The sequence below is a fragment of the Aricia agestis genome, chromosome 7 (assembly GCF_905147365.1).
Source record: "Aricia agestis chromosome 7, ilAriAges1.1, whole genome shotgun sequence".
In the NCBI taxonomy this organism is placed as follows: Eukaryota; Metazoa; Arthropoda; class Insecta; order Lepidoptera; family Lycaenidae; genus Aricia; species Aricia agestis.
In genome coordinates, this window is record NC_056412.1 from 4,452,213 (window position 1) to 4,574,108 (window position 121,896).

At 39.2% G+C, this 121,896-nt stretch overlaps 4 protein-coding genes across 7 annotated transcripts; all 4 read left to right on the forward strand.

Annotated features, from left to right (window-relative positions):
- Positions 1–37,246: 37,246 nt before the first annotated feature.
- Positions 37,247–51,462, forward strand: LOC121729025. The gene is made up of 3 exons (XM_042117407.1): positions 37,247–38,421; positions 48,816–49,006; positions 51,458–51,462. The coding sequence occupies exons 1-3, from the start codon at positions 37,247–37,249 to the stop codon at positions 51,460–51,462; spliced, it is 1,371 nt and encodes a 456-aa protein (XP_041973341.1).
- A 2,498-nt stretch (positions 51,463–53,960) lies between these two features.
- LOC121729026 (ankyrin repeat and BTB/POZ domain-containing protein 2-like) lies at positions 53,961–78,461 on the forward strand. The gene is made up of 22 exons (XM_042117408.1): positions 53,961–54,131; positions 62,248–62,409; positions 62,981–63,122; positions 63,270–63,393; positions 63,909–64,040; positions 64,904–65,030; positions 66,199–66,344; positions 69,054–69,235; positions 70,390–70,512; positions 70,613–70,857; positions 71,327–71,556; positions 71,739–71,955; positions 72,167–72,317; positions 72,510–72,655; positions 72,826–72,953; positions 73,508–73,719; positions 74,646–74,773; positions 75,094–75,180; positions 75,863–76,020; positions 76,460–76,616; positions 77,164–77,346; positions 77,575–78,461. The coding sequence occupies exons 1-22, from the start codon at positions 53,961–53,963 to the stop codon at positions 77,770–77,772; spliced, it is 3,549 nt and encodes a 1,182-aa protein (XP_041973342.1). The 3' UTR covers positions 77,773–78,461.
- A 5,120-nt stretch (positions 78,462–83,581) lies between these two features.
- LOC121729027 (acetylcholinesterase-like) lies at positions 83,582–87,056 on the forward strand. The gene is made up of 5 exons (XM_042117410.1): positions 83,582–83,692; positions 83,887–84,657; positions 84,931–85,169; positions 85,710–85,881; positions 86,994–87,056. The coding sequence occupies exons 1-5, from the start codon at positions 83,582–83,584 to the stop codon at positions 87,054–87,056; spliced, it is 1,356 nt and encodes a 451-aa protein (XP_041973344.1).
- Positions 87,057–88,126: 1,070 nt separating this feature from the next.
- LOC121728769 (cholinephosphotransferase 1) lies at positions 88,127–121,418 on the forward strand. Of its 4 annotated transcripts, XM_042117039.1 has the most exons (10): positions 88,127–88,462; positions 95,737–95,977; positions 105,887–106,045; positions 108,546–108,671; positions 109,808–109,939; positions 110,465–110,593; positions 113,778–113,936; positions 114,372–114,497; positions 115,084–115,222; positions 121,107–121,418. In XM_042117039.1, the coding sequence occupies exons 1-10, from the start codon at positions 88,251–88,253 to the stop codon at positions 121,172–121,174; spliced, it is 1,491 nt and encodes a 496-aa protein (XP_041972973.1). In that variant the 5' UTR covers positions 88,127–88,250; the 3' UTR covers positions 121,175–121,418. The 4 variants fall into 4 exon arrangements, with proteins under 4 accessions (XP_041972973.1, XP_041972970.1, XP_041972972.1 ...); XM_042117036.1 differs by lacking the exon at positions 109,808–109,939 and having other exon boundaries at positions 121,107–121,415; XM_042117038.1 differs by lacking the exons at positions 109,808–109,939; positions 110,465–110,593 and having other exon boundaries at positions 121,107–121,413.
- The last annotated feature ends 478 nt before the right edge of the window (positions 121,419–121,896 follow it).

Consider the following 121,896-nt stretch of genomic DNA (forward strand, 5'->3'; position numbering starts at 1 on the left):
GCCTTATAAACTCAGAATTTGAATGCTACAAAGTTATAATAAAAATACAGCAATAATCAGTATATCAACATTCCTTTCCCCGTTTAAAATTTTCTAATTTTGTTTATTATACTCATGATATCAGCTTCCAAAGTAAAACCAATTTATCAAAATTCAAGCATACATTCAGCATCTCCTTAGGACTTACAAATTACTTTTATTTGTAACACGCAAATAGATCGACAATATCATATACTAGGTACATATTCCCCGTTTTAATTTTTTTTAGGACAATTAAATTTTGAACTAAGTTAAGTAAAAAAATAGGGTTTTGGTGCGATCTCGGCAACGCGGCAAATGTATGGCCAAGGTCGTTTGCTCGGGGGACGGCCTTAATAGTTATTATGTTTACAGCTTGCACTAGGCATGTGTACTTAATATAATACTAGCTATTTGACCGAATTTTTCTCGGTATTCGATAAAACACGAATAAAATTACATTTTCTAAAAATGATACCTAGCTAGATCGATTTATCGCCCCCGAAACGCTCTATACATATATACTAAATTTCATGAAAATCGTTGGAGCCGATTCCGAGATTCCAATTATATAATATGTACAAGAATTGCTCGTTTAAAGATATAAGATAAGATTGTGTATGTAATTTTTCATGATATTATGGTGTACGTATCCACATTATGTCAATTTATCATCAAACTGACAAACTACAGTTTTTTGTGAGTAGGATAATTACTTTGATAACCAGTGTCATTAAAATTCATAAGTGTTTCTAATACATTACCACAATATTCATTTATCATTGTGATTAACCAATGAGTGTTAATTGTTGAAGATTAATGTGATATGGGCATGGACCGCTTAGACGCAACTAGATGTATAGTCGGCAACAATTAGCGAGTGAAAACGCGAGAAAAACACTCGTCTAGCGCTAGTCGGAACATTCTGGGCCGCCACGTGCGCGGGATCACACCATAGAGTAAATAAAGACAGACGCCAGCTCAATTTATCTCCCATTTTTTGCTCCTGCTCGGCGGCGACACATCTCGGATTGCCGCTGCAGCCTGCGCAGTTAGAAACCTTAATTATAGTGTCGATTAGCGATACCTAGATCCATTGCTTGTGAACCAAATGTATTAATATCGTCTTCTGTCTCTATTTATTCTGTGCTCGCTCGCTAGCCCGCGGGAGCTCAGGTGCATTCCTTCGCCGCGCAGCCCTATTCCCGCCCGGCACGGTCTAATTTCGCGCGGCACGCCCAAATATGCGCGCGGCATCCCGCCCGACGTCATTTTGGGAGCGCTCGTGGGCCGAAGGGCGCGGGCGGAGGGGGGGAGCGGTCCGACTGGTTGCGAGCGATGACCGAAGGCTGCGCGCGCGCCGCGGTACAGCCGCGCACACAGTTACACCACGCCGGAATGGTAAACAACCATAGCGCGTGAAATTCACTGAATCACGCATTTTCGAACATCGTTTTGTGGTCATTATGCTAATTACTATTTACTTACTATTAGTCTATTACATAAAGTTTTGTGAAAAGAAATTTGCGTAACATACAAAAAATATTATACTCTTGTAATCTAGCATAATATTAATATATCCGACTACAAATCAATCAATTATTTCAGTAGCGAACGATAAGTCCTCAAAGCTGCTACGAAAGCTCGGAGCTTTAAAGCTCGAAGGGCGATCGAGCGCGAGTGTACAGGGCCGGTCTGAGTTTGTTAAGAATTTATAGGAGAGCCGGGCGCAGCAGCCGCCAGTAGTGTCCTCGCGCGGCCCCGCGTCGGTCCCGCGACATTGTAGGTCCTCGGTCCCGAGTTACTTTGGTCCCCGGTCCCGTGATACTTCGGTCCCCGGTCCCAACTGCTAATCCTCGTAGCCCCAGCTCCCGTGCCCACATCGTGTCGCGATCGATCGCCCAGAAGCGCCCGAAGTCGGTCTCCCGGGCAAGTGTGAATTTCAGTGAAGTGTTCAGTGTTGTACCAGTGGAATGTATGGCTAGGTAAACCTTCAAGTAGCTTATGAAATTTTAGTTAAGGCCTATAATCTTTCGTTTTCCAGTATCATTGTTTTTCCTTTGCTAGTTTTCAAGGATATGGACAGGTTTAGTTTGCATCTACTAGTTAATGGGTATAATATTATGCAGTTTTGCACGACCGATTCGAAAAGTCAATTGACTAGATTCCTGATTATGAGGCACTCGAGTATATTAAACCGTAACTTTGTTGAGTTTATATCGTCACAGTTTCATCTACTCAAATCGGAAAATTGTAATGATAATTTGTTAGTGATGAATAATAAAGCGTACTTCTCTACACTTAGTATATTGTCAGAACTCTACACAGATTCTATTAAGAGGGCGACTAACCCCAAAAATCAAACATCGTCCTTCTCTCTTCACACTCACGTCCGTCTTTCTTATGCCAGGTGAAAGAGAACGACGCGGATTCATCGCCAAATGGCAATAAATGAAAAATTCGTGAAAATTAGATGCATCTTTATGATTTTTTTCTATCGAGAAAATTTTAAGATATCGTGTTTTTGGTCAGATCGAATTCTCGGAAATATAATGTAGTATCTAATTTTAGAAAATGAAACAATTCGGGGTTTATTTTCAAGTATAAAAATGAATTATAAAATCGACACTTTAGGGTTATTCGCCCCCTTAAAAGTTGACGACTTGGCCGCCCACTAGTATAGTTTTACGTTAATTATTGCTTGTTTGTGTAGTCAGCGTGAGGGCTGAGAGTTAGGACACAATTATCTAAGCTAGCCGCTAGGTACACCTACAACGTACGCGATTGTGTTGGTTTCGCTACCACTTTCAGTTTCTGTTTACGTTCACAAACACTTCTAGAAATTTCCACAGTAATCGTTTCTACTATCTAAGTATCAGTTGAATATATGAATTCAACTTGAATTGAAGCGTGTTAGGTAACCCGAAAATTATTTTATTAAGGTTATTAATGCGTTGTTTATAGGTGTATTGTATTATGTTCTAGTCGTATTTGTTCGCAGTCGCGGTTTTTAAGAGCAATTTTTTGAACATAAAGTATTAATTTTGAATGTTCAAAAGAACGTAAACAGGGAAGAGCCATCCTTTTTCAATAATGAGCCGGTTCGACTAAAAATACTATTGCCGCGTAGAAAACCGGTGTTAATAATGCTTAAATTGTATTTTGTCGAGGGAAAGAACATCACTGTCTAGTGTTCTCATGTTCTAGAATCTAGTCCATTTCATAAAAAGACAATAATAATATTTTTGTCAGTTTTATTATCAAGCCTACAGTATGTGCCGTATCTAGGAAAATATAGCAGACATTATGGACAGTAGGCACTTAGTAAGGTGACTTTAGTAGAACACGATCAAACATAGGCCTTTCTAATGTTTGATGCCTACAATGTAGGCTGTTATAGCTTCACCGCACATCGTATCAGCTCATGCTGTAAGCCAGTAATTTAATCTCAGTTTTAACGACAAGCAAAAAGCTTCTCGATTACGTCTCATAATGATTTTAAACTTAATCACGACTTGCAAAAAGTCGTGTGGCTCTCGTGCGCGGTGATGCATGGCATATGCGCGGGAACAGCGCACGCGCCGCACGAAATGCTACTGGGTTACGTTGTGCTATAGATCACTTTGCTGCACTATATGACTGCTGAGTTTGAGTCTGTAGATCGTTTTGCTATAGATCTTTGTGCTGAATTATAGAGGCTAGAGCACCGGAGGTTGCTCAGTCAGTGAAAAATGAAAAAATAGTTTTTGTTTATATTTAGTATATACTTGTACCGCATTTTTTGGAATGATGACTAATGAGTAGGTAATGACTATCTTAGATCCTTTCTCGAAGTTTAAATATTACTATTCAATACTAAAACCTTTTCCACGGGATACATACCGACTGATGTTGAACGAACTTTGTTAAGCTTAAAAAAATCTTGTTTTTTAGAAAAGGATTTTTTGCATGTTTTTTTGTGCTTCCACGTTACTTATTTTTAAGCCATAAAATAAATGGCTCTCAATCATTTTTGTATAATACGCGGAGTAAAATCGGCGCGTGCGCAGCTTTAGCATTATTAATGGCACCACTCCCAAACCACTCAACTTCAATATTTATTTTCACTTTAACACTTAAATATTTATCATTATAATACATTTTTAATGGATTTTTGCCCACACGGTATCGAATAATATAACGATATTCCAACGATTTAATTTATGCATCGCTTTTTCAAGTCCGTGATATTTAAATTCGCTTCATTTTGCCATGCATTCAATAAAATAAATTATTAGATTAATATCAGTGTATGTACGTATTATATTTGTAACTCATAATAGCGCAATACATTTTTTAACTAGATGACGCCCACAACTCCGTTGCGCCAAAATTCGTTTATCGCGCGAGAACCGTACATTTTTTCGGGATAAAAAGTATCCTATGTCCTTTCCCGGGACTCAAAGCAAAATCTGTTCAGCGGTTTAGGCGTGAAGACGTAACAGACAGACACACTTTCGCATATTTTTTTAATATGCAATAAGGGGACAAACGAGCAAACGGATCACCTGATGAAAGCAATTACTTCCGTCGCCCATGGACACTCGCAGCATCAGAAGAGCTGCAGGTGCGTTGCCGGCATTTTAAGAGGGAATAGGGTAATAGGGGAGGGTAGGGATGGGAAGGGAAGGGAATAGGGGAGGCTAGGGCCTTCCCTAGCCTCCCCTATTCCCTTCCCCACCCTATCCCCTTGGATAGGGTGGGGAATTGGGCCTCCGGCATTTATAATATTAGTATGCAAGGATTTCAGAAATTTAAAATCACAAAGGAGAGTAAATACCTCGTACCTTATGATATCTCTTAAAGTTTAACGGTTAATCTTACAACCACAACACCTATTCAAGTATATTAGGCATATAATATTTTTATAGTACAGCTAGACCTGGGTAAGTGACAACTTGATAAGTGAGAAAACTGTATAAGTGAGAGTATTAGCTAGGACCCGTCATTTTAAGCGCCCAAAACCTCTATTAGCGAGAAACAGAAACCTCTGTTAGAGAGAGTCGTTATTCTCTCATGGACCTCTGTGAGCGTGACTGCTTCTTTTCTATACCTCTATAAGCGACAGTCGAGATTAATTTTTTTATTTTCATACATAGTAACAAATGATAAAAAAAATTACAAATTGAACATCTGCTACAATTTAACATCTGCTATTTTATGACTCATTCTTAACTTTCGTTAAACTTTCTAGTTTCTACCATTGTTTTTGTATTGTTTTCTCGTCAATATTGTACCCATTCTATTTTGTTGAGCTAAAAAACGTTTTTTATCGCATTCTTTTCGAACGGACTTACTCAGTTTATGGTTAACCAATTGCGAAGAAAAGTTCTGTTCTGTATCATGTCAAAACGAAAAATTAAAGTACTGTCATTGAGTGATAAACTTAAAATAGTGAATGTGTTTGAATCCGGAAAATCGCGAAATGAAATTCAGAGGGAGTTTAATTTACCACCTATTATAAAATTATATAATTAGCGAGAAACAGAAACCTCTGTTAGAGAGAGTCGTTATTCTCTCATGGACCTCTGTGAGCGTGACTGCTTCTTTTCTATACCTCTATAAGCGACAGTCGAGATTAATTTTTTTATTTTCATACATAGTAACAAATGATAAAAAAAATTACAAATTGAACATCTGCTACAATTTAACATCTGCTATTTTATGACTCATTCTTAACTTTCGTTAAACTTTCTACCATTGTTTTTGTATTGTTTTCTCGTCAATATTGTACCCATTCTATTTTGTTGAGCTAAAAAACGTTTTTTATCGCATTCTTTTCGAACGGACTTACTCAGTTTATGGTTAACCAATTGCGAAGAAAAGTTCTGTTCTGTATCATGTCAAAACGAAAAATTAAAGTACTGTCATTGAGTGATAAACTTAAAATAGTGAATGTGTTTGAATCCGGAAAATCGCGAAATGAAATTCAGAGGGAGTTTAATTTACCACCTATTATAAAATTATATAATTAGCGAGAAACAGAAACCTCTGTTAGAGAGAGTCGTTATTCTCTCATGGACCTCTGTGAGCGTGACTGCTTCTTTTCTATACCTCTATAAGCGACAGTCGAGATTAATTTTTTTATTTTCATACATAGTAACAAATGATAAAAAAAATTACAAATTGAACATCTGCTACAATTTAACATCTGCTATTTTATGACTCATTCTTAACTTTCGTTAAACTTTCTACCATTGTTTTTGTATTGTTTTCTCGTCAATATTGTACCCATTCTATTTTGTTGAGCTAAAAAACGTTTTTTATCGCATTCTTTTCGAACGGACTTACTCAGTTTATGGTTAACCAATTGCGAAGAAAAGTTCTGTTCTGTATCATGTCAAAACGAAAAATTAAAGTACTGTCATTGAGTGATAAACTTAAAATAGTGAATGTGTTTGAATCCGGAAAATCGCGAAATGAAATTCAGAGGGAGTTTAATTTACCACCTATTATAAAATTATAAAATCAAAGGAAATTGACGAATTTTTTAAAAATGTAAATAAGTTCTTTTAACTAAGAAATAAGTAATTTTTTGACTTGTCGTTTCTGCGTACCTCTATAAGAGAGAAACGCTAACCTTGTACCTGAATAAGCGAGAAACTCGGGTTAGTGAGAAACCTCTATGAGCGAGAATAAAATCGTGTTCCCTTGAACTCTAGCTTATCCAGGTTTGGCTGTATATACTTGACACATACTACAGAGCTTGATACCATTCGAGATGGGTAAACCAGATGGCCCTCGTCAACCAATTTTATCACTCAACATTTTCAACTCGATCGTATCTATAATAATAAGTACTTTTATGGCTTAGATAAGTTCGAATGTTCAGTCGAACTTCAAATCTTATCTTAGCCATAAAATTACGCATACTTACGAAGACACGAAAAATGTTATGGGAATACGTTAAGTATGTATATTTTATAATGAAGAATTTGAAACCATAACCCACCAATAAAATCTTAAACGACAGCTTCGTCATTTTATCTTTGTTTCAAGTACTAAAGACAAAAATTCAATTCAATGGTCCATATTAAAATTCAAAATTACGTAGTATTATAATAATATTAATAATGTAGTAACCATAATATTATGCTATGAACTTTGTATACAGACAACTCTTCTTATTATCATATTGTTAATATTAGATACTAGACGTTCCGCGCGCCTTCGCCCGCGTAAATTAGATATTTCACTGACAAATTAGTCCACAAAAAATAGCCTACCTTCACGTGGTCTACTTTTTATCTGTGCCAAATAACCGAAAAATTACTCCAGTGGTTCGTAAGACTTAAGGCCTTTCAAATAATTTCTCCCATTTTTTCCACACTTTCCTCTATTTCTTCGCTCTTAAGACTAATGTCTTAGCGCGATAAAATGTAGCCTATGGCCTCTCTTAATAAATAGGATATCTAACACTGAAATCATTGCGCTTGAGATTAGCGCGTTCAAATAAGCCCTTTCAAATAATTTCCCCCCGTTTTTTCCACACTTTCCTCTATTTCTTCGCTTCTATTAGTAGTAGCGTGATAAAATGCAGCCTTTCTCGATAAATGGGCTATCTCACACTGAAAGAATTTTTCAAATCGGACCAGTAGTTCCTGAGATTAGCGCGTCCAAACAAACAAATAAACAAACAAACAAACTCTACCCAATTATAATATTAAAAATAATATTAGTATAGATAAAGAGTTGCTTATGCTGTCATCTAGAGTCTAGATATATAGCCATAAATAAAAACCTTAAAGTTTAAAAAACCTAACACGGGGTGTGTTAGGTTTTTTGGTTACGGTCTACTTTGGTCGGCGGCACGGTATGCAAATTGTAATTGCATAAGTCATAAGCTGATAAAAACTGCAATAGCTTTCTCCGCGGCAGTCCCCGAGTGCCATAGTTATTTTTTGTTTTTAAGCTTCGTTGCCGTTCAATTAATGGTGACTGGGTTAAAGTTCAGAAAAGTTTACCTCAAAATTCAAATACTAGTATTATTAAAATATGGTACTATAATATTATAAACACTACAGTGTGTAACAAAAATAAGTGATAATACTTTAGGGTGTGCACGTGTTCCGTGTAGAAAGTTCACTGTGAAAGTAGCAGCGCTGAAAGACGATTTTTTTTCGCTTTTGTATGGGGAAACTCGTGACGCTCGGGCCCATGCCCATACAAAAGTGAAAAAATTTTTTTTCGTCTTTTTGCGCTGCTACTTTCACAGTGAGCTCTCTACACACCCTAAAATATTATCACTTATTCTTGTTACACACTGTAGAGTCTCTAAGTTCTGGGAAAGGGCCTTCCATCTTTCCTTTCATAGGAATACTAAGATTAGGTCTCTATATCAGGTAACGAATGCCGCAATCCTCAGATAGAGATAATTGGTCTGGAGGTGTTAATTATGGGGAATGTGCGTTGGCCTTATGCGGGCACTTGTTAGCTCAGAATGTCGGACACGGAGTACCGTCCGGGTCCTAGATGACTGCAGACAATTAGTGAGACAGGCGATAAAATATGTAGCCTCTATGTGAACAAAACTGAAAGTTTGTTTCCTTTGATGAACTAGTATGATAGAGAATCTTCCACGATAGAGATAGACAATATAATATAATAGCTTTGTCCACACTGTGCCTTTTTCTGTTTGTCAAGGGTATGAGTTATAGCGCAGGCAACAGCGAACGTGAGGTATGCCCGCGACGCATGCCCTCTGACCGTATCCATAACTTCAAAAATTTCAATATTGGCGTTGCGTTCCTTGACGCATTCAATTATTAATTGCGCCAACATGAAAGTTGATGACGAAAATTGAAGATGAAAGTGCACAGTGTGGACATAACTAATAATAATAATTCGTTTCATCAATGCTGAAAAAATATTAAACATAACGAAAATACTTTAGTGTGTAGGAGTCCGCTATATGGATTTTAGTCCTTCAGCGCTACTATTTTCACAGTGAACTCTATACATAATATTATATTATACAACCCTAAGTTTTGTTGCACCTTGTGTACAAAACAGTTCAATTAAAGTATTTTTTACAATTTTCAATGCAAGGGTACCTACTAAAATAACCAGTAAAGTAATATTACTTTAATCATCGTTTCAGATATCTGTAGTTTACTTATAGCACAGAATATACAGTGTGTAACAAAAATAAGTGATGATACTTTAGGGTGTGTCTCGTGACGCTCGGGCCCTTACCCATACAAAAGCGAAAAAAAATCGTCTTTCAGCGCTGCTACTTTCACAGTGAACTCTCTACAAGGAACACGCCTTGTAGAGAGTTCACTGTGAAAGTAGCAGCGCTGAAAGACGAAAATTTTTTTTCACTTTTGTATGGGTAAGGGCCCGAGCGTCACGAGTTTACCCATACAAAAGTGAAAAAAAAAATTGGTCTTTCAGCGCTGCTACTTTCACAGTGAACTCTCTACAAGGAACACGTACACACACTAAAGTATTATCACTTATTTTTGTTACACCTGTATATTAGTAGTACCAACTTATAGTAGTTATCCATTTTTAAGGTTCCGTACCCAAAGGGTGAAAACCGAACCCTATTACTAAGACTTCGATGTCTGTCTGAAATTTTAAATATTTCTTCTAAAAATTATATTGACTCATTCTACGAAGTTTTTAGAAATTGGAAATGTTGTCGATAAGTATGTCCATTTGTATATTTTAATGAGGTGCGATAAACATGTAAATTATGGCAATCATTAACAGCTATCAATTCGTAATTTGCGAACTTAAAGTTGGACAATAATTAATAACGTGTTTTTAATTAACACTATATAAAAAAAAGTTGATACAATTTGTCTGTGATGTGAATTGTGATTAATTGTTTTTTTAATGCCTTTTAATCCATTTTTTGTTTTTGTTCTAGTTTATTTATTTCATAATGTTTATTACTAAATAAACAGATGTTTGTTTTAATATCTATACTTACTTATAAAAAAATCGTAGAGGTAAAATTTTTGTACATTGAAAATAAACTTGAAAAAACGAGTCAGGGGCATGTTAGAAGAGTAGTAGAACAAATTTTAACTGTTTTTGAAATTTTTGTTTCTCTGTCTGTTTGTCTGTTTATCTGTTTGTCTGTTTGTACAGGCTAATCTCTGAATCCGCTGGACCGATTTCAATGAAATTTGGCATGATGATACATTACATCCCTGGTCAACATCTTAGATACTTTTTTTAACCGACTTTCAAAAAAGGGGGAGTTAATGTTTACTTTGCTGTTTGTGGTCCGATTTTCAAAATTCTTTTTTTGTTGTATAGATTGCCCGAATCCGATACCATATTTACAATAAAATCGGTCAAGTGCGAGTCGGACTCGCGCACGAAGGGTTCCGTACCGTTATAGAGGAAAAAATAGGCTAATAGTTGTGTATTTGTATGGGAGCCCCCTTAAATTTTAATTATATTCTAATTGCATTATTCATTACTAAAGTACACATATAATTAAGAATGCCTGTTGTCATTATTGATATCGAGCAAAAAGGCCAAAAATATTATGTTTGTTGTATGGGAGCTCCCCTTAAATATTTATTTTATTTTATTTTTAGTATTTGTTGTTATAGCGGCAACAGATATACACAATCTGTAAAAAAATGTAAAAAAATCAGAACTGTAGCTATAACGGTTCTTGAGATACAGCCTGGAAACAGACAGACGGACAGACAACGAAGTCTTAGTAATAGGGTCCCGTTTTCACCCTTTGGGTACGGAACCCTAAAAACGGTGACTTGAAGCAGCGGTGGCCAGTTTGAGCATGTCCCTCGGGCTCCCTGAGATCATATCAAAGGGTTTTCGTGGTGAATACCGCTGTCGATCCTGGCGACAGGAGATACAGTGGTGGGAATGTGTTGTGGCCGGTGGGCCAACGCCCATAAAGAAATTAGGTTATGAATCTGAGAATAAGAGGTAGGTTAAAGAGGGATAGATGCCTACATTAAATCCTGTCTTCTGAAGTCTATCCTCTATCTCCGTCACATGTTCCTCTCCCCTGTCCAGTGGCCCCCATCCCCTGTCCACGCCAAGCGGTCTTCGAAGAAAGGATTTTTCAAAACGATAAGTATTTGAGGTTCAAGTTTCCTGGGTCTTTGATGTAAATTAAACATTTCGTGTGTAATATTAGATCCAAATAAAATGGTCGTAGACGGGTGTTCAATTTTCTAAATCTCGATTTTAATAACATACATTCACGCGGACGAAGCTGCGGGCAACAGCCAGTTACATAATATTTATATTAAAACGATAAACGTCAACATCACCTGTAACTCTTTATTCCACTGTAGCGCTTCCTAACTTCCTAAAGCTAACTCGTTCCGATGTATAGTCTAAACTTTACTGACAAATGCCCTAATGTAATTACTAATTACCAACTACTATAACTAATTGTAACGTGCTTTACCAACAAAAGCAATATTACTCATTAGTCAAAGAGCTTAAAGCTCACCAAACTTGAAGCTTCTCGCGGAAGCTCGGGCTCTTGGCGGGGCGTTTTTTGCGTTTTGGGATGCCATTGTGGCAGGTAGGCGGTGCGGGGGGAGGGGGGAGGGGACATACAACACCTGCCGCCTGACATTACTTGACATTGCAGGAAAAAACCAGCGACGCTTCCTCTGATTAGCCTTTGGAACTCGCGTTATATTATGATTTAAGTGGTGATTCTAATACGAATTACGAATGCTTTTATGCAGCTTTTGTTCGTTATTACATCCAGTTCCGTCCGTTCTGTTTTCTATCACATTACAATGTGATATTCATACTTCCATACTAATATTATAAATGCGAAAGTCTGTCTGTCAGTTGTTACCTCTTCACGCCCAAACCGCTGAACCGTATTGGCTGAAATTTGGCATGGAGGTACTTTGAGTCCCGGGAAAGTGAAGTGGTATCAGACAGACACATTTCGCATTAATAATATTAGTATGGATGTGGATGCAAAAACCAACTGATAAAAGAACTACATATTTGGCTTAATAATAATAATAATACACATTTATTCGACATCAAATTCACAGTAGGTACACAAGCACACATACAGCAATAAAGAAGAAAACAAAAAAAAGCATACTAGGCCTTACCACATATTAAAACAGAAAAAAAAACAGTTGAAAAGTAAACAAATAGTTGAATTCTAAATTTCTGCGGTGCATATTCCACAGTAAAATATTTTTTGTGGCACGGCGCGACTCACGTGCTTCGGTATAGGCCAGTGCAGTGCGAAAAGTTGTCGAATAGGACTCCACTCAGGTAAATGATCATGGTACAAGAGTTTTATTTATAAAACTCACGAACAACGCCACAAACGAAACTGTTAGAAACTAGTGACGGTTCCCCGAAGTAGCGGCGAGGCTGACCCCCGGGGCATCGCAGGTGCGTTGGCACGCGACCTCCCGTTGTTCCCCCACTCCGACATACTTAGATTGACTTCAATATTTCGCTAGTTATATTATTTAAATTCAACTATTTATCTATTAATTTATCTACTTGTTTGAGGTGAACTCAGGTTCCGAATTCGGAAAGTACTCGACCGATTCTGATAAAATTTGGCCTAGCGGATGTTCGGAAAGGACATGCCCAATATGAATTTGTTATTCCACAAAAATTAACCTGCGGGAAATCGCAGGCTACTGGCAGTATAAGATATAAAATCAGTAACAGTCGTTATAAATCTCTTTAAACGCGTCCATTAAAACGTCTTATCTGCTCGAGTCAACTCCCATCGGCAAATAATCTCGGGCGCTCTGTACAAATTGAGGAATTTTTTGTCCGACCACAATTTGTTTGGAAATTTGTGGGCGCGAAGCCTCGCGGGGCCTGCCGGGGCCCGCGGGCGGGGCATAATGAGCGTGCCCCGCTGCCCCAAGTGATTAATGACAGCTACCGGCCGGCATTTTATGCATCCACAGTTTTCGTTAAATCAGGTTTTGTTATTAATTTTGATGCGTTTTTAATTTCTTTACACTCTGAGCCGATGATGGCTGTTCTTGCGCTTTTTACGTTTAATTAGTTTGCAAATTAAGTATATTGTAATTTGAGAGAAAAATGAAGCTATAAATATTTTTTTTAACAATGTACAACAAACTGATTCAGTATTTATTAACAATGGTATCTGGCCGCTACTAAACTTACAGTCTGATAACTTTATAAATGTTTTTTACTTATAATTTTTTATCTTAGTTTCAATTTAATAGATATTCTACCAAAAACATTCTTGTAAAATGTAACCGAGACGACCGCATAAGAAATGTGTTTGGTGGAATGTCAGTTCTTTATGTAAGTACTTATTAATAGGTATTTTAGTTACTGTATACAGTCCCGTGTAAACTCTTATGTCCTAATTCATAAAATTGATAAAAGTGTCGTATAACCCCCCCCCCCCCCCCCCCCCTCCTATCTGCTACATCAGAAACCAACTCAATGAGGGTTCAAAAAAACGACGAAACACTTCGAGATAGGGTAGTGCCCTTGCACTTCTAGCTTTGCTCGTCTCGGCGGCGGGCGGGACCCAGATTACAAGTACATCACACTTTAAAGGAACGTACGCTAGTTTTGTTATCTTGTAATATTAATATTCTTGAATCTTGTTTCATACAATATATCCTTCACCGTTGATTTAAGTACCTCAGCAAAGATCTTTATGCTAACGATATAAGGATGACTTTCAAACTGATTAACGCGTAAAGCCGGCAGCACCCCCCCCCCCCCCCCCCCCCCCCGCCGCTGACATTCCGGCCGGAGTATCTCGGCCAAATGTCAGCGCATGATCAAAACACCATCCTGTGTATTTCCACCACAATTTATTGCCACTATTACTAGGGTATCGAAACCCGGACCCAATTTTCAAAACCCGGGTTTTTCGGGTTTTTTCGGGTTTTCTTAAAATTCAAAGATTAACGAAGCGAAAATACTTTAAATGTGATTTTCAGCGATTGCCAACACCTTTCCAGTAAAATAATATTTAAATACCATAGTGTGCGGTCACATACTTTTAAAAAAGCGAAATAGTCGCTTTTTATAAATATTGGATCTTATCAAAGCTACGGATTAAGATTTTCAGGCCAAAATTAAGTATTACAACAAGCTTCACCTCCAAATTACATAATTATATTATTAAATGTATTTGTATTTTATGAAATACATAAAAATCTATCAAGAATTTTTGAAGACAGTAAATGGAAGAATAACCTTAAATATAAAACGTATGCCAACAAATCTTTATTTAATCTTTTATATTTTTATTGCTGATTGTCACGTTATTAATAATTATTTGGTCCTAATTGATAATATACCAGTAATTAAATTTTTGTGCCTAGTTTTTACTTAAAATTGCCTTTTGTCTACCTTGCAGAATTCCTAGCTACGGTATGAAGCCGAATATTCTTTGCAATTTAAGGTAACTTTTCTGTTATCCAACAAACTGGAAAATCTTACATTACTGAAAAATCTTACATTACACTACACCTCAAAGTTGGCGCAAGCGCTGTTTCACGCCGGTTTTCTGTGAGAACGTGGTATTTCTCCGGTCGAGCCGGCCCATTCGTGCCGAAGCATGGCTCTCCCACGTATAAAGCTTCCTCCAAGTTCGTATACAAACTGTAAAATAGTTGTAGTAAAATGTCAAAAATATTTTAGAATCAAAATCAGTTTCAAAGGTTTACAGAAAACTTTCACCCATAAGCCATTAGCTAATCTCTATTTCTTATTAAATTCTAAAAGGTTTTATCCCGGTTTGTAGAATCTAAATAGTATTTTCTAAGAACACGAATAATTATAAAGGTTAAATAGATACGATTTTAACAAGAGCTGTTTTACAAGACATTGGATCTAAGGCTTCCAATTCTGATGTAGAAGATACTATTTAATATCCTTTAAACAATCGTTTAAAGACGTAATTAACTAATATTTTATCACGTACTTCTCTTTTTTTCCCCTTATAATTTGAACAAACCTTGTAACTTACCTCCTTCATCATCTGATATAATTATGTCTAGCTATACATAGAATCCACATTTTTTAAATAATTTTCTCGGCATTAAAACCTCAATTTATGCAAAAAACCAACACTTTCAAAATGTTAGCTACCCGCTTCATCCGTTTACTTCTTCATTATCCTGCACGTCGTATAGTGTGAACCCGGCTTAAGGGCTGGTATTCGAAGCTCGGTAATAACACTCGTGCTTATTATGAAGTCACGGATGAGACTCAAATATTACCTCAAAATCTCTGAACACTTACCGTAATATTTTTGTGCTGGTTCAACATATTCCAAACTAACGTAACTGAGTTTTTAACCGACTTCCAAAAAGGAGCAGGTTTCTCAATTCGACCGTGCTTATGTTACTTTTTATGTTTGTTTGTTATCAGTCTATTTCCTAGAAAGCATGTGGTATATTGACTAGATTTACTGTTATTTTTGCTACGCGCGTGTGCAAGTACAATAATCTTACATGTTATTGTATTTTTATTCACCGTATAGCCTAAACTACTGATATTATAGAATGTTTTAATAATAAGTGATTTTAAGACCTGGGGGGTGAGCTACGAATAATAGAAACTAAGGAAAAGTAACTTCGTCAAAAACATGCTCCACAATACTTGTCAAAAAAGTGTACCTTAGGTACACATTTCAATACATTTGCAATATTTAGGTGACCTTGGGCGGTACTAGGCTGACGTTACATGACAGATCAAAAGGAACCAAATTTAAAACCTTTCCTTTTTTTTATTATTCGATTCCTTAGTTTTTATTATTCGTAGGGGGTGAGCCAAAATCTTTTTGTTTTCGCTTCGTTATAAAATCGCCGATGAAAATGTATGGAATTGACATAAGCGTTCGTTAATATGACGTTGACGTTCGACTCGTCTTATGTCAATTCCATACATTTTGATCGGCGATTCTATTTAAACGAAGCGAAAACGAAAAAGTTTCGGCTAAATGGCCTGAATAGATTGATTTTTTCTTTCTCAAAACCACCTTTTGTTTTAACCAGAAATATGAATATTTTTAGGTAGGGAAACCTTAATTAATATAAAAAAAATCAACACCAATTCTATAAATCTAATTTAACACTTTAAATAAAAATTAAATAACAAAACTAAATCACTAAATTGCTAACAAACTAATTAATTACAAAATTAAACAAAAGAAAATAACAAAACTAATAATTAATTACAAAATAACGGACACAAGCAATGGCACGTCTATCTCGCACGAATTCTCAAGGGAAAAAGAGAACGAGTCACGTGGCGAGGCAGTTTTTATACACTCTGAGAGGTAGGGGGGTGGCTAGGTGAATCAGCTTCTGGTGTTGCCGCTAACACGGCCTCTCCTGACAGTCTGACGTCCTCGTCAGGCTTCGATGATGGACCGGGTTGTTCTTGAGTAGGATCGGACTGAGCAGTTACGGCATCTGCTGAGACGTCATCATTCTCCTCTCCTGGAATTACATAAAAATAGCTCTAATACAGTTGTAACAACATCAAAAACTGGTCCGATTTTTATAAATGAGTAACAAGCAAAAATGGTACCGAAGTGCGCATTATATAGTCAACTACATTATTTAGCTAGCTAGCTTTCAGGCATAGGCTCCACTATTAAGCATACCCGTCAGAACTGCCGTCAATAATCATATTGCTCGGACTTCACGTCAAGGCATAGGCTCCACTATTAAGCGTACCTCCGACGGCTGTTCTGGCATAGGCTCCACTATTAAGCGTACCAAACAGACTTGTAAACTCACCCTCAAAGAATGCTGCGCAGGTCTCCGGGGTCCACTCTCCTCTCCAGGGCACCAGGTACTGCGCGGCCGCATAAGTAACCTTGCCGTATGCTCCGCTGACCAGCTTCAACTCGTAGCGCCCATGATCGAGCACTCGGGTAATTCGGTAAGGTCCACGCATTCCTGGATCCAACTTGCCCTGTGACTGGGAGTACTTGATCACAAATACGAGATCATTCAATTTATAGATGCGGGGAGGCTCACGATCTTCGTTCACCCGTCGATCTTGTTCGGCTTGATTTCGTGTCAACCGTTCGGTCGTCCTCTGTCTTCGTAATTCGCGTAATGACTCACGATTGTCAGTAGAATTTTCTAAAGCCACATCGCGTATTAACGAGCGGACTACCGGTAATGCATTTTCGGACCCGATCAGCAAGTTTAAGGGAGAATACTGCGTTGTCTTTTGTTTTGTGATATTTAAAATTAATTGCAGTCGCCACAACTCCTCAGCCCATTCACTTTTTTTTTGATTTGACTCGATACGAAGCATATTGAGAATCGTGCGGATATAGCGTTCGGCCTGGCCATTAGCTTGATGCATCTCAGGAGTGATGTGATGCACTCGGCATCCTAACTCATTAAGAAAAGATAAAAAAACTCGAAGCCTCAAACATTCTACCTCTATCACAAATTAAAGTGTTGGGAGTACCGAACAAGGAAATAATTAATTGCATGGCTCGCTTCAGCTCAGTTAAATCTTGTCGGTGAATAGGAATTAAGTGACAAAATTTGGAAAAAGAATCAACTGCAACTAATATGTGCTTAAAACCTTGTGATTCTGGTAACGGTCCCAAAACGTCAAGGTGTAGAGTGTCAAATGGAATATTAGGCTTGGCCCATGAAGTAATTGGCTGTAATGAGGATCGTGGCACACGTTTATGAGCTATGCAGGTTAAACAATGCTTAACATATTTGGAAATAAAGGTCCTTAGACCAGGAAACCAAAAATATCGTAATATGAGATCGGCAGTCTTTTCGACATCAATATGGGCATGTTCGTCGTGAAAAATACGAAGCAGACTAAGTCGATACCCCTTAGGAATAAAACAGAGGAGGCGCCCCTCTTCGCCCGTAGGTGTATAGCGATAGTACAAAAGATCACCCTTTTTGACGTATCTCGAGGCGTCCAACTGTCCCTCGTCTAGGGATCGCAACAATTGTTGCGTTTCCTCATCACCCGATTGTGCGATTTGTGCCCAATTGCGTGGTTTGGTTATGTTGTTTACAGTTGCAACAGGGTTTCGACTAAAATAGTCAGCATGCGGCAATAAGACCCCCTTTCGGTACTGAATATCAAAGTCGAAATCCTGCAAGTAAACCCACCATCTAGCTACCAGTGGTAACAGGTCCCTTTTTGTCTGAGTAGATTTGAGAGCGTTACAATCGGTTACGACAGTAAAATGCCTACCAATGAGATGATGCCTAAAATGTTTAAGGGCTTTTACCACCGCAAGAGTCTCCAGTTCATAGGAATGGTATTTAGACTCGGCCCCCTTAGTGGCCTGGCTGTAATACGCCACTACCCGTTTACTACCATCCCTATGAATCTGGAGTAGGACCGCACCGTAGCCCGCGCTACTCGCATCTGTATGAACCTGCGTGGGTAGTTCAGGATCAAAAATACAAAGTACCGGCTTACTGGTAAGACACTTAATGAGTTCCTGGCGAGCCATTTCCTGTTCCTCACCCCATACAAAATCGACGCCTTTCTTTGTTAACCGTGCTATACAAGACGTTTTTAATGAGTAACCAGATATGTATTTCCTGAAATAGCCCGCCAGGCCCAGAAACTGTCTCACTTGCCGCACGTTTTGAGGTACACTTGAATTTATCAGAGCCTGAACTTTAGCTTCAGCCGGTCGTATGCATCCGTCCGATATTATCCTACCCAAGTATTCTATCTTGGTACATAGGAAGGAACATTTGCGTAAGTTTATCGAAAAATCTGAATTTGTTAACGTTGTCAACACACGATCGAGTGTTTGCAAACCTTCCTCAATTGAGGAATGCAGTATTAAACAGTCATCAATATATACCAAAACTAAGCCAGATTCGATAAACTCACGCAACGTTTTTGATATAATTCGCTGATAAACTATGGGAGCATTCGCGAGACCGTATGGCATTTTAATATATTCGTAATGCCCTTCGGGCGTAACAAAACCAGTAAGGGGAATAGAATCGTCCTGTAACATGATTTGGTGGAAGCCGGTAGCCATATCCAAAGTTGTGAACAATTTCGCTTTCCCTAGTCTGTCAAGGTGGTCATCTATTAAAGGAAGTGGGTATCGATCTTTTACGGTTATCTTATTTAGTGCACGAAAATCCACGCACATCCTATCTGAGCCATCCTTCTTTTTGACTAACAAGACCGGGCTAGAATAAGGCGACTCCGACTCACGAATAATATTTTTGGACAGAAGGTCTTTAATGATATCCCGCACCTTTAGTTTTTCGTTAAAAGACATTTTGTAAGGTCGATAGTATATCGGAGTGTCATTATTCAAGCGAATTTGCATTTTACCGGTGGTAACGGTAGTCATGGCGGTACCCGAAATCATAAACTTAGAAAATTTATCAAGAATAGACAATAAAACTTTCAAATCATCGCCCACTAATGTTGTTTTAATTTCATTACACTCGATATTCGCTTGAACATTGCACACACGATTAACTGAAAGCCCGCGAGTCAAACGTTGCAAACTTCGTGTACGGACGTACGTGACCCCGTCTCTATTCAGTACATCTGTACCGATAATTATAGGCGCATTCATACACTCTCTAGGCACAATTAGCAAATCAACTTCCAAAGTTATTTCCGGGAACTCGATTGTCAGTGTCACGTAAAATTCAACAAAAATAGTTGTGTCACTAATACCCTTTAACTGACTGTTAATAGGTTTCTTACAACACGAAAAATGATTTACAACATCCGAGGATATTAATGACACATCTAATGCACCACTGTCAATAAGTATATCAACCGGAATCCCCTGAATGATACCAACCATAACGTCATTATTTTTACTAAAGTCGGGGGTAGAACAAAAATTAACTTTGTTTTTATTACGTTGTGCATCCGAACGTTGTTTAGCAAAACACGAAGTAATATCGTGCCCACCCTTCTTGCAATAAGCGCACGACAAATTGGACTTAGAACTATTACCACTCGAACTAGGTAATGCGAGTATTTGAGAGTTAGTTTTTTGTTTAGGTTTCTTTGGACAATTAACCTGTTTGTGTTGAGTGTCGCCGCAAATAAAACACTTCAATATACGTTTAAAAGTCGACTTGTGTCGAGATTGTTGAGAAAATGAAGACATAGGTAAAGATTTAGAAGTAGGCTTAGTAAACGTCGACAAAAAGTCGACCATATTGTCGATAGTGAGTTTCGCATTAGTGGCACACGCCTTGATATGTGGGTCTCTAATGCCACGAATTACGATTGCGATCATAAGTTCCTCGGACAACCCCTTAACAATTCGTAATCGTAATAACGATCTACGCGCGTACTCCGCATAAGTGGAATATTTTTCTGAATCCGTATTCATAACTTCGAAAAGAATATTAGCCACATCTATCTTTTTTACACATAACGATCTAAAATCATTTTTAAAGGTACTCCACGAACGATCGTTGGTAACCCACTCACTAAGCCATTGTTTCGCGTTCCCCTTTAAACAGTTACCTACCCGCGACAGGCACTCATTATCTGACCACTTATTTACAAGCTGTGCCCTATCCACCTCGGAAAACCACTGATCTACATCGTTTACATCGGGATCAAAGTTAGAGACGTAATAGTTTTGTGTATGTACCGACCTTAATGATTGAATTGCGTCCACAATTCTTTCCGTAGAGCAGCCCATGGAGTCTCCGTTAGCAGCGCCGGGCGTATTCGACCACCCCGATTTACCTTCCAATGCACTCAACCGCGAGGCTATCGCCTCGAGCGATTGTGCGTAGTCTCGATGCAGCGTCTCGTCCCTCGGTTCCAAGTATGATCGACCTGGACTCGAACGCTCCCGGCCAGAACACCTCGATCGTGAACGCCGACGACGACACCGCTCGTACTGTTCACGCGAGCGATCACGGCTCCATCGTTCCGAGCCCGAACGGTCACGGCGAGATCGCCGCCGCTCCTTTGTGCGTCCCCGAGACGTGCTACGAGACAGCCTGCCGTGCGAGATTCTACTACGCGAGCGTGCAACGCGCTTCCCCCGTGTTTTTGACCGTGAACGATTCGATCTACCCATGACTATTCTAAATTAGCAACCTTGTTGGAAAATAATAATTGTGGGAGTGTTTTCTTTATCCCACGCCTGATTTTAGGTAGGGAAACCTTAATTAATATAAAAAAAATCAACACCAATTCTATAAATCTAATTTAACACTTTAAATAAAAATTAAATAACAAAACTAAATCACTAAATTGCTAACAAACTAATTAATTACAAAATTAAACAAAAGAAAATAACAAAACTAATAATTAATTACAAAATAACGGACACAAGCAATGGCACGTCTATCTCGCACGAATTCTCAAGGGAAAAAGAGAACGAGTCACGTGGCGAGGCAGTTTTTATACACTCTGAGAGGTAGGGGGGTGGCTAGGTGAATCAGCTTCTGGTGTTGCCGCTAACAATATAAAATTAATACCTCGATCGTGGGAATAGCAGACACAATAGATTTTTTATCAATGTTATGCGACAGCCGCTTGGAAATTGATGGGTCAAATAATAAAAATAATTACCTACTTGCGTTTTTGTAGTTTGATGAACAATTTTTTAATGATGATAATACAGGTTTACCAGGAAAATGTTGTTTTGTCATAATATTATAATGTAACGTTATTTGGGTAAGTATTTTTTTATGAAATAAGGGGGCAAACGAGCAAATGGGTCACCTGATGGAAAGCAACTTTCATAGCCCATGGACACTCGCAGCATCATAGGAGCTGCAGGTGCGTTGCCGGCCTTTTGAGAGGGAATAGGGGAAGGAAGGGAAGGGAATAAGAGAGGTTAGGGAAGGGATTAGGGTAGGGGATTGGGCCTCCGGTAAACTCACTCACGCGGCGAAACACAGCGCAAGCGCTGTTTCACGCCGGTTTTCTGTGAGAACGTGGTATTTCTCCGGTCGAGCCGGCCCATTCGTGCCGAAGCATGGCTCTCCCACGTATAAAAAATATATCACAGGATGACTATACAAAATGTTATCAAAATCAGCCCAGGCGGTATAAAAAGATGTTTAGTAACAAACAACGCGGCACAAGAATTTTATGTACATGTCGCAGCCGACTGGTTTAAATAGCCATTCAATCACACGGCTATACGGTACGTCGTTTAGCCGACTTGTTGACTACAACGTTCAACACTACAGCTAGACGACGCTTAGCCAACTGGTTTAATGGCAAATTAACTAGGGTGACCATTAACAAAAAGATTTCCTATTCTCCCAATTGCAACATCCAAGGAAGGTCTTCAGCGTATTATCACTAGACTAGTGAATGAATCCCATAAAGCAGGTTTGAGGATGAACGCTTCAAAAACAAAAATAATGACTATAGCTAATAACCCTCCAAATACAATAATTAAAGTGGACAACACCTTGCTGACGAGAGTGGATAAGTACAAATACTTGGGTTCCTGGGTAACAGAAAGCTGGGACTCAGAGACTGAGATCCGTGCCCGTATAGCGATAGCGAGGGCAACATTCATGAAAATGAACAAAATACTCACAAGCCGCTCTCTCTCTGTTGAGTTATGAACCAGGGTGCTCAAGTGCTATGTTTGGCCGCAAGTCCTTTACGGTTGTGAAGCTTGGACTATGAAAGAAAACCTAAGAAAGAAATTGGAAGCATTTGAGATGTGGACTTACCGGCGAATACTGCGGATAAAATGGACGGACAAAGTTACAAACGCAAAGTACTCAAACGTATGCGTAAAAAGGTGGAATTTGTTCGTACCATCAAGCAAAGAAAAGTCGCGTATCTGGGCCATATCTTCAGGAACAAACAGTACAAGCTTCTTCAAACCATAATGATGGGGAAGTTTGCCGGGAAACGAAAACCAGGGAGACGCAAAACATCTTGGCTGAGGAATATCCGAGAATGGACAGGGATAAAGTCTGTTGAAGAACTTTTCAGACTCGCTTTGGACAAGGAAAAGTTTCGGAGCATGACTGCCAACCTTCAGTAATTGGAGAGGCACTGGAAGAAGAAGAATTCTCCCAAATTACCTACATATTAAAATTTGGGAGAATAGGAAATCTTTTTGTATTTTATTGAAAGATTATTCTCGGATTAAGTTTAATGCAATAAGTAAAAATAAAAAATTCTGAGGCGTGTTTTGTGACGGTCGCCGGCTGCTGCCGCAGCACAGTCACAGTTCTAACCTAACCTACTTTTTGACTTTCTGGATTGTGTTTGTTTTTGTTTTGACGGGGGGCTGTGCCCCCCAACCCCCCCCCCCCCCCCCCCCTTTCGGGGAGTCTGCGTCCATCCATTTCATAATCCCGTAATTACTCCTCGAATATTTGTTGAAATTTTGATTCACTCGTATGTGCCTCCACAATTTTTGTCTCTTTAATAACACTTGTAACTTTTATTTACTATTTTATTTCCGAAAAACAACCACAAATACCAACAAACACCTGCTAGTTGACGCCATATTGTAAATAAAACACACCTAGCGCCCCAGCGGTGCGCACTGAACTACTTCAATTAGACGGCGGCTTTTGAATCAGCTGTAGTATTGAATGTTTTGAGCGACTAAAATATTCAATATAAAAGCTAGACGTGTGATTGAATGGCGTTGTTCAGTCAAAAGGCTACCTGTTTGATTGAACGGCTATTTAGGCCAGTCGGCTGCGACATACATAGGTACAACGTGACATTTTAGTGGTTGTTTTCCCGCAGCAGAACGATTTACCTATAATAGTAATGAAAGAATCATGCAAATTTTTTTAAATAAAAAATATTTTGTATGATGTAAACAAGATGTAAGTTCGCGCCTATCGGCAACTTTTTGCCGATAGGCGCGAGCGGCAATGACCCGGCCGAATTTTATTTACGATTTTAATTTAAAAAAGATCACAAATCTATTGTACTACTAAGATAGAACAATTTTACTACAAGAAAACAACTATTAAAATGTCACGCACTATACATATACTATAATATAAGATTATTAGATTATGTAGCCGTTTGTAGGAGGAAGCTGCGCCCATGCATTCGAGTTCAACGCGCGTGAAGCGCAGAAGACAATGCAATAATAATATTATTATGTCTGAACATCCTATTGACAAATCGACCGTGACTTGAATAGGCTAGATGACTATTTTTTTTCTTATTGGTAATTGAAATACCTTTAAAAAATAGAAACATCGCTGAAAGAATGACTCTGATAGCTTTAAAATTCACCAAGATATGACAATTCAAACATCTTATAAAATAGACCTGCCCGAAACGCTCCTTACAAAGTGCTACGAAAGACTGACGTCACTCTTTTGTAGTTTGTACGCATCGGGCGACAACTTTGTTCGATAGGTATATCAAATATTGCGTTTATGAAAGTGGTTTCATAACAAAAGTTGCTTTTAATTGCATAAGTTATCGATTGGTATACAAATATTAAGAAATTTAATTGAAAAAAAAAATCGACTTGATTATCTAACTTTGAAGGCGCATAACAAAAAAAATAAAAATGCTATCGAGATGTAATTTTGGGAACACTTATTTTTCACCGTGATTTCTTTATTTTATTAACAAAATTCGCTAATCTTTGACCTTGTCATCATCCCTACTCTGAAGGTCGATACTCCTACGGAATCAACACAATTCTGCGATATACTCGTTATTACAATCATTCAAACAGAACCACAAATATTTCAATCTAAATTATACTTAATAAAAAATATATAATGAATATTAAGTGTTGTAATGATGTAATCTGTGTAATTTAATACTTTTTAGGGTTCCGTACCTCAAAAGGAAAAAACGGAACCCTTATAGGATCACTTTGTTGTCCGTCTGTCCGTCCGTCCGTCTGTCAAGACCCTTTTTCTCAGGAACGCGTGGAGGTATGAAGCTGAAATTTATATCAATTACTCAGGTCTACTGTCCCTTGAAGCTGTGAAAAAATCAAACTTCTAAGCCAACGCAATCAAAAGATACAGCCGTTTATGCCGCAAATTTTCGACACTTGCAAGGGAATCAAAACCTACAGGGTGCTTCCCGTGAACTCAGAATCTTGAAATTTGGTACGAAGCAACGTCTTATAGCATAGATAAAGGAAAAATTACGAAAACCATAAATTTTTAGTTACATCACATAATATATATTTTTTTAATAATTTTAAACTTACTACCCATTTCCTCATAAACGCGTAGAGGTATTAAATTGAAATTCATACCAAATACTCAGGTCTATAATACCTTTAAGCTGTCGGAACCCTCGGTGCGCGAGTCCGACTCGCACTTGGCCGGTTTTTTTGTGTAATTTCTTTACGTGTTGTAGTTTAACGTTACAACAGCGGTCCGGTTATTAGATTACTATTTGAGAAATGATCTAAGTCATAATCTTAGGCGGACCGCGGGATGTTTTGGAAGATATTCGTTTATATCGAAGAGGTTCCCAAACTATATCACTAACGACTTCAATCATGATTTAGCGCATAATGGAGTGTATACAGGGTGTAACAAAAACAAGTGATAATACTTTAGGGTGTGTACATGTTCCTTGTAGAGAGTTCACTGTGATAGTAGCAGCGCTGAAAGACCAAAATTTTTTTTCACTTGTGGAAACTTGTGACGCTCGGGCCGTTGCCCATACAAAAGTGAAAAATTTTTTTCGTCTTTCAGAGCTGCTACTTTCACAGTGAACTCTCTACAAGGAACACGTACACACCCTAAAGTATTATCACTTATTTTTGTTACACACTGTATATAGTGTATCATAAACCGTTTGCTCGTTTGCCCCCTTATTTCATTAAAAAAAATTATTATGTCTTCTAACGGGAATCATAGCATACCAAATTTCATCAGAATCGTTTCAGCGGTTTGGGCGTGAAGACTGAAGAGGTCACAGACCGACAGACAGACCGACACACTAACATGCTTTTTTGGCTACTATTTCCCAATATACTTACTGTAAAGAATTAAAAAATATAGAAAAAAAATTAGACTGTCTATAATTCTATATAATCTGTATTTATGGTCAAAATGTTTATCTGTGTCTGTGGTTCTCTGATCACTGATCTGTCATTATTGTCAAATGGAAAATAAAAGTCGTAATTTGTTCCATAGAATATGTTTTTATTGAGAATAATCCTCATCATCTAAAAAAATTGTGTCCATATCACTGCAAAAAAGCCGGCATTCTGCCTCATTTGGCGACCCTGCCAGGATATACAGAAAATAAGTACCTAACTACAATAATTTCTAGCAAGAAACTCACGAAATTAAATTATACATTTGTATTTTTTTTCTTCAATATTTTATCAATTTTTATGTCTGCATAGAGCCGTCGTTCGATTGGTGTTTGGAGCAGTAAAAATATAATATTTAATTTTAAACCACTCAAGTCAATCCGCTTATGACTCGGAGCATCGCTACCGGTCCATGGCGAGGTGAAGGCTCACGGAGCGCTGTACTCGCACGTGAACAAACCCCGTCACACTCCACTGTACTTTACACGTGGGAGAGCCATGCTGCGGCACGAATGGGCCGGCTCGACCGGAGAAATACCACGTTCTCACAGAAAAACGGCGTGAAACAGCGCTTGCGCTGTGTTTCGCCGAGTGAGTGAGTTTACCGGAGGCCCAATCCCCTACCCTATTCCCTTCCCTACCCTCCCCTATCCCCTTCCCTACCCTCCCCTATTACAGTATTCCCTCGTAAAAGGCCGGCAACGCACTTGCAGCTCCTCTGATGCTGCGAGTGTCCATGGGCGACGGAAGTTGCTTTCCCGTTTGCTCGTTTGCTCCCTAATTTTATAAAAAAAACTGTACTCGAGCGAGTACAGTTGGCGATTGTTTGTGAATCAACAAATTCAAATTACGATTCACAAGATCGGCAGGGCGATAGGAAAACTACAGGCGTTTGTTAGCAAATATTGCACGATAACTTGTCAAAATTACGTCGTTATAATTTCTGACAGATAGCAGATATGGTAACAGTGTATGCCTGTTGCAAAGCTGTCGCGTCGCAAGATGACCATACGTAGGTTCTCAAATATAATAAAAATTAGCCGCAACCCTAACATAAACTGTCAAGTCTCTCGCTAAGTTAGGCGAGGTTAGCCGTAAAATTATATGGTTAGCATGGACATTGAAAAATATTAACTACCAATGGCTTTAATCTTTCTGAGGAAACGTAGATGAAAATATTACAGTAATAAAACTAAATGATTACAACACTGTCACATTAACTTGACGCATCGCTGGAATGCAATAACAATATGCGAGCTCCACAATGATGATTTATACGTGGGAGAGCCATGCTTCGGCACGAATGGGCCGGTTCGACCGGATAAATACCACGTTCTCACAGAAAACCGGCGTGAAACAGCGCTTGCGCTGTGTTTCGCCGAGTGAGTGAGTTTACCGGAGGCCCAATCCCCTACCCTATTCCTACCCCTATTCGCTTCCCTTCCCTACCCTCCCCTATTACCCTATTCCCTCTTAAAAGGCCGGCAACGCACATGCAGCTCTTCTGATGTTGCGAGTGTCCATGGGCGACGGAAGTTGCTTTCCATCAGGTGACCCGTTTGCTCGTTTGCCCCCTTATTTCATACAAAAAAAAAAAACAATGACGTCATCAAACCGTGCGTCTAGTTAATGTGACCGTGTTATACCTGTGAAAGCCTTTTGAACTACCTGTCAAGATTCAGTAGCTCGATAGATGGTACAGGTTCTAGTCCCGCCATATTTGTAGAGTGGCGCGTGCTCATGCTTGCATAAGATAAAGATGGCCGCACACTTCTCTGTCCTATGACAGTCTATTGTGATTTGATTTGCAGCAGAGCCTGTTTTATAGATAGAACCATGCTTAAAATTAATAATTTTCCATGTTTTCCTAATTTGAAACAGTAGAAGCAATATAACTTATTAGTTATTACATACAGCTCGCCAGTTCTGTTATGCTAGAACTTAGCTTGACACGCTACGCGCGTACGCGATTTTGGTTTTTGGTCAAAACTATCTTAAAACTGTCATATCCAAGTAGCTGAGGGTTCTTTAGACGCGTTGAGAGTGTCATGAAAAAGAGGGTCGAAATAACAATAATATAGCGTTACGACGCCCGCGTCCTCACGATTTTGGATGGAAGTTTCATAAGCTCCCTGCTCCGGACTTAGTACTGTGTGAAAACTGTGCACACGCTCTTTTCAATTTGACCTTTAATTTGTGCTGTATATTTTGGGTGTATCGCGGTATTGTTCATATAATTTTATATGAACAATACCGCGTATAGGTGTAGGGGCTACTGCTGCAGCCTGCCTTACAACCAATATTATATCAGTACGGTTGGCAACAACCCGTTCACCACGTCTATTCATTGGCAGGTATTACACTCATCAATATTATCACGATTCCGTGATAACTTTGATGGTGTAATAGGCCGAATCGCAGTATTACAGTAACTTGTGAATCGCGTGATACTAGAATCATGATAATATTGATGCGTGTAATACCTGTCATAGACTAAGCCCCAATTTCACCAACGTCTGTCAGTGCTAACAGCTTGTTAAAATGTCAAGTCTTCTCTTTCATTTATAAGAAAAACGAAAGAGGTAACGTGATACTAATTCGAGCGTTAATTTTAACAGTCGTTGGTGAAATTGGGGCTTAGCCGGCTTTCATGTTGCAGTGAGGATGCGCGCACGGTGTCGGAGGCGGCGGCGGCGGTAGCGGGAGCGGGTGCGGGCGCGGGCGGGGCGGGGCGCGCGGGTGGGGCGGAGCGCGCGTGCGCCTGCGCCGGCTGGCCGCGCCGACAGCCCGCGCCGCACGAGATCCTGCGACCTAAGCCACGCAGGTACCAGATATCGGAACGACTAAAATCCTAACGACTAGCCTTTCGGCAAGGATGAAGCTAGGCCATTAGTTAAGAGAGAGCCGCGATGCGCAAGGTGTTCCTGCGCATCACGGCCCCCCGAGTAGCGGGGTGGTGCCGGGCTTTTTTTTTTTATGAAATAAAGGGGGCAAACGAGCAAACGGGTCACCTGATGGAAAGCAACTTCCGTCGCCCATAGACACACGCAGCATCAGAAGAGCTGCAAGTGCGTTGCCGGCCTTTTAAGAGGGAACAGGGTAATAGGGGAGGGTTAAGAAGGGAAGGGAATAGGGGAATGGATTGGGCCTCCGGTAAACTCACTCACTCGGCGAAACACAGCGCAAGCGCTGTTCCACGCCGGTTTTCTGTGAGAACGTGGTATTTCTCCGGTCGAGCCGGCCCATTCGTGCCAAAGCATGGCTCTCCCACGCATAAAATCGGGTCTGTAGATGATCGCTGGTAGAGTTTCGGTAGGTTCCATCGTACCCGCAACTATGCCTTAAGCGATGAGTGGAGCACCATGGGGTTATAGTGGGTTGACAGGAGTCCCACATACACCGGCCGATATCCCCAATTTGCCGGGGATGCGTAAAGCATTTCCCCATGTTAAAAAAAAACCATTAGTTAAAGTGACCTGCATTAGTTCCTTATTCCTATACGAATTGGGAAGTAATTGTCTTCCGGGTTTAGTTCTTTTTTTATTAGTCAAAAGAAAAAAAGGACTAAAGGACAAAGTTTCACCAGCATGTCTTCATTAGCAAATAGCACTGCTAGATGACTTCATGAACAAATTTCAGATTATGCGATAATATTGAAAATAACCTCTCTTAAAATGTCTAATTATTGTCTAATTGGAATTGGTAGTAAAACTGTAGTAAGTTTTAGTTAAAATAGAGAATTATCTCATATACAGACAATTTTTTCGACGGTTCTCAAAAAATAATTATCGTAACTCAGTAAACGCCTGACCTTAAATATAAACATTGTTGCAAAAGTGTTATCGTATAATAAGAAGTATTTAATACACCTTCTTAACAGTCTAAATACTTACAAATTTTTGTTAATGTTTTAACTTAAAATAAAATTATTATTTTTAACAAAAAATTAAAACCGACTTCCAAGGTAAAAAACAATAATAACATTCTTATAATATGAACTAAAAAAATCTCAAATGCAAATTTCTTCTAAACGGAGAGTTTACTGGCGGTGGACGTTTCCAAGTAGGTAAGTATAGTATAGTAGTAAGGTTCGTAAGTAGGAGTTTTTCTCACCCAAAACAATCCTCCGTAACCCATGTCACCAACATTTAATTGACGTAGGTTCCTAAACCTTAGCCAAATTTTTCTAAGTATTTTCACCATACTAACAAGGGTCACATTTCGGCCTGTCTTTCGACAGGGGTTGATTTTTGAGAAAAGTTTATCTGAGCTTTTTTGCCCCCCTTGGCGCCCCCTATCGATTGGTATATTTAAAAATATACCAATAAGTTTATAAGAGGTTAAAATTTTGACGAAAAATTTTTCTAAGTCTTTTTTCCATAGTGCCCCGTTTCCTTCAGTCCAATCCAAATGTGTGCTTTACGCTCTGGAGTAAAGGTTGAATTTGTTACTTATGTTCAATTTTGTGGAACTTGAACTTGTTTTTTTTTTTTTATTCAAATCGCTTTGAAATGTACCAAATAAATAAGGACATAACGTGATGTGTGTCAGAATAAGTGGCACAGGGGTCTTGTAAAATGCCTTTACAGACGTGCTGCGGCCCCCGCAGCGGGTACTACCTCTCCTCTCGTTGGCTCGATTTCCGCGCGAACGAGCGGTTTGGCCGCTACACCGCGAGATCACAAACAATTTATAAGGATTTATTTAATAGCGGCACGTTCGCGCATATTTTACTAGACAAATTAGAATCGTTTCGGCAAAGTTTAAACAATCGAACGATAAAAAGTTCGTTAAACGCACATAAAATTCCCATTTCTCCATTGTTCTGTGGCTGCGCTTAATTCGAGAAGTAGCCTTACCAAGATCGTTAATGTTACCGTCAAAATTCGAAATCAACAACTCATTTTATATGAATTATGACGCTTATTGGTGGTGTGCCATTTACTACGCATATTACACGTTTATGACTCTAATTTGACGGTGAAACTAACGAAAATATGTTAAGGACCTAGACAAGAGAATCGCCATTTTCCATACTTTAGAGTAGACCGTAAGCCGTAGCTCCTGCGGAAACGCAGAAGTTGTGGCCAGTGTGTAAAGCCACGTCCCTGTCGTGAGTGCAGCAGTGCAGTGCACGACGTGACGTTCACCGTGACTGAGATTGCACTGAAGTATAGGACAGACCACCAGTCTTGTAAGTGTAACCTATTTCGCATGGCACATATCTATTGTCATTGTATAGAACGGGACTACAGCAATTACAGCTTTATAGTCAGTACACCATAACATAACGATACAGGACGTCCTGACGATGGATTACAAAAAATGTATCAAATCTTTACTTAAAACGTACGAATTTAGGTATATCTTTAAGTTAAAGAGATGTACATACCGCAAAAAAGTCATCAAAGTCAATATAGCAATTTGAACCGCTATAGAGCAACTATGTAATTTCTTGCGCTATCGTCGCTTTCAGCTGTTGTCTTTCAGGTCAAACTCTGATGTTTGACCTGAAAGACATTAACACTGATTGATACAGTTATTTTAATACCTATATTTACTATCGACGACCTCTGTGGCTCAGTTGGTTGGCTGTTGGTAGCTCAAGCCGGGGGTCGCGGGTTCAAATCCCGCCGATGCAACAAAAAGTTTTCAAAGTTCCTGGGTCATGGATGTGTATTAAATATGTGTATCATATAATAAAAATCTTAAATATGTGTATAGTATAAAAGTATTAAATATATTTCCGTTGTCTGGTACCCGTAACACAAGTCCTTCAGGTACTTACCACGGGGCCAGACTGACGTGGTGTGAAGCGTCCATAGATATTATTATTATTATTATTATCATACTCTTAAATTTGAACAGAAATGGAATATTACGCAGAGTCGAAGCAGAGGGCTGTACTCGCGACTCGCACAAACAAATAACAATAAATAATCCGACCAAAATCCGATATGTTGTACGTCATATTAACAGAATCGATGTCAAACGTCGAACAAAATTTTTGTTAACTGTCTGTGCTAGTGATGCCGTCTTGCATGAAAACATTGCAGTAATTTGTTCTATTTAACACTTTTATTGCACTTGTAAAATGCGCTTGAAGTGTTTTTTAACTCTTTGTGCATTTGCGAAGCTATGTTAATAAACTTGATAATGTCGTTGTCGTGTTATGCGGGGCCCGCGGTGTAAGCGGTGCGATTACGGCGGTACTTTGTGTCGCTAATAAGGGGCATTTGTCGCGAGATAAGCTCCCGAAACGTTATTAAGAGATCTGCAGATTCGGAGCAGACCGCGGGCGATAATGACTCGTTAACCGCCTCGGATTTCAAGAGATGCGAGACAAATATGAAGAGATGTCGAAGATAGTGACATGTTAAATTTTTAAATTAACGGCAAAGTGTACAGTTATCTTCATTAATTTTACTGTCGTCAATAATCTGTTGATATCGAAGTAAGATCGACATAATATCATATCTCAGTGCCAGTCCTAGCTTTCCTTTTGAGAATTCTAATATTATAAGAGGTTTTCATTGGCTAACATCAAAATATTAGCAAATTAAGTGCTGAAAAGAAGGTACAGTCAAAAAACATCAGAAACTGGGCATAGACGACCTCTGTGGCTCAGTGGTTGAGCGCGTTGCAAGCTCAAGCCAGGGGTCGCGGGTTTGAATCCCGCCGACGGACCAAAAAATTTGCAATGTTCCTGGGTCATGGATGTGTATTAAATACTTATATTATGTGTATCATAAAATAAAAATCTTAAATATATGAATAGTATAAAAGTATTAAATATACTTCCGTTGTCTGGTACTCAAAACAAGTCAAGTCCTTCAGATACTTTCCACGGGGCTAGACTGACGTGGTGTGAAGCGTCCATAGATATTATTATTATTATTATTATGTTTGTGTTAAGCACTCCTTGCTCACGAGCAATTAAATCCCGGACCTTTGGAAGGTATGCATGGGGCCGAAGCCAACACGTAGAGGCCCCGTAACACAGTTTTAATCTAAATGTAATGTGACACTAGCCGGCGACTCTCCCTGTCCGCACTATGGCAGTACGCCCAAGGAGAGCCAGCGGCCAGTGTAGGACTATTGCAGGGAATGGAAAATTAAAATGAGACCGGGCTATGGGGGTGAGGTGCTAGTGGACTGGGTAACCGGGAGCTATGGAAGGACTATGGCGTCTGCCTACACAACGTGGAAACATGTATTATAATGTTGGCAGACGGTGACTCGCCAACTCTTTGAATGGGCCCTCAAAATGGCCGCACGCACTGTGCGCCAAGGCGGCAGAATTGACAGAGTGGCTTGAGGCAGGAGAGGTGTCGCTGGACTTTAAACGCCGATCATTTGCACCCCAGAGAGCCAATCACGTCGCCCACTCGCCACTTACGTTTCACATCTTCCCTCCGAGGCGAAGCTCTCGCGACTCCACTCTGACCGGCCGATGAAGGCAAGGCAGAGGTAGGTCCTGATTATCCGTCAGTGTTCACTCCGCCCGGCCGGTGAAGGTAAGCCGGAGATGGAGAGGGTTTCCCTTAGAGTACTCGGGTACGTGGGTTCGTTACTCTCCAACAGCTAGCCACAAGCTGCCCTGCGGGCTTATTATAATAATTTTTTGACATTTTATCCAATAAGAAAACTGTGCACGTACCATCCAGTGAAATTTCACGGGTATCCTAGATGATAAGTCACCTGGAGCCGGTGGAAATCGTGTGGAAATCGGTCGCTCACCTTCGGAAAGTTGACCTTCGCGCGGAAAATGCGCAAGTCAGCTTATGACGTTTGCACCTGGGTCATTCTCGTCACTAGTATTTTTAGCAAAAGACGGATTTGGCTCTTTACGAATCGCTCAGCTAATTTATTTGATATTTTAAAATATAATATAGACTATTCCAATAAGACAAACAATAGTTTTCGACACATTTTTTGCGTTTTTGCAGGTATGACGAAGGCATTATAATAAATAAGATTACCAGCGAACCCGACACGCGTTGAGCTGCCGGCCTGGCAGCTCAACGCGGCAGTTGCGTGCGCTGGCAGTGCCAGGCCAAAATTGTACAAGATCTGGGGCACCAGCGCACCACCCAAATGCATTCAAAAAATTAATTCTAACTTCTGTTTACTTACGGCTGAACCGTTTAGCATGAGTTCAGTGACACACACACAAGCAGTATAGAATTATACAGGGTGTAACAAAACAAAGTGATAATATTTTAGTGTGTGTATGAGTCAGCGCTGAAGAAGTAACTTTTTAAAATATGTTTGTATGGGGAAAATTCATGATGTTAGGGCGCTTGTCCGGACAAATCACAAAAAAAGAAATTGCTCTTTCAGCGCTGCTACTTTCACAGTGAAATTTATATAAGGGACATACATATACACGCCCAAAAGTATGATCACTTTGTTTTATTACATTTTACACGTGGGAGAGCCATGCTTCTGCACGAATGGGCCGGCTCGACCGGAGAAATACCACGTTCTCACAGAAAACCGGCGTGAAACAGCGCCTGCGCTGTGTTTCGCCGAGTGAGTGAGTTTACCGGAGGCCCAATCCCCTAACCTATTCCCTTCCCTGCCTCCCCTATTCCCTTCCCTTCCCATCCCTACCCTCCCCTATTACCCTTTTCCCTCTTAAAAGGCCGGCAACGCACCTGCAGCTCTTCTGATGCTGCGAGTGTCCATGGGCGACGGAAGTTGCTTTCCATCAGGTGACCCGTTTGCCCCCTTATTTCATAAAAAAAAGCCTGTAAAATCTATAAAGATAAATAATAATATCTCCATCACCACGCAATCTATTGATAAATAAAACAATAAATTATTCTCCGATGCACAATAACGACAAAAAGGTGTATCTACAGTGACATGTCGTTTTCTAGAGATGAGACAATGATCACTTTCGCCCTGGGATGGGAACCGCCGACGATAATCGCTGGGAATCTGTTTTGTAACGAAAGTAACTGAAAGTTACAATTATACAATATGACAGCATCAATGAGATTTTTCGCTTCCAACGCTCTAGGGACAATGATGTGACGACACAGTCGCCTGCTAATTTCACGTAAGATGACCCCTAAGGCTTTGACATAAAGGTCAGTTAAATAACTTCACAAAAGAAAATACAGTTCGTTCACAGTGGTGTTATCTGAGATTCTTTGGGAATTGGAAGTGATACTTATGTTCGTTAGTATAAAGCGAAGTTAGAGGTAAAAAAAGCTATGAATGCTCTTTAGAAAGGGCTACACGGAATTGTCCGACTTGTTCTTTAAAAACAGTTATTAAATTTTTATCTCGAATCTCGATTAATCATAAACCTACGACAGTATATATTATTAAGTCTATGCGATTAATGGAAATAAACTTAAAAATCTTCGTTTTCAATATACGATAATGTCGCAGAGTCGAAACTCGAAGCGCAATACTGAAATTAAAATTAAATGAAAATATTCTTTGAATGATACTTTAACGTTGTTAGTGGCGGCCGAAAAGGAAGATCTTCCGACCGAGCGAGATAGCATGCTCGGTCAGGGCGAAGCCCACTGACGTCATTTCAGACGTTGTATATATCTTACCGTTCTCCGAAACTTCGATAGCGCGATGCAGGAATGTTAGGCGAATTGTGGGTACCGCCACACTACGTTTATGCATCATCTAAAATTGTTTCGTCTTGATTCGCCCATTGAGGTAATTTAGATATGGGTTGTTAAACTAATATATTGTATTCTGTGATATGGGGTATTGAGATAATCTAGTTATGCACAGATCTTTATGTAAAAATATTTATTTTCAACTAGATATTATTAAATTTAATATTTCAACACTAAAATTAGCCGAATCGTATCAGACTTCAGCCGTGCTCGAGTTTTAGCGAGAGTAATAACATTTAAATTAATTCATTTAAATAAATTGTATAATATCCCAGCTATCTTCTGCGGGGCTAAAATGGTCTCTTTGAAGAATCATGATATGAATCATAATATGATTCATTTTTCTAAAATCGCAAAATGCAACTCTGCTTGCAATTCATTTCTGAATTTTTGTACTGATTTGACATATGTCAGTTTGACAGTTTTGACAGTTCATTTGCTGAATTGATTGCGAGGAATTGCTAAATGTGACCATTTTAGCCCCGCAGATGATGATTTCAAGTGTTTCATAAGTACCAAAAGCTGCGATCTCCTAACATTAACCAGACATCAGATGAAGTGTAATCGAGTCGATTGCGATGGTCTCCGTTAATCGGCAACACGTGGTCGGCCGTGGTGGGAATGGACCCTACAGTTTAGTGACCCATTCATTTTATTACAGTTACTAATAGCCGATTGCATAAAAGAATAAAGTCGTTAGGTAGTAACGCTGTAAGTTTACTTTTTCTCGTTATCAAGAGTACTCTATGTCAATTTAAGAAAATCTTTCCACAGTTGAGACTTCAACTTTAAAATATTTGTTGAGATCTTTTTACACTAATACACTAATACACACATCTGGGGGGTGAGCCAAAATCTTTTCGTTTTCGCTTCGTTATAGAACGAAAAAGTTTCGGCTAAATGGCCAGATTTGTTTTCTAGTGTACAGTGTTAGACATAATATTTTTTAAGTTTATACCATATCGGCTTTAAAGTATTTTAAAACCCCAGTTGTAAAGTAAATTATTGCATTATCTATTTTGATGATTAGTTCAATAGGTTTCAGCTTAATATTTTGTATCAAACAAATAGGATATTGCTAATTGTATGCACATGTGTGGATGATACAAAGCCACTCTCAGACCACATCCGCTCAGCTGAAATACATTACTGTACTTCAGTACTTCAGAGCCAATACTTAGTAGTAATTAATGAGTAATGATAAAATTAATAATGTTCATTAAATTATTAATTATAGATATTTATTAGATCTTGATGAAGTACTCTTATTATACTAGATGGTTTAATATGTTCTGATAATAACTAACGTTAACGTTATAGACATTCAAATAAGATTACAACTGGAGCGTACGAACTAATTTAGTAGATTAAGCAAATTTTTTTGCACGAGTCCATTTTTCTAAATTCACGGTCTCTTTGCTGCTGACAGTGACAACGTGAATCGCGTATTACGGTAATCACCCCGTAGAGTCGTGTGCAGGTAAGAGTGATGGTAGCGGGGCGGCGCGACCGTCCGCCACAGTGCGACCGCCGCGCTCGCGCAGACATGCTGTGTTCCGCGCGCTGCCAGTGCTTCCTCTGCCGCGAGCTGCAGTCCTGCCGCGCCGCCGACTCCCGCAAGCCCCCCGGCAAGCACGGCATGGCCGACAACTTCATACTCAGGAAGGCCGAGGCCTGGGAGCCCATGAAGTTCATCCGGGGGGCCGCGAGGATGTCGGTGCGCCACTGGCAGAGCCGCGAGCCCCTCGCACCCCCCAAGCCGCGCGCCTCCCCGCACAAGTCCACCAGCTGCGAGCAGCTGTACACCCCCGCCGTCGAGGACGCGGGCCCCTTCGCGATGCGGCGGGCGCCCAGCACCGACCGGGTAAAGTACGTCGAGCACAAACCCCTGTTCAAGATGCTCGGCAACTCGCGCTCGAAAAAACCGAGCTCCGGCGATTCAGCGGAACCCAATCCCCGGAGGAGCGTATTGAATTTCAAAAAACATGAGTCGGCGCAATCTAAAAACGTGCACGAGAAGTACGTGCCGCTCCAGGCGGCGCCGGCGGAGCGTGGCGGCGACGCGCGGCCGCGGCCGGACGACTGCTGCCGCCCGCCGGTCTACACCAGCGTCGACAAGCACGCCCGCGACACCCCCGACAGGAAGATGGGCACCCGCCCGCCCTGCTACGATGAGCTGGCCGAGCGACTCGAGAGGAACAAGAAAACGGCCGCCCCCGGCGAGCTGGCCAACAAGATCACGCAGAACAATAACAAGGTCGTCATATACTTCGGAGATTCTATCATTCGGAAGCACAACGAGCAGAAAAAGGAGGAGGACAAGAAGGAGAAGCAGGCGGACCGCTCGCCGAAGGAGGAGGCGATTTATGTGAATCAGCCGCTGGACGAGAGCGACGCGGGAACGAATAGGGAGGTAGACAAAGGAGGGACGCAGCTGGTGTCGGAAGTGGAGGTCCCCGAGGCCATATATGCCGAGATAGCGCCGGAGGAGGCCAAGGAACCAGAAGCCCCTCCGATCAACGATGCCACTTATAAGAAGGACGTGCACGAGACGATGGGTGCGGACGGGTTCGTAGTGGTGCAGTTCGAGGGGAACTACGAGCGGGCTCGTCAGCTAGTGGAGTTGGTGCACAGTGGGGGGAAATTGGACCAGAACGAGGCCACGGTGCTGGACGAGGACGAACACTGTGATTGGAGCTTCATCCAGGATTGGAGAAAACGGTGAGTGATGGCACAAGACTATTTAATAAGACAAACCTCCTAATCGCTTGTGCTCTTTCAAGTCACTGACACCGAAGTTACAGTAAAATTGGAATGCCAGTAATAGTTTTTTGTGTAACATTAACTTTTAAAGTGCATTCAAGAACCCGTTTAAATTATTGCTGGTCCAGCGCTGGATATTAAATCCAGCGCTGGACCAGCAATACTGGATTGGAATAATGTAAACCAGCCCTTAATACATATATATTTATGAGCGGGCTGTCAAATTTTGCTGTATTTTCTAATAAGTATTACGATCCTGAAAGACGATTGATTTAAATAAAATTGAGATTCATTTAATCATTGTATATTTATCTGATATTTGCCTAACGGAAAACACTATTCACTTATTTTGACTCGATAGAACTATATTTGTCGAAATTATGAACCTTTCTGGGCTTTTCAACAAATATCTGTTACACTTATTGAGTTACTATCATGAAATAACTTGCATTACACAATCACACACTTTATAAAATAATACTAATAACACTAAAGGAAATATTAGTATTGCATATTTTAATATTCAAGTATATTCATCATAAACATTTTTGGGACGTCTTGCGACCTTTACTTTCGGGAACTTTATAATGCGGGAACCATTGTAACGCGATATTGTTCACTATTAGCTGCAGCGCAAAGCACAATGCCCGGGGGCACGATTCTGGAATTTATGAATGGTGTGTAGGCGGGGCTAGCGTGCTTTGATATTTCCGACACACACAAACACACGCTCTTAACACTTAACGTGACTTTTAAAAACATTTCTTTAAATGTTTTTTAAAAGTCACGTCATGCTTTTATTACTGTCACTGTACTAATAATATGTATTCTGTGCTGTCACCAGCGATAAACCGGCTTTAATTACCTTAGAAACCGTTAATTCAAACAAACTTTCATTTTTCTAATTGTTAACCTTATCATATTAATTAATCTGATTATGTAAACCGTGATAATTGTTGGTCCCAATTTGAGGTTTATCTGCAGATCACCCAATAGCACAAGTTATACAATCTCAAATATTCAATAATGTGCTTCCTAAAGTAATATTATACAGTGTATAAGTATTACCATTATCACTCGTATATGAAGTGTTAAGTATACTATATCCTGCAGGGGTGGATTATGTAAGAGATAAACATCTATTCGACTGTATATAATATAGTCCATTAACACTGTTGCAGCCATAGTCTGGTTAAAGCGAACTGTTTTTTCCGAAGTATTTTACGTTTTTTTGTGTCCTCAAAACATTATTTATGATGAAAAATAACTTTATATTTTCTGTCGATTTCTTAGTTGCAATAATTCTTAATAAAAAATATGGTTAATTGACGTAATAAACACCGGCATTTTGTAATGTTTTATTCATAAGTTCGTTAATTGAGTTTAAAGTATACTTATATTGCAAGTTAAAATGAAAATATTAGTAATGATTTAAACTAAGTAAAAATTCATATTGAGATGCATCTAACACATATTTTTTTCTAAATATAAATTTATTACTATACTCCACTCGGGCTAACTTGTCGGTAGCGGTCATTGACTCCCTGTCAAAAACTCGTAATTTTCCATATAAGCCGCGATTGACAATGAAGTGTCAGATATTGTCAATCGTGGTTTTATATGGAAAATGACAAGTTTTTGACAGGGAGTCAATGACCGCTAGCGACAAGTTAGCCCGAGTGGAGTATAGGTATCTGCAAAACTGTTTTGAAACTTTCAAATTAGTACACAAAACTAGAACAAAAAATAAATGTCTTCCGCCTTGTACATCAAAAACACAAAAACGGTAAATTGGTGTGTGAGAAATAATGAAAAAGTTGGCATGTTACACAACATCGTAATATTAGCGTTGAGTTGCTGAGAGAATCCATGTCAATTGTCAATTGTGTATTAAATATACCTTTGGGGTCCGGTGGCTAAGTTTCGACTGTGGAGGTCGTAGGTTTGACTTTCCATTTCGGCTTAAAAAGCAAAATTTGTTTTAAAATCTGATGACAAAGGTGATCACGTAAAATCAGACGCAAAAACAGACGCTAATGTATTATCTACACTCTACAGAAAGAAATACATATACAGCTAATACAGGGTGTAGCAAAAATAAGTAATAATACTTTAGGGTGTGTTCCTTGTAGAGAGTTCAATGTGAAAGTAGCAGCGCTGAAAGACCAACATTTTTTTTCACTTTTGTATGGGGAATCTCGTGACGCTCGGGCCCATGCCCATACAAAAGTGAAAAAAATTTTTCGTCTTTGAGCGCTGCTACTTTTACAGTGAGCTCTCTACAAGGAACACGTACACACACTAAAGTATTATCACTTATTTTTGTTACACACTGTATATCTCGCCATCCCTGGGAATCACCACGGGGTTAGGAGAGTAATGGATTAGAACTTTTGTGTATTGCGTATCCTCTTGTACAATTTACAAAATAACTCCTGTGTCAATCAAAATTAAAGTACATAATATACTTATCCTAGTGAACAATGCTAAGTCAAGAAACTTTTGCTTTCGTAGTTTAATCGTAAGATATGATTTGTAAATTACAGAAGCACTTATTACATTTAATTCATAACGAAGATTAAACAAAGATAGCAGATGCGGAACCACATAACAATCTGCAGCTCTAACTTAGACACAATCTTAATTATATCATTGTCTGTAGAAAGATGTAACAATTATGATGAGATTATTTTGCCTCGTAGCGGGTTCAACGACCGCGTGTGATTCGCTGATTTCCTCGTTGATTTGTCTATACAAGGAAATGTTCCCGTTCGAATACACACAAACAAACTAACCGACTTAATAACATTTATGATTTAACGGTAGCGTTTTGGCCAAAAATAACAACGATCGAAACTTCAGCGTGTCCGTTTTTGACCCGGCAGGAGATACAAAAACTAATTTGGTAATTTAGTTACTGAATGTTAACAGCTGCGTCAATAAAATAATTCAAAATAACCAGAAAAGTTAATGAAAATAATGAATACACCGTTAAATTATCTGAAAAGATCCATGGGTATCTAATATTTATTTCACAAAATTGTGCTTCAAACCTTCTTTCTTTGGTCCATTTGACATGTCCTGTATCTTTGACATGTCATACAAAACAATGGGATCATCATCGAAGGGTTTATCTTATTTAAGCTACCTCATTGAGTTGAGAAATTGACATACAACTAATGAGTCTGACCTTTCTAGCAAGTGTATGCTAAGATATTTATATTGCACCTCGGGCTTGATAAATATAATATTCCATAATCTTTGTAGAAAGATACTGCGCAGTGTCCCAACTTTTACGTCAAATAAAATAGGAGCATGTGCTTCGTATATTAAAGTTAATAATAACTATAAGCTGGTCTGAAGCATCTGAATTTAGCATAAAATAGTGTTAGAATAGACCGTATCGTTCTCGTAATAAGGTTGTTTATGGTTCAGCTGTAGTATATTTTGGTCTGCGAGCAAGGGCACGCACGGTTGGCGTTACGCAAATCATACAATTTGGCGATTGCCTGGAGCTATTATTATTAGATTAGTAACAATACACCTTGCTACATGATAGTGCAACTGTATTTAATCTTCCAGTTGATATTTTATATTATTTCACTCTCAACGCGCCTAAAGAAGTTCCACTTCAAAAACTATAAATCATCATTAATACGCTAATATTATATCACAGAAACAATTAAAAGTGTGTTTAAACTGAATATTCAACGTTATCATGTAATAGAATTATACAACAACATAATATGATTAACGTAACATATTATGCTAATACAGGGGTCACCGATTAGTTTCGATCAGGGTGCGTTTTAAGAAAAAAAATGACCATCGCTGTCCACACATTAAATATACGTGATCATACATGGGAGAGCCATGCTTCAGCACTAATGGGCCGGCTCTACCGGAGAAATACCACGTTCTCACAGAAAACCGGCGTGAAACAGCGCTTGCGCTGTGTTTCGCCGAGTGAGTAAGTTTGCCGGAGGCCCAATCCCCTACCCTACCCTCCCCTTTTCCCTTCCCTTCCCCACCCTCCCCTATTACCCTATTCCCTCTTAAAAGGCCGGCAACGCACTTGCAGCTCTTCTGATGCTGCGAGTGTCCATGGGCGGCGGAAGTTGCTTTCCATCAGGTGACCCGTTTGCTCGTTTGCCCCCTTATTTCATTTTAAAAAAACTTGGCGATGATTCCGCGTCGTCCTTTTTCACCTGGCATATTATGAAAGAGAGACGTGAGTGTGAAGAGAGAAGGACGATGTTTGTTGATTTTTGGCGTTAGTCGCCCTATTCAAACAAAGTATCAAATTCGTCTGAGTGATACACGAGGGTTGTTTGAAAAGTCTATCCCAGTTGTTAAAAATCGTTCATTTTCAAAGAAAACGCCTAAAAAAAAAAAAAATCTAATCTCGGAATAAATAAATTGATAAAAGAAAGGAAAATAAACAAGCTTTTAAAAATAGCATTTCTGTTTTGTAATATCGTAAAGATAAAAATAAATGTCTTTGAAAAACCGGTGCCGCGTTTTCCGACAAAATTCAGCAGTATCAGGCAGCTCGAAAGTTAAATTGATTTTTTGAAAATATTTTCTACCAAAGAGATTCAAATTATATTTATTTTATAATGTTCACTTATTCATTAATTTAATTTTATAAACATCACGTCAAATAATAGTCTAATCTTTTAATGAGGGTGGAAAATTGAGCTATAAAGAAATCTTCTTGAAAAAGTGGGTGTTACAAATTAAGGCCACAATTTTTTTGTTAAAGTATAAACTCTACTAAATTACTCTTATATTCTTAAATAACAGTATATTTTAAAAGGGAAGTAAGTCGTAATTTATAAGGTCCTTAACAAAAAAAAAATGTGCCGTAGGGCCCTACGAACATGATGATCGGATTGTTGTTAATTGGGACAACACAGATGCTCACACCTTACAAGGCTCTCCCACGTATACTCCACTTAAATTTTGTTAATAACTCGATAAATATACAACATTTTAAAAATCCGCCAGGGCCCAGGTCAGACAGTGTCTCAATAATAGAGGTAGAGTTTTATACAATTTGTTAAAATATTAACTTAGTTTAATGCACGGCTTAGGCAATGAAAATTATATGTGCATCTTTGTGATTTTTTTCTATCGAAAATATTTTAAGATATAGTATTTTCGCTCGGATCAAATTCTTGGAAATATAATGTAGTATCTATGTTTAGAAAATGTTTCAATTTTGGGTTTGACATTTTGCCATTACCCAAAAAGTATTCAGAACTGTGCAATATTCAGGACTCCATAATCCATACAAACTACGCCGCGTTGGAGCTGCCCTTATCGTGAAAACATTGCTGTAATATGTCCAATAATGAGCAATCGTTATATCGTAATTCGTAACGTAGACAAACCGGGTTTTAACATAACAGATGCAGGTAAACGTTATGTGATGATCTACATACTGACAATACAAGTGCTGCTGGTAAGTTTTTAACGAAGAAACAATTAGCACGACATTTGCTGTTACGTTATACGTATTCTGATTGTTCTAAACATGAATTCCTGGGTTTTAATCACCCGGAAAGTTATACGAGGCTCAGCTAAAGAAAAAATTGTATCTTAAAAGGCCCCTACAAAACTCCACTGGACGGTGGTTCACAGTGCTAATGGAATCCCAACAAAAACAATCCATTTTATAATAAAGTTAGGTGACGTCTGCAACTCCGTTACGCCTAAATTCTTATATCGCGCGGGAACCGAAAAAAAAATCCTTGTGTCCTTTCCCGGGACTCAAGGTATCCATGTCAAATTTCAGCAAAATCGGTTCAACGGTTTCACCATGAAGAGGTAACGGACAGACAGACACACTTTTGCATTTATATTCTAATACTAGGTGACGCCCGCAACTCCGTTGCTCCAAAATTCGTTTATTGCGGGAACCGTACATTTTTTTGGGGTAAAAAGTATCCTATGCCCTTTTCCGGGACTCAAGGTATCTCCATGCCAAATTTCAACAAAATCGGTTCAGTGGTTTAAGCGTGAAGAGATAACAGATAGACAGACACACTTTCGCATTTATAATATTAAGTAGTAGGTATTTTTTTTTTATGAAATAAGGGGGCAAACGAGCAAACGGGTCACCTGATGGAAAGCAACTTCCGTCGCCCATGGACACTCGCAGCATCAGAAGAGCTGCAGGTGCGTTGCCGGCCTTTTAAGGGGTAATACCCCTATTACCCCTTAAAAGGCCGGCAACGCACGGAACCAGAGTACGGAAGGGAATAGGGGAAGGTACGGAAGGAAATAGGGGAGGGTAGGGAAAGGAAAAGGGTTGGGGATTGGGCCTCCGGTAAACTCACTCACTCGGCGAAACACAGCGGAAGCGCTGTTTCACGCCGGTTTTCTGTGAAGACGTGGTATTTCTCCGGTCGAGCCGGCCCATTCGTGCCGAAGCATGGCTCTCCCACGTCAAAAAGACGTATAGATTAATATGGATAGTTATAATATCTAAAAGCTATCAAATCCTGGGTTTAGACTCTTATAACTATTAACTACACAAACTCTACACCTGTCGATGTTTGTAGCGATGCTAAATATAAGTATATATCATTATTTAACCCACATATTATAATATTATGTGTGATTGACGTGATGTAACAAAGTTGACAGACTACCAGAAATGGTGCTTCCTATTGGGCTAACTTTCGTTTTTATCGTGTAACTTGTTTAAGTATATTGATGACAAAAATCACTCAGTAGTAACAAAAATCATTCAGTGTAAAAAATTTATTAATTGATTTGATTAATGAACACTATTAAAGTTTTTACCAAAAACAACAATAAATTTTATTAATAATATGTCTTTTTAGCTTTTCATAGATAATTATATTTGAATGAATATTATTTACAAATTAGTTGAATTCTTACGCTGTGGTGCCTGGTGGTAGAGCGCATTAGGAGACTTAATAATCAATACTTTTTTGGTGGCCTCCAGACCAAGATATTTTACAGACGTTTAGGAGTAAGTACCTCCAACACTAATAAAACACAATTTTTCATGCACTTTTTCCACAATATTAAGATATAATTCTATATATTTTAACAAATAACACGACCGGTTTCGAAATACATCATATTCAGGTGAAAAATTGTGTTTTATTAGTGTTCAACATGAATTTCCACCAAGAACCGACAGTACAATCAATTAAGTACATATTATAAGTACCTCCAAAACTTAAGGAATTCGTATAATTAATACAGCTGATACAATGTTAGCTACGCCTATGCTCTTACATAACAAAGTCTAATATAGATGTACGCTGTACAAATTAGTTGAATTCTTACGCTGTGGTGCCTGGTGGTAGAGCGCATTAGGAGACTTAATAATCAATACTTTTTTGGTGGCCTCCAGACCAAGATATTTTACAGACGTTTAGGAGTAAGTACCTCCAACACTAATAAAACACAATTTTTCATGCACTTTTTCCACAATATTAAGATATAATTCTATATATTTTAACAAATAACACGACCGGTTTCGAAATACATCATATTCAGGTGAAAAATTGTGTTTTATTAGTGTTCAACATGAATTTCCACCAAGAACCGACAGTACAATCAATTAAGTACATATTATAAGTACCTCCAAAACTTAAGGAATTCGTATAATTAATACAGCTGATACAATGTTAGCTACGCCTATGCTCTTACATAACAAAGTCTAATATAGATGTACGCTTCCTAGCTCTGGTATACTTTCGTTTTCGCATAATTTACTAATAAGCGACTAATTTTTTTCTGTCATATGCCTAATGAAACTAGTATTTTACGTTGATGTAATGCGATAGAAAGTGTAGCTTGGACTATTTATAGTACGGCCTATAAGTAGTGTGTTTGAAAACACACTACTCCTATATGTGTGGCGCATGTCAGACTAATCATCAAAGGACGGAAAATTACTATTTTTTTATGAAAGCAACTTCCGTCGCCCATGGACACTCGCAGCATCAGAAGAGCTGCAGGTGCGTTGCCGGCCTTTTCAGAGGCAATAGGGTAATAGGGGAGGGTAGGGAAGGGAATAGGGGAGGGTACTTCAAGTGTATAAGTAGTAACTAGTGTGGCTTTCTTTATTCATAACTAGACAACGTCCTCAACTCCGTTGCGCCAACATTCGTCTATCGCGCGGGAACATTTTTCCGGAATAAAAAGTGTCATATGTCCTTTCCTGGGACTCAAAGTATATCCATACCAAAATTCACTAAAATCGGTTAAGCGGTTTGGACGTGAAGAGGTAACAGACACACAGACAGACACACTTTCGTATTTATAATATTAAAGTATGAAAGTACGGATATTTGATTTACTTAAATCGTCATCTCGTTTTAACCCATCAATCCCCAAGCGGCAGCCGGCTGCCGCATAACAATTTAAAATATATTGTGACTGCGATACCCACGATGGAGGTGCTACAGTTGTTTGAAAATATGTCTGTTATAATTTATAACAGCTATGCCTACTCTTTCTATGAGCAACAGTGTAATATCAGCCATAGATAGAGTACCCCGCATGTGACTAACTAGGATAAAGCACCATGTCTAAATAGAGGAACTATCATTATTACGTTACAATACATTTCAGAAGTGACCTTGAACGCCAATATTATTATCTCCACGCTCCAGAGACTGTACGTACAGTAGCGTAAATAAACAAAGAAATAAGAATACATGTATAGAGTGTCCATTACATGCATCTCATATGGATGGGCAAGCACTAAGCGTATATAGGAAGTATTAATTTATGAGCGTTTTTTTTCTATTTAAATGGGATCTCAATGAGAATGCCCGGGCATCTATGAACATCAATGGAGATTCTGGATTTTTATTACATCGTCGAGATCGAATTCTCGTCACCTCACATGGGACTTCACCTGCAAACGGATCTTTAAAGCTTGAACTGGCGATTGGCGATTAAGTGTACATAGAATATGGACTAGGCATACGCACTTTTAATCAGTATAAGGGCCTGTCCACATCTCCACGTCACGACGTCGTCAACGTGGAACGGTGCGGTATGCGGTGTGCATTTTACGTTATGTTAACGTTAAACCGTGGCACGTTACCGTACCGTTCCAACTTGACGACGTCGTGATGTGGTGATGTGGACAGGCCCTTACTGATTCATATGTCCGATAGATTGGTCATCGTATTGACTCTCATAGAGGCAGAGCCCGATCTAAGGCGAGGCAAGCCGAGCATTTGCCCAGAGCCCAGACCCAGAGCACATAATAGATATTAGCTAGAGTGACATAAAGGGGGTAGCAAAATTGACTTATTCCTTATCTTCTTCGTGTCAAGTATCACTGGGGCCCTAACATTTCCCATCAGTAGTCAGTACTCTCGTTTCGAAGTCACGACTGTACTCTGACGGCTCAATTCGGCGCGGCGGGCGGAGTGAATCCCATTCGCGTCGCCGGACCGTTAGACCGGCCCGATCATAACTGATCTGGCCATTACCTTCCTCCCGCGGACTGGGTCATATCAATGTAACATAGCATAGGACTTGTTCCTTAGAGATTAATTAAATGTTTAATAGAGGCTCAGCGCGCGGTTTCAAAGATGTATCCTGTATGGAAAATATAATATACTCATTACTCATACTATTAGCAGCTATTAGCTTGCATAATGCATTTTAGAAACTAGAATTATAGTCCTAGTGAATTTGTCACAGTAAAGAATATTAATATGCCACTACAAAGCTATATCAATTTTCTTCGTTGGCTACTTGACTTTTTAGATGCAAGTGCAACCAAACACGTATAGAGCCTCTTTCTCCTACCTTTTTTTATTGAGTACATACATTATGACTTTTATCGTCTCGTAGAATACTTAATAGCCGCGGACTCTGACCAAGCGACAGCCTTGCGAGGCTCGGGTCGCGGCACGCTCGGGCGAGACACGTCTTGACCGACTGAGGATTCGCTGCTCGCTCAATCAGTACGCGACTATTTAGTAATAATTACCGACCAGCTATCTGACCGAGCTTTGCTCGGTATTCGATAAAACACGAATAAAATGACGTTTTCTAAAAATGATTCCTAGCTAGATCGATTTAACACCCCCAAAACCGCGTATATACTAAATTTCATGAAAATCGTTGGAGCCGATTCCGAGATTAGAATTATATATATATCGTTTAAAGTTATAAGATATAATGGCCCGAATGTATTGTTGCAGCAGAAAAAAAAGGCTTTTTAGGGTTCCGTACCCAAAGAGTAAATACGGGACCCTTCGTGCGCGAGTCCCACTCGCACTTATAGACTTATTGTTTATTCTATACATATTATATTAATATATTTTTTATTGTTGCAGGCCGTCAAGTGGGTGCCGGCCGGAGGAGTGGTGCGGGGGTGCGGGGGGTGTGGGGGGTGGCGGGGCGCGCGCGCTGCGGGTGCGCGTCGCCAGCGCGGCGCCGGCGCACGCTCGCCGCCTGTCCCCCCCGCCGCCCGCGCACCGCGCCACCACGCCGCCCCCACTGCCGCCCAACGACGCCGCTACTAAACGTAAGTACTTTCATACTCTTATGATTAACGAGCTTTTGCCCGCGGCTTCGCTCGCGTTAAGAAGTATTATTATATACAAACTTTCATCCTCTATTTGAACCCCTTGGGGTTGGAATTTATCAAACTCCTTTCTTAGCGGATGCCTACGTCATAACATCTACCTGCATGCCAAAATTCAGCCCGATCCGTCCAGTGGTTTGGGCTGTGCGTTGATAGATCACTATGTAAATCAGTCAGTCAGTCACCTTTGACTTTTATATATATAGATACATGGACTTATAAAAACTAGAGGATGCCGAGCGCCGAACAAAGTAAATAAAATAGTGGGTAGTGACAAATTTGAGTCTGTATATAATATATAATAATTTGTTAAAACGCTGTATAAGCTTTGAATAGTTATACAGTGTTTTGTCTTCTTCAATCCAATTAAAAAAGTCACTTGTGTGACAGGAACAAAATACTGTATTATTCAAAGCTTATACAACGTTTATTAGCAAGGGGGAATATGTTTGGATTGGGTGCGTCACTGCAGGTCTTCGGCGTGCTCTGTCCTCCAGTTCTTTTATTAGTCCATGACCAAAGATAAAAATTATATTACGTAACTACTCATTTTTTGGAAAAGCGAATAACAAAAACTAAAAAGTCAAAATCCAAACACTCGTAACAAAGGTCGTAGGCGTCTACGTCGTAGCTCGTAGCGCTACGAGATTTTTTTTGCATTAATTACATTTTCAAGAACTGTGTTACATTGTTATGTTAATTGCATTGCTACATACCTCCTAATTGTATATATAGCCTGTATACAATTTAGGGGGCAGTGCAACAATGCATACAAATCAAAATGGACCAACAACGCATACACTGCGCTCATATTACGTCAAATAATCCACATAAGCATGCATGATCCACCGCCTTAACGATGACTAAAGTAATTTATTCATTGCATTTAAACATACTTGTGAGTGCATTAGCATCGACATCTGCCGCTCGAAGCTATTTTGAACACCCAGACGCATCAGGCAATCAAAGGCGCACTTATCTGCGCACGCGCATGTTATCGGTAGAGGAAGCGCGCTAATTAAATCTCGATTCACTTCGGCAATGCTTTTACTGTTGTATCGTCTTCGGATTACATTGTTCAGATTGATTTACGTAAGTGCTTTATAAATTATTGATTTCTTTGCAAATCAATTCATCGTCCATCCTACTAATATTATAAAGGCGAAATTTTGTTTGGATGTATGGATGTTTGTTACTCTTTCACGCATAAACTACTGAACGGATTTTAATGAAACTTTACAATAATATAGCTTATACATCAGAATAACACATAGGCTACAATTTTAACCGACTTTCAAAATGGGGGAGGTGTTATGTTTGTTTTTTATGTTCAACGATTACTCCGCCGTTTGTTAACCGATTTTCAAAATTTTTCTTTTGGTATATAGGGTATCATCCCAATTTGGTATTATATTCACAAAAGTGATTTGATGAAGGATCCATAAGTAATCGAGGGAACTCCTCAAAATTTATAGGGAAACATGTGGTGACGTCGGTTTCGTGAGAAGTATTCTAAGCATATGCTACCACCAAGTAAGATTTTGCAACGAGGTATACCTGGTATACCGTGGTTCGGTAGGTGCTGAGAGAACTCCTGATTCTTTAAAGATACAAGTTTGGGAGTTTCGGCATTATTTTAAGAACGGAAAGCATATACTACTATGAAAATTACATTCATCATCATCATCATCACTACCATATTATACCATGCATCGTTCCATAATTATGAGCCTATTATGACCCTGTTATTGGTACTTTTCATAGTCTTTTAGATAGAGACTCGAGTTTGTCAAGCGATAATTTAAAAAAATCTATACTTAGTTAATATTGTACACCTTAAGAGTATATTTGATTGAACGCGCTAATCTCAGGAACTACAGGTCCGATTTAAAAACTTATTTCAGTGTTAGATAGCTCATTTATTGAGTAAGGCTTATAGGCTATATATTATTACGCTAAGACTAATACGACCGAAGAAACTCAGGAAAATATGGGAAAAACGGGGGAAATATTAGAAAGGGTTTATCTCACGAACTACTGCAGCAATTTTTATGGCAATATTTGGCACAGATATAGATTAGACCACGTGAAGGGAGTATAGCTATTTTTTATGGGAAATGTACGGTTTTCGTAAAATTTCTAATTTACGCGGGCGAAGCCTATCAAGTACTAATTATAAATGCGAAAGTGTGTCTGTCTGTCTGTTACCTCTTCACGCCCAAACCGCTGAATAAATTTTGCTGTGGTATGGAGATACTTTGAGTCCCGGGAAAGGACATAGGATACTTTTTATACCGGAAAATGTACGGTTCCCACGCGATAAACGAGTTTTTGTGAAACAGAGTTGTAGTTATAGTTAATATCTTTCTAAATGCTCACAATATATTCCAGCCTAGATAGTCTAACTTCGAAGCTACTCATAATAAAATAATAGTAGATCTAACGAGATGTTCATCCCGTTCGATTTACGATTTTCGAATTTGGCTATGGAATATAATTCGTATAAGTTTTATACGTGGGAGAGCCATGCTTCGGCACGAATGGGCCGGCTCGACCGGAGAAATACCACGTTCTCACAGAAAACCGGCGTGAAACAGCGCTTGCGCTGTGTTTCGCCGAGTGAGTGAGTTTACCGGAGGCCCAATCCCCTACCCTATTCCCTTCCCTACCCTCCCCTATTCCCTTCCCTTCCTATCCCTACCCTCTCCTATTACCCTATTCCCTCTTAAAAGGCCGGCAACGCACCTGCAGCTCTTCTGAAGCTGCGAGTGTCCATGGGCGACGGAAGTTGCTTTCCATCAGGTGACCCGTTTGCTCGTTTGCCCCTTTATTTCATAAAAAAAAAGGTATATAGGTCGTATAAGGGTAAAATACTTTAAACAATCATGGATTATTGCCGCACTCAGAATCGAATATTAAGTACTTAACTGTAATTAAATGAAGATCTTATTATGAATTATGATATACGTAAATTTACTCGTAAGCATTTGACGGGCAGGTACTTCATGAGGTCTGATTATGACAATTCAATATTGGTTAAGATCTGTCGGCTGGGTTTGACATCACGCGACCAAATCACGTAGTTCCAACATCTGACTATGGACTATGAATCAACTTTTTTGATAGTAGTACATACATTTAAATCTACTAGTTGTTTCATTTCTGGACTTATATTTATTCCTACTAAGTCCATTAAGGCTCCGCATAGTAGTCTAGTGTACATTATATTATGAATATATTAATAATATTGATAAAGAGTTATCTATTCAAATGAGGAACAAGCTAAAATATAAAGTTCGGTGGAAATTTAATGTAGCCTCATAAGTTATATCGTAATAACGGTTGCGGTATACTGGTAGTGACATGGTGACAGGTTAGGAGTGGCCATCTAGTTACTATTTATTCCATACCGTATAAATTATTCATACAAAATTGTGCCCGTTTTTCTTTTTATTTGTCTGCCTGTTTCTTTTTTTATATCCAAAGTAGATTCAGATGTAGAGCTGAGATGGATACTTTGAGTCCGGGATTATGGGCAATGTTTTTATCTGATTTTCAATAGTTGAGATGAATTTTTTTGTGTTCATTGAATACGAATCTACAGTCAACATCTTGTCATTCATAAGAATTAACATAGCGTAAAGCGTATTATATGCATTGCATTGATATTTTGATCAAAACGTTCTTAAACCACTTTGGTTTTACTGTTGCTGTCTATTGGAACGAAGTTCCTTATCGCGCGTTTGGCGTAAATCTGAAGGCTGGACAGAACGCTATTTGACCTTGATTTGACCTCGACAATTTTTATTAGCACCTGCATGTTAGGGGCAGAGGGCGTTGATAGTAAGTATTCCTGTGCGTCAACCAGTTGGGGATTTTTTTAAATAAACAACGACGCGTTGTTAGTATTCCTGGGCGTCAATAGATAGCGTTTTTTTGAATATTTTTTGCGTGTATATGTATACAGGTTTTTTGAACATAAGAAATACATAACTTCGTTCCATTCGGGTGTCCCTTGACACCTCTCAAGTTTTTTTTAACCACAAAACGGTATAAATGCAACTGCCTATAATTACTAAATTGCATTTGTACGTCTGTTCATTTACAGTGATATCTTGTAATGCAATCGATCGTCTGCCTCAAGGCTAGGCCTTCTGTGTGTTTAGGCGTCGTTGCAACGGGAGAGTTGGGTGTAGAATTACTGTTTGGAATAATCCTAAGCATACTTTACTTACGTACTTTTTACGGAATGGAGCAATAAACGAACAGACAAATTGCCTGGTTGTAAGCTAGTACTACCGCCCATGACAAACACCAAAAGAATTACACTTGAAAGAAAATCATCTGGTGTTGACTATTGTGCTTTTCCTTTCCTAGTTTTTATAATATTTTTTAACCGTTGTACCGCTTTATAGTTTGTACCAACTTAGATTGTTTAGGAAGGATTAGATATTTTAAAATCTTTTCACAAGAATCAGAAATAATAATTACCAGACACAGTTGGAAAGAGTCAAGAGACCTTGAAGTTAGTACCTACCGGCCTCCCTTTTTGTGGACGACCAATTTTCGCTTTTATCCCTATAAAGGAATACTATAATAGTTTAAGAAAAAAAACTAAAAAATACGTTTTATTTATTTCAATCTTTTATTAGAATAATTTTTAGATTTTTCTTTATTTGCTTCAAAAATGTTTAACAATTTATTGCATTGTTATTGGCTCTTATACGTACGCAAAGCTAAAAATTAATTAGACTACTGAAGATAGGTAAAAATCGCGCTCAAAGATTCCGTTACACGTTCATACCAGTTTAAATAGAATTCTTTGGTTCACACAGCCCCAAGCGTGTTAAAAAGGTTTTTGAAGGTTCCGAATTTAAACAATTTTCAATATAGAATGTTTATCGCAGCTGCAGCGGATGAGCCGGTGACGCCGGAGGGGCCGGCGCTGCTTGCGGTGGGGGCGGTGCCGCACACCACCGTCGCCAGCGCCCCCGTGCGCGGCGCCCCCGCACAGACCAGCTACGCGTTGCGCAAACACGACCGCCCCCCGGATACGCCGCCGCAGGTACAATAATGATAATAATAATAATAATATTTATTCAGTATTTACAATGATGGTGAGATACAATTATTATATTAAAGCTACTTAAACTAAATACGTACAAATTTAATGATTATAGTATTGCCTGAACTAGGATACCCTGTGTTTCAGGCTAAAATTTGTGCTACAATAATTATTACGATACAAACTATAGCTACGCCTTAAAGTTACAAATTAAATTAAGTAGTTACACTAACTATAATTATTATAGTTTTAAATTGCCTATACTAATATTAGTTAATGGAATCAGGCGTTACTTTGCGGAAATCCATAGTTTAAATTTAGTTTGTTATTATTTTTAGCAATATTCCGCGAAAACAACTTCCACCTTTAAGTAAATGAGTGAGTGTACGCATAGGCATGCGTACAGCACCTCCCTCCTCCCACACTGCCTATGCGTACACTCACATGCAAGAACTTGCAAACACCACCACCACACAAGCAATAATGTTGGCAAATCCGTGCAAGGCCCCTCACCACCATGCAGGTTGAAAACCTCGACGCGCGTTTCGCCCCAACACCGGAGCATCCTCAGGATGTGGACTCTACGAACAACGTCCGTTAAGTGACGTTGTTCTTAGAGTTAGGATTTCTGTAGATACTGTATCAAAAGCTTTTGCAAGGTCAAGGAAGATTCCAATTACGTGATTACCTTTATCAACTTCTCGGGCTATATGATTTGTCAAATTATGTACGGCGTCAGCTGTTGAAAGTTTCGATCTAAATCCAAATTGGTTATTTGATAATGCTGCTATATGTTCTAAGTAATTGACCAGCCTGTTGTTAATAATTTTTTCTAATACCTTTGACAATGATGGTAAGATTGAGATAGGGCGGTAATTTGAGACTTCCTGTTTGTCACCGGATTTATAAATCGGTACTACGACTGCCTTTTTTAGACATTTAGGAAAATGACCTTGAGATAAGCATTTTTGAAAGATATGGGTTAGGTGTGGAACCAGAATATGTCTAAATTTTTTCAAAATTGTACACGAGATATTATCCCATCCAACTGCGCAGTCGTCCCGTAGGCTTTCAATAATTCTACCTGCCTCTGATTCATCGGTGTCTATTAATGAGAAAGACATTGTGTTAGATCTATTAGTTAAAGCGGCATATGGTCGACCGTGCAATTGGCTTTGTGATTTATGTGCTAAGTGCGCCCCAATATTCACAAAATAATTATTTACAATGTTTAGAGACGCCAATTCTGAAGAGTGATTTTTCAGCAAAACTGAGGATGATTCGTGATGCTTTTTAGTGTATGTTATGTCCTTGATATGTTTCCAAATTTTTCTGCTGTTATTTCTAGCACGTTCCAAAATGTTTTTATCGTAATTATTTTTTACTCGTCTTAGTTACGATACCTTTTGTATGTGGTTTGCAATATGACATTGTGTGGACTTTCTCTAGATTTCATATGTAATTTATCCCTATGTCTTATGCAGCGCAGAAGACCGGGAGTAATCCATGGCTTGAGATTTAATATTTTACTGCTAGTGCTATGTATATAGAAAAATAGTCTTGTATTTTTCTGGATTGCAATTTGTAGATTTTGTATTACGTATGACATACAAAAATCAGTGTCTGCATTATTGTAAATCGGTGCAAAGTCGATTTTGCATAAATCTTCCTCGAGTTTGTTTATGTTTAACTTAGACATTAATTGACAATTTAGTTTGTGACTACGCATGCGACAATTTAATGTTAGTAGGGCAGCGTTATGATCTGTTATTGTTGGATTTAGAATTAGTGTTAGCGGTTGATAATTTGATTTAAGCATTACGTGATCTAAGCAGGATCCACTTCGATGAGTGGGGAGCGTATGAGCTGGGAGTAGGCCGTGATAAGCACATAAGTTGAGGTAGTCCTGAGCACTGCTGTCATTGCTTCCTGGAAGAATGTTAATATTAATATCTCCAATCAAAATTATATTCTTAAAATGTGATAGATTTGTGAGGTGTTCATTTAATTTATTCATAAAATTAGATATATCTCTAAAAGAAGGTGATCTGTACGTCCCTAGGACTGCATATTCAGTTCCTATTTTCAGTAATAGTGTACTACAGTCCTGGAAAGCTAACTCCTCTACGGTAGCATAAAGCTGTTTATTAACGTACATTACAACTCCGTCATTTTGATTGTAGTTGTTTTGAGTCATATACACATTGTAACCCGCTAACATTGGTACATTATATTGCTTAGCTAGCCAACATTCGGTAAGAACAACTACATCATAGTGTATGTCTAGTCTGTGGAGAAAAAGGTTAAGTTCATCAAAATTCTTGTAGATACTGCGAATATTTTGTGTTAAAACATTAAGTGGATTTGTAATGTCGGAAAGATAACGTTTGCAATTTTCTACTTCGCATATTTTTGATTCAGCAACATACATAGTATCTATTTCTTGTATAATATTATTCATCATTATAAATTATAAAAAAAAAAAGTTATCACTAAATTAAATAAATAGGAAAAAACTAAGAGTTAATAAAGGATTACTAGTAAGGTCGATGAACAACCTGTAATGTGGCGCTCTTAGGCGCCTTCATAGTCCACAGAGTTTACATACCTTTTTTCGGCTATTGTTTTGGCGGGGCATTCAGCAGCACCGGTAGTATGATTGCTAGGTTTTTTAAAGCGCATGCATGTTGCGCACCTTCCATCTACTTCTTTCTTTGGACAGTCTTTTATGGTGTGCCCTTGCTCACCACAGTGTCTGCACGTGCAGTTCGTTTCCCGGCAGGTCTTCGCAGCATGGCTGCTGGTACTTAAAGCATCTTGTTACTATCGTAAAATCCTTTACAGGGCAAGACGACCAGTTCACAAAAATGCGACCATTGGAGATGAGGACTCTGCGAATAGCTGCTGGTACTTCGAATATAAAGTTACAGGTTTCTGCGTCTTTTTTGCCAGACTTGTGGCTTAATTTAGTGGAATTCAGAAAAGATTGAATATTCAGGTCCTTCAATTTTTCGGCAAAGTTTTGGTTATACAATATACATGCACGTCAGTACTTCTCTTTCCGTCATAGACGAGGGAACACCGATAACCACGGCTCGGGGCTTGCGCTTGCGCGGCTCATCAACAGTCAGGCCTGCATCACGGATGTACGGAGATTGTTTAATTTTTTCTATATCCTCCTTGGATTCGGTTCTTATTACAACACCACCGTTCCTTGTCTTTCGTAGGGCACGCACGTGGAGTTTAAGCTCTTCTGGCCGAATAATTTGCTGCTCCAGGCATTTTGTATCGTCGCTAGTTTTTTGTTTGTCGGTAGGGTATATGGCTACAGAGCTTAAGTTAGAGGGCTGGAATAATTATTTCCTCTTTTAACCATATCCGCAAAATAATGTCCTGTGGTTGCTTAAGGCGATTCTTTCAATATACTTTTAACGTCAGCCTTAATGTCCTGCAGTTCTCGCTCCAGATTTTGCTGGTCATGGAGAACGCGGTTGGTTAATTGGGCTTGGATAGCCTTCTGCTTGACTAATTGATAAAGTAAAGCCATCTGTCCAGCACCGTGGTTTACTTTTCTGCACAATGAGTTGACACGAAGCTTTTGGTCCGAGTTCAATTTACCTTCGGAGGCAATAGTGCATATGTCACTAAGGGCTTGTCCTATGCTGTCTAACCATTGCTGAACATATGGCGTGCTGATGATGTCGGTTGTCTCCATCCCTGTACTGCGAGGTGAAACTGAAGGTCCGGGTGTCGGTGGTGGAGTTCTTGCCGTTCTGCCACTACGCCCAAAGGGACTCTCCGCCATTTTATTTGGGTTTTATTAATTCACTATTTAATCTACTCAGACATTATTTCAAACATGTATGTCACAAGCACTAATCGAGGTCACTTATCAGCACATTATAGTTTGTATATTTTTCTAAATTGTTTTAATTAAAATCACGACTCGTCCGTTCTCAATCGAAATCAATTCAATGATGACGTTAATGTTACAGTTATAAGAGCACAAAAGTGGTAGTTGGCACTGTTTTCGATAAAATATGTTGATTGTTGAGTTTGTAAGACGCAGCGACAACGTACTACGTTTTTAACGATTTCTTTTTATACGTTTTATTTATTCTTATCGAATAAGTAAAGACCTTAGAAATGAGAAAGGTCAGGTGCCGAAAGATTCTTCAATTTAAAACCCTTAAATATAAATCTTTATAAAATATGCTTTCGTCGGAAGCGATTAAATAAGAAACGAAACAGCCTCCATCCAACAATGCGATCAGCACGGGCGTGAAATCGTAAATCTGATGCACACGCAAATGTCGGATTATAGTTACGGGACTTTTAGAGGTCGAGCTATAGTCGTAACTGTTACGATATTTCGTGGCCGGAAAGTGTCGGGCCATATTTGTTGCCCTAAATGTCGTTTACCCGATTACTGTGAATCCAAAGTATGTAATGGTTTTGGGCAGTCCATGTACCATCGAAGAAATTCATTTCTTAGCAGATGGCTGATCTAAGTCATTTGGTCAGGTAATGTCAATTACATGTTTGTCGTGATCTGTTGACTGGGTTCGACAAATTACGCGACCAAATTGCTTAATTTGGTCGCGTAATGTCGAACCCAGTCAACAGAAATTGGCTATGAATCAAGTTTTCTGATAGTATCTACCATCATAAAAATAATCATATTATTCGGACCTGTGTTAACTGTTATTTAGTGGGGTTAGGTAATAAGATAATGTTAGTCATGAATAACGTGACCATTTTTTTTTGTCAGAATGGGACATCTACGATACGGCTCCCCCCCAAGGGAATGTTGATTACATAATACTTCACTGTGAAAATCGAAGCGCTGAAAGACTAACATTTTTTTTGTGATTCGTATGGGCTAGTACTCCAGCGCGGCGTAACGAATTTTCCCATACAAAAGTGAAAAATAATTGCTCTTTCATCGCCTCTACTATAACAGTGAACTCTATACACATTACGCGGTACTCATAGACATTACACACCCATAATTAGTATTATAACTATCATATCTACTATTATTGATAAATGATAAGTATCGAGAAACATATTGCAGAATAATCAATCGAATCGAAATTTTCGCGCGGTTTCAGAAAACGGGACAATTTGGCATCCCAGAGATCATTTCGGGGACACCGGGACACGTAACTATAAAAAGGGACAGTCTCGTTCAAAACGGGACGTCTGGTCACTTTAGTCATGAATCTTTATCGGTTGGCTGGTCTTCAAATAATCCGACCAAATAATATCGGCCCGCAATCAGCCTATAAATAAATTTCTATATTAGTACCTGTAGATTGTAGACAAATTTTAGTATGTTAATTCCACGATGGTAAAATTGTATTTTTTATATACTCAATACTCATAGAGATTTATACGGTCTTACAAAAGATTAAACATCTGTTGAACAGTTGTTTTGAGACCATTTTGTACTGATTTTTTCTCTAATCAACTGTTCAACCGGTGTTTAAATCTTTCGTAGTAAGATTAATAGTGTCTGAGGGTAGGTCTGAGGCCTCAATTTTGCTGCAAGTGACACAACATTTATTTTATATACTCACTAGCGACCCGCCCCGGCGTCGCACGGGTATAAAATATATAGCTACTGAAAAAAATATTAAAATCGATAGCCTATGATCCTTCACGTGGTCTACTTCTTATCTGTGCCAAATAACATAAAAATTGCTCCAGTAGTTCGCGAGATAAGCCCTTACAAATAATTTCCCACGTTTTTACTACATTCTCATATTAGTCTTAGCGTGACAAATATAGCCTATAGCCTTCCTTAATAAATGGGCTATCTAACACAGAAATAATTTTTCAAATCGAACCAGTAGTTCCTGAGATTAGCGCGTTCAAATTTCAAATAATTTTCCCCTTTTTTTTCCACATTTTCCTCTATTTCTTCGCTCCTATTAGTCTTAGCGTGATAAAATATAGCCTATAGCCTTCCTCGATAAATGGGCTATCTAATACAGAAAGAATCATCAAAATCCGTTGCGTCGTTTTAAAGATTAAAGGGAACAAAGGGACATGAGGGGAAAAAGCGACTTTGTTTTATATTATGCATAGATATAGATAGATATAGATATAGAATAGCGTTACTAGCGAGACTAGCGTCTGAGGCCTCACTTTTGCTACCTACTACTATAATAGTGACACAACATAAGTCCAGGTATCCAGGCAATCTAGGTTGGTTGAAACTAGATGTGTATTTCGCTTCCGTATAGCTGACTTCTGACATGAAATTATGTTGCGACAGCATTGCTAGAGCCTAGATAGATAATCATCATTACTATGTAACAAAACTAGTGATAAATGATGATCATAATATTATTATTAGCACATCGATACAATAATACGGGTGTAAGAGTGACAGTGTTGTCGTAAAAAATATTTTTCCCGTTTGTAAGAATGTTTTGTTGTTAAAATATTTTAAACTTCTGCAAATTATTATTTTTTGTTGTGGCAACAGCTTCAATAGATATAGGTCCTAAAGTACTCATCTGATGTGGCATAAAATGGAATATTGTAAGATACTAGCTAAAAAAACCCACAGCTGAACATATAACCTCCTCCTTTTTGGAAGTCGGTTAAAAAGCCGAGCTTTGTGAGGGCTCGCGTCGTTTTTCTGCGTGGTAATAATCTTTAAGGCAGTCTTTTAAATATATATTTTAATAGTAACCAAACCTTGTTTGACCAATGATAACTATATAATATTATCAATCAATAGGGGTTATAGTTTTTTCGTAAAGTGTACCTACCACAAAAGTGCTCAGGTTATGGGATAGGGCTCGCTTTATCACGTCCTTAATATTTTTAGCCGTTAAAAATATTAAGCTCGCCCCAATTAGGTAATAATAAATGATTACACAATACACATCAAAATATCAAATAATTACAGAAATAATATTTCGGATCCGGATCGGCTAAAAGCTATAATAATTAATTACGTGATAACTTTGCAAATTTTTAACTTTGCAAGCGTAAAATTCATTCACCTTTGGTTTACCTCTCTCAATATTATAATATGTAATTATAAGTCACACCTGCGATACTCTTACGCCACGGCAAAACACGAGATGCACCATTGTCGACGATTACTTTCGTTTTCAGTTCCCGTCGTCTCCGTGGGAGTTTCATACAATAGTCACTTTTTGTTTCACTTTCCCCGCTCTGCTTGGATAACCGGCGTAATCATCAGCATAATTAACTGTGACGCTAACTATCATCTTATCTACGTGTTACGAGTCTGAGAATTGCATGTGTAGGGTCACTTTCTTCGGGTCTGGAGGCCTACAACGAAACCGTTTTGAGAGTCAAACGATTTATATCATCAGGATCTGATCGCAAATTTTCAAAAAATATCCTTGATCATTGGATATTTTCTTATATTTGCATGTTTCACACACAGAATCAGCCACTATAACGAAAAAAGGATCAAAATGTTTTATTCCAATACCGCGGGGTATTGCTAGAGTCAATTTATTTTCTCAATTTTGGCCATCAGATTCTGGTAGAGCTATAATCAAAATGCCGCCCGCCGCGATGGCTGTCCGCTGTTGCCGGTCCGTCAATAAGTGCTATAACTCACCGGGAAGCCATCACAGTGTTACCATGGTAACGTCCAAGTAACGTTAGGCACCTCTACGCTCGCTGCAAGGCGCTGTTAACACATTCACTGCGTTGTGAGGCATTTATACCCCATAAGCGTACTATCGCCCAGTGCGGGGACAATTTGCTACAATTTCCCTTTGGTGCGGAGCTCGTATGAATGAAACAAATATATAGATGTGATGACCTACTTATCCCTCGATCGCGGATTTTGGAAATCCATTGTTATTCTATTGTTATAGCGGTCAAATTCGATCGCTTGGGAGTTGATGGGTTCCGCTACATCGCTGCAAAGCGCTGTTTTTCTTAATGTTAAGTTTAAAACAGCACTTGCAGCGACGTCTTCCGACGCTCGGGAAATACGACCGTTGCCGACAAATTACGAAAATTTCTATGCGCATTATCACTTTGGGAGTACTGTAAAGTGTGTACTGCTATCAACAACCATGTTAGTTCTTACCTCTACGTCACTTGTCTTCAGAATGGTGTCCGCGAGTGCAACAGCAGCTCGGACGAGAACCGGTCGTCGGGGCACGCGTCGATGTCGGACAGCGGTGGCGGCGGCGGCGAGGGGAAGGCGGGGCGGGAGGAGCCGCGCCGCGCCCGACAGCCGCCGAGGACCAAGCACCGCCCGCATAACAAGGTATGCTATGCCCTATTGGGTTGGGGACGGTACTCTAATGCGAAGGAGTCACAATAGATCCTTAAGGGTCGCAGTGACATTAGAGCTACTTCACCTGCCTTCAGCAACAAAAAAAAATGCTATGCCCAATGGCATGACAGAATGCCACGGGCCCCCCAATACAAGAGTCCGCGAGCTGGGGAATATTTGGACGTTGTTAGTTATAAAAACGTGACGATTTTATTAGTCCCCATTAAAAGAATTTGTCACGGGCCCCAGATGGTCAAAATATTACGTCATTTGCTAATAAAAATAAATTAAGCATGCAGAAAATTTTAAGCCAACAGATTTAACAAAGTTACTCAAATACTCGTCACATTTAATGAGTACAATAAAATTACTACATTTGAAAATAGTAGAGTAATAGTAGAGTGGGTATATTTAAAACTTAAAGAAACGAATATCTTTGCTTTACTTTGTTGGCGGTGGTCCAAGTACAAAACACTGTCCACTGTGGCTTGTAAATATGAGTTATAGATATAATATATTATTGAAATTTAAATTTGCTTAGTGACAAATAAATTACTTCTAGTTGCAGTCGCCGTGGCCCGGGGGCGGGGGGCTGGAGGACATCAGGTCGGCGATCAAGCAGCTGACGCTCCGCAGCCGCGACAGCAGCAGCACCGCCACCAGCGGCGCCTCCAGCGCCGGCGGCGGCAGCCATGGCGCACCAGGTAAGAGCGCTTACGTCGACAAGTGCCGTTCGCCTGTAAGAAGCCTAAGAGCCCCCGCTGACTTTAAAGCTGATAATAGTTTTATTACTCCTCCCATATATTTTATGTTTCTTTATCGCAATAACACATTATTAATAAATGTTACAGAGGGAGGTAGCGGCGCGGAGGCGCGGCGTCGTCGAGCGCCGCTGGTGCGGCAGCCGTCGCTGGACACCGTCTGCACCAACGTCACCAGCGCCGACGAGTTTGTCTGGGTCGACTCACATAACAGGTAGACAAGTCAACTATTATTTTAAAAGTGTTTTTGTACTTTGTTAATAAATGTTGAATTATTTTAACTAAAAGAGTTAACTTAGAGCAGTGGTCCCCATCCTGTTTTTCATGCGGGCCACAAATATGTTTGGTCTTGGCCGCAACAAAAATTTTTAGGCTTAAAAAATAAGGTTCTTCAAAATTAAAGATTTATAAGTGAAAAAAATTCACGACTTTCACGGTGATTGATGACACGATTTCAAAAGTCTAGCCTCTAAGGCATATTCTCGAAACCAGCGGGCAGCGGGGCGGGAGCGGTGCGGCGCCGGACAATGTAAAGATTTATATGGATAAGCCGTCTAGTACGTGGTACGCCACGCGCCGCGCGCCGCTCGGTTTTCGGAGCCTGTCCATATAAACATTGTCACGCGCCGCGGCCCAACGCTCCCGCACCGCTGCCCGCTGGTTTAGAGACTGAAACCTCAAAGTGTGTATGGAATGGGAAATGTGAAACGGAATAAAATAATATTCCAGGCTGGTAGAGCTGCGCTGCGTGCCGTGGACGGCGGGCGAGGTGGGCCGAGCGCTGCAGGCCGGCCGCTGCCGCGACGTCGCCGCGCGCATGGCGCCCGACGCCCCACCCCGACTCGCTTACCTGCTGCAACGGTAAATTCACGACAAAAACATATTATAGTATTATCATTTAACATACAAGTTGATTAAACAATTTACAAAATGGCGGGCCGCCCGGCCCGCGCTCTTCCCCTCCACCTTGGCCCTTCATTAATTAATAATTATGCGTCTGAAGTGCCGTTATTCGGATTCCATGAGTTAGTTTGGTCAAGGCTATCCTCTATGAAAGCTGGGGTCGAACTGTGTCTGCACACGACGCAACCATATCACAGCTACTAGTGGCAACTAAACCACATCGACATGGCGTAACCAAAGCGCAACCGCAAGATGCCGCAGCGACTCTTCATAAGTAACCACAGCTTGACATAAGTAAACACAAACTTAAAAACCTATATGTTGTATGTGTTACCGTTAATGTGCGTAAACCAGTTAGACTGCAGACTAACAAGGTATTCAGCAGATTACCTGGGTGAGTCAGTTAAAGTGCAAAAAGTTTATCCTATTCTCATTAAATTACATAAAACAGGTTCTTGTTTGAATAAAACATGTTATTTAGTTGTAGAGATTTAATATAATTTTTTATAATGAACAAACGAATAATGTACTTAATTTTTAGTGAAATGTTATGTTACTCCACTAATAAAATATAACAGATCGTATCAATTACAAAAAAACAATCAAAGCAACAAAAGCCTTAGGTTGACAAGCTGAAGTCAAAGTTTTTATGACTTTTACGAAGGAAGAGAATGCAAACTAACAAGTAAAGTGCAAATATAAGCTTTTTTCATTTAAATTTCACACTTTGACGGATGGTATCAGGGAATCTGCAGATTACCTAGGTAATGTGCACGTTAATGTATTCTGCATTCTAACGGTAACATAATATGCACTTACAGAGCGCTAGTCCGGATAGCTCGCGAGGCGCAGAGGCTGTCGCACAACTTCGGGTTCTGTTCCAAGCACGAGGTGGCCGGGGCCTTCCGAGTGGTGCTCAGTACGCCCCTGGCTGAGTCATGTATCAAGGTAACAAATACTTATATTTTTGCTTAAATAAGTCGTTCGTCTAACAGTTAATCTATCAAAATACCTCCGTAAAGACTATATAAATAAAGGGTGTCTCAGCGCCGATTTTCAACTTTGAAAATTTGTATAAAAAAAAACAAATTGTATTTATAATATTTTTATTGTAGTAAATTAAAGTGTATTAGTGCGGATTTTATGTACGGAATATTACACCGTCAAGGTGTCTTCCATCACGGCGAATGCACTCTTCAAATCGGACACGTGAATTTGCCGAGACGCGCCGAAGGATCGAATCGAATCGATCGAAGGAACAATGATATAAGTTACAACAAGGCCATATTACACACATTAACGCATTAACGATAAACGTTAACTTGCGTTAATTCGTTCGAAATGTAACGCTTTAACGTTTAACGAAGCTAACATTTTTTTTAACGGATTAACGATTAACGAAGTTAACTATTTGATTAACGGTGCCCAGCTATGCTGGGTGGCCACAATATGTCTCCAAATCGGCTTATGATTTTTCCCGGAAGCTCCGCGACCGCAGCGGCGACGCGGTTGATGTTTTCAATCGATCGCACAGGTCTATTTCGTGGTCCAATTGAATGATTTAGTAAACATCCTGTCGCTCTAAACTTCTCCACCCACGACTTAATTAATTGAGTACTCGGGGCATCACTCAAACGGTGGATTTCATAGCGACTACAAAATTTACGCCGTGCTTCACTCAACGAAAACCCATTGCATAAGTACGCTTCAACTGTGTACGCGCGGTGCCCACCAGACCACTCCGCCATGGCGATCAAAAAATCCGCACTCGTCACATATCGAACGCTACCACTCCACTCCAGCTAACGCCGAAGGTTGCCGAGAAATTCGTGTTTAAAGTTGAAAATCGGCACTGATACACCCTTTATATATTGGTTTGATTTATTAATAAGGCTTGTAACCGATAGACAGACACGCATAAAAATGATATGCTGTTACTAAAGCAAATAAACTATTGCTAGAACACTCGGGGACTGCCACAGTTTACCGCGGCATTCCCCCAGTGCCACATGTATTTTGTTAAAATTATTGTATCTAAGACATAGCACCAGCGTGCAGTCATACTATGTAGATATTTGTATTTTATTATATTGAGTTTTTATGTATGCGTGCACAGGGTTGTCAGCGCGCCGCGACGATGTACGCGACGTCGGGCAGTGCGGCGCGGCGGCTGGGGTCGGCGGCGCGCGCGCGCACCAGCCTCGCCCCTGGACGATTCCACCGCTGGATGTTAGACGTCCGCGTCGCCTCTTTCGTCCACGAGTAAGTAGCAGCAGTTACTCGTAGTTGCAAGTTGTCCACGAGTAAGTGGCAGCAGCTAGTTTTTATTTTTATTTTTTATCTATGGACGCTTCACACCACGTCAGTCTGGCCCCGTGCTAAGTACCTGAAGGACTTGTGTTAGAGGTACCAGACAACGGAAATATATTTAATACTTTTATACTATACATATATTTAAGATTTTTATTATATCATACACATATTTAATACACATCCATGACCCAGGAACATTGAAAAACTTTTTGTTCCGTCGGCGGGATTCGAACCCGCGACCCCCGGCTTGAGTTGCCACACACTCTAACCATTGAGCCACGGAGGTCGTCAGTTGCAAGTTGTCTACGAGTAAGTGGCAGCAGCTAGATAAGAGCAGCCTAGTGGTTTAAAGTTTGGCTCTCGACTAATTTTTCAGATCGATTACCGCAAAAAAAGTTGTCATTTTCAAACTTGGTTACGATATAGAGTTATAAATCTTAAGAGTTCCGTCAATGCTACGGAGAAAATTTGGAGTAAAATGAGCCTAGTACGGTATAACAAAGTAGTCAAGCGCCAAGGGGATTAGCACCTAAGGGCTTCGAGCATACTAAAGAAATAACATTTTTACTCGTGATACACTTATGTTGTATTCGGGTACCGGTGACAAAGGTGGAATCATCTTTTGTCGCAACTCGCAAGTGGCCTTAAAAGGCCACAAAATTAGTATTTAATAATTTGAGACGTGACGGTTACGCAACACCACGTTGACCATGGATAGCCCATGGTCAATCTGTGTCTGAGGTTGTGGTAACGAAATACGCCGGAATGCATAAACTCTATAAGGATTTCGCAACACGGTTAAAATATATTATATATAAAACGGGATAACGTTAGGTTCGCTAGTCCTCACGAGAGAGCACCAGCGACATGGTCTCGGACACAAAAGGTTTGACGGTGCTGGTCACCGGAGGAGCGACGGGTCTCGGCTACTCCATGGTCGAGCACTTCCTAGAGAACGATGCGGGGATCGTCATAATCGTGGACTTAGACAAACAGAAAGGAGGTCGAGCCTTCGAAACGATAAAGAACAAGTACGGCGACCGCAAGGCTGCATTCTACAAGTGTGACGTCACGACAGACTTGGACCGCGTGTTCGATGAAGTCATAAACGAACACGCCTACGTGGATCTCCTCATTAACAACGCCGGAGTTCTCCTCGAGAAGGACTACAGGAGGACGATCGACGTGAACACCACCGCCGTGATCGCCTGGTCGATGAAGTTCCACGACGTCATGAGGAGGGACCGCGGCGGGAGAGGCGGTACCATCATCAACGTCTCCTCTGTCTGCGGATACAAAGTGTCCCCCTACATGCCGTACTACCATGCGTCAAAGTTCGCGGTTTTAGGCTTCTCGAGAAGCTTGGGTCACAAAGTAAACTTCGATAGAACGGGCGTGCGTGTGATCGCTCTATGCCCAGGGCTGACAGTCAGCGCCATGTCCACGGTCAACGTCCACATAAGAGATGATGAGTACCTGGATGAATTCCTAGAGGAAGTCAAGAAGGAGCCGTGGCAGACTGCGGATAATATAGGCCGAGGTGCTGTTGCGATATACCAGCAGGCCGAGTCGGGGGACGCTTGGCTCGTGGAAGGCGAGAAACCCGCTATGAAATTGAGCATTTGAATGATAAACATACTAGGATAAGGTAAAAATAACTTAATCTTTATATTTAAGAATCGTATTGTCAATCCTTGTTGATCTTTAACAAAAGCATGTGTGATTTTCATTATGTACATGTCTATGTAAATACTGGAAAATAGGAAATAAACTAACGTTTTAAGTTTCTTTTTATTTCACACCCTTTAAAGTACTTACTTAAATAGTAAATAAGCGGATTTTAGTTATTTTGATTTGTAATACCTATTGGCTATTATCAATTAAAAGTTTACATTGTGGGCTTTTTATTTACGTGCTCTTAAAGACTGGTGCAGTATGTATGTACTGAATGACACTAGTCGAAGTCGTATGCCTTGCCAAGTTGCCACAAATTTTGAGAACAACGTTTTTACTCTTATAAACCACAACTTATAGTTCGCAATAGTTTATGAACATTTTCAACAAGTTCACACTGAGGGAAACTATACAAACTATTATTGACCGGCTTCGGGTTGCGAGAGTACGTGTTGCATATAGCACGGCGCGAACCAGATTGTTGTGACGCGATCACCGACACGCGCGCTTCCAGTTTAAACATGCGCGCGCAGGTAATACTCATACTCGGAGCGTGTTATTGGTCGTCGATCGCGACCTGAGCGTCTCAGCGGTATGATTGGCCCCGGTGTGGCGGTGCGAGGAGTGGCGCGAGGCGCCTGCTTAGTGCTTCGCGCTATAAACTGATGTCGAAAGCCCAGCTGTAAAGTACCACTAGACTGTGTAACTCCTATAGTTGTATTTTTTTAAAGTTATATCTAGATAGAAATCTTTTTGCTCGCGTGGTACTTCTACTAAATTAAATATTATGGATGCATTTATGGATGGATCTTACGGAATAAATAACAAAGTACCTACCCTATATCAGGAGCGTAGCTACCGCCGTATCAATTATACGGGGTGCCGCGGGGCAAGGTGCGTAATTTTCACTCCGAGGCCCCCCACAATGGCACGCTAACCTTTTGCCCATAAGCGTATTCAGTACTCAGCAGTGTAATTATATAGATACGCGGCGATCTACCTGTGCGCGGGCATGGAGACGCTGTTGGAGGAGGTGGCGCTCATCAGCGGCGCCGGCGCCGGCCCCGTGACGCCCGCCGCAATCGATGCCGCCGTCGCCGCCTGCGCCGACCTCTGGGGCCTGCTGCAGCCCTACAGCCACCTCAACGCCGGCAGGATCGCTTCTGGTAACGTGGAGAATGTATAAGTTTCATTTGTCGTCTCTGTGTTACCCTTAGATAACTACTGGTGTCATGACCGTACATAAGTTATGATTTCTTTAGCACTACTCAGAGATGGTCGAAACCTTGAAAACATAATTATATTGGACGACTATTTACCAATACATTATAATAATAGGTCCATGGATGTGAAAACATAAAGTCCACACAATTTCCATTAAGGTGACGCCTTGATAATTTGGCTGTATCGATATCGATTTTTCTCAGCAATGACTAAAGCTTAGAAATTAAAGTTCATTATCAGTATTCATCATGTCTTTGTATTTGAATTACCCATAGCATAACACGATTGGTCAACTTTTATAACACAGAATAATCAATCAAAAAGACCTCTGTAAAAAAAGGGATTCCTATTTTGCCAACAGAGGAGAGTGATTTAAGCTTCCAAAATTTGTTTATAAATTGATTCAAAAATACACTTTAATTTGCCCATAGCGTATATGAAATATATATATGGTTTTTAAATTACGCGACAAAAACCATTTTGTCGCTTACGCCATTCAATTTTTTGCTGTTCCATTGCTTATTTTCTATGAGAGGCCTGCCCGGCCTCTTATACAGTGTGTAACAAAAATAAGTGATAATACTTTAGGGTGTGTACGTGTTCCTTGTAGAGAGTTCACTGTGAAAGTAGCAGCGCTGAAAGAAGAAATATTTTTTACACTTTTGTATGGGGAAACTCGTGACGCTCGGGCCTTTGCCCATACAAACGTGAAAAAAAAAATTCGTCTTTCAGCGCCGCTACTTTCACAGTGAACTCTCTACAAGCAACACGTACACACCCTAAAGTATTATCATTTATTTTTGTTACACACTGTAGAAAACAAGCAATCTAAAACATATTCAACACGGTTTTTTTACTTTAACCTCTGCTTTAACGCTGCGTCACCTTAAGGTTTTCATTAAATAACTACCTACACTTAAATTACGACTTGATAAAACATTTCCTGCATCGTATATTATATCTACAAAAAATAAATAACCGGAAAACCGGGTGTAAATTACTGTAAGGAAGGACCGTTTCAGAGTTGGCCATAATATTTCCAATTAGGCAAAAAGTTTTTAGTGAAAGGCATTTACGACGTTCTACTACTATCTAGGTGCGTTATCACTTTCCCGATGGGAGAGCATCAGCTCGCTGGGGTCGGGGTCGTCGGCGGGCATCGGCCAGCACCGCCAGCTCGGGATGAGCCACGACTCCGGCATCACCACCAACGGCTCAGGTAATATTTTCTTTTCTTTTCTGTTCTTTTCTTTTTTTATTTTCTTTGTTCCTCTTTCCTTTCTTACAACAAGCAGATACAATCACATTTGACATTGCAGGGGGCTCCAGCGCTTCAGCCGGCACGAACAACAGTGGGGGAACGGGTGTGTCTGGCGGGTCGGGGGCGTCGGGCGGTTCCGGGGTGTCGGGCGGATCGGGGGTGTCTGCGGCGTCGGTGCTACTGACGACGTGCGCGGGCTCAGCGGCGGAGCTGCGCGCCGTGCTGCGCCAGGTCCACCCACGACACCCGCCGCTCTCACCGGCCGCGGAACGCGCTCTATACTACTTCATGAGATGTTCACAAGTGAGTTTGGCCGTCATTATTAGAGGGCGATCAACAAATGCACGATCATAAGGCTAGGTAGATGGATAGGCCATCACACTAATACTATTAAAGGCGAAACTTAATCGTAGGCTTTTTATATCCCAAATAAGTGATAGTCGTAAAATGCTATATTTAATATTGGCATAACAGCTGAAACTGCTGACAAAATCAAGTAACAGTTTAATAATACGGTGAAATTTGAATGGTTTCCGCCTTATCCATACTTATATTATAAATGCGAAAGTGTGTCTGTCTGTCTGTTACCTCTTCACGTCTGAACCGCTGAACCGATTTTGCTGAAATTTAGTATGGAGATATTTTAAGTCCTGTGAAAGGACATAGGATACTTTTTATCCCGGAATAATGTGCGGTTACCACGCGATAAACTGGCACTTTAGGTGCAACGGAGTTGCGGGCATTATCTAGTGATTAATGATCGTGTATTCAGCTGGAGCACACCGGCGGAGGCGGGGAGGCGGGGCGATGCGCGGGCGGGGAGGGGGCGGCACTGTGGCGGGAGCGCGGCGCGGGGGCGTTGCCGCCGCTGGGCGAGTGGGTGCGTGTGGCGCGAGCGCACGCGGCTCTGCGCCCGCCGCCCGCTGTGCCCGACGCCGACGACGTGCTGCAGGCCGCGCGACTGCTGCTGCCGCACGCCGACTGCCCGCCACGACCGCTCGCGTTAGTATACAAGACAGGCACAGAAAATACGCTGTCTAGATTTTTTTATAAGAATATTTTATGTTAATGCTGGCTACGTCGCGTTGTAATCATTTTTACAATAAGCAGAAATTTATCACAAATTTAAATATAGTAATACCAATAAGTAGTCAAACGTTTACTTATGATTTGTGTTGTCACAGCATAGAGGAGGCGATAGAGCCGTGGAGCAACACCCGGTCGGACGACGTGGGTCGCGCGGCATTGGGTCTGGCGCACCGCGCGCTGCTGAGCGGGCGCGCGGACGTGCTGGGCCCGGTGCGGCCGCTGCTGCCGCCCGCCGGCATAGACGCTGTCGACGCCGCCGGACTGACTGCACTCATGAAGGCGGCGCTAGCGGGTGACGAGCAGGTCGTTGCGGTGAGTCTACTTATGAAATATATTATAGTCAATTAGTTTTAAGCAGACAGTGTTATGACCGACCAGTTATCTGACAAATGTAATTTCGTAATTTCGCTTTGTTTATTCGTTTGTTAAACATCGCGCATAATCATTGTAATCGCTCGGCTCGCATGTAATATTATGCCTGTCGTTATTTATTATAATACGAAAGTTACGGGCCTCTCTTCAGATGCTACTAGAAGCGGGCGCAGACCCCAACATCGAGACGAGCGGCGCGGCGGCGCAGCACAGCGCGCTGCTGTCGCCGCGCTCGCCGACACATCCGCACACTCCGCCCTCCGCCCCCTCCGCACCGCCCGGCTACACGCCCCCTACTGCTGGTACGTTTACTATAACTGCAACTTTAGACATTTTAGTTTATTTATTGCAGCATCACAATCAATTTGAGATTTTTATCAACTATCTGTGGATTTTCCGTATTCAAATAAGTCTATAAGTTGTTGTAAACAATTATAACCAAAGAAAATAAGAAGCTGACTTGATGTTTGTTAATTTTCTACATCAATATACAGGTTGGACGGCGCTGGTGTACGCGTGCGCGGGCGGGTACGGCGGGTCGGGGTCGGTGGAGGTGGCGCGGCGGCTGCTGGCGGCGGGCGCGCGCGTCGACGGCGCACCCGCACGCGGCGACGACGTGTGCACGCTCACGCCTCTGCAGGTAACCCGATGCCTAGTAGACCTATGCGAATGTACGCTACTGGTTCACTTGATGACTTTGGCAAAGCAACCGTTTTCCAAGCACGCGTGTATGATTGTGACAACATTACTCAACAATTTAAGATTTAACTTAAGAAGGTCTAAAAACCAGAATAATTTAACCTGTTTCAGGTGGCATGCGGCGTGGGCAACCTAGAGCTGGTACAGATGCTGCTATCGCGCGGCGCCGACCCCTTCCTGTCCACGCAGCTCAACGACGCGCTCTGCTACTCCGCCGCCGCTCAGTACGGCTGCTACAGGTGATTAAATATTCCAGATACCATTTATGATACCTAGATACCGTTTTTATAAGTGACCGAAACAATGAAGCATCCACTTTAGAGTGATGGTTACCTCAAACAATGAAAATTTTTTTGAAGTAAAACTTCTTTACGCACGTTTGACTTGGGGAGTAAGCTGGTAAATGCGTGACGAGAGCATTACGAAAAGTGTGATTGGGTGAGGTGAACGGCTCTCCGTTGTGCGCGCACATATTTTCTCAAACTTCTGTACGCATCATTGACTTGGAAAGTAACATGATAAATCTTCTTCTTCTTCTTTCAATATACATCTTCTCTTCTTATATATAAAAATGGATTTTCAAATGTGTTAGTCGCGCTAAAACTCGAAAACGGCTAAACGGATTGGGCTAATTTTAGTCTTAAAATATTCGTAGAAGTCCAGGGAAGGTTTTAAAGTGACACGAAGTTCACCGGGACAGCTAGTACCTAAAATATATAGATGGAGCTCAAGAAGTTTCACTTCAGACTTCGGTTGTGTGGTCTAAAGCACACTCGTTCTTTGTAATCATCAGTGCGGTGGCAGTATGCTGCAGTCACGGTCGACGCGCGTGCCTCCGCGCGTGCGTGTCGGCGCGGGGTGCGCGGGGGGGCGGGGCGCTGTCGCTGGAGGAGGTGCTGGCGGAGGGCGCGCCGCCCGCCGCCGGCCGCCCCCCGCCCTTCACCAAGCAGCAGCAGCGCGCGCTCCAGGACGCCATATACTATGCCGCTGAAACTGACCACCTAGGTACGGTAGACCCGAAAAGATAGTTTGTGATACAATTTTTTTTTTACTTTAGGCCTTTCATACTTTTATGCAGGGTGTAACAAAACACGTGATAGAACGACTTAAGGATTTGTATGTGTCCCTTATTTAGAGTTTATTTATTTATTTATTATCTTTATGTACAACGAGTTTAGTGTTAAAGCGGCAACACCGAAAGACTTTTTTATGCAAAAAAAACTCAACAGTAACTCTTTCAGCGCTGCTACATTCACAGTGAACTCTACTTATGTAGAGTTACGCATACACACACACACATACACATCTGACATCCTAATGTATTATCACTTTGTTCCACCCTGTTATTCTTTGACCGATGTAACCACCCTTCTAATATCAGTATCTGGGACAGTTTCTAATAACGTCTGTATGGTAGCCCAAGCACATACGGCATTCTCGAAACGTAGGGCCGGGACACAAAAACACGATACGACGTCGTAACGTACCACGACGCGGCGTCATTTCACGATGCGACGTCGTGTCGTCGGAATCTACGACGCGCGTCGTAAAAAACTTACGATGTCGTGTCGTGCCACGGTACACGGCACGACGTCACATCGTAGAAACTCACGACAGTTGTTATTAAAAATTCAAAGAAGACGCATCGTGAGTTTCTACGACACGACGTCACATCGTGAAACGACGCCGCGTCGTGGTACGACACGACGTCGTATCGTGTTTTTGTGTCCCGGCCCTTAGTCGACTTTACACAAAGTGGTCAATAGATTTGTCAACGAGCATGACGAGCGTTTTCTTGGCGTCAAATTGATGTGAAAGCGTGAGATAGGACCTGCACCCTTTTGAATGTGAATCGAAGGTCTCCCGCCTAAACTACAGACTCTTTTTTATCCTCAACACATTAATGCTAAATTGTTGAATGTATTGATCAGACATAACGCTTGAGCTGCGTTCCCTGGGTGTGCCGTGGTCGCTGCACGCGTGGACGCTGTCCCTGGCGGCCGCCGCCGATGCCTCGCTCGACCACGTCATAGACCAGCTGCTGCAAGACTTCCTACAGGTACTGTCCCGTAGTCTCTTGGTTCTGCTTTACTGATTGAACCCGGAAGATGTTGTGGGTATGCTTGGGCACCGAAAAAATCTTCCGACCTCCTCTGTCAGGCCGAAGCCCACTGACGTCATTTCGACGACGACCTTGTTGGAAGATTGTAGCGTAGTTGTACTGACACAGTGTATTGCGGTCTTGTCTTGCTTGATTTTTGATCGCTTGTCCAGCCTAAACTTGCTTGGCTTGCTCTGAACAACCTATCTTTTTCAAATGACAATTTTAGAAATATGTTAAGATATTTCTATCACTATTTAGTCTTTACCTTTCGTCAGGTGTGTCCGTCCGACGACAGCCACTACAGCAAGCAGTTCATCTACGAGTGTCTCCCGCTTCTGTTCAACATTCTGCGCTACAGCAAGGTAACATAATTTTTTTCGATATTTTACTATATTCATGTTATCTCTTTCGTTTTGTCATATTCGTGACATAAAGTTGAGACAGTATTAAGCAACAAGTTGCAGTGAAGAGACGCCGTCAGACCAAAGATCCTTCCTATGAAATAGATAGAGCTGAGTCGCCCGACGCGGCAGCGGAGCTACGGGACACAAACCATCAGTACTATGGAACGTAAAGACTTGCGTCGCGCCGTTGCAGAGTAGTGTCGCCTAGTGCGGTCTCGCATATTTTTAACAACCTCTTTTAACATTGTGTCCGTAGTCCGTCCTAATGGGTAGACCTTCGGTTCGCACACCTAGAGGGTGCAGGTTCGAACCCGGGTGGAGGCGTGTACTTATGAGACATTTTCTGATCTCAAGTACATAATACGGACGCTCGTACGGTGAAGGAAAACATCGTGAGTAAACCCGCACATAGTAGGTCCCAGACGTATTGACTAGTTCTTTCTTCTGGACTAGGCAGACTATGATGCGAGAATGCCGTATGCGCTTGGGCAACCATACGGACATTTAAAAATCTTGTCCCAGGCACTACAGTATTTGAGGAGTGGTTACTTCGCTCTGAAAAATACTGTATAAATCATCCACAACGGATAGTTTTTTAACAACTCGAGAATATGTGAGGCTCTAACGTTTGTTATTACAGAAGGAGGGTACTGTACTGCTGCTGGCGGACATTCTGTGCGCGTGCTACGGGTGGGAGGCGGTGCCGGCGGTGCGGGAGCCGCCCCCCGCCGCGCCCGCCCCCGCGCGCGTCGACCCCTCCTACGTCAACAACCCCTCGCTCGCTGACGTCACCTTCAGGTACACACACATACTCATGATACTGAGGATGAACAGAAGGCAACCTAAGCTGGCCCCTAGACGAGCAATTTTATTGGCAATCACACTTCAATTTTATTGAACAGTTTATTTGACAATTAGATTGAAGGCGCGCGATTATTCAGTATCAATCCTAGACGGTCAATAATATAACACAATACGTGATATTGACAATAAAATTGCTCGTCTATCTGCCTGCTGCAGGGCCTGCTAACCTCATCACCACTAGCCATCACTAGCTGACAAGATCTTGCCACACAATCACTGAGGGAATCCGAAACTATGCTAGGCTTAATTTTGTGAATAATTTGATGCTTGCTATGCTATGCTTATAAAATATATCATTTTTCAACATTCTCTACCATATGTAGAGTATGGCAGAGAATTTAGTAATCTGTGACCATACTTCCTCAATCCTCAGGGTGGAGGGTCGTCTGTTCTATGGTCACAAAATCGTGCTGGTGTCGGAGTCGCCCCGCCTGCGCGCGATGCTGGCCCCGCCCCGCGCCGCCGACGCGCCGCCCGCCGCCGCCCCGCCGCTAGTGCAGATTAATGATATCAGATACCATATATTTGAGGTAACCAGAAACAACTAGCTATAGATGAGAAGCTGAAGTCTAATTCTTGTAAGGAATACTTAGAAAATCAAGTCTCGCTTTGAGCGCTACGCCATTTGCTCTCTCACCATACGACGAATGTAAATAACGATGACAATGGTCCACGCATTGTCGCTTCACGTCAAGTCATCTGTATGGATTTCTTTAGTATTTTACTTTAGTATTTATCCCAATAAAATATGTAAATTAGTGCTCTTTTTTAAGCGACTTCAAAAAGTTTCTCTATTCGACCGCATATGTAGGTATGCTTTCATTTCGAAGGTGGTCCCATGATAAAGAAATACTCTTTGAAACCGGTTGTAGGTAATCGTTAAAATTATCTACCTACTTTAAATATATTACACGAAGCATTTAAACTATTATTAATTTGTAAATCCTTTATTTGCACATACCTAAACATACAAAATGAATAACACAAACAAGAGAAACAAAATTTCACCAAATTATTGTTCTTACTATTACATTTAATGTGCAAAATGGCTATCTTACATTATACGTTGTTTTCCAGCAAGTGATGAAGTACCTGTACAGCGGAGGGTGCGGCGGGCTGGACATCCCCGAGGGCGACGTGCTGGAGGTGCTGGCGGCGGCCGCGTTCTTCCAGCTGCTGCCGCTGCAGCGACATTGCGAGGCGCGCGCCGCCGCCACCGTCGACCTGCATAACCTCGTCTCCGTTTATATACACGCCAAGGTATGAAACTACGTCAGAATAAAGAAATGTGTATCCCAACTGCCGGGGTACACGTCATGTAAAAAGTGAAACTTTGTTAGGACATTTCATTTTTCTAACCTAACAAAGAAGACGTGTGGACGAAAACAATATTTTTCTATAAAATTTCTCTCATACGCCAAAAAAATAACACAGCGGATAACTACATAACTCCTAACGCATTCTCATTTATTCTTCGACCCCGTCCAGGTGTACGGAGCGACTCAGCTGCTGGAGTACTGCCAGGGCTTCCTGCTGCAGAACATGGTGGCGCTGCTCACCTACGACGACTCCGTCAAGCGGCTGCTGTTCGGCAAGCGGCTGCCGGGCCACAACGTGCTGGCGGCGCTGCTCGTCACGCTGCAGAAGAGGATCGAGGCCAGGAAGAACCAGGCCAAGAGCCGGTAGCGCGGAACAAAAATACTTGTGTCACTCGGGGACTGCTGCGGTAAAGCTAAGCATAGCAGTTTTTATCAACTTATGCAATTATAATTCGCAAACGCAAACACCGTGCCGAGGTCTGCCGAACTGAAATGACGCTAGACGATGCGTGTCGGCGGAGTGCTATAGGTTTTATAGTTAACACTCCCGTGTTAGATTTATTTTCGTTACGGAATTTCTTGATTCGTTCGCCGCGCTGAAGCCTGAAAGCCTGCGATAAAAGCTGTTCAATAGTTTAATACCAATGTTCGTTGGCAATGTTGTTATGTAAAAACGATGTATGAAATTAATGAATAGCGGCGGTGATCTATCTGTCTGAGGATTTAATATTATGGCTATTGCAATATTGTAGTATACAGCTGTATAGCATAAGAGCCTGTAAACACTGAGCGTTTTCTAAAATTTCTGACAGTGTTAAAACCACAGATTTTAGAAGTAAAAACCTTGTAAAAATCAATGTTTATGACTTCTTGCTACGTAAAGCCGATATAAGAAAATTTTAGGAAATTTAAATTGTGGTCGTACTGTACATTTTATATTATGGCTATCGAGTATCGCATGTAGCATAAGGGCCTGTTCACACTGTGTGTTTCTAACGCCGCGCCGCTCTGTAACGTTTATTTATTGATGAAATTTAAATTGTCGTTGTACCTATAACGTATCGTATGTTTTAACTTTTATATCATTATGGCTAACACGATTTGTGGCGAAGCTAACGGCTACTGGCTAGTACACGCTTATATTTTGTTTCGTGTGTTATTTGTGTACCGGCACATAAAAAGGGGTTTGTTAATATCACATCTTATTGCATTAGTACACACTGTCATATTAAAAAAAAAAACTGAAAATGGACATCAGGGACTTGGTGACTGAAAACCTTTTACATACAGTGTAATGTATAATACTTGTATAGGTATTTAGTATAGTCGGTACCTAATTTTATTACTATTATCACAAACTTCACTTTTCGTAGCCGCTCTGCGCACAAAACATTCAACATTTTTCTGAAATTCTAAATCTTGTACATTTGTTATTGATTAGTAGATATTTAAGTATGATCATAAATAGAGTAAGTAAATTTAAAAGTGAAAATATTTGCATTTGACCTATATTTTATAGGGTTTTATCGTTTACATGATCTTTATGACAATAATTATTATCAGCCAAATGGCTGAAAATCTGTGCCTTAAAAGTTGCCTTGTTAAAATATGTTTTATCGTCATCTTTTCTAACGTATTATAGTTTAGTCACTTTGTAAATATTAAGAATAATTTTGAGTAAAACGTTTAAATTGTTAACTGAACTACGTCGAAATATTTTGAGAGCTTTAAAATTGAAAACTGTGTAACATAATATATTTTATTTATGAAGAAACTATACAATAATTTACAATATTATTATTTATATATTACTGTCTGGTTTCGTTTTTACAATTTTATTATATTTAGGGTCAGTAGTTTCGGCACTGGCACACGAGAGGAAATGCCGCTTCCAAAGTATAGCCACGTTGTGTGGAAGCGCCCTTAGTGTAACCCGGAATTTTACCATCCGGCGCGGCGCGGCATCTCGACTTCCTACCTTATTTATATGGCAAACGTGAAAGTTATGAACGCCGGACGGTAAAATTCCGTGTAGTGCACAAACGCCCTAAGAGTGTGATTCATTTTGTAATATTAAAGCGGCTTTAATAATATTAGGTAATGAATCACAGGTCTACATTAAAATGCAAAAATCCAAGAAGCTATGCCCACTTGCGCCAAATTGGGTTAAACTTAATTGTAGAATAATTCATATCGTAACACGTAACACGACATTCTTTCTTGTACCGTCATGACTTATTACGAGAGAATATGATATTATTGTAAAACTAATTAGCATTAAGTAGGGTAGACTGGGTACGATTGTGACATTTTTGGTTTGAAGGTAAATAATTTTGTTAATTTTACACCTAGCTAGGAAAATGTTATCACAAACCATAGTTTATTTATTTGTCTACATAAAAATACTAATATATCATGCCAAAATACGATGAATTAGTCATGGAATCAAATTTAAAAGAAGGAGGGAAATTGTCACAACCGACCACATCCCAAGGACGGTTGTGACGGTGGTTGGGGTCGGTAGTGACATCTACAAAAAAATGTTTTATACGATTTTTATTTTAATAAAAATGTACCATAAAACATCATAATCTTATTCTAAACAAATTCATCTAGCGTATCAAAACATAGTCTATTTCTAAACATATTTATCAACCAAAACAACGACATCCGATTCATTTTATGAATTTCTCCGTTCTCTGTAAATAAGTCCTACGTTTGACTTCTTCGTAAGTATTGTCGTATTGACTGATAATATCCTGCAGTCGTTTGGTCTCCTGCAAGCGTTTTTAGACATCTAAGAAAAATTATAGGACAAATGTATGTCCAAACCGTACCCATAAGATTTGTCTCAACCGTACCAAACACAGAATTTTAATTATCAAACAAGCGTCACGAATCAGCTAAACGATTTACGTAAAAAATAATCACTTGTAGTTAACTACTAATGAACAACTTATAACAAGAAAATAAACGACATAGGCTATTTGCATACAAAAAATAGTAAACATTGAAATAGATCAAGCAAGAAAACCTACTTTTGACTCTTAAAAAGCAATGAAGGCCCCTGATAACATTATCAGCAGAGAAGCATTCAGACTTGCAAGACGCGTCTTTCTCTCTTAGCACCCGTCCCCATATTCCGTATAGTTTCGCTGTTATGACGACTGTCACAACCGTTCCCTGGCACAACAGTACCCAGTCTACCCTAATAACCCAAATTGGCGAATTGGCCTTACTACTGTTTTCGTTCCGCTTCCGTTTCCGGTTCGTAAACAGGAAATATATTTTAAAAGGATGTTTAGTAGATAATTATGTATAATATGACTCAAATTATATAATAATTATAATATACTTCTATATTAAATATTAAAATGTATTATTTATAGGTTAATGTATGTTAATGTATTAAAGGTGAACTAGGCTAACCTAGTTGCTACTACTTAATACTTAATAATTCTGTATCTTATATTAATTTGTAGAGCAGAGAAAAAGTGTCGTACTCGAGAGAGTTGTACGGGCGGTAATAGATCCGGTGTACCACTTTTAGACATATTATTCGGCAATAAGACTTAAAAGGGATACACCTGATCGTTTAATTGTACATTAACCCTTTTACTGATACAGATATTATTTACTTAGCGTTTTGGTACCCAGTTTTTATCTGTAACGAGTCTTTTCTTATAAGCCAGACCAACTAACCTAACCTTTTTTATACGGCCCACAAACACATCTTTCTCTAGATGGCGTCGCGGCGCGCGGGTCGTAACCTAAAATTTTTAAGGGTTAAAAATGTAGTTTTTCAAAATTAGGGATTTAAGATGGAAAAAATTTCACGGCTTTCACTACGACTGCACTATTTTGACGGTGGGCGTGAACAAAGGACAAAGTCCCGGCGGGCCGCAGATTGAGGTGCCAGACGAAGACAAGCAGACCGCGTATTCGCTGTCTAACGGCCATTCCCAATATTTGATCTATCTCTGGTTTTGCCCTGCTAGAAATAGGAATAGCTCACAATTGACATTAGAGACATATATTTTATGTCAATTGTGAGCTATTTCTATCTCTAGTAGGGCAAAACCAGAGATAGATCAAATATTGGGAATGGCCGTTAATAATATCTTTATTAGTAAAGGGGTATATGTGTTATAACGTGTAAACTAGAGATAACTGTTAAAATAAAACTTTGTCATATTATATGTTCGGTTTTATTTCTCCCAAATAGCTTGGTCGCGCAGGTTTGGCCGATGCTTAACTCTTTGGCGGCCTCGAATCCAGCGCTCGTGGCTCGAGGTAGAACCGGCAACAAGTGCGACTTTGTTATCCAGCCTAATGATATTCTTTCATGGAGTGAAATTATCTCTTTGCGTCATGAATCATGGCTCATGACTGAACAGCAGGGCTTGGAAACCGGTATGTTTTTTGAACCGGTTTCACGAATTTACCCACGGAAAATTTTAACAAAGGTTTCGTTCCTCTAAACCAGTTTATGAAACGGCTTTTAAAAATATGGGTATTTTTTATTAACTGGTTATAATTTTCAATCAGCGGGGCTAACGCTACAAATTTGACTTTAGTATTCGCTAGCGAAGCGATGACTTATGTCAAATCGCATACATTTTGTAGCGTTAACGTTAGCGTTTACGTTAAATGATAATCGCTTGCCACTTGTCTAGAGCCGCTAGGAAATGATTTGCGGCCCATGTTCAATGTTCATAGAACATGCGTAATAGTCGACCATACTGTTCAACACTGAATGACTGAGCATTTGCGAGCGCGAGCGACGCACACAGCATAATGCTTATTATAATACAAAGCGTAACAAAACTAAGTCATAATACTAAAGGGTGTGCATGTGTTCCTTGTAGAGAGTTCACTGTGAAAGTAGCAGCGCTGAAAGACCAACTTTTTTTTTACTTTTGTATGGGAACCTCGTGAAGCGCGCTTTTGGGCGCTTGGCCATAGGAAAGCGTCCAAAATAAAATAAAAATTGGTCTTTCAGCGCTGCTACTTTCACAGTGAACTCTCCACAAGGAACACATGCCTCCCCTACGTCACAACTGGGGGCCTACCATGCTACCACCACCTCTACTAAGCGACACAGTTTGATAGCTGATAAGCAATATTACATTAACGTCAAGTTAGCGATCTTAAAAAAAATGTTATTTAACAGCGGATTTAACAATGTTTTGCATTTTTTACTGTTCTTAGTAAAATTATATTTAAAAAGTGAGTACGGTAATGTTATTGTAATCTTACAACAAAGTGTTCTGGAAAATTATAATTGATAGTTTTAGGAAAGGTCGTGGTGGGCCCCTGCAAGCGTCATAAACTGCCAACGGCTGCCATCGGGTGCCGTCGACGCCGCCGACACCTGCCGCCGACGGCAGTCGACGGGCCCATGGAAATACAAGGATGAGTATGCAGCGGCGCCGCCGCGGTGGCGGTGCCGCTGTCGCTGCGGCGCGTGTGTAAGCGCCACGCAAATTCGATAGAATTTAAAATTTTATTGCAATAAAAGATAAAAATGCCGCGAAAAAAAATGGTGATGTGGACCTGCAGTATCGGTAAAAGTAGCAAATTTGGTTTTTAAAGCGTTTTCAATCCGGAAAATTTTTCAAGAGGACTGCCAAAACCACTTGTCGCAGTTTATTCATCGGAAGCCCTAAAATTTTTATAGCAATGGGATGGCATACACTACATGGATCCCTACCAACAAGATGGCAAAAAGTAATCGAACAAAATGTCACCTACATCATATTATGTAGGTGCCATTTTGTTCGATAACTTTTATAAAAGTATAATTTACCTACTTTACTTAATTGTAAATAAACTTTATAAAAAAACCTTACAAATTTTTATATAAAATGCGAAGAAACTTTTGCCCCAACCTATTATACTTAATATATTCCTACATTATCAAACTGGCCGGGGCCCTACAATAACGAGCTAGGTATCTTTGTAGAAACCGGTGTGTAGTTACCGCTTTTTCGAATAAATAAAATACAGGAAGTAGAATAACGACAGTATGGAATATATAGCTCTGTAGGAAGACCGGCCGAAGGCAATCGTAGTTTGAGATATACGAAAAATAAATTGTTATAAATAGTTACATTAAAATGCTTGTCTATGCGGTCATACTGTTATATTTTATAAGCCATGCGGAGAGCAGGCTGATGGTCCACACACCTCTGGGCAGGATCCGGGGTGTGCCGGCCGACGACGGGGACTACGCCATGTTCCTGGGCATACCGTACGCCAAACTCAACGCCAGCAATCCCTTTGGGGTGAGTATACATTTTTAACCGACTTCCAAAAAGGCGGAGGTTCTATAGGTGTGTATGTGAGCCCAGCTATATTTCTTTATTAATTATTATTATATAGTAGTACTAAACTTGTATTTAGAAGTATTAACAGGTATAATAAACAAATTAATTCCTATTTGCAACTATGAACTAACTTTACACTTAACACATTTCAGGCAACAACTCCTCACGAAAAATTCGACAAAGTATTTGAAGCGTTCTCCGAATCGGAAATATGTCCCCAGATCAGGGAAGTCCAGGGTAGTACCGACGCCCCGTACGGCGGTGGCCTGGACTGCCTCACCCTCAACGTGTACGTCCCCAACACGAGGACCGGAGACCGAGCCGTTTATATTTTCATGTTCGGGGGGCAGTTCACCCGCGGTCGAAGCGACAGGAGCTACTACGGACCGAGGTACCTCGTGCGTCACGATGTCATAGTGGTCACTTTCAACTACAGACTCGGCCCCTACGGGTTCATGTGTACGCACATACCCGAGGTGCCCGGCAACCAGGGACTTCGGGACCAGCGCGACGCCATCGGATGGGTCCGAGATAACATCCGAGCGTTCGGGGGCGACCCCCAGAGAATCACCATAGGCGGCCACAGCTCCGGCGCCATGACGGTGGATATGCACATACTGACCGAGCGACCCAGGCTGTTCCAGCAGGCCATCGTGCAGAGTGGAACCGCCACGTACTCTGGTTTTCTTGGACCCACTGATAAAATGTCACTGACAAACATCGCCAGGGACCTCGGCTTCGAGACTAACGACACGTATGCCGCGCTATCGTTCCTCGCTAGTGCTAGCCCTGAGACCGTCATCAGGGCGACGATAAATAAATACCAGTGGAAACCGTGTATCGAAGACGAATTCGAGAGAGTCGAGTCGTTTATTTCTGAGAACCCTGAGCTGTCGGCGGGGTCGAACGTCGACGGACTGAAGGTACTGGGTGGGTTCACAGACAGAGAGTGCATGTTCATGCGAGCGATTAGTGAAAACTCGGATAGCGAAAACCATAATTTGCATACGTCCGCCTACACGCAAGCATTTAATCGGCCTGATCTTTTACGATTTTATCTTGACAAAAAGTTTAATTTTAAGAATGACAGCAACCCGGTAGATACAGTTCGTCGCTTTTATTTCGATGACGAGAATTACGGTGGAACGAATTCCGAGGATTTTCATTCTGATTTTAATATCGTGTACCCCGTCCAGCGACAACTACGCAAGTACGCGAAACACAGAGACACGAGTGTGTACATGTACATGTTCTCGTATGATGGTCGTCGAAACAGAATGAAGAGGTTTTACAATATTTCCCAAGCTGGAGCAACTCACTCCGACGAACTGGGGTACATATTCACCATGGATTTCATTCCAGACGAACCGAACAGCGAGGACCAAAGTAAAATTGACCAAATAACGACGCTGTGGACCAACTTTATTAAATACGGGTAAGATGCCATATTGTTTCGAGTTTATAATTAAGTACTATTTATTTTTAGTGTGTATATCCCACCAAAACATCATCTGTTAAAATAGGGCCTAGTTCATTTAGGCTAATTTATGACCTAAAAAAAGAGTTGAAATCCAATCCAATGCCAAGTTCAGATGCACTTTATCGTTCATAATCATCATTCATCTTCAGCAACAGCCTGATCCATAATACTTCTAATTTGAACTTAGGTCGTAAAAGAGGGCGTTGATGTGGCGATGACGTCAACTGGTGGGAAATTTCAAATTCTACCATTCCTCTATGGCGGGTTTGAATTTTTTTAGTTGTGTGGGGTGGCACCTGGCGGTATTCTTCATTTTTTATAACTTCGTTCCTTCTTCGTTCCATCCGGGTGTCCCTTGACACCTCTCAAGTTTTTTTACGTATCTTCTATTAATTTATAATATATTATATAGTTTAATGTTTTCTAAAAAGCGATATACAAAAGATATGGACGTAAAGCCCATAGACTACTTTAAAAAAAAATTAAATGCTTCAGGAACCCAACCCCCGAGAGGTCAGCGCTGCTGCCGGTGTCATGGACGCCGCTGACTGGCGACACCGTGCCCTGTCTACAGATCGGCACCAACTTAACCCCCATATCGCGCCCTTTCCACCAAAGAATGACATTCTGGGATCTGTTTTTTGATACGTATTTTGATACTTGTCCCGTGAGAAGGCGTGCTGTACAATACTTTAGTAATTCTATTAGGTAATATTATTATATTTTAATGTTCAATATAATTGTAGATTTGTTAGCTTTTTAATCGTGTTTTATTAATTTACTTATTTTTATAATAATAATAATTATTATTATTGCCTACAAACATGGGCGTACCCAGGTTTTGGGCCAGGGGGGGCAAATTACCCAGGTTCTGGTGCCAGGGGGGGGCAAATCACCCAGGTTCTGGGCCACGGGGGGGCAAATCAGATTTTTCATAAGCTAGGTGTTTATAAAGAATAAAAAATTAATAATTTTTAGTTGTAAAAATAATGTATTGCAAACAAATGGCAAAAATTCGTTCTTAATTTTTAATTTTTATAGATAAAAGTATGTAGTAGGAACGTCAACATGATGCAGGGGGGGGCAGCTGCCCCCCCCCCCCCCCCTCGGTACGCCCATGCCTACAAAAAAAACAATAATGTAAATAACAAAGAGTAAGGACTTATATAAAGCATAAACTACGGAACAGTAAAATATGTATAACCCTTCAGCTGTGGCGGCCATATTGAAAAAAAAAGCACATCTGTGGGGCTACTCCTGGCTGTTCACGCGTGACGCGTTAAAATGACAATAACTCTAAATTCCTCATGGGGGATGCTTAATATAACTATGTCATTGGAATCTGTATGAATTAAGCTGAGGTAATAAAAATAAATTAATCCAATTTTGCTATGTTAAGTTTTATTAATTTTAATTTGAAATCGGAATTACAAAAAAAAAACAGTTTTATGTCCTTTTAATACAAAAAATGAAAAATAATTTATAATATTTTTATTAAATTTATATAAATATACGTTGTTTAACATTAATCAATAAGAAAAACACACTTCTCCATACATTTTTTTCACCCTACAAACTTTACAAAAAACAAAACTTGTCAGTACGCGCGCGATTTTAAGACAAGGGTCAAGTTTGAAACTTCTAGCAATCGTCGCAAGTGTGTTTTAGAGCCATTAGAAGTGACTATAGCCCGTCTTTGTTATATTAAGAACACTTTGTGCAAGTTAGAGCGGTAAAGATATAGTTTACGATATACTGTGGTTAAAATAATACACGAAGGTGATAATCGAGCTCCAGGAGCGCGGTCCACAGATGCGTGCATTTTTCACATCGAGCTCCTAGAGCGTGGTCCACAGTTGACGGGATAAACACACGATATAACTACATCATAATTATTTAAAATTTTCTTAACTACATAATATATATAAATCATAATATTTACAACGTGTTTTTAAACTGTATTTAATATAAAGTATCAAAATCTTTTATAGTGACAGGATACAGTGTGGCCATAAGAGGCCACACCGGAAACAAGTGGCGACTCTATTAATGTCGTGACTTTTTTGACGGGCTATAATAAAACTCCTTAAAATCCACCACAGTGTTCCCTCCAAAACTCCATCGAAATTCGAAAGTTTCAGTAAAGCGTATACCACTTTACTGAATCGACCGACTTGACTTCTTGACTTTATACTAGCTTTATACTTAGACATTGACTAGACTTTAGACCTGACTGACCTGACCATAAACCTCAGTATATATTATGTCTATGGACCTGACAATATAGAAAAAATTTTTATTATAGAATATTGTTTTCCCGCCATAATATTATACTCGACACTGGCCATGGTAAATACTTATAACCGAAGTGCCATTAAAAGAACAAAAAAATTGACATTTGTCAGTTGGTTGTCAAATCTGAAATGGAAAAAAAACAAAACAGCTGATAGGTTTTTGGAAAAATGTGAAAGAGTGATGTTGTGTTTTTATATTATTTTCCTAAAATTGTGTTATCTGGGTTTTTAATGTGTAATATTGGTAGGATATTAACCATTAAATATTCGTTATCGTGCACAAGTGTGGGAAAGTGATGTAATAACCAGAAACGTGCTCTTTTGTGTTCCCTCCAAAACTCCATCAAAAGTTTCAGTAAAGCGTCCTACCACTTTACTGAATCGACCGACTTGACTTCTTGACTGTATTGACTTTATACTTAGACTTTGACTAGACTTTAGACCTGACTGACCTGACGATAATATAGAAAAAATTGTATAAAGAATATTGTTTTCCCGCCATATTATACTCGACACTGGCCATGGTTATAGCCGAAGTGCTTATATGAAAAAAAAAAAAAAACTGAAATGTCAAATGTCGATTAGTGTCATTTCATGATTAATTTGACATTTGTCTATTATTTTAGAATTTTGCATGTTGGAAGTTTTAGCAAAGGTGGTTAGTTTTTATTAGAAAATTAAAATTATAACATGTGTTAGTGATAAGATTAGTGATTACAGTGTAAATGACTTAATAATAACAATGCAGTTTCACAAAGAGAGGATTCTGAGTGCGGCGCAATTAAAAAGACTGAGTGAACACAAATATTCTTGCACGAGTGCCAGTATATTGGATGCATGGCTTCAGCCTTGGTGGTGCTGGCTAGTGTCTAAAACTCCGCTATGGCTAGCTCCGAATCTCATCACTATATTAGGTTTAATAGTAAATATTGTCACAACACTCATCTTAGTATGGTAAGTGCTCGTCTTACGCAGTCGTGCTCTTATAAGTGTGTCACGATGCAAACTAGCGGAACCACTTTCATCTCAGTATAAAAGTGATGAAAAACTTTCGAAACCGAGATAAAGTTTTGGAGTTGATTGATATTGACATGTTTGTATTCCTTGGACGAAACATCGCTATTGGCGGGCAGCGTCGCGCCACCAACTGATAAAATATAATGAGATTTGTTTCTTTTATCGGCGTATATCGTAGCTATCAATAGGTACACAATGCGTTAAATTTAAATAAAACAGTGCATAATATAATTTTACTGTTTTGTATAATAATAATATTAATAACTAGCTGTTGTCCGCGACTTCGTCCACGTCAACAAAGTATAATAACAAAGATGGATAGTCCGCTAACGAATATGAAAAAAGTAAAATATAACCTCCTCCTTTTTGGAAGTCGGTTAAAAAGTAGCCTAAGTTATACCTTTAACTACATCAGCTATCTACCAAAAAAAGTCCCGGCAAAATAGCTCCAGCCGTTTCAGAGATTAGCCGGAAAAAACCGACAGACAGACAGACATACAGACAAAAATTTTAAAAAATGTTGTTTTGGTGTATGTAGCGTATAAAGATTCATATGCATGTAGTAAAAAACGGTTCTTTCAATATTACAAACAGACACTCCAATTTTATTTATATGTATAGATGTTATAAAAATGGTCATTTAAAATTCCACTGTCTGGATATTAGTCTAAGTGACAAGTTGAGAATGGCGAAATATAGAGATAAGGGTCATAAAAATACGTGCAATAGCTCATTAGGTTCGGGAAGACGTCTAGAAAAATGTATCGGAAGCATGTATTAGCACCTAATTTGCTTATAACTTTTGCAAAAAATTGCAAAAGTTATAAGCAAATTAGGTTGCCAAAAAAAAGATATTACGTTATTTATTAAAAACTCCGAAGCTATTAACATTTAAGAAGTTTAAAACAGAGATTCTTTAAGAGGAGGAAATTTCCATAAGAAAACTCCCAACTCCCGGAATTCTACCTCTATTATTTATAATTCTAATTTAACGCTGAAAGTAAGTCTCCGCGCGGCATTTTTAGGTAGCGCGCGCGGCTTCAAAACCGAGCACGTCTGACTGATTATTTTTTTAAAGGTATTAAATATTAATTTAAAAATTTCAAAAACTTATAGTGTATTCCGAACACTTCAAAGAGTTTGCTCCCGTTGGAAATTTAACTTCAAGTTAATTTTTCAACAAATTAGACAAATGTTAACTCACGAAATTTTTTCGAACTTCCGTCCTCATTGTACTTTAAATAAAATCTTAAATAATTTTCGTAAAAATTTTTCACTTCGTGGAGCCCTTGATATTAACATACTTAAGAAGATCACGTCATAAAAATTAAAAAAATTTAATACTTTGTTTATAATATTTTTTTTACTTGAACAAAAAACTAGAAATCCAAGTAATATTGTCAAAAAAAATTTTGTTTCATTTATTATCACGTAATTGTTTTCATATCAATGAAGGACATGTATTAACTAAAAAAAAATAATATTAAAAAGTTCAGATTTTGATTAAGAGAAAGAATTTTGACGAAAAAATACAACCCCCAATGACCACCCCTTTTTATTATACCAATCTATCAATTTTCGCCATACTAACAAGGGTCACATTTCGGCCTGTCATTCGACAGGGGTTGATTTTTAAGAAAAGTTTATCTGAGCTTTTTTGCTCCCCTTGGCGCCCCCTATCGATTGGTATATTCAAAAAGGGTGGTTATAAGAGGTTAAAATTTTGTCGAAAATTTTTTGTCTTTTTTCCATAGTGCCCCGTTTCCTTCAGTCCAACCGAAATAACATTTTAAAAATAATTAAAACGGAAATTATTTAAAAAAAATAATGTATGTTACATGCATAATTAAATTAGAAGTGCCTAGGTATACCACAAGGCATATTATTTGATTTCGAAATAAAGTTCCTTATTATTATTATATTTTAGAAAATAACTGCTGTACATAGTTACATAAAAAAAAAACGCCAAAAAAGATAGCAACATTTTTATTTAAAAAAAAAAGGATCTATCTGACAGAGAGCAGAAGCCGTGTGGTAGCGAGAACATATATTTTTTGTGAATAAATGTAAAAAACACATTCTAGGCTGAAAATAGCGCAAATTAAAAATATGGGTCATTCCAAGTTAAGAGGTAACTAGCTATTTGACCGAGCTTTGCTCGGTATTCGATGAAAATGACATTTTCTAAAACTGATTCCTAGCTAGATCGATTTATCGCCCCCGAAACCCCCTCATCATATCATCATCATATCAGCCTATAGTCGTCCACTGCTGGACATAGGCCTCTCTCAATGAACGCCAAGATGATCGATCTCCTGCTACTCGCATCCAACATGGGCCTGCAACTAAGCGGAGATCGTCGTCCCACCTAGTTGGAGGTCGACTTACACCCCGATTTCCCAGCCTTGGTCTCCATTCCAGAGTAAGTTTACTCCAGCGATCGTCTGTTCTTCGAGCTGCGTGACCAGCCCAGTTCCACTTCAGCGTACTGATTCTCTGCACTATGTCGGTGACTTTAGTTCTTTGACGAATTGTTTCATTTCGAAGCTTATCCGCCAAAGAAACTCCGAGCATAGCGGCGCGTTCCATAGCACGCTGAGCGACGGAAAACTTACGAGCTAGCCCTGCTGTAAAAGGCCAGGTTTCCGCCCCGTAGGTCATAACGGGAAGCACGCATTGATCGAAGACTTTCGTCTTCAAGCTCTGCGGAATATGCGACGTGAGAATGTGCCTGAATGCTGCCCAACCCAACTGTATCCTCCTATCGGTTTCTCTCTCGAAGTTATGTCTACCTACCTGCAGTATGTGCCCCAAATAGACATATTCCGTTACGACTTCGAGAAAGACACCGTTAACTGCAACCGGTCTCGGGAGAACATGTTCGTTGAACATGACTTTCGTCTTGTCCAAGTTCATCCCGAGACCGATCCGCCGGGAAGATTCATATAGGTCGTTCAACATTTCCTGCAAGTCCTCCAACGATTCTGCCAATATGACGATATCGTCAGCGAAACGAAGGTGTGAGAGGTACTTGCCATTAACGTTTATGCCACGTCCTTTCCAGTTTAGGGTCTTGAAGGCGTCATCTAACTTGTGAACAGTTTCGGGGAAATAATATCCCCCTGTCTCACTCCTCGATGCAAATAGATTGGCCTTGTTGTGGCCCCCTGTACTCGGACGGACATAGACGCGGCATTATATAGACCTTTCAAAACTTCGACGTAACGCCAATCGACTTGACATCGTTGCAGGGCTTCCAGAACAGCCCAGGTCTCAACAGAATCAAAAGCCTTCTCATAGTCCACAAAGGCAAGGCACAATGGCTGCCTGTACTCATGTGACTTTTGTACAACTTGCCTTAAGGTGTGAATATGGTCTATGGTGCTAAAGCCTCTGCGAAACCCAGCCTGCTCCGGTGGCTGGCATTCGTCAAGTTTATTGGGTAGGCGATTCGTAATGATCCTAGAAAACAACTTATATATGTGACTCAAAAGCGAGATGGGTCTATAATTTTTAAGAAGGGTGTTATCGCCCTTCTTAAAAAAGAGAACCACCTCGCTTTTAAGCCATTCTTCGGGGGAAACTCCCCGTTGAAGGACAAAATTAAAGACTTTACGAAGCTCTCTCAAGACGGGTTCGCCTCCCGCTCTGAGACGTTCGATCGTAATCCCGTCCCTCCCCGGGGCCTTTCCTCCTTTAAGTTGTTTCAGAGCCAATCCGATTTCGCCTATACTGACGTCAGGAAGCTGGCCAGAAAGATGCCGGGTGAGTTTGGCACGCGGGTCGTCATCACGAGGATCAGGTTGCGAAGCATGTGAAGCATACAATCGGCTATAGAAATCCTCGATCTCGGACAGAACGGAAGTGAGGAAACGATTTGGCCACAGCTTATAAATGTTATATTGGCCACAGCTATTCTTTACCTTCGTCAGATGACTCCTCCCGAAGCGCCTTACGAAAACTTTAGACCCTCTATTCCGCTCAATCGCTTCCGTGATTTCCAGCGTATTCGAGCGGCGAAGATCTCTACGTATAAGTTTCCGTCCGAGATGTTAAGAGCGTCGAACCTATTTCTCAGTTGTAACTGAAATTTCTGGGTGTCAGCGACGGATTGTTGGGAGTTGGGTCGGAGAGTAGACCTCAGCATATGGGCTCTTTCGAGTTTGAAGCATACACTCAAGGATCCTCGCAGTAGTCGGTGATCGCTACCGGTATTAAACCTATTGATCACAGAGACATCCCTAAATATATACTTCCGATCCGTAATGATAAAATCTATCTCGTTCCTTACCACAGAGTCAGGGCTTCGCCATGTCCACTTTCTTTGGGGCTTCTTTTTGAAGAAGGAATTCATCAAGAAGAGCCCCTCTTTTTCGAGAAAGTTGACCAGCATTTGCCCCCTGCGGTTTCGAATCCCAACACCGTGCTGTCCCAAGCAAGATTCGCCGCTAGCTCGTACTCCTACTTTGGAGTTAAAATCTCCCATGACAACATTGAAGTGGGTCTTAGGGGGTGGTATTTAAGACCTTGGAGATGTTTTCGTACATGGTCTCCACTTCGTCATCCGAATTTGTCGAGGTTGGTGCGTACACTTGTACTATCTTGAGAGAATACCTATCGGTGAGTCTCAAAACAAGGTACGCTACCCTCTCCGACACACTCGAGATCTTGACAACGTTGTCAACGAGAGATTTGTTGACAGGAATCCCACGCCCCCCAGGATGTATGATCTCCCTCTCGGAAGTAGAAAAGGTGACCCGATGGCAGAGTCATGGTGTCTTCCCCTGGTCTTCGGACCTTGCACAACCCTAATACGTGCCAACGGATTTTTTCCAATTCTACCTCCAGTTCGACTAGGTGGTCTTCGAGTCTAAGCGTTCGTCCGTTGTACGTCGCCAGGTCCAGTTGGTGGTAGCGATCCGTAGCCCGGAGATTCTTAGCACCTCTCGCAGTGCCGTTACCATGGCCGCTACCGTGGCCAGGAATAGTACCGTTACCGGGAACTAGGGGCCATCTTTTTCTGGTGCGTTTCATAAGAGGCATTTGCTCATAATTGCCACGCGGAGCACGCGGATTGGCTATCTGACAGGGGGCCAATGAATCAAACCATCAATGCTGCAGCCCATTGATGACCATGGATTTCTTCACTGACCCTATCGTTGATGGTTTTACCGCCATCCTTCGGTTGAGTAACTGCGCTTGATGTTAGATCTATCCCACACTAATTATTGTGAGACCGAAACCCCCTACATACTATATACAATATATATATATATATATATATATATATATATATATATATATATATATATATATCTACATACATACATATATATATATATATATATATATATATATATATATATATATATATTATATATATATATGTATAGAATTGCTCTTTTAAAGATATAAGATTCGTTGTATGAAGTGGCGGCACAGCTTTTTTTTAAATATATTTTTACTTATGGAAACTGCTAAGTTGAAAACGTTTACCAAGTGGCCAGTCAATTTATTGGTTTTACATCGTTTTATAAGTGACCAAGGGAAATACATAGTACAGGGGAGAGACAATGTGTACACCTGGTTTGGACACTTTATCAACAGGGAAGAGTTAAACAAAAAAACAGGCTATTTTTAAGAATAATTATCTTTGTTTATTTTAATCATGAATTATTTATAATCAGAATTTTCATTTCTTAGCAGTATTCTTTGTTTATAAAATTAAATGTTTCCTAAGCGCTATTAGTCTAAGCGATAAGTTGAGAATGGCGAAATATAGAGATAAGGGTCCTAAAAATATATAATTATTATTTTGACAATATTTCTTGGATTTCTAGCTTTTTGTTCAAGTTAAAATGGCGTGATCACCAAAATTATTACTGATCACCAACATTATACTAGCATTTTAATGTAAAATGACCACCAAAGATTTAACATCTCGCTATCCTATTTATGCAAAATGACTCCAAATAAATCATTGTTAAATCAAAAGTATTAAACAATCACCAAAATTAGTAAATGATCACCAACATCATACATATCATGTAAAATTATAACCAAAGTATTTTCATTTTGCTATCCTATTAAAGAAAAATGAACTTGAAAATGAAATGTTATTTCATTTTCAAGTTCATTTTTTTTATTGACTATTTTTTTACTTTATTGACTATCGTAAATAAATAATAATATAATAATGATAACGGGACTCAGTATAAGTGGGGTAGGGTAGGTGTCCATCTGTTAACTCTTCAGTTCCAAACTGCTGAATATAACATAATATGGAGTTATTATACTTTTTTGTTAATATGCTTACGTAATACAATTTTTGTCAAATATCGCATTGATTTACTCGCTTTGGTGATCAATTGATCATATACTATATTTGGTGATCATTTACTATATTTGGTGATCATTTACTATATTTGGTTATCATTTACTATATTTGGTGATCATAATACTTGGTGATCATTTACTATATTTGGCGTTCGATTACAATTTAAAGTGTAGCCGTGACTAAAATAGCTGGTAGTATTGCAATTTTAGACTTCCTTTCTTTGGTGGTAAATATCTTTTTTTGGTAAACAAGTTTAAGGTATCAGTGCATTTTTTGGTGGTCATTATATTTGTTCCCGTTAACATTTGTCTAATTTGTTGAAAAATTAACTTTAAGTTAAATTTCCAACGGGAGCTAATTTTAGCGGGCGAAAGCAGGGTGAAATTTTAGACCATTTATGTAAATAAAAGTATTTATCCCACTTTTGTCCTATGATACTTTCAGCCGCGTTTTTTTATAAATTTCAAATACAATACACAAACAAAACTTAATAATAATAAAAAAAATGAAAGAAAAATAAAACTTGCAAGATAATCCTAAAGATAAAGATAAGAAAATAAAATTTCTAAAGAAAGAGTCTTTAGAAATTTTATTCAAGCGGTCAATTGACCGCTGCGGTCTTTTTAGGTTGGTTGTTATTTAAAACTTATAATTATTGAGCAATCATTAAAAACACGTTATCACCATTTAAACAATCGAAAATTATTAAATGTCACGAGAGGAAAACGAATTTCACAAAGCGGTAACAAAAATATCGCAAATTAAAAACGCGGTCATTTGACTGCTCCGGTCTTTTTAGTGTTAAAACATAGTTTTTATTTGATATGATGACAATTTCAAAAACGACTATAAAATACATGATTACTTTTTTTAGGTATAGTCCTGATGCCAGACAAGAGCCCCCGAGATGGGCCTGCGCCCTGTGTGCCCTGGGTGTGTTTGTTTATCAGAGTCTGGATGCCATTGATGGCAAGCAGGCTCGGCGGACGGGTAGTCAATCCCCGCTCGGTGAACTCTTTGATCATGGCTGTGACAGCATATCAACAGTGTTCATAGCCCTCGGAGCATGTATAGCAGTGAAGCTTGGCGAATATCCGACCTGGATGTTTTTTCAAGTGAGTCTCTTTTATTATTATCACTCATTTTTTTTTATTTAACTTACCAATTGAATACTTGAGTAGTGTAATAACAAAATTCTTATGCATTGCAATTCTGAATACCTTCTGGTAAAATTTACATGTTTCAATCAATAGAAGTTAAGGTCATGCTATATTTGAGCCATATACTATTAAAATGCACTTTAACCTTCGAGACTTAGCTACAAATAGATTCTGAATCAATTTGTTAATTTTTTATATTTATTTACCCTCTCACTGTACCTTACATATTATATTATTATGTAAGTAGATAATATATTTTTACATAGATAATATAATAAGTTGTAACTCATCCTAATACATCGTTTTTAAGATTTTTTGAGAAGAGAAGGAGGAAGCAGCTTTTTAGTCCTCCCGCTTCTCCTATTTTTGAAATTTCGGGAACAATGCAATAAAGACATCATCACGCTATGTCATCTGTGTCAATATTTTCATGAGTTTGACCAATGATATTCTATGTTACTAACGTAACTAGATTGGAAGTTTACGGTAGCAACGCGTTGCCACTTCGAAGATGCCTGCAGGCATATCTCACATACATAATGACATAACGAATATATGACTTGACATTGTCTTTTGAACAAAAAAGTGGTTACGCATTTCTGAGAATCTTTTGTAAGACATTGCTACTCTAGTATTTTAGAAACTCATTGAGTTTGACAATAATTATTCTACATATTATATTGAAGCTAATGATATTGAAATTAGGAGAATGATATAGGAGAATAAATGATATTAGTTGAAGTGATATTATGTCTTAAATGGTAATGAGTGTAAGAATGTTTTGTAGTATAATTGTTGACTTTGGCAAACTCAAACTGGCCCCGCAGACGTTGGCTCTCATCCAATTTACTTCTGAAACAATTATATTCCATTTTTATGGATTTGGTTATATATTCGTGGGAGTAAAATAAATATTATCGAAATAGATTATATTAAAAAATCGGCCAAGTGCGAGTTGGACTCGCGCACGAAGGGTTCCGTACCATTATAGAGCAAAAATAGTAAAAAAAATTGATTTTTGTATGGGAGACTTAATTATTAATTTAATAAAAATTTTATTACTAATTTTTAAAGAACTAGCTATTTGACCGGGCTTTGCTCGGTATTCGATAAAACACGAATGACATTTTCTAAAAATGATTCCTAGCTAGATCGATTTATCGCCCCCGATAGGGGCCTATATATACCTACTAAATTTCATGAAAATCGTTGGAGCCGATTCCGAGATTCGAATTATATATATACAATATATATGTTACGTTTTCGGTCTTTGAGCGTAACATATACAAATACAAGAATTGCTTGTTTAAAGATATAAGATAAATACAATCAATGCCATGATGACAAAAGCAAAAAATGTAAAAAAAAACACGTTTGTTGTATGGGAGCCCCACTTAAATATATATTTTTTTTAGTGTTTGTTGTTATAGCGGCAACAGAAATACATAATCTGTAGAAATTTCAACTCTCTAGCTATTACCGTTCTTGAGTTACAGCCTGGAGACATACATACAGACAGACGGATAGACATCGAAGTCTTGGTAATAGGTCCCGTTTTTACCCTTTGGGTACGGAACCCTAAACAGTATTCTTTTTAATTAAATAAGTCTAAAAAATTAAGGCTGCTTTACCTTTTTTAAATCAGTGCCTCCTCCAGTATTCTTAATTAGGATAATAATAAATTCAACAGTAAATTCTGCAATCTGCATTACGTTTTAAATATACTAGTAGTAGTAAATATACTATAAGAGTAGCTCGACTTCGTTATCAAACTCATAATGTATTAACTATCATATTATTAGTCCAAAGCACATGCCATAAACTCAAATCTACTGTCTATTGACTACTAAGCGAACAGTTTGTGAAAATTTATTAAACATGAAAACATTGTATTACCAAATTGTGACGTAATTAATTTAAATATAATAATATATTAATTATTTTAACATAATTTCTACGTGCAGCTTACAGTATTTGTAGTCAGGGGTCCCTAGAACAATTTTTTTTTGATAACTATCTAGCTAATTTTTGTGAGTTATTGTAAGATTCAACAAAACTTGGTTGACTACGGAACCCTAACCATCAGATTTTTTGTATGTTGATAGGTTAATAGTTTTAATATAAATGTATGATTTAAGAATAACATTGTCCTACAAATACAACTATCCATATTTTGGGGTCATCAAATCAAAGTATGAAATCCCATAAATGATATTATAAGTATCTCTGTTAGCTACCACTTTCGAGATTTTTCGCAGATAAAATTGTTATATTCGTCTTATCTAGGGTTGCCATCACCCAAATTCCCTTCGCCGGTCAGGCACGACAAACTTACCGGACATTTGGCCGAAATGTGGTTATTTCCCCGGACACCTCATAAACAGTATTTACGATAACGTCTTGCCAATTTTTGCTTTTCCAACAAGAATTTGTAAATATCTGACTAACTCAAGTCCGTGCTAGAAACCGTGTGTATGCTTGGCGAGTTTTTATCTTTCGTTAATGAGGGATTAAGGATAGGCGTAAGGATAGACACTTCTAGATTTTCTATTGGTTCCTCACCGATCTGAAATTATCTGCAGGTTGGCATCACTGACTACAATATATGGGTTGTGTTTCCAAAAAATATCAGTGTACTGTCAAGTATGACATAAATCATAATATCTTAAACCTAAGCGATCATTGGCCTAAGCGATTAGGCCAGTACACTGGTAATAGTTTAGGAACACGCTGACATAATAAAAACTTGTCAAACTGAAACTTGACAACTGAAAGAGTTTTGGCGGGCATGTCACTTTCAAACTTCTTCTACTTTTTATTGTTGGTGTGGTTTTTATTATTTTTTCCCAAATTGTGGTTTTTGATATTCATTATTGGTAAAATTGTTAAATATCCGTTATCTTGCACAAGTGCAGGTAAGATGTTGTCAAAACCAAAATGTATAATTCCTGTGAAATTTGGTGTGAATATCGGTAAATAGGGGTATTTCTTCCGTGAATTTTAGCTAAAACATTGTTATAATAACTTTATTATCCTATTCATTGGAATATTATTGCGTCTTTTTCAAGTTGAAATGTATCAAGTTTTACATTCTTTTGCCCAGTTTTGTAGCAATTATTGATGGTATTCCCTGGTACTACCGATAGTTGTCTACCCATACGCCATCTAGTTACTAAAATGGAAACTGTTTGATAATCAAATTAAAAATATAGGAAAATCCCTCATTACTGCCTGGTTAAAAAGTTGGATTTCTCTCAGCAAACGTGTCCGGATTTCAACCGGACACTTTTCAAAAACCCGACCGGACGCACCCCGGACGCTAATATCGTAAAGGAACTAGGACAAATCCGGGGAAATCCGGACGGATGGCAACCCTAGCTAATTAGCAAATGAGATTCCCAAATACTTTCATGACAATCATTCACAAGCGTTACCACAATCCATGCCCCATGTTCAAAATATCTCAAATTTCGAACCATGTACAAAAACTGAAATTTTAAATATAATTGAAAGCTTAGATTCTAACTGCAGCGTAGGGTTAGATGGAATCAGCACAAAGATAATCAAATCCACTAAACACCTAATAGTGGAGAAGTTGACCGATAGCATAAACATATTATTAGAAGATGGTACTTTTCCAGACTCACTAAAAACGGCGAAGGTCACCCCCATTCATAAATCTGGTCCAAAAACCGATCCAGGTAACTACAGACCTATCTCTGTTTTACCGACGTTGTCAAAAATACTCGAGAAGGTTTTATACACAAGGCTTGTAAATTACTTAAGCTCAATTAACTACATCTCGGATCGTCAATATGGATTTAGGCCTAAAAGTAATACATTAACAGCCACTATTGATCTGGTTACTAAAATTAAACATAATATTGACCAAAAAAATATTGCATTAGGAGTATTCATAGATTTAAAAAAGGCATTTGATACTATAAGCCACAGCCTTCTCCTAAGTAAATTGGAAGCGATAGGAATAACCGGTAAAGCACTACAAATACTCAAGTCTTATCTCACCGGACGATCCCAGATTGTAAAGTTTGACCATAATACTCAAAGTAGTGCACTGCCGGTTACCTTTGGAATCCCCCAAGGCTCAATTTTGGGCCCCTTGCTATTTTTAATTTATGTGAATAATTTGCAAGAACTGGGTCTTAAAGGTCACATTACACTCTACGCCGATGATACATGTCTTTTTTACTTTGGTTCATCTATACATGACATAATAACACAAGCCCAAAGTGACTTAAATTCTATATACATTTGGTTCCAACATAATCTGTTAACTATTAATATAACTAAAACCTGTTATGTAATATTTAAAGCTAAAAATAAGCGGATCCCACAACATCCTCCATTAACAATTAATAACATACCTCTCCAACAAAAGGCTTCAGAAAAATATCTTGGATTAACCATTGATGCTCAACTAACTTGGAATACCCATCTAGAAAAAAATAAAAATAAACTTGTAACACTTCGAGGATCTCTGCGTAATATTGTACGATGTATCCCAAAAAATATACGCTACACGATCTACAATTCCCTAGTAAAACCGCATCTTACCTATCTCATCGAAATCTGGGGATCGGCCGCTAAAACTAGATTAGATAAAATACAAATATTACAAAATAAAATTATCAAAACTCTTTTTAACTATAACCGATTAACACCAACATCTAAAATCTACGACGAAACTAAAATAATGAACATTAAAAAACTATACAAATACCACATTTGCTTTTTTATTCACAAAACGCTCAATAGGAATATCCACACTAACCTTTCGTTCACTAAACATAAACAAGTTAGCGAGCGCCGTACGCGCCGAGCGAGCTACCTCGTCATACCTAAACATCGCACAAATTACGGCAAGTCGACACCTACTGTCGAAGGAGCGCAGCTATACAACCGCATACCCTCGCGCATTAAACACTCCCAATCTTTGAATGTTTTTAAAAAGCAATTAGCCGAACATATTATTAACGAGACTTAACGCTTAAGTTTTAATTATTATGCAACGCGAAAGTTTAAAATGTTATATTATTAACGCAAATTAAAATTATTTAGTTTACTGTCTATACCTTTTGTAATAACATAATAACCTGAGGTTTTGTAATCAGTTAGCTATATTTTGTTAAATGTGAGGTACGTACACATTTTTTACCTTTAAAAAAATTTAAATGTTTCAAATGCCTTTATGTACCAGTAATTTAACTGTACCTACTTATATTGTATTTTCGACGACGAACGATGAAATTGTATCTAGACATTAAGTAATTAATGTTATCAAATAAGTGGCAGCTTGCCTTTGTTGATAATAAAGAATCTTTAAACCTAAACCTAACCCTAGTCTTATCGAAATGAAGCTACTCACAAAAATAGCTTAATAGTAATTTAAAAAAATGTTTTTCTAGGGATCCCTGACTATTGTGTTTGATTAAGTATCGTACGATGTTGAGTCAACAGAGGTCAGGGAACTCCACCTGATAACAGCCCCCGGACTCCGGAGACACTACTTAACTTAATACCTAGGGTGAACATGACTAGTGATTGGAAAGTACTAGTCATTCACTAGTCATTGGACAGAGCACAAAAACACAATATTTATTAAGGTTGCTTTAAAAACTACCGTACCTGTTTTTCTTTCAAATCAGGCGTTCTATTACTTTAAAAACAGGCAGTCTTTAAAACAACCTTAATGAATAGTTTAAAAACCTGAGTAGTTTGCGAGAGAGACTCTTCCAAAGTGGTAAAATGTGTATCCCCCCCCCCCCCCCCCCCCCTCTAACTTCTAAAGTAGGGGCATGATAAGTCTAAAAATAATATATGATGTACATTGCTATAAAAACTACCAACGAAATTTGGCCGCTTTTTTTTTATTTACCTTAGTGATTTGTAAAAATTAGCTAAGTCCAAAGGTTACTTTTTATCGCGCTATTATAGTTCGTCAACGCGAGAGGAAATTTTGAACAGATTTCTCTCGCGTCGTTAGCAATATCTAGTGTATATAGTTTAAAATAGCGAAATATTTGCAAATTCTATAGTTCCCAAGCGTTTATTTCACCAAAATGTCTCTGGATCGACGCCAAATCAAGTATGAGCAATTACTGAGTCTCATCACTCATGTGATGATGGAGGAGCGACCGACGCGTGACGTCACTACTCACTGACGACGTGCAGTCCATTCAGACTTGGGCTCCATGGGCGTACCGAGGGGGGGCAGCTGCCCCCCCCCGGATCATATTGACGTCCCTACTAAGTATATTATCTAGTACTTTCATTTTTAAAAATAACGAATTTTTGCCATTTGTTTGCAATACAACTAAAAATTATTAATTTTTTATTCTTTATAAACACCTAGCTTATAAAAAATCTGATTTGCCCTAATGAGATGACTAATTGCAGTAATTAATATTCTCAATCTCATGCTGTTCTTTACTTTTAATACCCGCCATAGGTCGCTAGGCAATTGACAGACCAACGTCATATTAACTATTGTGATCTGTCGGCTGGGTTTGACGTAACGTGTCCGAACTACATCCCCCATTTGCCTAGGAATCACCTTCTCTGATAGTACCACTGACCTCCATTATACAAGTACGCTGGACTGGGGTATCCCAACTGTTTTTTGTGCCTATTTGAAGCGGAATCAGCGCCCCCAATGCGGGGGAAGAGAACTAATCTGACGTAACTTGCAAATGGCCGCTTAATCGCTATTGGTTGTAGAAACTAGTATTAGTTCCAAGTACTCCCACTACTGCTATCAGCGCCAATATGGCGACTTGCAAACGTCATTTTTACGTCAGATTTAGTTCTCTTCCCCCGCATTAGGGGCGCTGATTCCGCTTCAAATAGACTCAAAAAATAGCTGTCATTTCAGAGGGTATCATAAGTCCAGCGTACTTGGAGGTCAGTGGATAGTACCTACTGAAGAAAACGTTATGCATTTATGTTTAGAACAAGTTAAAAACATTAAGGGCGGATTCGACCAAACTGGAGTAAAATTTTACTCAAGTATAACTGTCTCCTAATCTAAGAGTAAGCTGGTTTTGCGTTTTTCCAACTTCTAACCCAAGAATAAGGTAATTACACGGGAGTAAATATTTACACGGGCTATTTTGGTGGAGTAAATATTAAACTGAGAATAGTTGCACAACAGGGTGTCAACTGTCACGGTCGGTGTCATTGTGAACTATAATTGACATTTTATTTCATACTCTTTGAGTAACTTGGTAAAATGCAAACGATAATATCCTAGAGTAAATTAAAGGAGTAAAATTATTCTCATGATAGTTATACTCGTGTAACTTCAAGTTTGGTCGAATCGGGCCTAAGAAATAAACCAACACATCGTAATTAATGTCGATGACAAAAATTAAGATTTTACCTGCAACTTTGTAGGCGTTAATAATTACCACACCTGAATATACTTCACTTAAAAATAAGCATATTATGCACTTCTATAATAATTATTATTATCTGAACATTACGAGACATTAACTACTTCTCTAGTCATTACATTCTTTACAGTTTTCACTTCCGTAGACCGTACACTACCTTAAGTACGTCCTATATGCTGTAACATCCTGTCTACGATTCGCGCAGGAAAACCTCATTTAATCAATAGTAATTATTGTTACTATCGCATACAAATCGTATAATTTTGCTTGTAATCAGTTCGTCGTTATGTAACTTTTACGCGTAATTTCTGACTTCTATTTATATGGAAACAGACATCGAAGTCTTAGTAATAGGGTCATGTTTTTACACTTAGGGTACGGGACCCTAATAAAAATAACTTCAGTTTTGTTAGTCTCGCTATAACTCGAGAACGGCTGAACTGATTTGCCAAATTCAAGTATTGAAATATTCGTGGAAGTCCAGGGAAGATATAAACGGTGAGAAAATTTAGGGTTTATACTATAGTGTGTAAGTAGTTAGTGAGGGCATTCCTTTATTAGTGCCAATCCCTCCAGCCAGTGCGTTGTCTTGGTAACCAATGAAATCTCTCAAAATCTCACCAATCGTAACGTCAACGTTGTTAAAATATGTATGTATGAGAGTTATTTCTCATACATTCTACCGCCCAAATATATATAATAGCCCCAGTTACTAAAACTTCAAGCCCGCCCCGAGCTAGACAACCAACGTAGGTGTGCATCGTGAAATCATTTTTTCACTGAGTTAAGAGGATACCCCAGCATAGCTAGCACAAGCACGTAGACAAACGAAAGAAACTAAATTTTGACAGTTTTACCGGAAAAACATTGGAGTAAAAGTTTCTTTCGTATCTCGATATCTTTCGCTTTTAAAAAACTATATGTCAAGCATGATGATCCGCTTTTGACATTTAGTTTCTTGATTCTGTTTTTATTTTTATTATGGCACTTGGCTATAAAACCATGGCCAGTGTCGAGTAAATGGCGGCAAATTCAAAAAATCGATGTATAGCAACCCTGTCTATAGCCGGAATTATAGTTTTGATCTACAAACTACGAATAATAAAGTTCCTTAGTTTTTATTATTCGTATTTCGTAGATCAAAACTATAATTCCGGCTATAGACAAGGTTGCTACACGTCGATTTTTTGAATTTGCCGCCATTTACTCGACACTGGCTATGGTTTTATAGCCGAGGTGCCATAATTAAAAAAAAGAACCAAGAAACTAAATGTCAAAAAAAAATAATTGCCGTTGCTTTAATGGTTGCTATGGAAAGAGTTTCTTGTCTTTGTCCACTGAAACTCAAGTCGATGGGTGGTGCCATGCTCGGGAATAAGATATGTAGACATGGGAAAGAAACTGCCATTACTTTCTTTCGAAGAATCGACTGGGAAACCCTGTGCTAGCTACGCAGGAGCGAGAGAAATTGAAAATAGGTATTTGAAAATGTATTGCTTTCTCACCAATCTCAAGTCTCCCACCGCAGAGCGCGATAGAGACAACACGACAAAAGTTCTAATAAAAGAACAGAAAATCTTCGTTTCGTTGTCCGCTGATTCCTTCTCCAAAACTTAACCGATTTAAGTACTTTTTTCATTAAGAATTAAAGCAAGGCTTGAGCTGTGTTCCTATGTTTTTTTTTTTGTATATTTTAGCCAGTTTTGTTTTCTAGGTCTTTGAACACAGAGGAAAATCTTGCCATCTTTTTGGGTTTTTGGACGTTCATATCTTTTTTAATAATAAAATTATGAAAAAAAAGAAAACATAGGGACATGCTAATAGTGGCCATTGATATTCAGGAAAAAATCATAACTCTACCGGCATTATCCAGGGAGGAAACAGGGGACAGCGTTTGTATGGAAAAACGGCGGTGTGGACTCCTCTTAATCTTCCACAGTATATTTTATTATCTATATAATAATACGCAAGCGAAAAACTTTGTATACCTTTTGACGAAAAATGCGGAAACGTAGGTAAATGAAATTTTGCACAGTTATAGTTTATATGGTGAAGGAGTGCATCGAGCTAATATTATTATGAAATTATGCTTTTATCACAATTTTTACTCTTTAATTTATGGTTGAAATCTGCTGATAACAAGTTGACAAATTGAAAATGGATTATAGTTTTTTTTTATTGAATTTTAGATACTATTAGACAATGCTAACACGGCCAGTCTGAGATCAGCTGAGTCCCAGAGACAAGAGTTGAAAAAAAAAATTATAGAGTCAATATTTTATTACAAATTAAATGTATACTTGTACCATTATCTATTCTGTGGTAGTAGTCCTAATGCCATTGAAACTAAGGTCGAATTTCGACCATTGGGCGATCTCTAGTTCGTTTTAAAGTATAAACTGACCCTTACTATGACAAAAAACGTTTTGATAGATATGACGTGACATTTCAGTGCTTCTGCGCGATGACGCTGTTCTACTGCGCGCACTGGCAGGCGTACGTGACGGGTACGCTGCGCATGGGCCGCATCGACGTCACCGAGGCGCAGTACGCCATCATACTCATACACCTCGTCTCCGCCACCATCGGCGCTGACTTCTGGGCCACTCAGGTAATGTAGATAGCGTAGAAAGTGCATTATAAGTATGGCTGTTAGCACATCGACGCCGCGAACTGTGAGCGTTATTTATTCATTTAACAAGACTAGATCCAATGTGTTGTAGAAGTACGAAAAAAATCCGCGCGATTAAAATTCGCAGTACAGACAGTTAGGCCATGAACACGAACTCAGCGGGCAGCGGGGCGGCTGCGGCGCGGGTAGCCGGCTTGTACGCCGCACCCCGCGCCGCTGTCCCACTGACTTTGTGTCCGTGGCCTTAGAGCGAGATTTAACCATATAAGTTATAACGAATATCGCCAACACACTGATTGGAGTTTTCCTGTTTTTAGCATACGAGCATACTTAATACTTTAATAAACACTTTTAAAATACCGCCCTACCGGGAATATACTCATAGTAAATCGTGTAGTGTATTGAATATTGATACATAAAGATATGCCCCACCACTCGAGCTGATAGGAGAAGTGATCGTCAGACCGAAGTCGAGCGACCACTACTACTCTCCCCACTACCTACCCAAGTAGGCGGGGCATATCTTTATTTATGAATACACTACAAATCGGATAGCTAATTCTTGGTTCGTAGCGTCGGTGTGCTAGCATAATGTAATTATTACTGTTATATGGGCCGTTTGCCCCGAACGAAACTCAAATGCGATAGTAGTTAAAATACATATTCCATGAGAAACTAGAAATAAAAAGTAAATCTCTTGAAAGAATTAGTATCATAAAATGGTAAACAGAAACGGTAAGGGTCTACAGCACGACTGCACGCTGACTGCAACTGAACTGCAATCCGACTGCGCGTTTGGTTTGCAGTTCTATTGTAGTCGTATTGCAGTCGTGTCAACTGCATTCAAACAGCACTTGAACTGCAATTTGCGGTTGGATTGCAGTTGAAATGTGGTCCGTCTGTGTAGACCCTAAATGGTCGTTTGATCCTTTAGGTCTGCTTGTTTCTTACTTCCTTTTTACATAAATCGATCAAGAAATTATTCTTCTTATGTTTAGTTTCCCATGGCACTCGTTCAGGTCGTAAATAAAAGCTTATTGGATGTGTGTGATATATTTTTTTGTGCAAACATGCACTTCATCTGTTCGAAGGCCAAAATTGGCCTGATAAGCAAACAATCGTTACTTGTTTATGTGTATAATTAAAAGCGAATGAAAATTCTTCAGGCCTCTTCCTCGAATTTTGCGGCAAGCGCAAAGGCCAAAGGGCAGTACTCAGTAGCAACATCAGCAATCGCAAAAAAAAAACTAGATTGTCAAAGAGCGATTATAATCCGCCGCTGCTGCCACAGCGTCACTTGTCGCGACATTCGAAGTGGAGGTCCAAAAGAGACCTCATATAATTATCGTTTCTTTTTATATTATAAACCAAACGCCATCCTGTTCAAGCATTCTTGTAAGCCTAAAGGTTTCAGCACATTCGCTTTTAGTTAAATAAATTATAAATCCACTTACAAATTAAAATGTTTTATCGTTCATCAAGCAAAAACTAATTATTGTGTCAACATTTTAAAAATACCCACATGAAACAAGATATTATCTAAGTGTAATATAAAATATCAATTGCTTTTCTAATATATTTAAAAATAACATGTTTGCATGGCTAGACTAAAATAAAATATTATACTGTTCCTAACGCTTAACTTATTATTAGAAAAAAAAACAAGAATTTGAAAGACGAAGCGTTTAATGTGTGAAAAAATACAATATTTGGTACTGTATTAGTAAATATAAAGACCCTGGACCATGTAAGGCCACTCTAACGGGGAAATACTTTTTATTCGTTAACTAACCAAATAAATTATCAAGTAATGCTCTGTTTTATATGGTATCGTATTATAAATCACTTTTTAACCTAGCTTGAATATCCATTTAATAAACTAGTCCTTCTTGTCTCTCTTTAGTTGTAACCGCTACGATAGAAAGAAAAGAATATATGTTAAAACTACAGCTTAGCAAAGCAAAAGTACCATAACAACACGAGAACATTGTAATGCCATTACTGTCGATAAATAAGAAACAGGAACATTCCTGTACGCTTTAAAAGTAACGAATTGTGAAGTTAGAAATAGACAAAAGATTAGAGAGGAAAGTGCTTCATATTAAATATTCGATAGCAGCAGGTGTGGTTGTGGGTGTTAAGTACTAAACCACAGAGAATAGAGACGACGACAATCTTTTGAAGACTAAATATCTTACACACCAATGGGCGATGTTTTAAAGAGACACCAATCTTTCAAAGAGATAATATTTTGTTTGCTCTTGTATTCCGAACTAACTTTACATTAATGAATTATGTTCCTACTTGCTGGTCGCAGAAAATAATAATCAGCAATTACAATATAATGCGCAGAAAGTATAGGTACGTTATATTCTGATATCACGTGAGATCTGAGCTACACACAACTTTTCAATAAATAATTGTTGTCTCACACGGGATCGTCCCTGTCTCTATTCTCTATGGTCGGCCATGGCTGTAGGTGGGCTCGCTGGAGATGCGGTACTCGCTGGCGGGCGCGGGCGTCGCGGGCACCGCCTTCACAATGACGGCCCTCGGCGCGGCCATCGCGGCCGGGGGCGTCGGCAAGAATGGCTCCACCGTGGCCGTGAGAGACTTATATAACACGTGGTGGTCTGACAGTTACGGAGACTCATCAATCTGCGATCGCCCGCCTCGCTCGCGCCGGTATGTCCGAGCGAGAGGGCGACGACAGATTTATGAATCTCATCTAATATCTAGTCAGTAGAGGGTAGATTGGAATAGCATGGGCATGTCTATTGAAATGCTATATTCTGTTTCATCACTTTTGTAATATACTTTACATTTTCCTTCTATTTTCTGGTTGTTTGGCGCTTCAACTTCGATCTATGATTATGCATGATTTCTATCGTTTGTATAAAAAGTTTACTCATGAATGAACTTTTAGTTCTATTAAGAGTTGAGAAAAAAATAATTAAAACTTCAAGAAAGTCGTTCACAAGTAAGCTTGATACGTATTTAAATATTATGACTCCAGGTGTAAAAACATTAGGTATATAATATTGTCCGTTAACACTAATATGGCGCTAAATAACCTCAAAATTGGTATATTAATTAAGATCTAAATTGGTATGTCTATTAAGATAATCCCGATATTATTAAAGTGCTGAAACAATTTAAACAGTAGATTTGACTATTAATAGCATTAGAATTAATTAATTACTAAAATAAACCTCACTCTTTAAAGACCTACCTAACTCTCAGGCCACCGTTAGCTGATATAACCCCAAGCTTCGTATTGTACCGAGTATTACATAAGTTAGACTTAGTTAGCTGGGCTGAGCCCCAGCTTGGGCGCCAACGCTTCTTTAGGTGTCATCGTCTCTCATGTGGGTTTTTTTAATAGCATGTATATTGTTTAGACTCTCGTGGTCAGGCCACGGTCTAGTCTTAGGTCCCATTCATGTGTTAGTTTAAGTATTTTAAGTTGATGTGGTCCATTCGTGTTAGTCTTCACTCATTTATCTTTAGACTCTATCTGTACTTGTTACTTTTTGTGTTGGAGTAACTGTTGAAAAAAGTATTTGAAAATCCTTACTTATCGTTGTATTTTAATTTTAGGTATCTTCGCATGGCAAGTCTTTTTTGTATGTACCCTCAATTTGAAAATGTGCAACTTTTATACGCGATCAATGTTTTCCTATTGTTACGGTCCCTTGCTTAGATTTATCTTTAATCATCTTAATCTAGCTCGGATGGCAGGTTCGGGGTTTGGGCATGACCACGGTGCTCCTGGCCTGCGCCCTCACCCTGGTCGGCCAGCTCTACTTTATCATTAGCTTTCTGAAGATATTCCGCGTTAGAGGCTGCGGGAAAAACGGATCCACAGTCGCAGTAAGAATAGTCGGCCTACCCCCTTTTGAAGTAGCTCAAGCGTGTGATTTAGAAAATTAAAATATTGCGCTAGAAGATGTAAACGAGTACAAATCGTTGCTAATGACAATATCGGCCGTTGACCTCGCACATTCTGTCTTTGTTTCTCGCGCTTATCATCTGATGGCTGGATATTGATACAGCAAAACAGAGACAGATTAGGGTAGATAAATCAACACAAACCCATAAATGTATACTAGGCTACAAATAAAATCCTAAACCTTAGTGTCCAATGTAGTACATGATATGATTAGAATGTAGATATTACTAATTAAGCTATAACGTAGCCAGTTTGTAGTTCCACACATCTTACCCCTTTTAATTAAAAATACATATCCATTTGAATACGTAAGTGATCGAATGAGTGAAGAAGACACGCGCGCCTCCTGGACGTTATTTTATCGCATGCTAATGTTTTTTTTTCGACATTGGTCGCCGCCGCGCCGCCGCGCCACCGATAACGCCATCTCGCGCCATCGCTAACAGCTTCCGATCAACATCAGTCTGAACCTGATCTCGAACTACGGCGTGCTGCTCACGTCCGCGTACCTCGCCTACGGATACGTTAACGTGATCATGAGGGGCGGGGTCGGCAAGAACGGCTCCACCGTCGCAGTAAGATATACACTCGCCGAAGCCGCGCAGGCGCGCTAGTGGTGCAGCGCTCATGTCGGCACCTGTCGCACAACAAGCTTTCAATACAGCGCCATCTGTTGACACCTGTCGTAGAACTTGACATGGCATGGTAACGCCATCTATTGACGTACATGCACTTGTGTTATCATCCTCCACTTTACATAATATAGCATTATTAAACGTCCACTGTTTATTCTGTGTTTGAAAACAATACAAAATAATATGTGCAAATATTGTTTTGCGTCACACATTATTTCATATCTTGTGAAAAATATTCTCTTTTTAAAAAATTGCACTCAACATTCTTCAAAGTTAACGTCTTTCGAAAATTTTAGCGATTGGGCACCACTAGCTCGGCTGCACGGCGACTCGTGCGCACACGGAGTCAACGCATGTACCGACTAGCACTTCTGTGTGTTTAACACGCGCCATACTCATCATCATTCGACCGCCTGCTAAAACCGCTTATAAAGACTTGTGGTGAAAGCTAAAGTAATTACAGACTCATTTGACGCAGATGGCTGGCCATATATTTTTTAAATTATGGTAATACTTGGGTAAAACTGTGATTATTCTATGCTTGTAAACTGTTATGAGAAATGTTTCCGACTAATCTATAAACTCAATGTCGCGCTAGAACTTTGAGTTAAGTGCATGCTTGTTTTGTAGTATATTTTGGTCACTAGGTATAAGTATCCCATAGTCTTTAAATTATAATAAAAATATCGGCTTGACTTGATTACTCGCTAACTTTGGCACACGTTTTAATTCATTGAATTAAATATTTTACATACTTAATACTTTGTATTAAACCGGTATTTTTATTCACAAAACCCACATATTTTGTATACTTACTTACTACTTACTTACTATAATATTCTTGGTTACATAAATAGTTTTGTGTTTTCTCATTTTGGTAAAATATCCAAATAAACATTAAAGTTAATTGATATTTTATCCTAAGAATACATTAAAATATATTTTTTATTTTAATAAAGAAATGTATAAAGTTGATCTTGATATATTGTAAGTATTTAAGTTTACCTTTAATAGTTTCAAAAGACCAAATGAGAAAGGACATTATTTTTGCATGTCATACCTAATACTAACTAATTTTTACTCGACTCTCTGACATTCAAACTTGTAACAAATTATGCGATAAAAACAGTAGCAGTTTGTCCTTAAGCTTTACAAAGGTTGAGAAAGTGTAATTCTGAAAGTCAAGGAAAAATAGTGAGATTCCCTTTAATAGTCTGGATAATGGTTGTTGGTATGGTTGTTATTAGAAATATTCATTATATAGTTTTACTAACACCTATTGTTAAGTTATTAAAAAGTTATACGTTTAAATACAATACCGTATACAAATTGTTAACAGTATTTAAGAGTATTTTTTAATATAAAATTAGGGGGCATACGAGCAAACGGGTTCCCTTATGGAAAACAATTACCGTTGCCCATGGACACTCGCAACATCAGAAAAGTTGCAGGTGCATTTAGAATAGTTTATAACGTGACTCTGGATTCAGTTGGTAAGTATAGGATTTTGCGCGTCGAGAAACATACACCTAAATTCGTTTATTCAAAAATAACTAAAGTTGCAAATTAAATATAACCTTGTCGCTATAGCTCTTGCTACTGATAACAGTTTATGACAATTCGTGATAACAGTACTACAGACAAGACGTAGTATATTGCCGGAAGCAATTTGATACGAAATCGCTAACTGTAAATCTTATCATTTATTATATTATGTCAAATTGATTAAAAGTCTGATAGGGCTATTGCATTTAGACTCAGAGATAATGATTTAAGCATAAAGGTAAAGAAAGACATTGTGGAAAACGCGCCGAATAATTTTACGGGCATGTGAGTAACTACAGAAAAAAAACGGTCAAGTACGAGTCAAGCTCACGACGGTGTCCGTACCATTGTCCATTTGTTAAGAGGATACACCAGGGGCTAGAGAAATGAAAAAAAAGCACGTGTAATATCTATAGCTGTCTCCCTTACCTCAAGCCTATACCGCAGAACGCGATAGAGACAACTGCAGAAAATCCAGAAAATCAACGATTCGTTGTCCCCTGATTCCTTCTCCAAAACTTAACCGATTTAAGTACTTTTTTCATTAAAGATTAAAAAAAGGCTTGAGCTGTGTTCCTATGTTTTGCTTTTTTTGTATAATCTAGCCAAATCTGTTTTCTGGACGTTTGAACACAGCGAAAATCTGGCCATTTTTTTGGGTTTTAGAACGTTCATACCTTATTTAATAATTAAATTATGAAAAAAAATAAAACATAGGGACATCGTATTAGTGGCCATAGATATTCAGGAAAAAAATTATAACTCTACTAGCATTATCCAGGGAGGAAACAGGGGACAACGTTTGTATGGAAAAAAGGGCGGTGTGGACTCCTCTTAATATCGAGCAAAAATAGATATTAAATTTTATCTATAGTTGTACTTGTTGTTATAGAAGCAATATAAATACATAATCTGTGAGAATTTCAACTGTCTAGTTTTAACGTTCAAAAAACATCAAGAATAAAAAAAACATGTGACTAATGAACGTATAACTTTTTAGAGGATATTCGATATAATATATAATATATAAAAGTAACCAGTTAACCACTAACCTTTTTAGTAATTATGTAAAATGTTATCTTGCGTTTTTGTAATTGAATTGTTCATAATAGGTAGGTTTTTATATTATATCGACGTGGGTTGGCATTTTGCGTTTGGTACTAACTACATCAGGTATAGCCAACTACTTGTACACAATATATTTATTCAAAATATTCATTAACAACGCAAAAAGTTGGCTACCCCTGCGTTGCTTAAAAAATCGACACAAAAGCCTACGGGTGCAGTTAACTCTTGGAGTGCATTCAACATCTTGGGTGAGCTCCACAACTTGGGTACATTGAACAAATTGGGTGCATTCGACACCTTGGGTGCAATCCACGAGTTGGGTGCATCGAACACCTTGGGTGTGTTCAACACCTTGGGTGCGTTCAACACGTTGGGTGTGTTCAACACCTTGGGTGCGTTCAACATCTTGGGTGCGCTCAACACCTCGGGTGCAATCCACGCCTTCAGTGCGCCTAAGTAGCTGCCCCGCAGGCTTTGCGCCCAAGAACCCGCTACAGCGCCATTTCCATAGGGTACGAGCATCGTGTCCCCGGTGATTCCCTTTGCGCTGGTCGTGGTGCCCGCCTTCATCATCTTCCAGAAGAGCGAGTCGCAGGTGTACGAGAACCACCCCTCGCTCTACATCATCGCCTTCGGGATGGTCGCAGCCAAGGTCACCAATAGACTGGTGGTGAGTGGAAAAACATTGGTACTTTTTCGTATAGCAGTTTTCTATGTGAGGGTCCCAAAAACTGATTGGTTTTTTGCTATTTATTGTTTTGGAAATACTTGGTAAATTTCGGTAAAATTTAGCATAAAGACTAACCCTCTTATTAATAAACGTTGTATAAGCTTTGAATAGTTATATAGTGTTTTGTTCCTGTCACACAAGTGAAATTTTTAATTGGATTGAAGAAGACAAAACACTGTATAACTATTCAAAGCTTATAGGGCGTTTATTAATAAGAGGGTAAGACATCTGCACACAGGCTAGTTGTAATCGGAACAAATTTTACGTTTTTCAGGGGATTGCGCACTCGAGTAGATTTATGTATCAACATGGGAGAGCATATATTTTCTTGACGTGCATTAACATATTAACATTGTGATGATCGTGCTGTTTCAGGTGGCGCATATGACGAAGAGCGAGATGGAATATTACGACTGGTCGCTGCTGGGACCCGCGATGCTGTTCCTCAACCAGTACTTTAACAACGCCATCCCCGAGTACTACGTGCTGTGGCTCTGCGCCGTGAGTTAGCACTTTGATATCCAGTACAGAGTAAATATTAGAGCCCTACAGCGATCTCGTGGCCGAAATCAGATAACACGCCCACTTATTAGTCGCTGGAGAGCTGTTTCCAATGAGGGTTATTAAGTTTGTGGCATGACAGCTGTTTGACATAATTGACTCGAGCTCTATTGCTGCATAGCTCCGCGTGGTGGCAGGTGTTAATTTTTTACAATAACAGTGGGTAGAGCGAGGGGTGCGCGGGGGGTGGCGCCTCCCGCACGCGCCGGCGACGCGTAGTGTCCATTAATGGTGGTGTTTTTTAGGAAAACTTTCGGAGGCTATTTCTCAACATTTTAGTACTGACTACTGAGTGATTTTAAAAGAAAAAATACGTGTATTTTTATTTTTAACCAGGATCATATATCGAAATTTGGCCGGAAGGTTTAATTGCACCCTGTATAAAATATCAAAACCCGCAATGACTCTCTCCTATCAATGTCATAAAAGTCAATAAACCATAAAAAGTGTTTAAATTACTTCCAAATTTATACGAGTATTGTTGCTAGTGAGCTACAAGTAGTAAATCTCAACGGTTTTATTTCAGATCTGGGTGATAGTTGACCTGATGCGGTACTGCGGGCAGATCTGCCTGGAGATATGCGCGCACCTCAAGATCCAGCTGTTCCGGATCAGCGCCCTGCCCCCCGCACCCGCCGCGGCCCCGCCCCGCGCCGCCAACAACGGTACGCAGCGCCGCCCCTCCAAGCACAAGCGACAGCCCTCGTAGGGCTACCTCTCGCGAGATACCTCGTAGAACCCTAGTAGCCAAACTTAATATACGTTACCCCGAAATAGTTGTCAATAAGAGCTCAAATTTATACCGATATTTCAGGGCCTCCCGACTTAGAGCCATCGAGAAGCCTAATAGGCTCTCATAGACTGAATACATACAGTCCTGACTTATAGAACTTTCAATACAAGTTAGTGCAAGAGGGCAACTCGCGTAGTAGACGTCTTTACAAATATAACAATTCTTAAGAGCTGAACTGCCGCCTACTATTGAAATATCTACAATCTGCCCAATAGCCTATTAAGGCTACAGTAAGCCCGCAGAGTTGCCTGCGCGAATTTATCTATATTAATATACAGACTATGTCTGTATATAAATATATCCGCACTTTAATATGATACTGGGGTGATGTACGCTCCTATATCATACCAGGAATATTATATTGTAATATACAGTGTTTTTGTGTAAACACCGTTATCCTTGAAACCATCAATGAGACCGTCAAAATGAACAACTTTTTGTATGAGAACAATGCTGGGAACTCAAAAAAAATACCGTCTTCATACCCATACGGATGCCCGGATCGGCAATTTGTATGGGTATGAAGACGGATTTTTTGAGTTCCCAGCATTGTTCTCATAGGAGGTTTCAAGGATAACGGCGTTTACACAAACACACTGTATTACTATATGTCTGTTAGTACATAAATGATCTTGGTGTTGTTTCTCAATACAATAGATGTTAAATGTTAGTGTAATAATTTGTTACTTACTAATAAAAGCCATCCCATGTATGCGATCATCGTCCAAAATTGTATTCAGTAGTAGTATAACATAAAAATAAAGAATAAATGTTGTAGATGTGGCGCATTCTTACAGAATTCAAATGGGAGGTACGCGTTTGGTTCGTCTTTTACGTTAATATTTTGCACTAGAGGTTGTTCGCTTGTGTGTTCGGGAAATCTCGTTTTTAATCTGGCAACCCTAATCATTAATTTCATGCTATGAAATAGATAAAGGGGTTTCTTGCATTAGACATAAAATAGATAATCTACTTAGACAAAATTTGAACTTTGACGGTCATGCATTATGGATAGTTCGACTTCTTATGGTGTTGGCTCGCTCCTTCTCTTTTATGTATTGTCTATGAATCGTTCTTTTGTAGTTGGTATAGTTTTGGCTTGTTATTAACATACTATGCTATATCATTTAAACATCGGAACTTCTGGCGAAAAATTAATAAATTAACATTTATCATACATTTCGAAGTACTTAATACTTGGCTGCAATATAACTGCTTAAAAACCATTTAAATCTCACTAAAAGTGTAACAGTGATTCCTAGCTACATACACGTAGAAATAAGAGTGCTCACATGGTGTTAGGTTAAGCGACTATCAACTAAATAACTGTTCGTTATTATTTATAGTAGAAACAGCTATTAATATACATGATACATATACACATAACATTCTCTGACTCGTAGTGAGCAGTGTGTCTAGCTAGCTCTTAGATGATGTTCAGCTAGAATGTAAATATTTTTGTTTGTAAAAAGTCTGTAATATTGGTATTCGTTTTCGTTATACAGTAGCGCTATGTGTGGTGGAGAATTTCAAATAAAACGCATATTTCAGTACTGATCAAGTGTAAAAATTTAAAATTGTTAGATTTTAAACCATACAAAACTTTAGCAGAAGATATATATAAAACTGTAGACGTTTAAAACTCTCCACGCTTTGCTACCCGCTCCGCTACCCTCAGAGCGCTGCCCTACATATCTAGACAGGATTGTTTTCATTGTTATTAGACTTGTTGTGATTCTAGTATACTGTACACTAAGTGACGATTCATAAAAGAATACCTCGGCAGGTTTTGTCGCTACCGCTTAGCGAAAGCGGTTTAGCGTGCTGCAAGGGTAGGTCTAGGTACTGTACATAAGTGTTATATATAGATGTACCGATGTAGTGTGTATTTTGTATGTGAAATATAAGTGTACATTTACTACGTGAGTTTTATTATTTAATGCACAAAACAATATAAAGTGTACGTATTATAATAATTACTATAATAATTACATTTATATTTAATTATCGTTTTGGATATATAGCAGTTTTTATTCATCTTTATTTCATTTATTTTTTATAAATGTATGTAATAATGTACCATCGAGGAAATGAATTCCTAGGCAGTTGACAGACCAACGTCATTTGGTCGGATCATGTTAATTCAATGTTAATTTGGGCGGATGGGTTTGACGTAACGCGAGTCGCGACTAAACAACGTAGGTCCCCCATCTGCCTAGGAATCAACTTATCTGATAGTATGTATAAAGTTGTTAAACATCGGTTATAGGCAACATGTAATATCTATTTTATTAACACCAAATGAAGTCATAATGTTAGTAAACATAATATAGTCCATGTATTTAGCTATTAATTGTGAGTTTCAGAGTAAAGTAGTAACGCTACAAAAGGAGGCTCAGGTTAGTAAATAGTGTTGCCTGTGTTGGTGATTGCTATGTCATAATTTAACGTTTTGCGAAAATTACACAAATGAAAAAAGTCAATAGGGAATATTACGCTCAGGTTGCCGCAGAGGGCGTTACTAGCACATACAATAAATAATCCGACTATTTAGAACCTTTTTACTGAAGGTCGGACTGGTTCTAAATATTAAAAAGTTGATTGTCATATACATGAACTTTCTTAGATTTTGTTTGTCATTCTCTCACAGAAATTAATGAATATAATGTTCTAGTTTACATAATTATTTCTTTTCTACTATTCACCTATTACAACAAGCGGAATTCACAACACGGTACATAGGTCGCTGGTTAAAATCCGGCTCGAAGGACCATGTTGTGAGTTCCGCTTGTTGTAATAGGTGAATGGAAGAAAAGAAATATTTATTCTCTCACAGAAATTAATGAATAAGTATAATGTTCTGGTCTACATAAATATTTTTTTTCTTCCATTCACATATTACAACAAGCGGAAATCACAATACCGACCAAGTTGCACACGTCATATCTATTGACAGAAACGTTATCAAACGTCGAACGAAAATTTTTGTTTACTGTCTGTGCTAGTGCTACCGCCTAGCGTGAAAACATTGCAGTAATATGTCCTATTGATACACAATATCGATGATCTCACAGCTGATTTGAATCTATCTGTAGATTAAATAAAATCACCTGTGTAAGACAATTTCAGTAAGTAATTTTCAAAATATTTTTTTGCAAAAGGGCTAATGTGTGAGGGCTGTAGTAGTATTATAGTATAGATCTAGATGGTACTGACCATTTAGCCGAAACTTTTTCGTTTTCGCTTCGTTATAGAATCGCCGATCAAAACGCCGTATGGAATTGACATAAGACGAGTCGAACGTCAACGTCATATTAACGAACGCTTATGTCAATTCCATACATTTTCATCGGCGATTCTTAATCGAAGCGAAAATGAAAACTTTTTGGCTCACCCCCCTGGACATTACATACATTTTCCCCCTTTTAATGGGTGTACGGTCAAATTATTTAAATCTTAAGTAGATTATTAAGATCTCTTAAAAGGCCGGCAAAGCACTTGCAGCTCTTCTGATGCTGCGAGTGTCCATGGGCGACGGAAGTTGCTTTCCATCAGGTGACGCGTTTGCTCGTTTGCCCCCTTATTTCATAAAAAAAAAAGATGGTAAACCGGCAGTATTTGGTTTCGGCTGTCACATTATAGGTATAATAGACAATGTGATAACAGTTTAACTTTAATTTTTTTGACTGTAATTACTAGTGTAAAAACAATATACTGATTGCCAACTACCCCAAGCTTATATTTTATTGAAAATCACTACACTGTACTCGGCGAAACGAGGCGGTAGCGATCATTGACATTTTTAGTCTAGGCGCTAAATGAAAAATGCTCGCACGGTATTTAGAATATTTAAGAATAAAATAGACCTCTTATAAAGACACAGATTATGAGAGAATTATTAGGAGACAAGGAATGTAAGAAGAAAATATGTAAAAATCAAGCCAATGTAAAAAACATAAAATATTTTTGTAAAAATTGACCTGTATTACGTACGGGGGAAATAAAAATAAAACAGATTCATCGGAAAACCTCTAACCAACCAACCAACTCTTAATGATAATCTCCAACTTTTTATGAGTTCGAAGATATGCTTCATATTCAGTTCACATCGAGTATGCAAAATACGATATCGCCCTTAGACTAGGAACATCTGACACTTCATTGTCAATCGCGGTTTATATAGAAATGACAAGTTTTTTGAAAAGGAGTCAATGAATGCTACTGTCTCGATTCCCCGAGTACACCTTAGTTGCATGAACTTTTGTTATCCCTTTTATAATTATTATTAACGCATCGTATAGCCAGGTATTTCTTATAGCTATTAAAGTTTTGCTATCTTAGGGCGTGTTTCGCCACTTCCTGATAAGACTCGGATAGGCTATAAGTAGACAACCTATCTGACAGATACTCCATACTCTATCTGTCAAAAGTGTCATGTATTTGCCTATCCGACACTTATCAGAAAGTGGTGAAATAGACCCTATGGGTGGGTTGCACCAGAGGCGTGGTTAAAGCTAAAATTATTTTTATAGTTAAGGCTAAATTTAGCTTTAACTTTAACCTTAACTTTGACCGGAGAAATTGACAGATGCAGCTGGTTCAACAAGGTTATAAATGAACGTGGGCGGGGGCGCTGCTGGTAAAGGAGAACTGTAAAAAATGACGCCATTTTTGACAGTTCTCCTTTACCAGCAGTATGATGATAGCGTTAGTTCCTTTTTACGCCACGTGCATTTAAAGCCTTGTCGTGCTTAAGGTTATGGTTTAATATGGCGTCCATTTTTTACTTAAACCACAGATTTGACATTTTGCATTGTAGTTATAGTTAAAGTAAGTTGGTGCAACCCACCCTTAACCTAGCAATAAATATCCCAGGCAAAAGTTCCTTAGTAATTATTATTTTGCTATGCAGTACACTATTTAAAATAGTTAATTACATATCAGACGTTATAGTTCATATTATATTATTATTATGAATTTCAGAATTAGCATGTGAATGTTTTATCTACAAAAGATCTTATAATATTTATTTATACTAAGCGCCATCTGTTGGGCGAAATTGTTTTGCTATTTGATAAATTTTGTGAGGAACAAAACTCTTTTAGCTTTACAGTGTTATCCCTTATAGAAATAGTTATAGGATTGCAGAAATTTCAAAAACTAATAAAATAAGAATATATTAAGCAATGTCACTATAAAATTTATCACAAAAGTTTGAGCTCGATTGCGTTATGCTAAGTTCTCACATACGGTTTTGCTCGATCGAGCAATAACGTCGAGCAAAACCCGCGGCTCGGGATTTCGTCCACACATTCAGCATTGCTCGATAGTTTTATTCTAAATCGATATATTTAATTCCATCAAGCCGGATGCGAGCCTTCGAGCTGTCAGTTTAAAACTATCGAGCAAAACCGCATGTGAGTACTTAGCATTAGAGTTAGTTATTCATTTTTTTCTTGCTTGGTAATAAGTGATAACTTTACTCGCTTCTCATGTAACCCCTTGGGTGAATCATTGTCTTCATAGTCGAGGCTAGTCACAAAGTTTATATTTTGTGTCTCGCCTTGTGGTTTGGACCATAATCGCTAAAGACCTTAATTCTCGTACTTCTGATCTAAGTTCGATCGTTACCTTGCGTTTAGCCATTTTCCCCGTACTCAGGCCGTACTCAAGCGGGATTGTCTCGCGAAATTAAGATTCGAGGTACTAGAATTGGGTTCCTGAAGCAATGTATACAGCATTTATTTCTTTTTCAGTGAGCAGTGACAGCGACAAGTCGGAGGCCGAGGACGCCGTGCCGCTCCTTAACGACACAGACAGCTAACAACTTTGAGTTACCGTAAAGTTTAGTTCTAAAGTCAAATAAATTTAATTCACAAACGACTTTTTAACGACCACACCTTGGCCAAAACTAGCTACAGTTTGAGAATTATTGAGATAGCCGGTTTGAAGGGCCTAATAATTTAACTTTTGCCGACCTTTTGTAAAAATTCTAGATAGTAGTTAACTATTAACAAAGAAAATCAAAAAGTAAAAATAGCAAAAATCACAATTTAATATCCTATTACTCGCTTGGTTATACATAAACATGTAAAAAACATTAATACTTATGCAAAAGTATTATTTATAATATTGATGTCTACTTAAATAATCTACACTTATAAGTTATAAATTATTATAAAGAGGTTTTTTTATCTTGAACGGACTCTAACAACATAAACCAATAATGATTAGGCACTGATAAAGAATAAAGGAAAGCAGGATATATATACCTCAACTTGTGGTTGTGGTAAATAAAGGTATGCTGTGAACGAGCTATTTTTTGCGTGTAGGCGTTGGTACTATACGAAACTACTAGTTAAAGATACATTTTTTGTTACTAATACCTATTCTGATCGTTGGAGTTATTTATAAGGCAAATGTAGCGTATGAACTATGACGACGCCGGTCCTTCGAGCTGCATTCTACAATCTACAGCTCGATTTGAAGAATGGGGCCGAGATCGTGATCATTAATATGCGATTATTGGGGGAGGTCTACGTTCAA

Bases quoted from the DNA above. Each gene is read 5' to 3' on its own strand.
- LOC121729026 (XM_042117408.1), top strand. From the start codon at position 53,961: ATGTTTATCGCAGCTGCAGCGGATGAGCCGGTGACGCCGGAGGGGCCG. The intron at 66,345-69,053 runs GTAAGTAGCAGC...GTAATTATATAG, and splicing joins GTCGCCTCTTTCGTCCACGA to ATACGCGGCGATCTACCTGT. The intron at 71,557-71,738 runs GTTAGTATACAA...GTGTTGTCACAG, and splicing joins TGCCCGCCACGACCGCTCGC to CATAGAGGAGGCGATAGAGC.
- LOC121729027 (XM_042117410.1), top strand. From the start codon at position 83,582: ATGGTCCACACACCTCTGGGCAGGATCCGGGGTGTGCCGGCCGACGAC. The intron at 84,658-84,930 runs GTACTGGGTGGG...TACCCCGTCCAG, and splicing joins CGAACGTCGACGGACTGAAG to CGACAACTACGCAAGTACGC. The intron at 85,882-86,993 runs GTGAGAAGGCGT...TAATACACGAAG, and splicing joins CGTATTTTGATACTTGTCCC to GTGATAATCGAGCTCCAGGA.
- LOC121729025 (XM_042117407.1), top strand. From the start codon at position 37,247: ATGCTGTGTTCCGCGCGCTGCCAGTGCTTCCTCTGCCGCGAGCTGCAG. The intron at 38,422-48,815 runs GTGAGTGATGGC...TTATTGTTGCAG, and splicing joins ATCCAGGATTGGAGAAAACG to GCCGTCAAGTGGGTGCCGGC.
- LOC121728769 (XM_042117039.1), top strand. From the start codon at position 88,251: ATGCAGTTTCACAAAGAGAGGATTCTGAGTGCGGCGCAATTAAAAAGA. The intron at 113,937-114,371 runs GTGAGTGGAAAA...GTGCTGTTTCAG, and splicing joins AGGTCACCAATAGACTGGTG to GTGGCGCATATGACGAAGAG. The intron at 114,498-115,083 runs GTGAGTTAGCAC...GTTTTATTTCAG, and splicing joins ACGTGCTGTGGCTCTGCGCC to ATCTGGGTGATAGTTGACCT.